This window comes from Pseudopodoces humilis, chromosome 4, assembly GCF_049639895.1.
Source record: "Pseudopodoces humilis isolate 2021_Gansu_Grassland_sample_001 chromosome 4, ASM4963989v1, whole genome shotgun sequence".
In the NCBI taxonomy this organism is placed as follows: domain Eukaryota; kingdom Metazoa; phylum Chordata; class Aves; order Passeriformes; family Paridae; genus Pseudopodoces; species Pseudopodoces humilis.
The window spans coordinates 67674289-67818467 of record NC_142203.1 but is presented as its reverse complement, the minus strand read 5'-3'; the positions used below and the strand labels follow the sequence as shown (position 1 = coordinate 67818467).

The 144179-nt window shown below is 43.4% G+C and overlaps 4 protein-coding genes across 8 annotated transcripts; 1 reads left to right on the top strand and 3 right to left on the bottom strand.

Moving 5' to 3' along the window:
- Positions 1-2174: 2174 nt before the first annotated feature.
- LOC102110720 (myosin-IIIb-like) lies at positions 2175-28761 on the bottom strand. The gene is made up of 30 exons (XM_088054665.1): positions 28615-28761; positions 28481-28546; positions 28276-28406; positions 25432-25534; positions 22601-22703; positions 21628-21784; positions 21206-21308; positions 20811-20939; positions 19505-19613; positions 18281-18397; positions 17742-17842; positions 17203-17289; positions 16965-17030; positions 16549-16662; positions 15510-15621; positions 14135-14181; positions 13700-13765; positions 13291-13410; positions 12316-12401; positions 12027-12074; positions 10446-10493; positions 10180-10271; positions 8869-9000; positions 8412-8527; positions 7885-8084; positions 5936-6025; positions 4911-5076; positions 4306-4578; positions 4004-4077; positions 2175-2912 (listed from the first exon to the last, which is right to left on the bottom strand). Exons 1-29 carry the CDS (start codon positions 28738-28740, stop codon positions 4027-4029), a joined length of 3159 nt encoding a protein of 1052 aa, XP_087910791.1. The 5' UTR covers positions 28741-28761; the 3' UTR covers positions 2175-2912; positions 4004-4026.
- Positions 28762-28853: 92 nt separating this feature from the next.
- ARHGEF39 (Rho guanine nucleotide exchange factor 39) lies at positions 28854-43602 on the top strand. Of its 5 annotated transcripts, none has more exons than XM_088054384.1 (12): positions 28854-28909; positions 29749-29905; positions 30132-30217; positions 31504-31688; positions 32590-32684; positions 33080-33200; positions 34186-34304; positions 35952-36022; positions 37835-37963; positions 41505-41770; positions 42650-42738; positions 42895-43602. In XM_088054384.1, exons 4-12 carry the CDS (start codon positions 31542-31544, stop codon positions 42908-42910), a joined length of 1053 nt encoding a protein of 350 aa, XP_087910510.1. In that variant the 5' UTR covers positions 28854-28909; positions 29749-29905; positions 30132-30217; positions 31504-31541; the 3' UTR covers positions 42911-43602. The 5 variants fall into 5 exon arrangements, with proteins under 5 accessions (XP_087910510.1, XP_014112414.2, XP_087910508.1 ...); XM_014256939.2 differs by having other exon boundaries at positions 28860-28909; positions 29689-29905; positions 41541-41770; XM_088054382.1 differs by having other exon boundaries at positions 28860-28909; positions 29689-29905.
- Positions 43603-44391: 789 nt separating this feature from the next.
- On the bottom strand, positions 44392-45299 carry MRPL17 (mitochondrial ribosomal protein L17). The gene is made up of 3 exons (XM_005527997.3): positions 45125-45299; positions 44952-45020; positions 44392-44881 (listed from the first exon to the last, which is right to left on the bottom strand). Exons 1-3 carry the CDS (start codon positions 45296-45298, stop codon positions 44618-44620), a joined length of 507 nt encoding a protein of 168 aa, XP_005528054.1. The 5' UTR covers position 45299; the 3' UTR covers positions 44392-44617.
- A 5551-nt stretch (positions 45300-50850) lies between these two features.
- Positions 50851-143037, bottom strand: CCBE1 (collagen and calcium binding EGF domains 1). Its single transcript, XM_005528042.3, has 11 exons — positions 142911-143037; positions 142682-142762; positions 72205-72257; positions 66882-67016; positions 66037-66174; positions 60825-60931; positions 55425-55545; positions 53374-53513; positions 53251-53286; positions 52668-52703; positions 50851-51137 (listed from the first exon to the last, which is right to left on the bottom strand). The coding sequence occupies exons 1-11, from the start codon at positions 143009-143011 to the stop codon at positions 50904-50906; spliced, it is 1182 nt and encodes a 393-aa protein (XP_005528099.2). The 5' UTR covers positions 143012-143037; the 3' UTR covers positions 50851-50903.
- Between the last annotated feature and the right edge of the window lie 1142 nt (positions 143038-144179).

Genomic DNA, 144179 nt, shown 5'->3' with positions numbered 1-144179 from the left:
TAAGGTGCTGCTGTAGGAAACAAGGCAGGGCTGCTCATGTACCTGCTCCTCTTCAATGGATAATCAGATCACAGCATCATAGAAAGGCTTGGGATGGAAGGGACCTTAAAGACCAACATGTTTCAACTCCCTGCCATAGATTGGGACACATTCCACTAGACCAGGTTGTCCATCTAGTCTGGCCTTGGACACTTTCAGAGCTAGGGCATCTACAGCCTATCTGGGAAGCCTGTTTCAGTGTTTCAACCACTCACAGCAAATAATTTCTTCCTGATATCTGATATAAACCCACCCTTTGTCAGTTTCAAGACATTGCCCCTTGTCCTACCACTACAGCCTCTTGTAAAATGTCTTTCTCCAGCTCTCTTGTAGCCCCTTTAGGAATTGGAAGATGCTAGAAAGTCTCCCTGGATCCTTCTCTTTCCCAGGCTGAACAATCCTGACTCTCACAGCTTGTCTTCATAGGATAGGTCATCTTCAGAAAGCGAGAAGGTGAAATAAATTCTTAGCTTCCACACAGTGCTGATTTTGGCCATGAGCTGTGAGCATGCAGGCAAAGACCACAGTAGAGATATCAAATCTGCATTTTATTCTTCAGCCCATTGTATTGCCAACTCTTCTTTCAGTTTTCCCCAACTGCTGGCACACATTTGCGCCCATGACAGCCCAACATCACCAAAAGCTGCTCTCCAGAGGCTTGGCTAGGCTTTGCGTGTAGGCGGGGCACTGACTGCTAATGACTCTGCAAACCAGAGCCTTGCAGTAATTATGCCAGTGTCTCCCGTGTTGCATAACCTCCTCTGACCAGCAGCTTCTCACCCTCTATTCCCTTGGTTTCTTCCTGCCTTGTTACAGAAAAAGCAGCAGAAGCAGATGTGAGAGAAACCTGACCTGCCAACACAGGTGTGCTGCTTGGGTCTGTGCCAAGCTCCTGGCTGCACACGCTGTGATTCAGCTTGCACCCACTGTAACAGAAGCAACAGAAATCTGATTGATCTGCTCAGTTTGGGGAAGCTTGCCAGATGTGCCATGCAGACCTGCTAGGGAATTGTGCTGACCCTCCCTTCATGTCATTCCTCTCACTGTCACTGGGGAGCTGTGCCTGCAGCAGCACCCAGGAAGTACTGGAGGCAGTGCTGAGGAAGAGCTCTTCACCACCCTCCTTGGTTCAGCATGATCCCTGCCAAGCTAAGCTTTTCTGCAGCTGGGTCTTAGCCCTGGGCTTGCACCATGTTCTTGGCAGAGGAACTAGGAAAGAGTTACTGAGGGACTTAATTACTGACATGCATTTCTCATACATGTCTCAGCTCTGTGCACGAGTTCCTAGAAAAGTTTTGACCACAAGTGATTATATGTGCTGCCCAGAAGGCAGGCTTCCCAGCAGCCCAGTGCTGGAGGAAACTAAGGAGAACACTGGAAAAGAGGTTTTGCCCAGCAAAACACCTCTGGGCTCAGCCAGGAAGAATCTGCCAACAGCAGCCTTTGACTGCCTGGACTGGTTCTCTCCTGAACAGCTTCAAAGCAGCTGCCAAAACCCAACATGAGGAAGAGAAAAGGTGTGTTAACGCTGCAAGGCAATGTTGGGGAGAGCCAGAACAGCCACTGCTTCCCTGTCTTGCAGCCAGCAGCGCTGCCTTGTGATCCAGCACAGCTCAACACCAGAGCAGGGGGAGGGAGGAGAAACAGCCCCATGACTAGAGGCAGTGCTGAGACACTGCAACCCACACCCTGTATCACACTGATAACTGCACCAGCCTGGACACAGCCGTGCCTCCCAGGGAGGGGGCAGCTGGGGTGGGCAGCTTGCCTGTCCTTTGGAGCAGAGCCAGGGAAACAGAGCCTCCAGGAAATGAGGCTGGCTGGAAGGACAGATGCTACAGGTGGAGTAAGGAGCACTCCAGAAGTACTTCAGGTGTAAGTAAGTACAGGAGGAGTAGCTGTTACAGGTAGTAGCTGTGTGCCAGGGATAGTGCCCCACATGCCTTCAGCTCCTCGACACTTCACATGACCCCATCTCTATCCTCAGAGGTGTTAGCTGTTCTCTTTCATTTATTTTTTGTGGCTGAACTGACTGCAGGTAACAGCAACAAAGAAAACAGCGAGCTTCTTCTCAGAGGCATAAAAAGAGATTTATTTTAAAAGGTTGGAAAAACAGTACAAGTAGTATGGTCCTTTATGTTCCAAGCCCTCTACCCACCCTCAGTTTAAAGCAGCATGTTGTCCAGTCTGGACTTGTAGAGATTTCAGCCAGGATGAGTGAGAGGGTTTCGCTAATGATCCCCTGACTTTAGCTCTGAGTTAAGGACCGTGGAACAGTGTGCCAGCACACTGATGCAAAGGCAGTGAATCCCCTCTACAAGAAAGATCTTCTTGACCATGTCTCAGCTTCTGTTCAAGTGCTCCTGCACTCAACAAAAAGGACACTTCAGTTTTACTTTTTACTGCCCAAGCCCAACTCCCCTTGGTTCCCAGAGCAGCAGATACACAGGACCAAAACAGAGAACATTTAAAGAGAAAGAGGTAGGTAATCAGATATTTGTGACAGAACAGGTTGCTGGGAGATACCCACTTTGTGACTATTCATAGTGGTAGGTGAGGAGTCTCCAGGAGCACTGACACACAGACTGTCAGGCACTGTGGATGTGTGCAGAGTGTGACTGTTCCCACCTTCTCCCCTCTCCCAGAATCAGACTGGTCCAGATACTGCAGTCACAGTATGGCTCAGTGCTGACGAGAATGAACTTCTGCATCAACCCTGTCTAAAAGCACAGGGACAGCTGTGTGCAGCAAAAAAAAGTAAAAAAAAAAAGTAAAAAAAATAAAAAAGAAAAAGGCTGCTGTATGTCTGGATGTGTTCACTGTTAGGGAAGGCCCAACAGCACTGGAAGAAGATAAACCAGAGCCACTTGGACCTGCAAGACAGTCAAGAAACAGAACTCACTGGAGGAAATAAAAGGGTTCCATTTAGCTATCCCAGTACAACAAGCTTGCAGTTATCTATGCAGAATATGCCATGTTTTATCTTTCTTCTGCCTAGCCTCTGACAAAGGGAGCATCCCCTGGGTACATCAATGAATGGGACATAGAAGAATGAAGCAATTAAGCCAAACACTTCAGGGAGAGGATTTGCTCAGCTATTGAAGATACCCTGTCTTTCTCAGCTGTGAAGAGAAAGACAAGGCAGGCCCCAGCTAAGAATCTTTCCTTCAGCATGGATTCCAACATGGGAGCAGAACCACCCAGGAAACTTGGCAATCCTGGTGTGTGGCTGGAAGCCCTGCAGTGGGTCAGCAGCCAAAAGCATGATCTGATCCCTCTCCACACTCAGCTGACACGTACCAAGATTCTTCCAGAGATGTACAACAGCATCACTACAGCTCCCACCTGCCTTCAGCAGCTGAGTGGGACAGGAGAGCTGCACTTCCACCAGGTACTTCAGATAGCACAGAGTCTGTCAAAAGGCCTCTCCAGACTCCTGTCACCCCTCCATTGTACCAAAGTCTCAGTCACTAGCTATGCTTCTCCTGCTGAGACTTTGTTGAAAGTCGTCTTTACAACAACGAAGTTGCTGCCTTCCCCTCAGTTTTGAGCCTCGCCTTCAGCTCGATGCCTCTGCCACCACAGGGCTCCCCAACACCACAGCCTCTCCACCCCCCAAGCCACTGAGGCTGACTACTGTGGCATGCATTCTGATAGCCCTCATCCTTCCAGCCCCAGGCCTCCAGCAAACTGCAAGCTCCCTCCTGGCCACTGTACTGCAAGCACTCTGTGCACCACAGGTGCTGGGAACCCAAACTCAGGCTGATTTTCCCAGGTTTTTCCTGGTCTTTGTGTAGTCCTGGATTGGAAGCCAGCTGCTGCTCTCTGTTTTTCCTGCTCTATTTCTGTGTAGTTCATGTAGTCTATGCTACAGGTGAAACATGAAGGGAAGAGTTCCTTTGCTCCTCCACTTCCCAGGAAGCTGCAATTGTTGTTTTCCCTCCTGTGCACCACCTCCTCTTACCCCATCATTCAGGCTGTACATCCTCAGTGCAGTGAGCTCCTCTGTTTAGACATGTTCTCAGGAATGGACATGAACTGTGGTGAGAAGCAGAGAAACAGCATTGGCATTGGGGGAGCACAGGCTGGCAAGGAATACTCCAAGGAATACAGTCCTGATCTCAAGACCACCATATAAAATCTATGACCCAGGAGCTAGGAAACCAAGTGCTAGCTGTGGAACCCTCCTCTCTCCTGCTTCTGGGCAGGGAAACTCCACATATCCCAGAGGGGCTGTGGCTTGGCAGAGGAGATGCCTCAGCTCACCTGCTGGAGTTCCTGAATTGCCAGGCGTACTGAAGAGTGGAAGCGAGGGAAGGCTTTTTGGCTGCTCTCTCCAGAGCTAGGCTGTGTTCTACTCTTGTCTTCAGTCTGCTGGATTTGGACATTCTTGGTCCTCCTGAACCACTGCAGAGCAGGTTTGCCACTGGAAGGCGTGGAGGGGCTGGACTGCTTCTCTGGAGGGGTCTCCCCCTTGTCTGCTTGTGAACTCAGTGTGAGACCCTCCAGATTTTCATAATCCAAGCTCTCATTACTTTTCTGGAGAAAGGAGGAGTGGATTCAGCAGTGGTTTGCAGACCCTTCACACACACACTGAACAGCACAACGATGAGAAATACCCAGCTGCGTCCACTGGTGACATTCAGGAGGCAATGGGGCCTCATCCACCTGCCAGTGCTTCTCCCCCATCCCAGGACCCCCCAGCTAGCAGCATTTCCCAGTGCATGCATAAGCACCCAAGCTGCTTGGCCTGGATGGGACACCCCTCAACAGGAACACAAAAGAGATGCTGCTGCAGTGTCTCCAACCACTCGTTCAAGGCACAGTCCATGCCCCATCCTCTCTTCCCTCCCAAGACCCTTGATTCTCACCTGCTCACAGGGAACAGTCAGTATCTCCATGAAGGGCTGGATGCCCACGGTCTGGTGAAAGCGCACCAGCTCGGTGAGCGAGGCGTGGGCCCGGTCCTCCCCCAGGATGACGTAGCGGGCATTCAGCTGCATCTGGACCATGTAGTGTCTGCAGCGGCCTTCGCCCCTGGGGACAGGGATGGGCAGGAACTGTCACCACACGAGGCCTCAGCATGTCAGAACCTGGCTCCTGCTTCCTGCACCCGTGGTCTCCAGAGGCCAGCTGTGATCAGGATCCTCAGTAACAAGTACCACACAGAGGCAGCAGGTGCGCTGTGCACTAAGATGTGCTCACAGATGTGCTGTGAGCTCCTTCCAATCTGGTTTGCCTTCTCAGCTGCAGAGTACAGCCTAAGCAGGACCTCTACCCTTGGAGCCATAGCACCCCACCCACAAACAGGTCTATTTTTTTCATTATGACAGATTCTGCAGTATCCCACCTGCTACTACAAACTCTCTGAGGCACCCACGATAGGAGAGACTGAATATGATCCTCACTGGACTCCTCTGTGGAGCAGGTGATCTCCTCCAGTCAAGCAGTTTTATAAAATCACAAAAATCAAGATTCATTGACTGTAGAAATCCAGGATCACAGAATTTCATGCAGTTCTCCATTTTATAGAATCATTTAGGATGGAAAAGCCTTTAAAATTCTCAAGTTCAACCCTTAACACAGCACTGCCAAATCCACCATTAAACCATGTCCCCAAGTGCCACATCTACACATCTTTCAAATACCTCCAGGGATGGTGACTCCACCAGTGCCATGGGCAGCCTGTTCCTGTGCTTGACATCCCTTTCTGTGAAGAAATTCCTCCTGACATTCAGCCTGAACCTACCCTGTCACAGCTTGAGGCTGTGTTGTCTTCTTGTCCTGTTGCCAGCTGCCTGGAAGAAAAGGCTGACCCTCACCTAGCTACAACCTCCTGCCAGGAGCTGTAGAAAGCAGTAAGGCCTCCCCTGAGCCTCCTCTGTCCATTACCTACCGGTATGACAGGATGTAGCCTGGTCGGCTCTGGCTGATCCGAACAAGGAAGCAACCCAAAGGCTTGTCACTCAGCAAGTTTTCAGCTTCCCTGGAATCAGAGAAGAGTTTTTCAGCAGAGAGACAGCCACACAGCAGGGATTCACCTCCTATCTCATGTGGTACCCCAGCAGTGTCCCAGGCAGCCCATCATCTGCCCCAAGCCAGATGACCTGGCTACAGGTCTCCTGACTCAGGCTTGCTGGTGCAGGAGGCACTAATGGGCTGAAGGAGCACAATGCCCTCAGTCAAAGCCTCTCCAAACCTGCTCCAGCAGCCTGATTGTGCAACAGCTGCCTTACACCACCAAGCATGACATAAAGCATCACTAAGATGAGGAATCTGTGCATGTGTGCACTTCCTATGGTCCAGGGATGAAGAAGTCAGGATGCTGTGGGGTACGAGGTAAGCCCAGCACCTTGGAAAAACACTAACTTGGATTACACCACTCTGGATTTCTAAACTTCCTGCTGGAAGGAGGTCTCCCCCTTCTCTGCCCAACAGACAAAGCTCTGCTTTGTGCTTGTCATGTGCCTTGCTCCAGGCTAAAGGTGACTGCAAATCACCAGTGCAGTTTGGGGTTGCTCTGCCTGCTCCATTTAATGAAGTTGAGCTTACACTGCTGTCTGAAAACTTAAGTCTCTGCTTAAGCACCAGTGTCTTTGGAAAGGATCTGCCACATCCTTCATTGTGCAGTGCTCATGGCTAGTCTATACTTGAATTTAGACAGTTTTGTCTTCCAGACACTACTTCCTCTCCCACAGTCTTTAATCTGTGGACAAAAGCATTATCACAGGTTAGGGTCTCAATAACTATCTAAAAAAACTTAGAAATGAAGCTACCAGGGGGCTGTGAGCTACTGTAGCGCCCTTTACCAAGCTAATGTAGTGTGCAATGTCTCCTAGTAAATGTTCATACTGACAACCTGAAAAAAATCCTACAACATAGATATAATAACACTGAAGGAAAATTGCAGTTTGAACAGAAAAAGAAAGTTAGAAATTGGAATAAGATGATGAGGGTGTTCTGATGGCAGCAACACTGACACAGAAATCCCACCAATTACAGGATATTGGCAGTTAACAAGCGTGGAGCACCATGGAACAATTTGCACACAGGTGAGACTATACTGCCATCCTGCTCCTGTCTGATCACTGGCATAATCAGCACTTCTCTGATTATGCCACTGCTTGGTTCAAAGCAGTGCTTGACTCAGCCAAGAGAGTTAAGTGTGAGGAAGACCCGGTAGAAAAACTTCAAGCATTAAAACGAAGTCTTGCAAGCAACTCTGTAAGAAAGAAGGGCTTAGTGGATGTCTCTTCCAGACTAAGCAGAAGCAAATACCAGCTATGCTGCACCCTCCTTAGAAGGACAGAGGTATCAACAAAAAACATTCCTTTTCCTGTATCAGGAGGCTTTGGTGGAGTTTGGCCATTGAGTACCCACTAAAGCCCCTCTTAATACTTTTCAAAATTAAAGTAAGCTGAATTCTATACTCTCCGGCTGAAAATTGGGGTCTCCTCCTGCCCTATACTGAAATATGAAAAACAGTCAAAATGAATCAACACAAAAGTTCATCTTCATGTCTCTGCAAATGGCCCAGAACAGGGAAAGTACATTTGTGTATTTCTGATTACTTTACAAGCCTCCCATCCCTACCAGGACCTGTATTTAGGGACCCACAGTGGACTTACATACTAAGAGTTTCTGTTGTCTCTCCATGGATCTAGATAAAGTTTCAGCATGTACAGTCTGTGACAAGGACTCCCAAGCTTTCCCCTAAAGGTCTGATGTGCACAGATTAAAAGGGAAAAGTTATGCAGGTGGCTCCCATTCCTTAAGCAAAGCCTGGCCAATCCAACCTACGCAGTCCTAAGGACACAACAGCTTCTACCTGTCCAGAGTACTCACCTCCGACTGATCATCCCATGCAGCCAGCTTGGAAAGGCCCCATCATCCTGCATGACCTTCTGGGCCTGTGTCTCTTTGAACCAGCGCAGAGTTGCTCCTCTCTTGAGTTTCCTCATTTTCGCTTCTTCCCCAGTCTGTTCCTCAGCCCCCAGAACAGGACGAGGCACAGAAGGGTTCAAGAAGTTATCAAAAGGAGTGGACTGAAAGCAAGGGGAGAGGGAAAGTCAGCACAAACACAACGTCAAAGGCAGGGGATATTTGAAGAGATCACTTTAGCAGGTGACCCCATTCCTGAGTCCCTTAAGAGAAGATCAGTCACCAAGTACTAAAAGCTGTTTTCAGTTCCCCAAAGGTCCTGACAATGCTTTTTATCTAACTACAGTAGACCAGGAGTCACAATTCTCATAACAAGAATGACAACATTCTCTTGGGACCACGTGCAGGAGAACATGTGCGTGCAGAAGGTGGATGGAGCAGGGAACCAGCACATCTGGCTAAGGGGCCCCCAGCAGAGCCAGTATTGCTACCTCTGTTAGTTTGCTGCGTGGCCGTGGCACTGGTGGCTGCTGTGGCTGATCAGAAGGATGAGGACTAGACTGAAGGTGCCTCTTTCGTGGCATGGGGACCGGAAGGGAATGTCTTTCTGCAATAAGAAGAAATAAATAGGTGAAATCTAGCATTCAAAATCCATGAGATCCATCCTCTACAGGCCTAGGACTGGGATAGGCTCTGCTGCATGGATTACGTGGTAAAACCACAGCCTGGTCCTCCTTCCAGGACAGCCAAGCAAATTACTTTTACCATGCTGCTTTTCTGCCCCCCACTGACAAAGCCACACTTCCATAGAGCAGAAAAATCATCAGCTCACCACACTGATGGAGTTCCCATCGAGGCAGGCCATCATGCCCTGGAGCTTACAGCACTTCCAGGTGGTCACCACACCAGTGGACATGCACTGGGTGAGTGTGAGTGGGAACAACTCACCCTGGGCCTCTGCTGCCAGTGCCAGCTGCTGGATTCTTTCTCTCTCTGTCTCCTCCTGCAGCCGCTGTGCTTGAGCTCTCAGCTCAGCCAACAGTTTTAGGAAACTCTTCTTGCATCTGAATCCCCTGAAAACTGTTCAGAAAAAAAGCTGTGGTTAGAAAAAAAATGCTGTTCATGCCTTTGCAGTTCTCTCGGGGAAGAACACTGGGTGACAGTCCTTCATCCAGTGCAAAGCCCTCAACACCTGAACCACGTTAATAAAGAGCAGTGAAAACTCTACTGTGAGCAGGCAGCCAAAACCCTGTGAGAATTGTCTTCTACTCTCTAAGCTGCCAGATCACAGATTTATAGAAATCAAATTACAGATCTAAGCTCTCATTTCTAATGCCAGGGCACTGAACAGCTGAAAAAGAAAGTCTCACAGAAGGGCCTGTCAACCATCCATTTCTGCCCTTCTAGATACCATGAAGGAGACAGGATTTCTTTGATTCCAGCCCACAGGAAAACCTTTCCCATAAGCAGCCATCGAAGGGCTCACCAGGAGCATTACAGACATTGTGTGATCCCACCTACTCTACCAGTTATTAAAACACATGAAGTGAAAGCTGCACCCTGTCATTTCCCACTACCCACACATTTTCCCCATGGATGACAACAGTGCACAGCTTGTGACCCTTTGATGTTTGTCACACTGTATGGTGCACAGCTGGAAGTTGCTCAGATGCTCTAGCAGTGCAACAACCCATAGAGAAGAGAAGTGCAAAAGAGGGGAGCTAAGCAGGATGACAGCAGCCTCCTCCTCCTCCTCCTCCTGGCTGCACAGTCCTCATAGCCTGTGCATAGGGAATTTGTCCACTCTGAAGAGACAGGCTGCTAGAGCAGATGTTACATGGAAAGGAAAGAAAAAAAGCAATCCAGACCAAAATTTCACCCCCTTTTGCCTGTCTCTGAAAGCAGCAATGAGATCAGCTTCACTCATTTCCCCCTTCCCAGTTTAACACAACTCACAAACAATCCTAACTCCAGAGCACAGTGAGTCAGACCTCAGGACACAGCCAAATCATGTGTGCCCTGCTCAGCCCAGCTCTCCTGAACACATTTTCCCTTTCCAAGGCTGACACTGAGGGCTCTCCCTGATTCAGGATGAGCAGTGGGAATGTGGGTATTTGCAATAAACACTTTGACTTCACAGGGCCTTGACCCAGAGACAGCACCTGCCCTACCCTTCTGTCCTCTGCAAAAGTGGAGCAGGGACTACTGAAAAGGTTTTCCTTCCCCTGGTCTGAGATCAGCTCCTGTCCCAGTTCTCACCCTTCTGTATGATCACTGCTGCTCTTGCCAGTCGCTCCACATACTTTGCCAGCTGTTCCTGATGCCAATATTTAAAGAAAAGTCGTGACTTTCTGTAAAGTTGGAAGAGAAAGATGCAATCAGGAACACTGTCTAAACTTTTATCCATCATCCTTTGAAGAGCCCATTCCTACAACCACAGAATTCTTGCTGAAGAGAACCAGGTGACAGCTTACATGTGTAAAATCCTAGGCTTCCCAATCCCAACAGCAGTGATCCACACCTACCCACAAATCCAGCCTTTCAGCTCTGTACTTTGCAGTATCTCCAAGCAACTGAAAGAGATAAGAAAGTGAAATAAATAATTTTCCACCCAAAGTGAACACCAAATTTTTTATTTGCATAAAGGGGCAAAAAGTGCCTCAGCAGTTCCCAACAGTAAGTAAACTGGCTGTCAGTCTGTAATGCACCTTGAGGTACAGCTAGGACCACATTTGGGAAGAACATCCACAAAGGGGTTCCCAGAGGCAGATTTACTTCAGCTCCCTGGGAGGCAATTCTGTAGAGCCCATTTTATTCTCAGAAGTGTTTTTCCTCATTTTGTTTCCAAGCCCTTTGGAGGACACAAGTTGCAAGGTCAGCACAGCAAGACTTCCGGGAGAAAGTCTGTTTTCCAATTCCAGTTTCATTTTGCAGACTCTAGTGATAAAATTTGGGTCACTCGGAAAGATTCCCTGATACTTGGAACTGAAAGCATCTCTAGCTGCAACACACAGACAGCTTCCTCCCTCTCCTGCTAATCCAGGCTGTGAAATCATAGTGGCACTTTTTGCTAATATCTCACACAGGAAAGCAGAAGTGTTTTTCTCCTTCTATCTCAGGCAACTTCCACAGTGCCACAATCCATATCCACAGGATATTTTTTTCTGAAATGCATCCCATGATTTTTGTGTCTCTGAACACACCACACTGCCTTTTTACAATAATCTCGCCCCCATCTATGACATTCTCTTGTGGAAAAAAAAAAAAGCCTCACTTGGGTTTGAAATTCTTACTATTCAGAAGCATCAGGAAGTTCAAGGAAGCACTGTGAAGGCAGGAGGAACTACTGCCAGGAGAGAATTGTTCCAGGAGATCATTCAAATCCTTTTCTTAAATGACTAAAAAAAACCCCTTCAGTTGGCTTCTTTACATGATTCATTCTCACTATCAATCACAGCTGACACTGGCAGGAAGGAGAGGCTGGGAAAGTGAAGAAGAGGTGGGGAAATGCTGCCCTAGATGTAGGACTGAAAACGCTGGCAGAGTAAAACCCTGTCCCTGTGCAGAGATGGAAGGACGTTTATGTGTGTAACAGTAGAGTTCCAAAAGTGCTGATGGTATAGTTTGCCTGTACAGAGACAAAATTCTTGGTTTAGAAACATCTTCTCTAGCCTGGGAGACATTAAGTGCTGGCTGCTTGTTCAGCATTGTCTTTATCTTCTTCTCCCATGTGGCCGTCAGGAAAAAGCCTGGAGAGGCACCTGACAGCAGTACTTGAGTGCTGCCATGCCGAGTTCAGGGGACACCCCTGACCACTATTGTCACTCCCTAAATTAAGTACATGGGTCAGTGTTCATTCCACAGCACAACAAGGTTTTGCAGTAATTGAATTTAATTGCTACATAACAATTCAAGAAAGATTTAATTCATCATGGTACCAAATGCTCTTTAAACATTAAGTGTCCTTGCCTGGGATCTGTGTTCCCCATCACCATAGAATCCTATCCTCTTTTTGTCTGTCCCTTTTACTCAGTTTCCTGTGCTACTCATAGTAAAATCCTCCAAAGAACAAACCAGACTGCACACAACAAAATTAGTATTCCTACCTTTCTTTTGTGAGGGGAACATCAGGTTTAACTAGAAGAATTCCGTATCTGTGGAAAATAAACCAATACAAACAGATAAAAGCCACATCCTTGATGGGCTGAGCTGATCACCCTGACAGCAAACAACAACAAATCACTATCTTTCCCACTCAGCCTCCCACAGCAAATAACCCATCACCTCAGTCCACATGAACTTTGAAGAGACTCTTTTACTCCTTGCCCGTATCTGGTTATCAGGGTAATTTCCCAAATAATACCTAACAAGGAATACTCAGAGGTTTTAAAAGACCTTTCAGCAAATTCCTCAAAGGAGGGTCTCCAGGAGAAACCATCTCTTCGGATACGGATTGTCTCCAGCAGCCCATTGTACCGGAGCTGAAGCAGCGCCACAAAGAGGATCAGAGAAACAAAGAGAAACGGGTCATTAGGGCATTGCTTTGCTCCTTTGCAGGCAGAAATTACTTTATTCAGCCCTAAGCTTCTCCAGTTCCAAATGAAAAAGTTTTTTTTCTGAAAACATTTCCTTGGTTAAGAACTGAATTTACCTCATCCTGTAACTCTGATGATTAACCACTCTGAGTTAGAAGTAGGAAACCATAAAAACCAATGACTGAAATAACTTCACCTTCCAGCCATGGGTGCTGCTTTGCCTCTGTCCCTTAGAGGATAGCTTCATATTTCCAATGCTGGGCACAGAAGTACTCTGAGGCATGGATGAACTTCCTCTAAATCCTATCCTTTCTTATTTACATTACGGAGGCTGCTGAGCTTTCTGAACCCTTCCAATCACTTTCAGTATTCTTTAAAGCATCAAGACTTCAGACCTGACAGAATATCCAAATACAATCATATCAGTGCATTTCAGATTCTATCAAAGCAATCCCATCTCGGTTTCTATTCAGAGTTGCCCTGGCTGAGGGGTGAGAACAGTCTCCTCTGGGAAGCAATTTTTCTGGAGTACTGTCTGTGCCAGTCCCATCCAGAGGGAGATGCAAAGATGAATCCTAGTGCCTGACAGCAGATCTCATTGCATTCATGAAAAAGAAATGAGAAAGAACTAAGATTGCAAAATCTGGACCTAGAAGAGCAGCCTGTGTTATAAGAACAAGCAAGTACTCAGAACCTTTACACATATACAAAATGTGCCCAGTCTTTCTCTTGCAAGGGGAGACTCAAGTGAGTCCCCTCCACAGCCTTTTGGTGGAATCTGTCCTACCACCGAGATGTGGCAGAAGTCTCTGTAGAGGACACTGTTTTTGCTCACCTGCAGCAGCACCACCTGGCTGTCCAGCACACCTGGCTCCTTCTGGCTGTTGGGCTTTATGCAGCGCACAAAGTGTGGGTTGGCAGAATACATCCTCTCCATGAGCACCGTCAGGGAATGCTGGCAAGGGCAGAGGAAGAACAACAGTCCATCAAGCCAAAGCACTGCCAGATGTGCAATATCCTGCAGCAAGAACTGTCTTCTCACCCTGCAGCAACTTCCTGGGTTCTGGCAACAACTGGGCCCATCCCACTGTGATCAGCCCTACTCAGCAATCAGGAAAACCCCTGTCTACATAATGTCTGCTTTAACCATGCTTAGCACTCTGGAAGCAATGCAGTGATATTTGCAGTGATAAAATTATCACTGCTTTCATCTCACGGGGCACCTCAGGGCAGCCATACTGTACCCGGAACTGAGCTCCAGCAGACTGTTTCCGTGTGCTGTTGAACTTGTCATTTGCTCCTGGTATGTCCTGAAACCAGACCAAAACAAAGGATCAGCCCCAGAAGAAGTGCTTGATTAACAGCCAAGGGGCACTGCTGGAAGGCAGATGGCAAAAAACAAGGGAGAATGGATTTAATGGGAGAGAAGACAAGCTAAAGATATAAATGGCAGAAGCAAGCACAAAACACAGTAAAAAACAAAGGATAAATTGTTACAAGCTGATTGCTGTCTGCTTCTATTTTAAACCTTTTACTTTAAACCTAATTTTTATTTCTGCCTACCCTTTTTCACACAATTTCTCAAATAATAATTATCAGGTATCATTTATCAACAATAATTATCAGGTATCATTTATCAACAATAATTATCAGGTATCATTTATCAACAAGTGCAATACCTTGGCTTTCACATGAGGCATCAGGGTCCCTGTCCTGGAGATGGTGGCTGGAAGAACAGAGAGAATTAGTTGATTCTGTACCTTTGATTGCAATCCACTAGGGCTAAACATTCAAGCTTCACTTCCTGCACAAACCTCCTTACAAATACTAAATCACAGGGTGTTAGGTTTCCCTATGTGGAACTACAAGGAAAGAGCAAAAGGAAGGAAGAAGAAAATGCAAATGTACAAAGCACACAAGGCAGGCAATACTAACTTCTGCCACTGAGAAGACATGACAATCAGGTTATTAAATAAACCTAAATGACTTTCAATAGAATGATCATCAATGGCCATCAAACAGTGCAGAAAAAATGGCACAAGCAGCAAATGGGGAGCTCACCTACAGCACTCAGGAGGTTATTTAAAGTCAAAGAGCCTATAGCTGATTCAGTGACAGGATAAGAAAATCAGGGAAGCTCAGTTTACTAAAGGATCTAGTAAGAGTCTTGTGCACCCTTGATGCAATGGATTCATGTGAATCATAAAATCACAGAATGAGCTTGGCAGTGTCCTCTGGAGGTCATCTGGACCAAATCCTTTGTTCATCACCTAAAGCCAGACTGGACAACCAACCTGAGAACAGGTTATGTCTGATGTCTATGAACTTTGAAGGAGTTGGGACTAGGCTAAGTAGCTTCAGTAACAGTGCAGAAATGGTAATGAAGAAAGATAGTCCTGAGCAGTAGCTGAAAAACACAGTGCAGAATAGAAATTAAATCCATCAGCTTCTTGTAAATCTCAGAAATGGGCATGGACTGAATGGGACCAAAAAAAAGACAAAATTTCTACACCAGAAGAACTGTGTTCAGCCAGCTAATTTCCAAGGAAGCATCCACTTGATCTTTCTCTTTTTAATTTAATTAGAAGCCTTGGAGAATCTGAAGGCTTACTGATAAGTGGAAAAAGGGAGTGTAGTGGTAGGAGAAAAATAATGCATGACCTGAGAGTTTTCTTAACAAGTTGTGAAGCTCCATTTTTAGAATCTATGATCTTGACCAGCTTAATTTCCAGACAAGAACAAGCAATATACAAGAGTGTATAGAAAGGACCAGTGGAGACAGCCCTGCATTGGTCTTGGAGAAGATGGGAAGGCATCTGAGCGGTGGCTAATTCTCTGGAAGGGGATACAACCTGCCTTGCTTTCCATGGCAGTGAATAAACAGCTCTGACAGCTCTGTACATGCCAGCAGCCCCACTCCACGCTGCAGCATTCACAGAGTCTCCCTGGCACTGCCAACTGTGAAACACTCTGTGAAACACACTCGCCTCATGCCCACACTTAACTCTTGCCAAGGTGGGCCTTGGCTCATGATGGATGTGCAGAGGGACTTGCCTCTGAACAGCACTCTGAGCAAGGGGGTGATGCTGTTGATGAAGAGCCCATGGATATTGGCTGGCAAGGTGTCTCTGTTCTTCTCTAGAAAGCCCCTGGCAGCGTATTGTACCTGGGGAAAGGGAAGCAGATCACTAAGGACAGCAGTGCTCACAGGCTGGCTGTAAAAGCCACTTCCACAGCCAGCTGGGAGCTGATGATGTGTTAAACTGAATGCACTCTGGCTTGCACATGAATTCTTTAAACACACATGCACCCCATTCAGATGCCAACCTTGAGGAACAAAACCATGCACATGCCAGAGGCATCAGAACCCCAGGGGTGCAGCATAACACTGAGACATGCACCTTTTGCATGTTAAATATTAATTTTTGTAATAATGAATGTCACAAATAATAACTTAGTCAACAATGCTGAGATTAGATTACTAAGGTGCAAGTTACAATGACCTGTTCCAAAAATTATCTCAAATCAATTCAACTTAATGTGGACCAATGCTTTCAACACTGGTGTCAGTAAAGTTACATGCAATAGTGCTAAATCTCAAGCTGCTTAGATACCAGTGAATGTGCAAATAACTGCCTCCACTTTCAAAACACTATTTACCCTGCTCTTTACACAGTGTTCCCAGGTGTTTGCAAAAAAAACAGTCACTGCTATGCTCTGGAACCCAGTAGGTAAAGAAAAAGCCTTTAGCCTGTCCTTTGGTGCTGCACACTGGACACAGTACTTTTATTTATAAAGTACTATTTTAGGACTAGAGTTCTAATAGAATGGTGATTAGAAGAATAGCAGATTATTTTAATACCCTACACTTCTGAGAGGTAGCCCCACTTTCCTCAGGGGTCTGTCTTCTCTTCCTGTACCTTTTACATAAATCCCAGGGAATTCTAGGAGGCAATCCACTGGTACACATCACCTCTGTTAGTATCATACTCAGACCACACATTCCTTAACATCAAAGTCTTATTTATCAGGCAACACTTCCACCCCCTCCAACATACACTACAACAACATTCTTCCTGCAAACAGTACATACTTTCCCAGCATAGTGCATGATGCTGAAGCCCAAAACATGGCCTCGGGCTGGCTGGAAGTGTAAATTCCCCTTAAAGCTGCTGTTTAGTTTATCCACAAATGTCTTATCAGTTGCCTGCAAGAGAGCAGATTTCATGAGCTGCAACAGAGGCCTGATGAGGGCACATGGAATGAAAACAAAGTGTTGGAAGTATCCTTGGCTTTGCAATAGTCCTTTGCTGTACCTTCTCTCTGACTCTTCTCAAGGATGCCAATGCCACTAGATTGCCCCTGATCTGGATGTCCTATCTCATAAGTCACACTTGGAGACATCTCTGTCCATCCTGCACTCCAGCCCAAGAGTTTTCTTTGTAGCCCAAGTATTAGTGGATATATTAGCCCCCAGAATATTTTCTCTGCCTCCTCTCTCATACCTACCTGAGGGAATGCACTCTGCTCATCCAGAAGAGACAGCAGCCCAAGTGGCTTGGCCAGGAGCAGATTCTGCAGGAAAGAACATGCATGACACATATGTAAAGCAGTGTAGGACATCCCCTCTCACCCTCCACACTTTGCAGAGGTTCTTCCCAGGTGCATCTCCTTCCCATGGTAGAAAGAACAAGACTTTTCTCTTGGCTGGACAGACCAATTATATTCTGTCAGTCCTCTCACTCACCAGAATAGGTTCATTATTGTTGAATGTGATGGTCTCCCAAGGCAGCCCTTCTTCCTTATAGGCAGCCTGCTCCATCTGGAATATATGCTGAAATAAAGAAAAAAGAGTTTGAAGCACCCAGCAGACTTGGCTAGACAAACCCTGAGTATCTTCCTTCCTGCCCTGAACAAGAGGACGGAGGTGTGGCACTCTCAGTCACAGTATGAGAGGTCCAAGATGTAGCTGCTGTTCTCCATGGTTCTCTTTAACCCTGGCACTCACTGGTGCTGATGCAAAAAGCAAGAACACTTGTCGGAGTGTAAGTGTCCCTGCTATTGCGACTTTGGTTACTGCTTGATCCTTCTACCTCTTCCTTTCCTGACCCAGTGCCTCTCCTGCCCCAGCAGGGAAGATTGCTGCTCTATCCTGCTTCACTGTTCACTGTTTCTGTCCTTCCAGGCAAAAGATATGTTTTCCCCCAAGTTCTCCTGCATGTACCAGGTAGAGCAGTGTTCTGCCCTCTCTGCAACAGAAGGTGATGTCACCTTCAGCAGACTTACATGGTTGAAGAAATGCTGCAGCTGCTCATTGGCCAAGTTTATGCAAAGCTGTTCAAAACGATTCACTGCAAAGTTTTCAAAGCCAAAAATATCCAAGAGACCTAAAAAAAGGGAAGAAGAGTACATCACGGAGCCTGCAGGCCATCCCTGCAGATTACTGTGTATACCAGCACAAAGCTAAATCCCCCAACACACAGCTCTTGTGGCACAGGGAAGATGCAGCCGAGAGAGACACCAGTGGCTGCTCTTCCACAGCTTGGAGGGTTGGTTAGGAGAAGATCCACTCCAGCTTGGTTTCTCTGCTAAGCCAGAGTGCCCCAGCACTACAGCCTCACAGTTGCTTCTGATCAACTCACTGCTCAGAGTTGAACAAAGTCCTACAGACTTCATGCTGCTGACTCTTATCTCTAGCAGGATCACAGTTTTGATAATGCATCCCAGCACGCAGGCTCTGTGAACCTCATGCTGTGCCTGCCCTTCGCTGTGGCTGAGGGATGCACATTTGAGAACAGAACAGGAGCAAGGCAGGCAGAACTCACCTATCTCTCTCAGTTCCACCTCAGGATCCACATCCTCAGCCAGCAGCTCATTGATCTTGCAAACAATCCAGCCAAACACTCGGCCATAGGCCACCTTTGCAATGGAGTCCCGAGCATCTGCAGAGAGGGAACAAGAGCAGCTCACTGACAGGCTTCACAAGAGAGCAGGGGACAGGACACACAGGCTGGCTCAGTACATCCACCTCTAGCAACAATGTCTGTATAAAGCTACTTTAAAGATCAGATAAACATTGGACTGTCTCCACCCTTTGCAGGTGGGAGCTGTAAAAACAGCTCTTCAATTTCAAAATCTTCACAACCTTTCTACAAGATCTACCAAAATACCAGGGCATTTTTGAGTCATACCACTTTTTAGAATATCCATAGACTTGCTTTCCCCTCTTAAGATGTACTAAGTATGGATCCCCTCACTGCTAAACCAAGGGAGAAGCTCCAAATTTTACTTGGAAAATTGGATGGTTCTTTCCCTTCTAGCCCACAGTTGCTAAGTGTTTAAATGCTGTAGGCAAGAAAAGGATACAATTGATGGAAAGCTTGCTGACATTCTAAGGGGACCAAATTAACATGACTTATTATTAAAGATGTATATTTTATTGTCTAGAGAAAGTTGTAAAACAGAACTAGCTAAACCCATTCAATTTTTTTTCTTTCATTTATTTGAAACAATAACCTATCTTTTTAATTAGCTTTTAAAATATGATAATTTAAATGAACCTTTTGGTACAGATTATTTTAGATTATTTTCTTCTTTCATTGAAAGGGAAAACAACACTTTGTGCTTGCTATTTTACTCTTTTCACTCCATTCCTGACACTGTGACATCTCATGGTTCTCATGGTTGTTTCTCCATCTATTAACTAGAGCTCTGCACACTGCCAGCACTCTGCAGTAAGAGCCTTCCCCTCATTTGCACAAATACAGTTTCTTTCTGGGCTGGACTGAGGCAGAAACCAAAGCTAATTCCTTGGTTTCTCATTTAATCTCTGCAGTCTCCTAGAGACCAAACAAAAGCAGCATTCATGGCCCTACATGTCAGTAAGAGACTAAACAGATAAACACTGACATACTTGCCTCTGTGTGAGAGGAATGAAGGCGCACAGAAGGACATCTTTGTTCCCAACAAGCTGCACATGTGTGGGGATACCCTTCCGTCAAAACTCAGTCTTTTTAGCCAGCACATCTGCAATTCATTGTGTTTCCTACCTTCTGCCTGCTGCTGGGTGTGAAAACGCTGGATCTGCTCGCCCCGGGTCATGGACGTTGTACAAATCAGGCATTTTAACAGCTCATCTTCCTGGACTCCAAACTGACCCTGGGAAACAGGAAATAGACGAGGACACTCGGTTGTAAACCCTTACTCTGCTCGTGGGGATTGTGTCTGTCTGTCTGTGTGTAACGGGGTCATGATTCAGGCTCGGGCTTTTAAGCCCCACTGTAAGGCAAGTGCTACTGCTGGCACCAGAGTCAGATGCAGGCTCGGATCTGCTTTACCCCCGCAGCGACCAACCTCACACACTCGCTCTCAAACACTTTGTTTTGCTTTCCCAGTGCTGCCACCTTTCACCTTCTTTGGGAGCCACGCCAGCCCCTGCTGAGCAGTTTAATGACTTATTGAACAGCACCACACGGAGGTGACTGTGCAGGTGCTGAAGCATCTCGGCTCCAGAGTCACAGGAATCCACACGAGAGGCAGGAAACAAAGCGAACTCAGACACACTGAACCCCTCAGTGATTTAACGGGAATTCCCCTCCTATAGGCAAGAAACGAGGAGCAGGCTTTCAGAAATAAGATAAAAAGAAGTTGGCTGCTGAACAGTTGTAGGTGGTTGTTTCAGGTATGGTGTAGGAGGGAAACAGGCAAAGAGATGGGAGTGAAACCGAAGAGCAAGAGTGGTGGGATTTCAAATAGGTCAAAGTGAAAAAAACAGAAACTGGAGAAATATGTTACTTTTTTTCAGTCCTGTGTTGTTAACAAAGCAGGACAACTTCTCCATCCCCTATAACAAAGATTGAATGGTCCTGGGAAATATATACTTCTTAATCTGTGATAATTTCATGCAAAATTGTAGAAAGCTTAATACAAGATAACAAAAAAAAAAAAAATTACAGCACTTAGGGTGGTATCCTTGGACAAAAACTGATGAAAACACAGAACTAGTGTGCAGATATTGCACACCTGAATTTCTCCAAGACATTATCACACCCACTAACATAAAACGTTTAGTTTTAAAAAGCTGGTGTTTTTTGAAGTCAGCAAGGTATATGCTGAATATGTAAGACACTGGCTCTAGGCACACAAGAGATGCATCTCTTTGGATATGAATAACACTGAACACAAATGCTGTCATGGGGTCAAACTGTACATTTCTAAAAAAAAACTTTGTTCTTTAGAAATCTTCACATTCTGAGGCAGAAAAATCCTCTGTCAGGGGCAGCTCCTGCAGTCACACAGACAGTGGGGAAGAGCATCATACCCAAAAGGTTTCTGTCAACACTTCTTGTGACTCACCGCTGCAGCCTTGAGCCATCCCTGGGAGGCTTCACTGACTTTTACAGACCCTTTGCTCTCCTCAGGCTCAAAGGTCACATTGCCCAGAGACAACACACCAGCCAAGATGGCCTGCATGTCCACTTGCTCCTGAAACACAAAAGAAAGGTGACTGAAAAACCCACCACCATGTAGCATGTACCACAACAATGACCCAGAAGTTGGAGAGGTTAAGGGAAGAGATACAGGCAACTTGTGGGAAAAAGCTCCCCACAAAGTGTGTCAGACTCAGGTGGTCTGAAAGTAACATGGAAAATCTAGAGAAATAAATAGGACTGAGCTTCAAAAGAGCAGCTAGAAAGAAGCCCTGTGCTTGCAGGAAGCACAGATGGAAATGAAACAGCCCCAGGACTAACCTGTTCTTGGAAGCCCACCATGTCAAGGGCATTGCAAACCTCTTGGTATTTTTGCTTCCAGCGTTCATCTACTTCCTGTGTACCAAACTGTCCACTTATGTACCTGAGGAAGTGCACATCCCATAAAAACTGTCACACAATTGGCACTGTAACTCAGTCCTACCCCATGGGAACAAAGCCCATCACTGGAAGTGGAAACATGAAGGGGAAAGAAACTTCTCCAAGGTAGTGCAGCAAAGACCCCAGACCTCCCAGCTTCCATGATGATCCATAATATCTCTTCATGTAGCTCTAATCAGATCCCACTCCAGCTTCCACTCACCCACAGATAAAACCCCAGGGCAGAGCAAAAAACTCCATTATGCTGTTTTCCCCTTCACCACCCATCACAAAGACTGAATTTGGGTCTTCCTTTGACGCACCTGTAGAGTGAAGGATCCAATAACCCATACATCTCCTTCTGCTCTGAAGACAGTCCAGCAAACATGTAGTAGAAGATGTGGAAATTCCTCTCCCCGGCATCTTGCTGCACCACTCGTGACTTCTCTAACAGGTACTCACTCAGCTTTGCACCTTGCACTGCACACAAAAAGGGGAACTTCACTCTGCAGGACATGAAGCTGCCTGGGCTGTCCCACATCTCTTCTTCGGTGAATTATCTAAATTAACTTTCTTGTCTGCAAGACCCTCTAGGCTGCCCAGCACACTGGCAATGGGCTTCTGAATATCACACTATATTAGGAACAGCGATGAGCACGACACTGACTCCCTTAGCTTCCAAGACAGCAAAGTTTATTATTCTTAGTCTGCTTTTATACACGTGTTTGAGAAGGTCTGAGAGGTAAAACTCCCACTGGTCATTAAAGCAATACATCCACCATCATTGGTTAAGTGGAACACTACCTACCCCTTGACTGTTTCCTAAACAACACCTGCTAAGGTTGTTGTCCTTTACCAAAGACTGTTTGTACTCTTTTAGATTCTTATGATTTCTCAGGCCACACTGAGAAGCCTGTGTGACTTAGTTTCACACAGGCTCTGTTCCCTGCTTACTTTTTGCATTTAGCATCCCTATCTCCATGCTTCCTCTAGTCTTAGAGACTTCTGTTCACCTCTTTTAGCAGAAACAAAGGCTTCTGGCATCACAGAGTATTACTGACATTTACCCTTCACTCTCACCCCAACATCCTTGCTGTACTCCCACTCTGTCCAAACCCTGGCCTAATCCTATCCAGGTCCTATCCAACAGTGGGTGCTGTAAGATCTTACGTAATTGCACACCCTTCCCACAGGGAGCCATGTGCCAAAATTTTATCCTCCACAAGTTTTGGCTACTCAGCCCACTCCCTCCAGTTCTGAACCACTCCCCAGTCCAGTAATTGCCCTTGACTTTACCAGTATTTTTCTGGAAACGCAGCTGTATATATTTTCCAAAGCGGCTGCTGTTGTCATTCATCACTGTCTGGGCATTGCCAAAAGCTTCAAGTAACGGATTCACCTAAAACATGTGAAAAAGCTGAACAACCATCTTTAGATTAAATGATCCAATCTAATTTACTGGGAAAAATTTATCTTCAGCATTTGCTACTCAGGTGGAAAAGGAACCACTCCATGAATATAGATCAGCACCTATTTTATCTCTGCCTGGATAAAAAAAAATTCCAAGAGGAAAATATCACAAAGACTGAGGAGCATGAAATTAATGATGATCAGTACAACTGAACTGACTGGATCTCAGTAAGATCACTGAGTCATTTGTTAGAAGATGAAGTTGGTATAACCTATTTCCACACAGTATCTGTTGTCACGAGGTAATTTGAGCGCTATACAACAGCAAAAACAAAGTCACCATGGCACTCAGTTAATTAAGTATGACAGCTTAGCTACTGAAATTTTTAGACATAAGGACAGTGCATTATAAAGAAATTAACAGAACAATTAGACCAGCTTGCTAAGCTGGATGCAAAGGTGGCAAAATGACAATTTTTCTCTATTTGAGCAAAGAATGTCTGTCAACTGGAAGAACAAGGCCTCAGAGTAGATGCTGGGCAGCCTTTTGAACACAGCTTTAAGGTATGATCCTTAAATCATAACCCCCCAAAGGACTTAGTCCTTGGATATATCTACAGGAACCAAATAAGATGCATATTATTTCTTCACTGTCACCTCTAGGCTTTCCAAGGGCAGCTCATCTGGGCTGAAGTGAGTTATTTCCAGTGAAGGAACTGCAGGCTGGCTCTAGGCGCTCTGCTGAGCAAGCACAGCTCTCCTGCCTGTGGAACCTGCTCAGGTCAGAAGCAGCCTGGCAGTGTGGCCCAAGCCAGCTCTAAGCAGAGACAGCAGGTGTACCAATGTCGTGTTCTCACAACCCAGCATAGGCATTCACCCTGGATCCACCATGGACGACACAACACTGATTTAATACATCAGAGCCCAAAGCACAGCATGGGGCATTGGGTTTATGTGTCAATATATTGGCTGCAGGAGGAGCTAAAGCTGCTGTCTGTGAGATGCCACACACTTTCTGAGCCAATGCCAGCTGGCTCATGACAGACCTGCCACAGCCAAGGCTGAGCCCACTAGTGACAGTGGCAGTGCCTCTGGGATAAAAACTGCTGCACACACCACAGAAGTGAGAGAGGAGTGAGAATGTGTGAGAGAAACAGCTCTGCAGACACAAGGTCAGTGAAGGAGGAGGGGCAGGAGCTGCTCCAGGTGCCAGAGCACAGATTCCCCTGCAGCCTGAGGTGCAGCCCATGGGGAGGCAGCTGTGCCTCTGCAGCCCCTGGAGATCCAGGGGGGAGCAGAGATCCACCTGCAGCCCCTGGAGGAGCCTACACCAGAGCAGGGGGATGCCTGAAGGAGGCTGTGACCACATGAGAAGCCCTCCTGGCAGGACCTGTGGCCTGTGGAGAGGAGCCCAGGCTGGAGCAGGTTTGCTGATAGGACTTGGGACCCTCTGGGGGGCCCATGCTGGAGCACCCTGCTCCTGAAGGAGTGCACCCTGTGGAGGGAACCCAGACTGGAGCAGTCTGTCCCTGAAATACCAACATACAAGTACCCACTGGACAATACTGACATTGGAGCAGCCTGCTCCTGAAGGACTGCATCATAGCAGGGCACCCACGCTGGAACAGTCTGCTCCTGAAGGACTGTCTCCTGTGGGAGAGACCCCATGCTGGAGGAGGGGAAGAACATGAGGAAGAAGACAGTAGCACAGATAATCTGTGATGAACTGACCTCAACACTCATCCCCTAGCTGCCTGTGCTGCTGGAGGGAAGAAGGCAGAGAAACTGGGAGTCAGGTTGAGCCTAGGGAGAAGGGAGAAGTTGGGGAAGGTGTTTCAAGATCTGTTTTCATTTCTCAATACCCTATTCTGATATTAACTGGCAAGAAATTAAATGTATTTTCCCTAAGCTGAACCTGTTTTGTCTGTGATGGTAGTTGCTGAGTGATCTCACAGTCCTTATCTCAACCCTTGAGTTTTTGTTATGTTTTTCTACCCCTGTCTGGTTAAGGAGCGGGAGTGATAGAGTGGCTTGGTGGGAACTGGTTGAAGTTAACCTACCACACAGAGAAAGACCTCTACGTTTCCAAGGAAATCTGAGATGACAGACTTTAAAGTAAAGGAGTCCAATAACTCACTCTTCTTAATCTATCACACAGAAGGTTTAAAGAATGATTTGTTTAAAAAACTTTACAGCTCCCTGGTGAGAAATTGAAGTGGGAATATTTCAGACCAAAGAGTCAGAAATGTTTCAAAATGAGCTAGCAAAGATATATGAAAAGAGCAAGGATGGCAGCTAGCCAGCTAGCATGTATGTGTCTGGCAGTGAATGTAGGCAAGGATAGGTTCCTAAAGGGTGTGTGAAATCTTCATCTACCTGTACCATTAAATCAAGATCTCATTTCACTAATGAAAGTCCTTGTTCTACATCAAACAGGAAATTATCTAGAAAAATGTCACCAATGTCTTGTAACAGAGAACATGATAAATGATTGCAATAGTTTTCTCTAATTTAAGAATCATCTCCAGCAAACAAAATTACTGACTTAACCCTTTTAATTTGTGGCCACCTATCTCACCATTCTTATCCACTCTTTTCTTATGTATGGCTCCTTGATTTCCAGTGGTGATCCACCAGCAGGCTTCCTAAGCCTAATGCAAGTTGTCTTGCAGCAGTGCTGCTTCTGCACCTTCAAGCATCATCCTGCAATGACCCACCTGAAGTATCTGCTGCTCCAGCTGCGAGTTGCCTTTGCATAGGAACATTGTGTGCTGCAACAACAACTTCGTACTCTCTGTTTTCCCAGCACCACTCTCTCCACTGCCAAGGAAAAGCAAAATAAATTCCATCACCCTTAAAGTATAGCTGTTCTGCCCCTTATGGCTCAAGTGCTCAATCACTTGAGAGTGCTCTATGAGAGTTTCACAAGTTTTTCAGCAAATTCACATGTGTGAGTAAAAACTCACACACCACAGCTTTACACAGGGTGTCCCCTGATGTTCCGATCCTTCATCATGGAGCTTTTCCCCCTCTGTAAGGGAGTATAGCTACACCCCATGCTGTCATTTCTGGATGGGATGTAGTAGACAGACCATTTGCTCTGCTTCAAAAGTCATCTGGTACATCAACACCTTTGCATACACTGGAGCCAAAAACTTCCTCTTTCTCCAGAGAGATCTTCCCTATCCACATCACATCCACAGCTGGATACTGATCATGAGATGCTGTGGCAGTCTCAGATCTCAGGTGTTTCACACATCCATGTGCCAGACAGCTGGGAATGTGGGTGCAGAGCTGCCCACACTCCCACAGTGCCAGCAGTGCACGTCACCATGCTGTCACACATCCATGTCACTCTGCTGTCACACATCCACGGCGCCTCCGCCTCCAAGTCAAACAACCAGCCCTTGGAAAGTGCAGTTTCCCCTGTCCTGGGAGAGGGAATGTACAGTCAGTGAGACAACATGTCCTTAACTGACAACACCACACCAGCTGAGAACTTCAGCATATGCATGGGAAAAAATAAATTCAGGAAATGCTGGAGGTATACTTGAGGGCAGGTCCCCATTTCCTTTGAGCTGACCTTTGAGCATGTGGTGTGGCTTTACTGCTTTGTAGCTCCCAGCAGCTCTCTGCTTGTATCAAATATGTGTCATAGGTGGCTAAAAACCTCAAGTACTACAGCAAGATCAGGACCTTGAGATCAGGTTCCTGATGTCAAGCACAGATCAGACCAGCACCATCCAAATACATACAAACAAAATAAGTCCATTTTGCCAGATGAGAACGTGCCATCCAGTGCCCCTGCTCATTATGTCAGGTTTATTTTTTTCAGTAACATCCCTCCTTCACAAAAAAACCCATATTCTACAGCACTTCCATGATTCAAACTTGACCTTAGATCCTCCAACAAGCACAACACCTTCACAAGGTCCTGCAAGCACAGCAGGCGTGAAACTGCCCCCAGCTCTAAAGAAATGCAAAGTCATCTTCAGATGACCCAAGTGCTGTACTGCAGCACATGCAGGCTATGACTAATGTCCTTTGGAACTGGGAAGGCAAGAGGAGCCAGTAGAATTTGTAGCTGAAGAAAATTTGGTAGCAAGGAAAACTTATGATCTGGCAGGAGCTGTTGCATCCAACATCACCTCTGAAGAATGCTATCCAGACACTAAAGAGACTGCAAGGGATGGCAGATCCTGGTGTGTCCCTGTGCTGTTGTGGTGAACTGTGGTCTAACACGAGCAACCTCATCCTCCCTGTTTACCCCAACTCTGCTCATGTAGGAAAACTTGTTAATTAGTGTTTTACCACCCATAGAGAGGAAAACCACGAACTTCCTGTGACAGTAACACAGAGACCAGGTAAAAGGTTGCAAGATGCACAGGAGTATATCACACTCATCTCTGAACTGCTGGCAGAAAACAACCAAGCCACTGACCACTTGGCAAATTCTCATGGGTTACTCTTTCTTGTCTTCCACCTCCCAAGACAAACACAATGATTGTTCTCTATCCCCCAGAGCCCTACCAGCAGCACCTCTTGCACCTGAGGACTCCATGGCCACGACTTCCTAAGAGCACTTCATGTAAAGCACAGGCACCAATGGCCTGAAGGCTACAGAAATGAGTGGGGCTCAAGTGCCCCTCAAAGTCAGCTCCCAGTCCCAGCAAAACACTCAGCACTGGTTCAGAAATTGACTTCCACACCTTGTAGACTGAAAGTACCGATAAAATTATCAGAAGGCAAATAAAAAGAAGAATTAAATCGAACAAGTTGGAAAGTAGCATTTTAACTTAGATGACATTTAAACTGTTCTCTACAATAGCCAGTTGTAGAGAAGAGGCAGATAATGTTTCAAGGCTTTCTTCTCGGTGTTCAATGCTTTCTCTGCTAGTTGATGTTGTTTGAGGCTTTCTCTGCTAAATGATGCAGTGCTACCTGCTGCACTGCAGAGTCCCAGCAGAACAAGAATGACTGGATGGGGTGATATTTCCATGATACTGGTAGGCTCTTTGGTTAAAAGAATCACTGACTTCTAGTACACAGGACTGCCCATGACTTTAAAATCCTCCCCGACCAGTCTCCCGAAGGCCTTAGAGCAGAAAAACATGTTTTAGTTCTTCCTGCTCTTTGGTTACATTTGGGAAGTTCCACTTTGTGAAAATTAATTCCTTACATTATCATCCTTCCAACTTTTACTACAGCTTTGCCATGGCAGCTGTGTTGCCAGATCAGAGCATCCAATGGTTTTTCCTGGGAATGAATTCCAGTGGGTGGTTCCCCACCAGAAGTGAACCTGGCATCTTTACTGTTATAAAGATTGCTGGCCAAGCTCCTCCACAAAAGCCAGTTTTTTCTCCCCAAACCTTCTCAAGACGTGCCCGCTTAATCTGTCTCGAAAGCGGTCGGGATGAAGGACGTGTTGCCAGCACAGATGGATTTTGACTCACCAACAGAACCGGAGAAGAGAACCTGAACCTGGGCAGGGAGATCCCGGCGAGAGCTCGGGGGCGGCCCCCGGCCCCCCGCCGGCCCCGGGACCCCCGGTCGCGGCTCACCTGATGAGGATGCACTGGTTGCGGGGTCTGCCGCCCCCGCGGCCCAGCATGGCGTGGTAGGCGCGGCTGGCCACGGCGAAGATGTGGGGCGGCAGCGCGTCGGTCTGGAGGGGCCGGTACCGCTCGGAGACCTGCGGGGAAGCGGCGGCGGAGAGGCGTGAGCGGCCGGGGGGTGACGGGGCGCGGCGGAGGGCGCGGGGCTCACCTCTCTCCCGTAGAGCGGCAGCGGCTGGAAGGGGTTCATGGCGATGAGGATGTCCCCGACGTCGGTCTGTGGGGGAGGGGCAGCCGGTCAGCCGGGCGCCCGCCGGCCCCCCCCGCCCCCAGCCCGGCACTCACGTAGATGTGCTGCTGCAGGAAGCGCTCCCGCAGCCCGGCCAGCAGCGCCGCCTCGTCCAGCTCGGCCAGCGCCGCCAGGTCCCCGGCCGCGCCGGGCGAGGGGCCACGCTCCCTCAGCGACACCATCACCACCACCACCACCGCCGCCCGGCCCGGCCCAGCCCGGCCCGGCCGTGCCCCGCCGCGCTCCGCCCCAGGACCGCCCCGGGACCGCCCTGGAACCGCCCCGGGACCGCCCGGGACCGCCAGCGGGGTGGGGCCGCGTTTGAACGCGGGGCGGCGGCGGGACCGACTGGTAACGGGCGGCGTGGGACCGGGATCGGGATCGGGATCGGGATCGGGATCGGGGCCGGGATCGGGATCGGGATCGGGATCGGGATCGGGATCGGGATCGGGGCCGGGATCGGGATCGGGATCGGGGCCGGGATCGGGATCGGGATCGGGGCCGGGATCGGGATCGGGGCCGGGGTCGTGTCCCGTCCAGTCCCGTCCCGTCCCTATTTCCACCCGTGGAAAGGTCCTGTGCAGGATGAACCCCTGAGCAGGCCACTCTGATTTTGGTGGTAGTCCCGCTCTGGGCACAAGGCTCAAGTGCATGACCCATAAAGATCCCTTTGGCTAAATTCGTCCCTGATTCCACCTAGTATTTCCCGAATTCATGTCGCAGTCAGAGAAAAAAAAAATTGTTTAACGTTTAGTTGATGTTGTTCAGCATGTTCATGTTTTTGTTTTTTTGTTTGGTTTGGTTTTTAGGTTTGTTTTTTTTTACTAGAAACATTTATTTCTTTAAAACATATTTCACTTTAATAAAAAAAAGCAAACAACAAATAAAAAAAAAAAAACCAAAATGGAACCCTAATAATGAGTAAAATGCTTCGGTTTTGGTCAAGAAAAGCATTCCATTCAACTCCTCAAGACTTTTAATGGATCTTTTCTCATCTGCTGAAAAGACATAATATTTGGGTTTGACTGGTCCAAAATACACTTTTAATACCCTGCAGCACAGGTGAATTGAAGGAAGGCTAGGTGCGTGTTTTACTTCCAGTATTAACTCCTGCAATATTTACTCCTCAGGGTGGCTGAGGACTGGCTGTGGGCTCCAGAGTTCTCCCTTTCCCTTCCCCTTTCTCTTAGCTTACAGTGTGTACAGCCCTTGGAGCTGACCCACCATGTGTTTACACTCCTGAGACATCAAGAGAGGCTGTGCTGCAATAAGAACAGGATGTTATTTTGATGGTACTCCAGAAATTTAGAAATGGTGAAGGGGATGCTGCTAACGGCGCATTATAAGGTAGTTAACAGTAACAGAGGGTGTTCAGTGGTTTCTGGATGTGAGCTGGGGAGAAGCAAGCTGGAGCAGTTCTGTAGGTGTAGTGTTTTCTAGTGTACCCACAGGCTGCAGACCTGACACAGGTTATATTGTGCAATAATAATGGGAGTGTTTGAACTTCTTTATGTGAGCAGTAGATGGTCAAACCTGGTATAACTTCTTTGTTTTAATTATTGTGTGTTAAAAGAAATTGGTCTACAGAATGAAAATCTTGACTGCAGTCTACGCGGGCTAGAGGCGCTGTGCGAATGGCAGTGTTTTAGTCCTTTCCTGGTGAGTACTTTGCAACTGCACTTGAATCATGGAGTGGTTTGTGTTGGAAGGGACCTTAAAGACCATTTCCTTCCAGCAGCCCTGCAAAGCCCAAGGACACCTTCTACAGACAGGGAGGTTCAGGGCCCCATCTAGCCTGGCCTTGAACACTTCTGGGGAAAGACTAATGCTAAGCTTAAATTCCCTGGTTAATGCTAAGCTTGGTGTTCCCTGCGGTGCTGCCTCTCCATCCACGCCAGGTCTGCCCTGTTTCACCAAGATGTGGTCTCAGCTAGGCTTGTGGTGCTGTAAGTGAATATGAGGGTAAATCTCTGGAGAAGCAGCTGCTACTGTAAAACACTGCACATGTCCCTCAGCTCTCTGGACTTTTGGCAATTCATTAAATGAGTGCTGGTACTAATTTGATGCGAAACTTCTGTTGAGTTTTGTTGAGTTATGTACCTGAAATGTCTCTGGAAGATGGTGTTTGATAAATCTCCTTCTCTATAATGGCACATCTTTCTGAATTAGTTTATCTTATCCACGTGGGAAACAGAACTTTTCAGAGGCAACTCAGCTTCCAGCGAAACTTCAGACTTGGATCTGGGCCAAGAGAGCAACTGCCTGCCCTGCCTTTTCATCAAAAGAAAAGTATCTAACTGGTGTTATGCTAAAACATGCCTCTTTCTCCGAGTGTGATAAACAATGTTTTTCTGTGCAACAAAATCATGATACTATAGCAAAAGAGCAGAACAAGAGCAAAGCTGGTATGATTCACAGCAGTTGCTTGCCCTCTTTCACCTCCAGGAGCGCAAAATACTGTTTGAAAATGACAGAGAAAACCACTTGCTTCTCCAAGGGAAAACAAGCAAGAGTTCTCTCTTCTCTTTCCCTGTGGTAGGGGTGAAATCCTGCTATGCTCCCCTCACAAGGCAAATCTTATGGTTATTTCCTACTCCTTTCCACCCACAAACTTGCTTGAGTTTAACAAGAATTTCACACAAAGAATGTGGAGGACAAAGCACAGGAAGCAGTGGTTTGCACATGGAATTGTGAACTGAGATTTGCTTACAGCTGTATTGTCATGTACCACTCTTGCTTTCACAGCCTGGTGTCTCTAATGGTATTCCTCTGCTTGATGCAGGGCCCTTGTGCCCATGGGAAGGAATGCAGAAGAAAACTGCTAATAATGGTTGCTAGCAACTGACTTCCCTTATTTCCTAAGAAAGTGTAGAGTTTTTATCTCAGAATCCTACTCTGCAACATAGGTTGTTCTTTTGTTGTGTCCATCTTGCTTGGCTCTTCAGGATCCTTTGCCTCCCTGTAAATCAGCCCTGGCTCTGCCATGAGTACCTCATCCCTGCCATTTGTGGTTGGAGCAAACACTGTGGAAGACCAGCGGGCTCGCTGGGAGAGAAAGCGCGGCAGGACAGCCAAAGAGCTGCTGGAAACTGAATACAAATACCTCGAGCAGCTGGATTTGGTGCTCACAGTGAGTATTTCTGCCCCTTCTGATATGTGGGTGTCTGCAGACAGCACATACTTATTCGTGTTGTCATGGGGAAGGGTCAAGAGCAAGACTGTGGTACATCCCTAATGCCTGGGACACTCGCTGTGGCTGAAAGGGTTTTTTTCTTTTTCTCTTTTACCTCCTCTGTAATATTCAGTAGCTTATTGGTTTGGCTTTTTTGCCTTATTCTATACACAGACATAAATCTTTTCAGTTTTGATTGAATAGTGGGCTTGCCCTAAGATGCCTGAGATGCAGGGACACAGACAAGAAAAAACATTACGGACAAGATATTGTAAAACAGATGCATTGGAGGATACTGGGTGCTGTAGTTCTGTTCCACGTGTTTAGAGCTATTGTCATAGCTACAAGTAAGGCTTACGTCTGATGGTGGATATCTTAGGTAGACAGTCACAATAATTTGATATATTTCCAAGCCAAAGAGTGTTCAGGCTGCAGCTTCTGGCTTCTGCTGTGTGCCACAAGTTGCCTTTGAATGGCCTCAGGAGTTAATAACCTTTGCAGCTTTCCAGTACTTAAAGGGGGCTTATAAAGAAGAGAGAGAGTGACTTTTTACACAGGCACATAGTGATAGGACAAGGAGGAATAATTTTAATCTGAAAGACAGTAGGTTTAGATTAGATGTTAGAAAGAATTAATTTTCTGTAAGGGTTGTGAGGCACTGGAACAGATGGCCCAGAGAAATTGTGGATGCCCTGTCCCTGGAAGTGACTGGCCAGGTTGGGTAGGGCTTGGAAGGTGTCTCTGACCAGGCTGGAACTAGATGGTCTTTAGGATCCTTGCAATCCAAACCATTCAGTGATTCTGTGATGATCTGCGAATGCTACCTGTATGATTTATTTTTTTTTTTTTTCATTCTTAGTACTTTGTGACAATTTTAAAGGCCAAAGGGACACTGAAACCTGCTGTGTTGGAAACTATATTTGGACCCCTGGAGTCCTTATATTCAGCAAGCCAGTAAGTGGACACAGGATGCAATTCCTGTAATTATATTGGGAGGACTCTATGTTGATGAGAAAGATTTGGGGAAATAAGGCTAACACCTTGTAAAACAGGCATTCACTCCTAGCACTGCTAGCCTTGGTGGCATTTGGAGCTGTCCACAGGAAACTCCTGATCTATATCACATATATGGGTACCCAGTTACTGGACAGTGGCTTAAGTTCAATAAGTCTCCTCCACAATGTGTTCTGTGGCTTAGTCTCTGACCTCCAAGCACAAATTTGGCATAGAAACTGGATTTGAGGTGGAGAATGGTAAAGGCAGATCAGCAAAGGAATTAATCAGAAGGAGCTGTGAAAACACCATCAGTAATGTATCCCTCACAAGCTATCTTTGCTCCTTGTGCACAGTGTTCTGTCACTTCACCTGGAGAAAGGGAATTTGGGAGCAGGACTGGAAAATTTTTGTCAGAGTCTGGATCTTTATGGCCACTATGCTGAGAATTTGGAGCAGACCAATAAAACCTTGAAGGTAAATATCTACTTTAGTCTTCATATGGTTTCTCTTTTTCCATTCTGTTAAACTGCCACATCATTTGTCTTCTGTTTCTGGAGATAAGTGTTCTAACTTTTTCTGGGCTGATGAAATTCAGGCTTTTTTCCACAATAAAATGGTGAAAACTTCTCTACTTTACTTAGAGCTTCAAATTTCTGATGCTTTTTTCAGGTGTCTGTGTATGTATATACATATGGTGAGCACTGCTTTCTCAGACTTCTGTATTTACTCCCACTCCTTCCTAAATGGCAAGTCTAGAGAGTTTCCAGGCTTTCACTATGATACAGTGATCTCTTTCTAGGAATTTTCATGTCTTCTGGTCTTTCCCACTACCACCAACGGTATCCTAGCGGTGGGATTTCCTTTTCCTTCATATTTTTTTTCCTGTGTTGAAGACTATTTTTTCCTTCCCACTTATATCTTCAAATACAACCTGTTTTCAAGAAATTTCAGCAGAATATATATTTATTCTGAGGTCCTGACGGCTGTATCTGGAATTTAAACCACTCAACTCCCAGTTTTGTCTGTGCTTGTTCCCAGATGTAGAATGTGCTGGGGTGTTTCCCTCCTCTTGTCTTTGCATGCATGTATTTATGCTTTCGATTTTCCAAGAGAAAAAGCCATTATGGATACTTGTCTTAAGGTGATGGGAGGGCAGATCTGCACTGCTTTTTCTTGAAAGGCGTGGCAAAAAAGCCACAAGTGCACTCCTTGTGTTCCTAACTAGGCCAACTTTCTCTTTTTCTTTAATTCAATGTATGGGGTGGGAGATATCACTTCCATTACCTACTGGAATGGATGGTCAGGAGAAAGGGAATGGTTTGTCTATAGCCACAAAAGAAGTGGACAGAAGTCCTAAACTCTTAGGTGAAGTGTTCGAAGCTCTGGTGCAGACTAGGGCATTTTCTTTAGACATATTTTCTGCAGTCTCAAGGGTATATCCCTTTTTTGCTACATACAGGAGCAAGTGAGGAAAAATAAGTCATTCCAGCGGTTTAAGAAACTCCAGGAGACTCGGCCTCAGTTTCAAGGGAGGGAGCTAGAGGATCTGCTTTGTTTGCCCCTGCAGAGGCTGCACCAGTAAGTAAACAATTGTGAGTCTTCAAGGGATTAGCATAAGAAGGGAAAAGGGAATGTAACACTGTCTTTGTTGCTATGAAAGTTGCCTATTGTGTCCCAAAATCAGAGCATAGAGACAGCAGTGAGACAGTGTGAGGATGTGCCTGTAAAGTGGAATCAGTGTACACGGATGGGAGATTATGCAGGAAGGTATTTGTGTTTAGAACTGGCTCCTTCCTCTAGCTCTTGGGTAGAATTGGAGGCTTTCTGCTATCTCAGTAAGCTACTGAAGTTTGGCCCTGAAGCTGGCTGAAATGCTGCAGAAATTATGGTCTCTGCCAGTGATGCTTTTGCTCCATTTTTGTGCAGATACAGTTCTGGAGCATTGTGACTCCTGTAGATGGGTGTTTTTGGAGAGAAATTAGATTAATAAACACAGGAGAGCTTCTCTTTCCTCTCTGGTTATCAGGGCTGTATGCTTTCCTCAGATTTGATGCCTATCAAATTTGTCTGAGCCTGGACAGATCCACTCAGAATCACTGCATATCCCTCTTGAAGGCACCATGCCTTCCAGTTTTCAAGAAATGTTTCGGCAACATCATTAGAACATGTGTGATTTTTAGGGTTGTCCTAAAAATGCAGAGGCATGAATTGGATTTAATGATCCTTGTGGATGCCTTCTAGCTCAGGATATTCTATGATCATCTCCGCTTTGAAGATGCAAACTGAGTGCTTTGATGCACTCAAGGGCAGCCCTTTCTTGGGGAAGGTATGGGTAGTAAAGGTGGTTTTCTGGGAACCCAAATTCTGCTGCTAACAGTAGCCGTTCTTCAACTTACAGCAAATTTGAGAGACTGAGCACCTCATTTCACTGAAAATAACTTGGAGAGATCATACCACAGTCTTTCATGTAACTTTTTGTAATGTTTATAATCAGCTTGGCAGAAGCAAATATTAAGCTGATTGGTGGGTTTTTATTGTAATTCTTTGGATACTTTTAAATTTGCAAAACAGCAGTATATTTGTTGCTATCCACCTATTTGGAAAAATAGTCTTTTTGATAGTCTAATTTTTTTCATTAATTACCTCTATCATATTCAAATTTCTCTAAAACTCTGTTAAAATATGCACTAGATTATATGAATTCTGCCAGTTTGTGAATCTGTCAAGTTCCTTCGGTTTGACTTTACTGGAAGAAAGCATTTGTAGAGATCTTATCCTCTCCAGTAAAGACTGGAAAGGAAAAAAAGAAAAAGGCGGGTCCTAGTTATTATAGAAACGCCTTTATTTTCTTGTGTGGGCAGGAAACATGGTATGAATGCCACCATTCATATACTATTAAAAATAGATAGTTCAAAGAGAAATTTGTTGCATATTGAAGGCATGTTTATGTGAATTCTGAGAGAGCCTCATGATCTTAAGTGATTTGTGAGTCTGCTTCTACTGGATCCCCAGGAAAAGCCAAAGGTTTGCAGATGTACAAAATACTTGGATTATTTTAGTTGAGACACTTGATGATAAAATGAATGTGAATGAAGTGTGACCAAAACTGCTTGGTTAGGTTTACTCTGTCTCTTGGCTGAGTGTTGTTCACCATGCTGTTACTAACAGGAGGAGCTGCTGCTGTTCCTGCTATCTGGTGAATTAAACCTGCTCTCTCCACCTCAGGTACAAGCATTTCTTCAGAGACCTGCTGGAGAACACCAGCCCAGACACTGCTGACTACCAGAAACTTGCAAGTATGATTCCACCTGTAAATGCTGACACTTTGATCACTGATGCACTCCTTACTAAGAATATTTTGCCTCTCACATACTGCCTGCTTCCAAAGGAAAATCCTCTCTCTCTGGGGTTCTAGTGGATTACTATTTTCCTTCTTCATCTTGATCAAGATGTCCCTGAGAACATGTTATGAATAAAAATATAGAATAACTGCCTATAATAATAATAATAATAATAATAATAATAATAATAATAATAATAATAATAATAATAATATAATGGACTAATAGGTTGGAGAAATGGCAGCTCTGTTTTTTTTTAAACTCTGCTGCTTGTGAGGCACTTGAATGGTAGCTCATGGAGTTTGTTGATACCCCATTCCTGGAAGAGTTCAAGGCCAGGCTATGGTCCTGGGCAATGTGATATATTTGAAGGTGTCCCTGCCCATGGCAGGCAGGTTAGAAAATGGTGATCTTTAAGGTCCCTTCCAACCCAAACTATTCTCTGACTCTCTTGGTCAGATGCTTTAATTTTCTAGGATAATTAGTGTCCTTCATGCCATATCCAGTCACTAGAGGTGTCCCCCAGGGCTCAGGGTCAGTCCTGTTTAATATCTTTATTGATAAGCTGGATGAGGGAATCGAGAGCAGCCTCAGCCAGTTCACAGATGGCACCAAGCTGTGTAGGAGTGCTGATGCTCTGGAAGGCAGGAGGGCTCTGCAGAGAGATCTGCACAGGCTGGATCCATGGGCTGAGGCCAGTTGTGTGAGGCTCAAGCAGGCCAAGTGCTGGGTCCTGCCCTTGGGTCACAAGAGCTCCCTGCAGCTCCAGGCTGGGACAGAGTGGCTGGAAAGCTGCCCAGTGGGAAAGGCCCTGGGGGTGCTGGTCAACAGTGGCTGAACATGAGCCAGTGTGTGCCCAGGTGGCCAAGAAGGCCAAGGACATCCAGAATGTATCAGCAATGATGGGGCCAGCAGGATCAGGGAAGAGCTTGTTCCTCTGTGCTCAGCACTAGTGAGACCACACATCAAATCCCAGTTTAGAGCCCTTCACTGCAGGAGAGACACTGAGGTTGCTAGAGCAAGTCCAGAGAAGGGCAGTGGAGCTGGGGAAAGGTCTGGAGCACAAGTCCTGTGTGTTGGGGCTGAGGGAGCTGGGGGTGTTTAGTCTGGAGAAAAGGGGAGACCTGATCACTCTCTAGAAGTACTTGAAAGGAGGTTTGTGACCAGTTGGGGATTGGCCTCTTGTCCCAGGTAACAAGCAACAGGACAAGAAGAAATGGCCTCCAGCTGTGTCGGGTGAAGTTCAGTATGGACACTGGGAGGCATTTCTTCATGGAAAGGGTTGTTAAACACTGGAATGGACTGGCCAGGGAAGTGGTAGAGTTACTATCCCTGAAAATGTTCAAGAAATGACACTCAATGCCATGGTCTACTTGACCATCATCTTTCATTGACAAGGTGGTGTTCAGTCCTAGGTTGAACTCAGTGATCTGAGTCGTCTTTTCCAATCTAAATTATTCTGTGTTTTTTACAAGCAGTTAACACCACTTGTAAGGCATTTTCCTGTTTTTGCTTCCAAATTCAGGAAATTATTCTTCTCTCTGATGTTTCATTGGCAAATGTTTTCTAGAACTGCAGAACTGTTGGAAAGAGGCCTCTGAAAGGGATCAAGTTCAATCTCTCACAGAAATTCCTGAATAAAGCTGTTGTTGATGCTTGATTTAAAACTTTTCTTCTTAATTTCATACTGTATTTTCTTAGGAAGATGTATGAGGTGAAATACATGTTCATTTGTGATAACTTTAGAGTATGCTGCTATAATTTCAGAGACGGTGAAATCTGTTTGTGAGGTATCTCACTGGGTCCAAGACGTCTTTGATAAGAGAGAGAATTCCTTGCAGCTACTTCGGGTTCAAAAATTGCTTAAAGGACGAAAGACTCAGGTTTTGACTCCAGGTGGGTCTTACTGACAGCTCTGTCTTTCATCTGCCATGCTGAGACACATGGACATATGTTCTCCTTCATTTCTGACTCAACTCAAATTAACCAGTTTCCCCTTCTTCCTAAATTCCACAGATAGGTGGTAAAGGAATATGACTACTAATTCAAGAACTTTTTTTTAAAAAAAGAATTTTTGAGTAAGGATAAGCAACAGCTTAGTTGCCTGACATTCAGATAGGAGAACCTCATGACATGTGGTTAGAAAGTTAGGAACCCAAGAAGATCAGGAGTATAAGTCTGGGGTGGGAATGAAAGAGACAGTAAATTCTTTGGCAGAGTGTAAGCATGTTATTATCCCTACTCCACTGCAGGAACCATAGATTCCTGAATGTCAAGGGCACAAGAATTGTGTTGTTTTTAAGTTACAAGATTAACAGCATTCTGCTCACACCCTTCATATGAAGAATTTTCTTTTACCTGCACAGTTAAACTGAGCCAGAAATCACTGCATTTGTGTTGATAGCTGAGATAGATAAAGCATGTAAGAACATTTAAATGGATTACAGGTCTCTTATGTGACTGGATGCTCTCCATGCCCAGACCACACTCTGAGCTATGTATGAAATATTGTGAGAAATGTGCCCAGTCAGGGCAATTATGACATGGTCATTTGGGCTTCACCTGTAGCCTCACTCAGCTCTGCTGTTGCAGAGGTTATACAGGAACAGTGCTGCAGCTGGAGAAGATTGTTAAAGTCACTGTGTGTGAAGGTCTCTAAGACAAGAACCTAGAGGTACTTGTGAATGTGGTTGTAATTCACACATGTGGATTTTTGGATGAAAAAAACTTTCCCTGCTGGGATGGGAAAAGGCTCAGAAGGCTAAAACTCAGAAAGCTTGTGGGCTGAGATAAAGGCAGTTTAACAAGTAAAGCAAAAGCTGTTCATGCAAGCAAAGCCATGCAAGGAATTAATCCACCACTTGCCACGGGCAGGCAAGTGTTCAGCTGTTCCAAGGAAAGGGCTCTGCCACACATTGTGGTTACCTGGCAAGATAAGAGCCATCACTTTAAAACTCCCCCTTTTCCTCCTTCTTTCCCCAGCATAACAGGCTGAACATGATGTCATATGATATAGAATGTCCCTTTGGGGATTTTGGATCAGCTGTCCCAGCTGTGACCCTTCCCACATTCATGTGCACTCCCAGTCTCCTCACTTGTGGCTTGAGGAGCTGAAAAGACCTTGTTACTGAGCAGTGCTTACACAGCAATAAACAAAAGATCCCTGTGTTGTCCATGGTGTTTTCAGTGCAAATCCAAAACAATCACATACCAGCTACTACAGGAAAAATTAACTTTATCCTAGCCAAACCAGCACAGGTAGAACACAGATTACTCATCAGAGGTTCTTCTCAAATCAGCCAACGGGCAAATTAATTTATAATTCTCTTTCCTGGTCTTAGAATCCTTTTAGTGTTGCTAGGTGAAAGGGAGCTAACACAAGAATGCTCTGTTTACACTGAGCAGAAGCATGTGTGAGGGTGCCTGGGCACACTTGGGGTAGTGTGTAAGTAAAAAGGTAAATCAGTTATCCTGATTAATGTTAGAACTAACATTAGAACTAATAAGGTAACACCATAAAAACAAGCAAACAAACACCCCAAAACAGTATAACTAGATTGGGGATGGCCATTGTTTGAAAGTGTTTGGTCCACTGATTGTTTTGGTCTCTGAAAATTCTGAGACGTAGGAGGATGAGTGCTGAGGGTCTGTAAAGGCATTTCCATTATCTAGGACAGAGAATTCCTATAGTCATGTTTTCCATTGGCTGGAGTTACATAGTTATCATGGAATATGAGAAGCAGAAATGTAAGAGGCAGCTGGGGCTTCCTAATTTTTTTGGGCCAGCTTTCCGGAAACAAGATAGCTTTCGCAGGACAGTTAAGATTGTGTCCTCATGCCAGAAGGGAACAGGAGAGAAAACAAAATGCTGTAGATTCAGAACAAAGGGGGAGTATTGGAGATGGGTATCTCACATTTGCCAGTGCCTCTGAGATGTCCTGCTCCCAGTGAGGAGACCCTTCTTTTCTTGCTGCCTTCCATATTCAGGACAAACATTTTATCAGCCAGAACTGCCTCCTTAACTGAGCACATCGTTCTGTAATCCAGAGCTTCCCCAGGGATATTTTCTTGCCCTTCTTTCACAGCAATTTCCTAGAACTTGTACCGCTGGGAAGTCTGGGTATGGATCTATATTCCAAGACTTCCAGTCCAGCCTGGGTCAGATTGTATGCCTGTGAGTGTGATCACAGCATAGCCTGAGGGAAACAGCTCCCAGCCTAGCCCCATGCTTCTGACACCTTCCTCCCATTTGTTTTTTTTTTTAAACCTGGATTGATTCCTGCACCTCACCCTTCTTTTCCTCAGTTTCTTATTCAGATCGGAGGAGTGGTTCCAGTGGAATAAGCTAAGCAGGAATTCATTCGCTCTTTTGTTTAGTAACTAGCATTCTAATAAGACACATAATAAGAGATAATGAAATAAGACAAAATTAAAACAACACTATATTTTTTCTCTAAAAAGTACTTAATAGCTCATGCTGAAGTTAAGGCATGAAAGAATGGCTGAATTCCCTGTCAGGTGTTTCCTAAACAAGATCAGGTGGCAATACCTTGTTATGGTTTTACATTTTTATAAATAATCTTACTGGCAGATGTCCTCATAATTCCCATGATTTGATGGCTATCTTCCATGATAATCCTAGTAAAAAGTCCTGCTTTAATTATTTAATTTATTTAATTATTATTTTTTTTTAAATTGCTGCTTACATCTAGGCTTATTGAATTGTTTTTATTGTTTTCCTCCTGCTTTCCTCTTTTTTTATGACAATTAATTTCACAGGTGGATGACACTGGACTCTGTTCTGCAAGAGGGGTTGATAAAGTTACCTATTCAGACCTTCCCTGTTTTCTATCTCCTTTCATGCCTTCTCTTTAGAACAGTAATCTGCAATCTGTAATCTCTTGGCTACTGTAGGTCTGTATATAGTTAGATGACCTGTGAAATATATTTGGTTTTTTTTTTGGGGGGGGGAGGTTTTTTGAGTTTATTTATTTAATTAGCACACACAAAACAAGGAAAAAATTATAAGTTTTCAAAGTGGAAGCTTAGCTTCTGTTATACCACTAATGACAAACAACTGGGCAACACAAGATAGTTCATGTTGTGTTTTCTGAAGGCTTATGTTAATTTAAAGGTATGCATACCGTTCTCAAACCGTGTTTTTGTTCTGATCACTTTAAATAGACTTGCATATGATAATATACTCTTAATTAACATAGCAAATTTGTAACAACTTCAGCTGCTCCTCATATTAAACGTTTTGGGCTGGTTACTGCTTCTGCACGGGTGTTTATCCTTGCTGGTGGGCTGGACCCAGCTGGCATCCAGTGCCTTCTAGCGGCTGGAATTATGTAGAACACGGCAACCTGCAAAGGCGGCTCACCCTGTATTCCTGTTTGTCTCACTACATCCTTTATTCCTGCCTGCCTTTTCTCAGATCTCACAGCTGTCTCTGTTTCCCCGGCATGCCCAGGGCGCTGGTATATCCGGGAAGGCTGGCTTTTGGTGGTGCCTTCAAAGGGAGAAGAACTGAAGCGCAGGATGTTCTTCCTATTCTCTGATATCCTCATTGCAGCGAAGCCCTGCCACCCACTGCACCCACTGAACTCCAACAAACTGTCCTGCCAGGCTGTCTACCCGCTCCAGCAGTGCTCCGTGGATAAAGTGTTTGGCCACACATGGAGCCAGGGAGGGCTCCTCAGTGTAAGTCTTCCCACCTGTGGCAATCAGAAGTGCCAGTGGAGACAGACCTGGAAGCAGGTCTGACAGCTGTCACAGCAGCTGTGGGACTGAGGTGATGACAGTGGTGACAAAATTAAGTGAGCAAGTCTGAGTTAGGACAACCCTTCTAGAGTGATGCAGGTACTTTTCCTTTCATGGCATGGAGTCTCCTGCACACACTGCAGTTACAGGCTGCTGGTTACTTCACTTAGCTCAGGTGAGGAGGCTCCGCTAGGACTCTGATATGCCCTTGGCAGAGCCACAGGTTAGGGAGCAGTCCCACACTCACGTGACAAAGAGTACATAGCATTACATTGACTACAGACTGAGCACGTAGGAAAACAGAGAATGAAAAAGATGTAGATGTTATTACAACAGATGCTGTGCCTCTAACTCCCTGAGGGCTGCAGATAACTTCAGAGGGAGGAAAGTTCTGTAGGGGATTCAAGGTTAGTTCTTCCAAGATTGCACCTGGGGCTGTGTTAGCTCTTTAACGGTGAGCTGTGCCAAAGAACTCTTCAAGCAAGCTGTGACCTGTAGATGATGGTAGTGGAAGGACCCCTAGGGACAGCTTGAAATACGGTAGAAAACTGGCTGATGAGCTGCTGAGAATTCTAATTGCTCACCTCCAAACGGGTCAGAATGAACTGTCAACTATGACTGGAAGCAACAGACAAGACTGGCACTTATTCTGTACTGTACAGCCTCGGGCTTTACTCCATACTAACGCTAAATTTCTTCTATCTGGAAAGGAAAAGGGTGAAAATCAGCATGCAGGGACTGAATTCAGTGGTGATGATTTTCCTTTTACTGCAATTGCTGCCTTGGCAAGGAATGCCACAGATTCTGTTTGTCTTTCAGCTTTCCTTTCCGCACAAGACACTACTGTTGATGTCCAGCAACCAAGAAGAGATCAATGACTGGTACCGGAGTCTCACCACTGCAGTCAGGTAGGCATCCATGTTCCAGAGGTGGGAGACAATAGGACACAGAAGTGACGATTGGAGCTGTGTGTGGTTTTAAGGACGATGGAGGCAGCCAGGACACAAGGGAATAATAGGACAGATTTCCCATATTAACTGTGAATTTCCCGTTTTCCTCTACAGGCAGCTGAAAGCCTGACTCTCCCGAGTACAAGACAGACTGGCAGGACAACCACCCTTAAGACAGAAGCTTCCACTATTTTATAAAATGTTCAGGGACATATAGTAGCACTGAATTGAAAAGAACTACACAATGTGTTTGTGACGATGAATGCTTTGTTAGCTGCACTAATGTTCATACAGATACTGCCAAAAATGCATTTGTATGTAAAAAAAAAAAAAACCTGTATCACGGATTTTCCCCGATTTAGCTTAGAAGCTTCTAGATTTTTTGTACTTGAGTAAGCTCAGATTATTAATTTAAGGTCAAACAAATGAGAGTATGACTTGTTTTCTCTCATTAAATGCTTTGTTAAAGGTATTTTTGTATTTTATTAAAGCTTTAGCATGGACATTTAGTAATGTGGAAGTTGTGCGGCAGTTTGGTTCAGAAAACCAATTTGAATATGGTAAACTCCAAAGAGAACCATTTCAAGGTTCTTAGAAACATAAAGTTGGTCTGAACACTGACGTTATATAGCAGTTTGACTGGTTTTTTCTTCTTCCTTGAGCAGTACCACCCATCTTTAATTTCTCACTGGCATTTATTAAAATAGAACTGGTACTGTGTGAGGCAAGTGTCTTGAATAGAGAATACATAATGGGGCTTCTCTGTCTTTCCATACAATTAGCTTGCTACACAGGGCCACTTATTTAAATCTCGTTTGTGAAACTTAGGAGGACGAAATGCAACAAGGTTTAGGAAGCCACACTGGTTCCACTGTGTTTTGCCAAGAAGGGTTGGGCCAAGTCCTTTCCAACTGGGTATCCTATCCTGGGATTTTGCATTTGGGTTGGTTTTGGAGTTTTTACAAAGTTACAGCTAGGACTTTCAAGTACTAGCTATGCCCCAAATTAAAGACTAACAATTTAGGATTCTTATTGCTCAGTAGTTGTATCACTCTGAAAAAGTTCTGCTATTCCCCCTTTTAACAGAGTAATACAGAGATGTCTTGCAATCCTGCCTCTGAAGGTGCCTCTGACTTGCACCTGTGTTACTACCCTATAGTAAGACAAGCTTCTTTGGTTGTCTCTTTATAGGACTTAGTGTTACCATCCTATTGCATTCAGTCCTTTTTAAACATTAGAAGTATCTTATTTCTCACCAAATTTCCCGCCCTGAAATGCTGAACACTGGCTCCTAGAACACACTGTTAGCAAACCCATTTTTCTGGAACTACTAACTAATAAGCACAGGAATTATGCTGAGTCAGGGGAAGTTTATGTAGGCCATTAGCAAGAGTTTCTTCATAGAAAAGGTGAATAGACATGAATTAGCTGCCCAGGAGGTGGTGGAGTCACAGTCCCTGGAGGTATTAAAGACTGGATGTGGCACTTAGTGCCATTGTCTGGTTGATGCAGTGGTGTTTGGTCACAGGTTGGATTTGATTACTTCAGAGGTCTTTTCTGACCTAAATGATTTTCTGAATACAATTCAAATACAAACAAACCGACTTTGTCTGAACAAAGTTTATTTACACAGAAAATATCAATCATCAGGGCTCCTAGCCTGATTTCATTTACCTGCTGAGTCTCTAGTTACTGGAAGTAAACTCAGCCCTCGCCGTGGCGACTTCCATCACCCTCCAGCCCTCCTGCCACACCTTCCCTCCCCGAACCCCTGGGCAGCGGCCGGGACTGGTGTGTGGGCAGCTCCCCCGGAGCCGGCTCAGGGCAGGGGGAGGCCCTAGACGGGGGTGCCCCGGGAGGCGGCCGCCCGCTGCGCGTCCTGCCGGTAGCCCTTGAGCAGCTGGTTCAGCAGCGTCTTGTCGGAGGCGCGGCGCGGGCGGACAAGCGGCGGCAGCGGGTTCCCCTTCAGCTCGATCACCGCCATCTTAGCGCGGTCCAGCCCGTCCCGGTTGGGGATCTGCAGCAGGCGCGTGTAGCTGCCGGGGTGCGGCTGGAAGCGGGGCGCCAGCACCTTGAACAGCTTGTGGATGAGGTCCTTCTCCTGCGGAGAGGCACGCTCAGCCCCGGCACCGCGGCGGCCCGGGACGCATGTGGGGCTGGGGAGTACTTACGGTCAGCCAGAAATCCGCCATGCGCATGGCGCGCTCGTCCTTGTCCCCCCGCTTGGCGTAGTCGATGAGCTGCGGGGAGGAAGGAGGCGGCGGGTGAGGAAGGAGGCGGTGGGTCAGGGTGCCTCGACCGCCCGCCGCCCCCCGGCCCGGCCCAACCCGGTGCCGCCGCTCACCCGCTCGGCGTAGCCGCGCATCTCGTCGGCCCGCGCCCAGGGCGTCTCGATGCGCTCATGGCGCACCAGCGCTGTCACCAGGTTCCGCAGCAGATCCAGGCGCGACTGCGGGCCGAGCCCGAGCCGCCGGTAGACGCGGCCATGCGAGATGGCGGCCGCCACCGACAGCCGCATCCCGCCGACCCAGCGGCCGCTGGCGGCTCCCGGCAGCCCCCGCGCGCCGCGCAGCACGCCGGGAACTGTAGTCGCAGCCACACAACCCCGCAGCCCCGGGGCGCGTCAGGGTGGAAAGGCAGCACGGCGGGACACCAGGGCCAGCCTCCCTCCTCGAACAGGGGCCTGGAGCATACGGCACAGGAATGCGTTCATGCAGTTCCTGAGTATCTCGGGTGAGGGACACCCCGCAGCCTCTCCGGGAAATCTGTTCCCGTACTCGGTCACCCGAATTGGCAAACAAGTTCTTCCTCCTGCCCAAGGGGAACTTCCTGTGCACCAATTTCTGCTCGCTGTCTCGTGTCCTACTGCTCCGCAGCGCTGAGCAGAGCCTGGTCCGTGGTCTGACCCCTCCCTGCAGACACTGACAGACACTGACAGACACTGACAGACACTGCTGAGGTCCCCTCAGTCGTCTCCTCTGGAGGCTGAACATGCCCGCGCAGCCTTTTCTCATAAGAGATATTCTAGCCCCTGAATTACTTTTGCCGCTCTCCCGTGCACCCGCTCCAGGAGCTCCACGTCTCTCTTGCGCTCAGGAGCCCAAAACTGGACACAGCGCTCCATGCTGAGTAGAGGGACACCTTCCTCGCCCTGCCAGCACTGCTCTTCTGCAGAGCTCGGCCTCAGCCGCTGACAGGGACAGGGACAAGGGACAGTCCCGGCGGAGCGGGGAGATGCGTGCGGGCGCAAAGGAGCCGGTGTCCCGGAGGTCCTGTAATTCCTGTTAATTCTTTTTAGAACTATCGGGTATAAGTTAATTAAACAGGCAGGTTTGTAAATGTCTGACCCTAATACACCGCTGTGTAACTGGTTAAAAGGACTGCATCATCACGTCATACAACTACCATCTGGCTTTCCCCACACGCACAGATCAAGTAACTGAGATTCTGCTTTCCACGAATTCTTGACAGTTCTGTTCTGTTACCTTCACACAGTCACAGAACAATACTACTAGCAGGATCCCCAGCACAACCGGGAACTCCTTTGTCTACCTTTGCATTCCCAGATCTGCTAACCACAGATTTTTGTCTTTAACATTTTGCTTCCACTGTCTACTTTCTCAAACCGAAGACATTTGTTTCTATACTATGCCAGCATGTTTCACTGTGATTTATAGATTCCTTTAATTTTACGTTGTTTACGCGTTTCCCGGCATACCGGCGATCCTGGATCCCGGTGGTGGAGTGGGATCCTGCCAGGGATGACGCGCTGCCAGCCCTGCGGCTGCCCTTGAGGCATTGGGCAGGCGGCGTGGGCTCTGCAGGGAGGAAGGGGCAGGATGGGCTCCTCGCTGGCCCTCAGCTCTCGGACACAGCCCGCAGGATGCTCCTGGGGCTGCGGGGAGGGGCGTGCGAGGGGCAGCCAAGGCCTGGTGGAGCCTATGTGTTATTCCCCGTTTGCCGGTGGTGGGATGCCAGAGAGCTCCGGAGCCCCGTATCGCATCCCCGGGATGTGCACAAGCTGCGCACACCCGGCAGCGTGCGGTGGGGCTGCGGGACCCAGCCTCATGTAGCCCGCTGATGTGGCACAGGAGCCACCACCCATCCACAGAGCAGAGGTGGCTGTGTGCTTTATCCCCACACAGACTGAAACCCACCCCAGCTTGCAAAAGCTCGCGCCCCAGAGTCAAAGAACTATGACAGTATTGTTCAGCTGCAAGAAAAATGCTAGGAGGCAGCGTAAGGAGATTTCTTGGCATCTCTTTCTTCCTGCCAACATCACTCTTGTTCCAGAGAAAGGGCAATGTGTAATAAAAAAGCAAGTACCAACTGTGTAAGAAAAAATATCTTTGTTATTATGAATACATCATAAAATCACAGTCATCTTATACACATTTTAGTATTTCATATATAAATAAAGTGAACAGTATAGTTATTGGAATGTGTAAAAGGAACAAACATATGGATTTTTTAAAATGTGACATTAACAGAGAATTGGACCCTACCCCCACCTTTTGTTGCCGCTCTGGGACTTGGTACATTAACTCTGAAACACTTCTAGGCAGAAGGCTATGCAAGCTGTGATGCTAACAGTAACACCAGGCATTACCCTAATTCCATTTACAATCAATTTTCCTCTCATTTTCCTAATTTAGCCTGACTATATAGGAATTCTTGTGTGCCAGAACTACAGCTTTGCAAGAAAGACTAAACTTTTATGTACTCAGCAGAGTGTTGAAAGAAAACATTTTTCAAGATTCATGATTTTGTCAAACTCATTAACAAACAGAATTTTCTCATCACTACACACTCTTGCAAATGTTCTCATTAAATATATTTCTAATATTAATAAAATAACAAATTCTTTATTATCCTTCTGCTTATAATTTGATGTCTTAACATCAAAATAATATTTCTTTCTAATAAAATTATACATACCATTTATATGAAACAAAGTTGTCATGTGCATGAGCCTGGTAATGAGACTAGCCATGAGTGTAGAAGTTTCTACTTTCTTGTTTTGGGTTCTTGGAAGAGTTTCTTATTTTTGGAGCCACAGAGTAATAAATAATTTGCAAGGTAATGACTTCTCCGGCTACCAGTAAGATTGGAAATGATTCCTCTGCTCTGACTTTATGAAACTTTGGGTATCCTGAAGAAAATTACACTTTTCTGTGTCTTTATGTGTTTACCCTGAAATCTGACTGAAATATTGTTGATACGAGTTGTCATACAGGTAATCAGAAATGAGAAAGTTCCATGCAAAGATCTCAGCTGGATGAAGACCAAAGGCTGACCCTTCCCAGCTGGCTGTGCTCAGAGGGACTCTCCCTGCTGCAGAAATTCCTATGTCATGTTGGGTGGTCTTTGCCATAGTGGCCCTTCCTTGCTGCTGGGACTCAAACAGTTTTGAAGCAGGATATTTGGACAGAGAAGGGTAAGGACAAGGGCAAACCCAAGGAACACATTCTGTTACCTTTATTTTTTTAAGTACTTAAAATTGAAAGCCAATGATGCCAGCTCCAGAAAGAGAAATAATTGAGGTTTCCATTCAGAAAGGCATGTAAACATGTGCTATGCTTATATTTATGAATCTGTAGCACAACTTGCTGTACTTACAGTGAAATATGTATTTTATCTGCTTTTCTGGTCCAGTCTCAGAATAGCTCTTCCCCAGGCACAAGCAGGGCAGTTGTCACCTCTCCCTGAATTTGATGGTCAAACTTTGGGAACTTCTCATTTGGTATGTGCCTCTATTTGGAAAAGCAGAACTTAGAACTAAAATAAGTGCCTTTTTTAGAACATCACCTTGTGGGCAGTGGGCAATATAATTTAGTTTATACGTAGGAAGTGACTCATCTAACATAACTTAGATCATTCAGTATCTGATGGTCAAAAACCTGCAGCTGCTAATTCTCTAGTGGGAACCAGCCTGATCCAGCAGGGTGCAGTGGTAAACATACGCAAGGGTTCCGTAATTTGCTAGATTTAAAAATACAACAGTTGATATTTAACAAATTGAATTAAAATTGCATCTTCATAAATGATGTAATTTATACTTAGTTGCCTGTTTGCAATTAAGAAAACACAAATGCCTCAGTTCATTCTATCTTCGAGGTTTTTTCCAGCCTGTTGCATATAAGACCATCCCTCTTTTGAATACAGGTACCTTCTTCAATTCTCCCTTATTATGTGATTCACAAGATTACTTGAATCTGTAGCTCCTGGCAGAGCTCCTCCCACTCAGAGAAGCCCAAGGACCACAAGGTAAGGTTACTATAATTTTTTTTTCCAGCTATCCCCATGACTTAGGCATTGCTTTGTAAATAATGATACAGATGTAATGTGAAAAGAAATACAGAACATTCATGTTCTTAAAAGCTAATGCCCTGGCTTTTGGCTTAGTGGTAGTGAGATATTGGGAAATGGCTAAAGGAATGAACATACTCTTTTAAGACACAGAAGTTATGGAAAAGTGTAGACAGCCAGCTGTTAATGCAGCATGACCTGTACTGATGCTGTCAGTATTCCACCATCTATCTTTTGGCCCAGAGAATATGGAAGGGAATCCAAACCTTCACGTATTATCTGAAAAGCCCTTCTTATGTTTTTACCTGTATTTATTCTACTACAACATGCAAGCCCTGAAAAACATGGCAAAAAACCAACTTTTTCTTTGCATTTGTGGCATGAACACTACTGAACACTAAACATACTGTAGAAGTAGCAGCTACGCAGACACAACATTGAAATTTTGTGCTTAATATACTCCTTTGTATTCTAAGCATGGCAAAGTCCTCAGCAGCTGTGGTAATCCGAAAGAAATGGCAACATACATCATCCATGAGGTATGGTATAACTTGTGCATCCAATTTTCCAGTGTAAATAAAGGGCACTCCCTTTTATCCCCATTCACAAGTATAGGATCCCATGTGCAGTACCTCACCTTAGCCATCCTTGTACCAGTTGAAATGTTTTGTCATGTGCACTCCTGCACCTTCTCACACTCCTCACACACCCAGCCAAACATGCTGCCACTCTGTGCTCCAGTTGGGTGAAAGCCATTTAGGTTGGTCTCATGCAGCAGAGGAACAAAACAGGTGGAAGCTCTTTGCAAACATGAGGTCTCTTTCTTGTCTTGATTTCACTCAGACTTCAGAATTTCACCAAGGAAGACATGCACCTGCAGGAAGTGAGAACCGGGCTCTTTCTGCAAGGCTGGGATATATTTTGTTCTTGCCAATAAGCCTGCTTGATTAAATTTTGATTTGGTTTCCTGCTTTAAACATCCCCTTTATCTTGCTCATCTTTGTGTAATGTATCCAACATGAATCTGTTGAGAAAGCAAACTGGCCTTCATACTGAGCAGTGGGATAATGGTAAAGAAAAAGTAGTGTTTGTGTGTGTCCTAAAGTAGTTTAGGACACACACATCTTTTGACTGTCTTTGAACAATACTCTAGCAACACAAAACCAAATAATTTCCTGATCAAGCAGCATCACTTTTGTTTAACCCTTCAACATATATTTTTTTTTCTGCCTTGATGAGGCATAATAGAGGACATGTCTCACTTACAGATGGCCTCAGCTGTGAAACAGGGATCCACTTCTTACACTCTCCTAAGCCTGGGGGCAGTAGCTGGAGATTTGAATTCAGTGGTATAATTTATTTGCATTCATAAAGTAACAGTGGACCAAGGTGTTCATTATCAACACCATTCAGGGATGATGTTCAGCTAATCCTCTGTCCCTGGCAAAATTTGTGTACTAGGTCATTTGGATATAGAATGCAAAGCTGGCAGATGGAATGCTGTGATCTGTGTTATTAGCTAGAGCATGCCTTAATCATATAATATGCTAAGAAGGATTTTTTGATAGTCTAGGTACAATGCACAGTGCAGGCTTGGCAGTATGGAATTTCTGCAAGGAGGCTACCATGAACCAGGAAAGCTACAGTACAGGCAGCATGGTTCAGGAAAAGCAGAAAGAAAGATGGGAAATTTTATATATATATATATATATATATATATATATATACATATATATATATATATATATATTACATTGTCAGTGCATTTTTTATATTGAAGAATTCTGAAGAAGCTTTGTTTTTCAGTGGAATAGCTAAGGATGGTCTGCCTTCTGTATCCTGGTGTTTCTGGATGTTGCCCGTGGTTTGTAGTCTTCTCCAGATCCAAAATCTACTGTGTCATGATAGTTTGTGAATTCCTGAGGTAATGGAAACTCTTCTGTTGATGAATGAGTCCTGTGTCCAAAGACTCTCTCTTGCAGCTCAGCAATGTCATTTCTGATGTCTGCCATCATCAGCAATAGGAAATCAAATGAACCAGGTGGGCCCTGCAGTCACAAGGCACTGCCATTAATAATAATCCAAAACAGTTTTCAACCTGGCTGATAGAACTACTCATGCAGGGGTTGTTCAGTAAAATTCTCCTTTGTATCAATTGCCAAGAGGTAATGATCTGTTTTTTAACCAACTTTGATCAGGAAACAATTTTCAAAAGAATCAAATGTTTTTGCAGACAGAGCCTAGACTTACAAGATGCTCAGCCCTTTTGTCACTTAACAATTCATTTGCTTCATAAGAATATCTTGAAACCTCATGGGAATAGAAGAGATTAATCTTGGTTTCTTGTGTTCTTGCTTATTAAACAAACAGAAATTACATTCTTAGAATGATTAATCAACAAATTATTTTAAAACTGCTATTACTTGGCAAGTGCCTTTTCAATATGGTAACCTCGCTGCTGTCCATCACTTACTAAATAATTGGTAATTACAATACAGAGAGTATCTGATTTTAGAAAATCATTATTTCTTTTTAGCTGACTTCACACAGTAAAAGAAACTGTTTAATACTGAGCACACCCTGCCAAGCACACTCTTAAAAATCAACTCCACCAGAATTGATGAGAAAATACCGGAAGTAAATGAATAGAATCATAGAGTGGTTTGGGTTGGATGGGACATTAAAGACCATGTAGTCCCAGCACTTCTGCCATGGGCAGGGACACTTTTCATTACACCAGGTTGCTCAGTGCCCCATCCTGCTTGGCCTTGCAGGGATGGGGCATCTACAGCTTCTCTTGGCAACCTGTGCTAGTGTCTCACCACCCTCCCAGTAAAGGATATCCTAATTTCCTAATATCCAATTTAAACCTGCCTTCTTTCAGTTTGAAGCCATTCCTTGGCCCTATCACAACATGCCTTGTGAATAATGCCTCTCCATCTTCCTTGTGGATTCCCTTCAGGTACTAAAAGGCCAACTAGGTTCACCCTGAAGCCTTCTCTTTTCCAGGCTGAACAATCCCACATCTGTCAGCCTTTCCTCATAGGAGAGGTGCTCCAGCCCTCTAATCAACTTGGTGGCCTCCTCTGGACTTGCTCCAACAGGTCCATGTTCTTCCTGTGCTGGGGACCCTAGAGTTTTATTTTAAAGAAGTTTACCTAGAAACAGATCATCAATACTCATTCCTTCTTCTGAACTCAAAATCTATAGTTTCCCAAATCGGAGAGAAATGAGGGGCAGGATTTTAAAAGCTTCCAGGGATCAAATTCCCATTGGAAGCAGAGGTTGAACGGTGCTAAGTAGCACCCTGCATTTTTCTGCCTTCTAAGGGTGTCTCAGCACCACTGTAAGGCAGAGGTGCACCTACTGCCTTCAGTCACACACCCAGCAAGGGAAGAGGTTTGTAGGTGAAAATGTTTGGATGAAAACAAGTAATTATTTTGTTTCAAACATTTCCCATGTATGTAAATTATCTGTTTTCTCAGCACAGGAGTTTTTTTACTCTAACTTTTGTCTGACCTGTGGTTAGTAGTCAAAATCACTCTGTTGTGGAAATTCCTCATGTGTGGAATACTTACAGGTATCCCCTTTGGTCCTGGTGCTCCTCTCTCCCCCTGCAATCAATACCACCTCAGTTAGTTTATTGTGATTAAAGAAAATTAAAAAATCACTGTTTGCTTCTGCAGCCTCCCTTACTGTCCCCAGATCAAGAATCATCAGCTGATGCTTGTTTGGAAAAAGAAAAGGAAGTGAAGGAAGAATGCAAGAACATTGCTGCTGATTCTAGCGGGAGCAGAGTGGGGCATTTCTGATATTTTTCCTGGACAGTAATAATTGGATCAATGAACAGGAAGAATTCACAATGAATGAAAAGGGCTAACACATCAACATTTCTTCATGGAAAAGCCAAAAGAGCTTCAAAGAAAGAAAAGAATGCTGTGTGACATACAGCCTGTCAGGACTATTTGAAAAACTTTAGGAATGGCAAACACAAAACAGCAGAAGGATGACATGAAGGAGTGGGACAACAGGATGCTTTCATCTGAGCAAAGGAAATGAGGTGGTAAAAGGGTGTGACTACAAGAATGCAGAGTCTCTCTAGCAAGTCTGCACTTCACATGTGCATGTGCCCATCTAATGGAAATTTGTACCTCTCCTCACCTTGCTACCATCTCTCCCTGGGGCTCCAGGTGGGCCCTGCAAGAGAAAAGAGAGTATTCACAAGGGTGTGAGAAGTTGTGGAGATAAGGGCAATTGTGCATGGCAGGAGACAAGAATACTGACCACAGGGCCCCGTCTGCCCTGCTTAATATGTGAAATGTCTGGAGATGGGCCCATAGGTCCCATTGATCCACGAGGGCCTGGCTGTCCAGGAGGTCCAGGTAATCCAGGAGCTCCTTGACTCCCTTTAGGTCCTGGAGCCCCTGAAATCAAAAACAAAAGTTACTTGCCAGGGAAAGCCTTCAGGACACTTCATCAGTGCAAGAAGTGGGGAATGACCATTTTTTTAAAGACCCAGTGGGCTGGTTACTTTAACACACCCAATTCCACAACAACACAACCAATTTATCTGCATCTGCACATCAGCAGCTGTCTGAGACAACATTAACCCCTATCACAGTACCTACAAGAGATGACCAGCAAACAATTCATTCTTGTGTATAACAAGAGTTTGAGTCTGCCAGGTGCTTAGGGACACAGACTGGTAATGAAAAGAAAAGCACAAACGCCTCATTTTCAGACAAAGAATAACAAATCACATTTGAGGAACATCTTATAAAAAGAAAGCCTCAGAAAACTCATGTGAATTTTGGGTCATGGACATCCACATAACTGACACCAGCAAGCCCTTTACAATGGGGGGCTGCACCTCTCTTTTGCCCAGTGCAATAGCCAATGTGTTAGGGGCAAAAGAGGCTCCGTTTTTCCATTTTGCTTTGTATCATTTTCAGCTTCTGCTGGTTCAGTAGAGCATGTTACTTTTTAGGAAGCAGCCAGGCAACAAAACATATGTTTAGCTCAAGTAGGAAAAGTAAACCAGAAAATCAGGCACCAGAATCAACATTTGCAGACAATAAAGACCATTAAAATGTCACTAGCTGAAACACTTCATGATTAGAGGGTGAAACACTTCTCTTCGTACTGGGCACACGAAACACAATGAATGAAAGGCAGAGAGTAGAAAGCATTCAGCAGGACTGAATATATACAGCTAGGATTTTCAAAAGGAGACAACTCAAGTTCAGTGATGACTCCCTGGGACTCTTCCTGGGGGGCAGCAGAGGAGGTGAGCAGGGGTGGTTTTAAGGGGAGCAGATTTCTACAGTACCTCGGACAGCTCAGTCAAGGGGAAACTGAGGGGGTGGGAGACCTGCAGGGTCAGGCCTGCCTTGGAGGGACTGCAAAGCAACCCACTCTACCCTTCAGAGTGTATTACAGAACTTCTAACATACTGTCCTTGCACTTACGATGAACTGAAGACTGAAGATACTCATCCTCCAGGAAAATAAGATAGAGACTCAGAAAACAAAGCAAGACTGCAAAAGGGGGTATAAATGGGAAAGTGAGGTGCAGTTCAGGAGGGACTAAATCAATCCTCATAAGAATATTTGCCAGTAAATATTAAACTTACAGAGGTAAGTATACTTCTGAAATCCAGCACAATGCTTGGATTTATTGCTGACCGAAAATTAGATCTGCATTTGCAAAATTTTGAGTATTGCTGGCCACCAGGTATGAGGTGTCTGGATTAAGTTAGGGCTTTAGGATCTCTCTGGTTTTTGCATTGTTCCAATCTAAAACTTAGCAAAGAAGAGTGTAGTTATACTTTTCAGATTCCTTTCAATCTGGAATACAACATAAAACCAGCAGAAGAATCCTCACAAATCAGGCAAGGAAAGATAAAAGGGTTGGCACAAACTCCTACAAACTGAAAGCACATTTTTTTTCCTCTACTACTGAAAGTGAGCTAAACCAATAGATATTCCTGAAATGAAATGGACAGTGTTTTAAGACAGGTTAAAATACAGGAAATGACAACTGAAGCAGGTGAGATATCTCAGGGAGAGGGACAAATTTAACACATACAGGACAAACACTCTTGCATGCCAAGAAACACATGGAGTCACAATGAATGATGTCAGACAGTTGGCAGAGGCTGACCATAACAACCATAAAGTTGTTTTTATTTTTGTTTTTTTTTTTAAGTTTAGCACAAATGCAAACACAACATATCAATCAAAATATGAAATATATGAAATCATATCACACTGGAAGACTGAAGCTTGCTATTTTAGTGCAAGTGCTATTGCACATTTCCACTCCTCTGGTCTTACCTGGAGGGCCTGGTTGGCCAGGCTGGCCTGGGGGGCCAGGGATATATGCATTAGAGGCAAGCACTTTTTCACCAGTGATTTGCTTGCTAAGATCAGCAGCGTTATTTGGCAGCAAAGCAACCTGCCAAGACAAAAAACCCTATGTAAGACCTTCATTGTTCAGACAGGTAAATCACATTCTTTTTTAAGCTTTCATGTGAACAAGCAGCAAGCCACTAACTTTCCATAGGTTTTAATGAAAACCCTAAATACTTTGTGTGTTGCTGGTGATGTCAGTCTCCTCAGGGCTGAGCCCCTTGGGATACTTCCTCACGGGGAGTTTCCTTTATCTCAGTTCTGTTTCAGGAAGGATACTCCAAAGGCTCCTTAGCTTCTTGTTTCTTGTGTTTATTCATATATAATCAAAAGACTCGGCAGGTCTTCCCCAGACTTTCTGCTCAAGTTCAACCCATCGTTGCCTGGATCAAATTGGATCAAGAAGCACAAAATGGCCCTGAAATATGCAGCTCTTTTATCTTTATACTTATTTTCACCCAATTAACAATAGACATGTAAATTATTTTTCTTAGCGACCCAATGACCTGTGTGCTGCACTGTGGCATTTTCTAACCAATCACCTACTACTACCCAAAAACCTCTAGAAGAAGATGAAGAACAAAGAAGACAACACCCTAACAAGAGAAAACACTCTAAATCTTGCATCTTGTCTTCTGTCCTCTAAACTAGTTTAAACTCTAAACTAACTTTTTCACCCAGTGACTTAAGAAAATTTTCTAATCTACACACTTACACTTCTAGTTTTTCTATTTAACTTTAACAGTTATTTTCATGGTGTTACATGAAATTCAGTGTTTTCTTGGATGTCAGAGTCGGATATCAGAGATAAGGGCACGCACTCTGTGCTTCAGACACCAACACTGTGAATCTGGCTCTGGAAAGTACCCACACTATTTAACTCATCAGATATCTGGATCTGCTCTGCACAGAGACACAAAGATAAAGTAAATGAGAATGTAAGGAGAATTGCACACTATAGTTAGAAGTCATTATCCATTACCTGTTTAATTATCCATGAAACATTCATCTATCCAGTTGAATATATTTAATAATGCATGTTTATATATAAATTATATATATATTATATAATAAAATATATGTATATATTTAATAATTAAACATATTTAGAAATATTCTGTAAATGTTTCGTCTCTTAAAAGGTAGCTGAAGGGAGATGACAAGCCAGGAGGCTGGTCTGCAGTGAGGAAAGAAGTTTATTAGTGGTGAGTGGCTGCATGTAGACTTAGGGATTTTGCTCTGCCAAACTGAACTGGAAAACTTTTTCAGCAATAGCACTACAGACCTACCCCTGGGTGAGCTTTGCTGCTTCTTGAATGAATTTGGCTCATTGGATAATTTGATGTTGAATTTGCAACATTTACCTTTGAGAACTGCATTGAATAAAATAGATGACAACTCCTGCTTTTTGACAAAGCTAATCAGCTATCTAGAATTCTCTGAGCTGGGCTGTTCTCAAGACTCCTACCTGTTTCTGTAATTATTTGACATACATTCTGCCATTACTCCAAATCTAATGTTTGTAATGCACAGGAGAAAAAACACAGTGTTATGCACCTGCAATAACCACCTGAACTGGGAAAATTTCCTTTGATAAACAAGGAACTGTTTAAGGATTAGAATTTAAAGGCAGCCAGTGCTGCCTGTAGTTTGGGATTGAATGCACAGAACAGTTCTGAAGGAAAAAAACATCAGGGAAAGATAAAGTTGGAAATGCTGAGATAGTTCCTGGTGGCATTTCCGAAACACCAGTTTGATTTTGAGACTGGAACTCAAAATGTGATGACATGATCACAAGGATTTATCAGCCATTTGTGAGTTAGGTTTTGGAGAGAATTGCAGTTCCAAGGACCAGATGACTGCACTATAGGCAAATTAAGAATCATGATGTAAGTCAAACAAGAATTTGGTAGATTCACTCCACTCCTGCAGAAATCAGTGGCTGGATGAGGTCATATTTTCACAGAAGTCCCACAGGGTGTTTCTTATATTCTCACTCCTCTGAATTTGGTTTTCACACAGAAAATGGGGATTCAGCATACCTATAGCCCTGGGGTGAGCTGTCATCTCTGCTTTTTCAAAAGAAAGCATGTGCTTTGTTTGCCAGTGACCCTGCAGCTTTCTCAGCCAACTTCCCAGCCAATGCAGCGCAGACCAAACTGTGGGGCTACTGAAGATAGAGGGCTACTGTGTGGGACACAACACCCTACCCCTGGGGCTGAAGAGGAAAATTCAGTAGCTGGGGGCTCTCACAGCCTCACTGGACAGGGACCAGCACGGGAAGCTCCACTGGCTGGCTCTGGTCTGAAAAGTCTTTTTTCCTTGAGGTGTGTCCTGTACAGAGCCAGGTTCCTGGCTGGATAGAAGGGAAAGGCTTGCAAGGACCATGGTGCAAAACTTCCACTACATGACACAAATCAGCTAAGGACTCTGCAGTGCCAATGCTGCCATGCTAAGACAGAGACAAAAAGTCAAATCATGTGGCTACCTGAGAGTATGATATTTTTAAAGTAGTTTTTGTGAGGATATTTTTAGTGTCATCAGTGAATGCTTCTCCTTAGGGGTGGCTACAGTTGAGTGGCAGATTAACTGAAGTGCTCGTTTTAGCTTGTGTGTAAATTTCTCAGAATATCTCATTCTGGGGATCTATAGCTCTATCAGTTGATAAATAGATGTCACATAGTACAAAGACCCAGCCATGAATACTCTTCAAGTTATACTGCAAACGGTCAGACTGGAGTAAAAAGGTGCATTTAGTGGCAAATACTCATCATGAAGGGGATTTGGAAGTGTATTCTCTTCTGATGTTTAAATATTTACTTGTTCCTGCCAACCAGGCTGTTGTAACAACTGAGTGAGTTAGAAAAGAAATCACATAGCTGCTGTGAAAGCATCTATGCATGCTTCCCCACTGACTCAGCTGAACTTGAAATACACACTGGGAGTGCCAAAATACCCAGGCTCTGGTCTAGCTCACTGCTCTTTGATATCTTCTGGCAGAAAATGGTTGTTACATGCACTGGGCCAAACCATGTGTTTTTGTTGTTGACTCACATCCTCTTAGCTATTGGCTATACTCACTGGCCTAATTTCTGTTTCACCTTTCAACTGAACCACGGTCCTAGTCCAGGGTAACCTTGGCTTTGTCCATCTACAGCTCCAAATCCTAAAGGCCTTTGGAAAATAATGGGATTTTTTTTCCCCATGTGCATGCAAACATTAGCAAGGGTAAATTCTAAAGAGAGACTGTTCAAGAAACAAGACTTCCATGTGCTGTGTTTGCATGCTGCATTTGGAGTTTGGCATAGTTTCTAGGAGGTCTGTGGTTTAGAAAACTGGACAGTGCTTGTCAGGAGTGATTTGGAACATGGCTTTCTAATTAAGATGTTTAAACACATCTGTGCAATAGGACCAGGCTTACTCGATTTTTTCTTTTTTTAATTGTTGGCTGTGTGTCAGCATGCCAGATATCTTTCCCCCAGTTTTTCAGCTCTCCACTCTTCTTCCTTTCATCAAGGTCTTAGATCAACCTAGGACTGCCCACAGACCTCTACTCTGTCAGGACAGTGTGTCTCATTGGATGACAGGCTTTTCTGCTAACCACAGTTTTGAATAAAGTTCATAAAATCTGAAAGCCTTAACCACAAGACTGAAGACTCATTTCATAAACCATCTCCCTGGCAGACAGAAATGAACTATTCTATGCAAAACAGAGCAGCTTTAACCACAGCTATTGAGAGATGTCTTCCCCAGGAGAACTTGGCCACGGGGAGTGGCTGGTGAAACATGAGGGCTGATGTCTCCCTGGGCAGAGAAGCACCATGGGGCCAGGTCTCCATTCAGCATAGACAAAAGCTCTCCTTTCTGTGGGTAACAGTTGCTGAGGGTATCAGGAACCTCCTCTTTCAGCTCTTTCTCTGTGGAGCACAACCCAGTGGGCTCCCACTGAGGATCCCAAGTCAATCAAATCTCACTAGGGGGATACTGGGGAAAAATTTAGTTAGGGACAATGACAGGACTTAGCTATGAAGAAAGAGTGAGCTGCTTATTTGTCCACAGCTACTGTGCAAATGCCCAGTGTGACAGGTATCAGTGGTCTGAGTTTTCCTGGAATGGATTTTGAACACAAGCATCTAACAGCAGAAGTTAGACACAAAAAACTTCCATTAATTCCATCAATCAATTCTCAAGCAAACAATGTGGCCAACAATGTGACCCCCAGATCCCTGGAGGTCAGTGTGAGCCTGCTCAGCATCATGGACAACAGCTGGAGAAACAGCCACTCAAAAACATGGATCTTTTTTAACCTCTCTGCTACCATATTTTTGAAAAACAGAATTTCCATCATACAGGAAATTCTGCCACTTTCACGTTTGTGTTCATACTGATTCAGAAAGAATACATGATGTTTTGAGAATCTGGAGATAAAGAGTGTCTCCAACCTTAATGAATTTCACTTTAATGAAGATTTATTTCTTCTTAATATGAAATGAGTAACATCAAGTGCCATGAGTGAATACACCAAATCATGTTTTGGCACAATGGAAAGAAATTAATTGAGTACCCTGGGTGAAATAATTACAGCCTGTCAGCATGAATTGCTGAGAATATTCCTACAGAGAGCTTCAGTTTGAGAGAACCTCTGTGTTCCAAGGAGACATCACCAAAAAGGGCATTACACCTGCATCCCTGCATATGGCTCTCCAAATCTGAGGCTGGGTCTTTGCATTATTTCAATCCTACTAAAGTGCGAAAGGAAGCTACACATGGGTGCAATTAAAGCCCAGAATAAGTTTCTAAATGCATTTACACGGGAATAGGTGAAAACAAAAAGAAAGGTTTGTGACTGAGGGTTTTTCTTTCTTTAAGGGGAAGGTCACATTTAAAGCTAGTGATATTTTTGTTTAGTCCTACACCTATTTGGCAAGAATCTTGTATCAGCATCCTATTAATGAAGAATCATGTTCATGCATCTATGAAATGTCTTGCACATGCTTACTCTGAAGGTGGACCATGTCCAAAATCCTGTGCATTCAGAGTGAACGAAAAGCTCAGGACTAGCACAGATTGCCAAGAAACCTGGTCTCAGCCTGGGATGGGTGTTTGTCAGACTCTGTTACCACAAGCTTGTTACCACACCGCTCCATGAACTTGGGGAGCAATCTGCTTACAAGTTGTACAGGAGCATAAGGGAGAGATGCCATTCCTACATAATTTTAAAATATATTGCCATCCATGTCAGTGACAGCTCCAAACATAAAAATTAGCCTCAGTTATTGTAAAACATGCAGGTCTGGTAAACACGTGAGTGACCAGTGTTCATACCTTTTGCTTCAGCTGTAAAACCGTCTGCTTTATTTGATGGAATTCCTTACAAGAGGCACAGCATGTCCCCGGTTTTGCCACATTTTCAGATTTCTCAGGAAGCCCAGCTGAAAGAAAGCAGTTTCCACTATAAACACAAAGATCCAAGGGAAAGAATTTCATAAAGTGATAGCTAAAGCAACTTGAAAGTTGTTATATTTCCCCAGACTGTGAAAAGAGAAGGGAATCCTGCCATTATTAAATCTTTGACTGAATTTCTATGTAAGACTGAGAAACTTTGCAGGGACAGCTCTGAGCACATTTTTAAAGCAGCTGTTTCTAGTTAACAGTCCCTAGAGGATTCATTTGTTTAATACCTGGAAAAGTTCACACCCCTTCTTTTATCTTTTTGTTTAGGGTAGACTAACCCCATAGATCTGAACTGATTTACAGTCCCCTAAGGGGCAAATGTTCATATGCTATAAATTACAGTAAAACCCCTCAGAATATGCTTATTTTGCTCATTTTGCACAAACTGCTCTTTATCGTCATGGGTTATTCTCCATGTGATGGAATCAGCCTGAGCAGAGATGAGGATTGAGATTAATGACAGGGATTTTAAACCATGCAAGAGGAAGGGTCACATCTGTTGATACTATGCATGAATAGGATCTTTTCAAGAATCCATTAAGTTATTGAAACTGTGAGAGATATCACAAATGTTATTTTTGTCCTTTCCCCAGTACCACACAGTCAAGAAGTGCTGCATTGCAAGCAAACAAGCATTGCTGTAACAGATGTCTGCTTAAAGACAAATCTGGTTTCCAAACCACAGGATGACACATACTGGCAAACTCCAGGTGAGTTTTTTTCACTTCAACATTGCTGGGAAATATCAAATCTAGAGAGGCTTTGCATATGATGTGTGGCCTTGCTGTTACACATGCCTTGTGTCCTTGATGTTACATGCGAGTGTTGTTGGGCATGTTTGAACACTGACCTTTCAGAGCATGTCCCACAGTGGAAAAACTCTGCAGGTGCTCCTGTTAAAGCCAGAGAATATTCAAAATCTTCCAAAAGGATCAACTGCATCATGCTGAGTTACTGTGTTATGCTTGTCTCTTGTACACACCCTTAAATACCCTTCATCTTTTTGGAAATGTGTATTGATTTTGAAACATCTGCATATTTTTAAATGAATCCTGAAGTTTCTAATACTAACAATATTATGTCCTACTTGACTTTAAATATTTGCAGGGTCCAGTATGGAAGATTGCAACCATCTGATCCATTGTATATGGACCACCTATGCACATATTTAGGAAAGGCTGATTTTCAGTATGTTTAGTCCATTGGCTATAATGACAGATAAGACATGCTTGATTTTAGAAGACAAAAATTTATCTTGCTTATTTACTAATCAGCTAGGAGAGATGTAAGGTCAAGATGCTGGAATAGCCAGGAGCATTAAGACATCTATTAGTACTGAACTGATTGGAAAACTGATTGGAAAACTGGGACACAAAGGCTTGGGTTTTTCCCCCAGTCATGAACTGCCTGCTTCCATGGCTGCACTCCAACAGCATTACAATATTATGCATATTATTTACCATTTTTATGGCATTTTTATGGCAACAAGCACATACTGTTGTTTGAGCTTCCCAGCCCTTTCCCCAGCACAGGTCTGGTACCTGATCAGCTCTCTGTGCAGTGCTCAGATGGCTCAAAGATTTAAGTCCAGATGGTAATAGTTGGTGTTTGCTGATGGACTCTACATAGCACAGAATAGAATTTCACCAAATTTCAGCTATGCTGGATCCAAGACTATTTAGCCACAAGACCACCCAGAGGAGCTCCAGCACTGTTGTGAAGGTACCAGAATACACAGCATATTCTGCTTTCCTTCTTCTCTCCTATATTCCTAATGCTAACCTTTCTCTTGTAGATGAAATTTTCTGCACCATGCAGGGCATTTTTTTTCCTTAAGAGGGAACTGATGTTCTGTAATGAAGACAACACTTTACATTTCTGTAGAATAAATTTGCTCTTGACCACAAGTCAGCTTTGTTCCTCCCTCTCCAATTTTAGATCTTCCTTTAGAAAAACCCTGTGTCTTGCCCATTTTTGGACCTTTGTATGAGTTACAGATGGATGTATATGGAACCATAAGGAATAAAAAAAAAAATATTTTTTTTTCCATTTCTTTTTCAAAGACCAATAAAGTCTGGACTTTGTACTAGTCTCAATAAAAATTTCTTTTAATAGCTATTTCACCAAATGAGTTCTATCATTGTGTTAAGAAATGTTGCTGAAAGCAGCACACAGTCGTGGGGAGAAACTGCCAGAGCCTCTGCTATTGGAAACCTAATGCAATCCCACCAGAATCTGTGGAGTTATATGCAGATTAAGAAGCGGTGAATTTGGCCTCGTGTTTCATTATAAAACCCAGTTTATCTTCCAGGAGGATGTGACACATGGGGCTGACAAATACAGATAAAATAGGACTGTAACAATCCATGGAGATGAATGCTGGGGGGATCAGCTAATGTTTGGGAAATGTCATACCAGTGAGATTTCTGGAAAGCCGGCTGAATTGACTTGTCGGAGGAAGAAGTCCAAGATCCTTGTATGAGCAAGCATGAGCTACATCCCAGGAGAGAGGAGGAATCCCCCTAACTCATACCAGACAGAGGTGATGATTTGCCCAGGGAAGGAGTCATCCATCAAACATTTGCTCTACCCCCATCCAACCCTGTATCAGGACCAAACTAAGAGTAAAGCCAGAATAAAGTGTGGATAAAGCCAGAAGTCACCTAGGACAGGCCAGTGGAGGCAAAAGGCCATTAGATGGAGTCACCCATGCATGGTGCAGAACCGAGGTCACCTACCAGGGTCAGCTGGGCCAGCACTGAGCAAGCCACTTACATAACTTGCTCCCATTGCACAGGCCTACACAGGGAAGCTGAAATTATTTTGAAGAAGGCCTAAAGCAGCCCCATTTTATCAAGGTTCTCAGAACACAAAGTCTAGCTCACGCATGATGGGAGCCCTTTAATCTTGGTGAGACACTGGTGAGCCCTGTGGCACCTACTGCTAGGAGATCTGCTTGGGAGGGTGATGTGTTTTCCTTGTGTATGGGCTTGGAGGCTGTGCCTTGCTGCTGGAGAGGAGGAGATGCTGGCAGGGGAGAGCTCTGCGGGAGCTCTGCTGCGGGCGGTCTTTGCAGGAAGGCGCTTGAGCTGACCATCTGTGTTGTATTATCTGGGCTCAGCCTGCTGAGATGGTTTCATCTGCCTACTTCTGCACGGGTAGCTGTACTGTCTCCATCAAATGGGACTGTGGATGCAAGAAAAAAACGCTCCCTCTTCTTGTGTCCACTCACCGACCCAAAGCTCTCTGTCAAATCACTTACAGAGGGAAAAAAAAAAAATAGTGACCACACTGCAGCCACTAACAGAGCCAAAAACGTGTCTGGATTGCATCCTTCGGGCATGGAATGATGAAAACACGGCTGTATCTCCCGGAAAACATGCACCCTCGTTAGAGATGGAGGGGGGTACCCGTGTTTTTCACTCTCACACTAAATTCTGAAAAAAAAATGCGAGCGTTCTGGCTACGATGAACAGCAAGTGATGTGTTTATTAGGCGGCTGCTCCGGCAGGGATGCGGTGCAGGGCTGGGGCTGGCCGCAGGGTGGAGCGTCCCTACAGCTGGTTCCTTACACAGCCCTTATCCCCGGAATGACTTACGGACGTGACTTCTCATTTGCACCACAAGTCTGTGGGGTACAGCGCGGTGACTGACCAGAAAGCATCCTTTTCTTCGCACAGCTGATTTTGGAGATATCTGGAGAGATGGTGGGTATTTCATTGCAGATTATCTGCTGGAACTGACATTTTTATGTGCCGTGTACTTTCAGTGTAAAATGGTGGGTTTTATGCAGTAGAATAATTCCCATAGCCTTGAATATTTTGAATTGTTGGTTATCCTGAATGCTTTTACTGAATTACTGTATCATCCAGAAACAAAGTTAAAAAAGACTCCCTATTTGTAAAGGGATTATCTAGGTTATATATCTTTCCTTTCACACACACACACACACACACACACACACACACACACACACACAGAGGAAAAAAAAATAACTACAAGGAATGCTTAAAGTTAATGGAGTGGCTCCAGTTACACATTTTCAGATGAAAATCAAAATTATAAATTGCTCTGGCCATCCAGTGGGATTTGGATCACCCTGTGATACCACATTCAGGCATTAATTGATGATCATGTGGTAAGTCACCATTCATCAAAAGTTTTTTTTTTTTTTTCTGGAGCACTGCTCTCTTTCTCCTTCCTTTTCAAATTTTCATATCAGTATTTAATCTGTGACATTCTAAATGCTGTAATTTAATAACTGGGATGAGGTCAAAACCTTTAAGATAATTTGTACACAGCACATGTATACACTTTGAACCAACAGTGACATGCAAGAACAAGCCTTTACATTTACCCCTTTCCCATCACATTTCATTAAAATAAATAAATAATTAAATAAATAAACAAATAAGTAATAAAAAAAATTACCCCAGCCACAGAACACACAAACTAATTGCAGATCAGCAGCATTTGGTCTTAATCAATGTAATTTAGAAATTGATTTAAGCAAGGCTTGGAAAACGTGTTGGACTCCCAAGCACGAATTTTCTGGGCCTCTAAGGGCCAAGGGGCACTAGCCATCCAACCCAGGGCCATTCGCTAATATCAGATGTGGGCATGTAAATACAAATTAAAACTACTGAAATTATTTAACAGGTGAAATCAGTGAAATTTTTTAAGGCTTGTCATCTGGTATTTTTTTTTCCTGACTCCTTAGCTCTGGACCACAAAAAAGTCATAATCCAGGCTAGTATTGGAGCAAACTACAGCTTTTAGCAACTGGATCCAGCAGGAATGATCTAACTGAAGTTGTAATGGTAAATTTCATTATTCAGCTGTTCTGCTTCCCTAGGAGATGCCTCCCACATCTGCCAGTGTATTTGTGCATTGGAGGAGAGAGTTTGGCAGGGCTGCTCAGGTGCCCAGCCAACAGCCCGGCTGCCCCAGGAGCATCAGCTACATCCCAGCTTTGGATCCCCAGCTCCAAGTGTAGCATCAGGAACAGCTCCTCTTCATGACAGACCAATCCTTTAGACATCCATTTGACCCAGGACATTTAGTCTGCACATTTAGCACCTGCCTTTATCTCCTTTGGTACATGTCCTGCCATCCTCCTCCCGGACATAGCCTTCGTGACACTCGCACCTGTAGCTGCCCACGGTGTTGACACAGATCTGAGAGCACAGAGTCCCGTTGCTCGTGGCACATTCATCAATATCTGGAGAGAAGCAGAAATTAAAAGTTCCCTGTAGCTGGAGGGTTCAGACCTTCAACACAATAAAAGACTTCCTTTAGAGGTAAAAGAGATTTTGTGGTTAAACAAATTTGTAATTGCAGCGCCACAATTACAATTGCAGCTGGAATCTTTGGTCTGGAGCTCTGGGAAAGCTGCACCATTATTATTATTATCAGCACACCTGGCATTTTATCAGTTTTCTGACAGTCTCCTTGCACTGAAAAGCTCACAAGCAAAGCTCAGTCTTGCAAACCTTGGCTCCCTGGCATGGCAAACCGTACAGGGCAGGGCAGGACTAGCCACAGCAGGATCACATTTAAGATCAGTCCTGAATTATTTACTGGCCACCTGAATTAAACCCCAAGGATTAGTTTTAGTATTTAGGCCTGGTGATAATGCTTCAGTATTCAGCAAATATGGCTCACAACCTGCAGGAGAAATTAAAGGAAAAATTACATCAGCCTGACACTTCAAAGTCTTTGAGTGTGTATGTCTTGTTGTAGGTTATACCTCCTAGTAATTTCGGGGGAATCTAGGTATCTCAATTCTTGACTTAGTTAGCCCCCACATTTTTTCTGTAATAATACTGAGAATAAGAAAGGTTTCAAATCCAAACTGACTCTTAAAAGACCCAAGGAAACAGGATAAATCATTAACCAGGGAGAAGCCCAACATGCTCATCCACCCACCCAGGCAGTAAGGCTTCTCTCTGTTCCTGTGCCTCTCCCGGTCGTAGCGGTATCCAGGATAGCAAGTGCATAAGACTCGTCCAAAATTATCTGTGCACTGCTGTTCACAGGGAGCTTCAGCACAGACATCGTAGTCTAAGGGAGAGAAAAACATGGTTAGGAAAAATACCAAAGTCTGTAGATGGATGATACTTAGATTGCAAATATTTCACTTCTCTGCTAATTAATATAAAGTTGAGTTACATTGTTTTTAAGGACTGTAGGAACCTAGACATAAAACATTCATGAGACATAAGCAAAGGAATATATTAAAATTGTAATTGCTACTCACAGCTTTACAGTAGTTAGACTATTTTTTTAAAGCTGTATTTTAAGCAAGAGTCACTTCTGCAGTTGGCAGATTTTAGGAATTATTTTCACAGAAATATTAAATTACCTAAAATTTTCTTTTGGTTTTCTTCAACAGATTTTTAAGTCTGATAGCAACATTTCCAATGCAGAGAACTGTGAGAAACCATGATGTTTACTGCCAAAGCCAGACAGAAAGTATAACACAAGGAAAACTTAATTATATCACATGTTAATTGTTCAAAGAGAAATTCTTCTAGCAAAGAGTGCATTTTTACAAACCCATAATCTCTCTTAATAGCTGCAGTGTGCAGATGAGGGTATGTCAGAGAAATCCCAAAAGACTGAGGTCCCTGTTTGAAACCTAAAGGAGGAAAAATCTGTTTCTAATTTCAGTGCTGTGTAGCAGCAGAACTGAAGCCTCAGGGATGGACACCAGAGCACAATGGGGTTTGACCCACATCCCTGTCCTGTCAGGGGCTGGATGTGGCCCCTGGCGTGGTGCTGGTGGCAGGGCTGGGGGAGAAGGGTAAGTCCCAGCTATGGGTGTGAGGCTTTTGCAGCACCATGGGGGACATCTGCCAGGAGACACTGGGAGGTGAAGTAGGATTTGGTCTCAAAACCAGCTTGGGCACTGCCCAAGGTCAGGTTTCACACCAAAGCAAGTGACAGTTTCTGTGACCATTTCAGAACATCACCCTGCAGAGAGCATGCAGCTGGCTGTGACAATCCTGTGAGTGGCTACTGGGGGCCACAGCAGAAATATCTCATCTGTGCTCCAGACCTAACATGTCCAAACAAATCTAAGTGGTTCAAGCAAGTTCCCAGCAAAGCACTGTGTTTCCATATACATAATTAAAACTCATTATTGACTCACCCTAATGACTAGCAGATACCTCTGGGTACGATGATTGTTCCAAACAATTAAAATGAGCTAAGAGGTGGTAAAGCAAATGAAAACACATTTTCTGTATGAAGTATATAGAGCACATGCATAGCATTGGGGTTAAAAGTGATAGCATGCCAAAATACAGAAAAACACAAAATGAGACTTAACAAGATGCTGTATGTCACACCAGAACCCCTTAAGAAAATGTACTATTGTAACAGACATACTGCTGTAATAGTGCCAAGCATTCTGCTTGTCACCTCCTGAATAATGGACATCCTTTCTTTCTTTCCTTCTTGCTTCACAACTTGAAGCCTGCCCACAGTGCTGTGGTGGTGAATGGCAATCTAGGACCCCCTGCAGTAACCAGGGTCCAACAGTGCAGAGCCATGAAAGGAAAACATAACTCTTGCCTTCAAACCACTCAGTCTGGGGGTAGTTTGGACTCTTTAGGTGATGCTGGGCTGTGAACTCCTGTTACATTTGGCACTACTAAATAGTCCCAACTATAAAGCATTGCTGGTGTTTTTCCTGGGCATGGCTGCAATTTTCTTTTTCCACTGAAGTGGAAAGAAGAGTGAGAACAGGACAGTATGTCCAGCATGGAGGTGAAAGTGCTACTCCTTACCCAGTGTACTCACTCAGTTGTGGGACTTGGCCTGTGCCATGTTCAGCTATTCAGAGCAGAGGTAAAACGAGCTCTGGCCTCCCTGCGCTCCCATGAATAGATGTGCCCTAACAAAATCAGAAAAAACAATGCTGGAAGGGGCCATCTCCCATCACAAGCAGGAGTAGCTATGCATAAACCTTTCCTAGTTTTCCTTTTCCCTAAGGGGTGGATATGGCCTGCCTTGTCGTCTCGTCCCAAGATGAAATATCCTTGCAGACAGAAAGCTTTCTACTCATATCTAATCCAAACTCCGCTTACAGCCACTTAGGCCCATTATTTTTGTCCTCTTCTCCTCAGCCATAAAAAACAGTTTACCTTCCCCCTTGCAGCAAGTTTTCACCTACCTAAAAACCCTTATCATGTCTCCCTCTCAGCCTCATTTTTTCTAGACTAAACAATGCCAGTTCTTTTTATCCATCTGTCACTATATTTAATGTAACCAGTCTTTGAACGTGGTGTTCAGGTCCACCTCAGGATGTCATGTCCACAGCTCCACCATATCCATTGCCTCATTTACCTTCACACAAAACTGGGCAAGGGTCCAGGAAGTACAAATATCCCTGCTGGTGGCTACACACAGTCAACCCAGGTCACCCAATGGTTGTAGGCAGGTCCCAGAGCTGTATCCCCAGGGCTTTGGTCCCAGGTAACATGACTTCCCTAGAAACAGTCCTCACAACTGAGATGGAATTAGGCAAAAGCTGCTGCACCACCTGTGTGTGCTCTGCAGAACCAGAGATGAACATTCCTTCCTGTGTTCCCTTGTTTTCCAGCTCAGCCTAAGAAATATGGTTTGAGGATGGATCAAAACCATGCAATGAGGATCAGGTTGTCCCAGACTTTAGGAAAATGTGAACGCCAAAGCAGAAAAACAAGTGTCTCTGTATAAGTTTTAATGAACTCAGAAATGATGATACATCATGGAAAGTTGTACCAAGGAAATTTTTGAAACAACATTAGTAAGGAAAAAGCAGATCTGACTATAATTTGCCTGTAATAGAGTATTTCACTCTGAATTCTTCCACAGCCAACTCAGGAAACAAACCAGCAGTAGGAAGGGTGGTCTCCAAAATAAACAGCTCCATACTGCACCTGACCCTTCTTCACTCTATGATGCCATGAGACAGGACCCAAGACTGGACTTGGCTGGAGCTGTGAGTCTCCAAAGCAGAGAAAAAGGAGATCACACAGGAGAAAAAGGTGAGGAGCTGTTTTTTTTATCCACTTTGCTGAACAGGTGGAGAGATGCTGTGGAGAGACACACAGAAGTAATGCCACTCAGTGTTTCCTGAGAGTGATTGCTCCCTGGTTCTGAAGCTAAAAGCCACAGGGAGAAGGAGAGTACAAAACAAATGAAATGCAGAAACTGGAGGCATAGACTTGTATTGTACTACACTGATTTCTGTTCCTTTTCAAGGGCAAATGAAAAATAACAGGACGAAAACCAATAAGGGACATGGACAAAGCCACAAACCTTTGGGAGTCTGTTTAAGGAATGGCTGTCTCAGAAGGAGATGGGTGTTTTCCCCAGGCAGCTATTAAAGGGTGGACAAGGGAGGATCTACACCTCTGTCAACCCTCCTCCCTGCAGCCACTGCTGAATCACAGAGAAGACAGGGCTGGAACTACTTCTCACAGTTTCAATGTGCCAGTACTGGATTAAAAGGTGCAGATGTGCTCTAATAAACTCACATCTGTAATGCATTTATGTGGCTGTTTGGAGATATGGATTTCATACAGCTACTCTGTCAAGATAATGCCAAAACAATGTGTGAAGAGCCAAGTGATGTCTTGTAACAGAGTAAGTGAAACGAATACTTCAGTAAATCATGTTTCTTGTTGCTGTACTGAGGACCTGAGATTGTCTCCAATGTTATAGCAACTTCTGTGGCCACTGAAGTTCCAAGCAAAATACAGATAAAGCTGAAAAGGGGAATGGAGAAACAAAGGGAGAGAAGCTGCAGCCAGCAGAGAATTGAATTGGGGCAGAAACTCTCAGGTTACTGAAATGCAGCTAAAAAGCAGTATTAGACAAAGTCAGTGGGCACATAATAAAAGCTGCTTTCATAATCACCGAACATCTCAAGAGATGAAAATTAGAAGCCAAAGTAATAAATTGCCATGGCTCTAATTTTATTTTTGGTGCTATTAATTCTCCTGCTGTATCCATTATATTCAGTGAATAGCCAGTGCAGAAAATTCTTAAATCCATAGGAAGGCTGGAGGCCAGACTGTAGAGTCCTGGTTTCTTTCCACTCTGAAAGGATTCAGGAGTTCTGCCTCCAATGCACACAGCTGCCTCCTCCAAGTGTCTGTCTCACATTGGAACTGTCACCCATATCACACATGCTGAGACAAAACTCACAGCAGAGCCATGGGATGAGGAACTACATGTGAGCACCAATTTCACCCAAACCCTACCTGGTTCCTCCAGGCACAGAGTCATGATGAGCTGTTTCCCTCTCTTTTTCTCCCTGTCCCTGCCCCCATCAATCCACCAATTGTTTTAGTGTTTCTAGCCAGCAGCAAAGAAGACACAAATGAAAAACCAGCAGCAGCAACAAACCCACAACAAACCCACTAGGATTAGTGTTTGGATTATAATCCCTTTTGGCTGGACACTATAACTCAAAAACAGCTGATTCTCCATGTATGTTAATTTGCCACTTTTTTTTCCAAAACATCACAGTCACAAACAAGGAAAATTCTCAGACCAAGTAAAGCTTTTCATATGACATCAAATAGAAGAATGTGTTGTCATAGATAAACTTTTAAAATTACTTTCTGTAAAAAAAAAGTTTATTGGCATGTCATCTCTGGGCATTTATTCCTGCCTGGCAGTTCTTGTGGTCCAACAACTTCACAGCCAGTTTCATCTAAATCAAATCCATTTTTACTACTGCATGAACTATCCTGATTAAATCTGCATCTTCCTTGGCCCCTGATGACAAGGAAGCCATGCCCATGGGAAATTAAAGGCAGGACTAACTCACCTGCTCAGCATCTCCCTGTGCATTGACAAGTCAAGTCAGCTGAACCAGATCCGAGGGATGAAAGGGGAAAACCATCACCCAGGAAAGGTGTTCTGGGTGCTCTGAGTGCTCCCAACTACCCAGCCAAGGGCAGAACACCTTCCTCCGTCTGCACTGCAGCAGGTCATGGCACAAGATCTGTGCAGCCACACGTACTGAGGGGAGGATCAAGGCTTGGCATGCAAAGCAGAACTGTTGGAAGTTGTTGATCTTTTTATTTTCCCAACAATTTCTGGGAAACAGTTCCTCCCAACACTGATACATGAGATATGGCCAAGACTGTGCTTGTATCAGGTTGCTCTTCCAGACAATGTGGAGAAGAAGACAGATGGGGAAAGACAAATGCATGGGGACATGATGTGTAAGAACAGTGAAATCACATACCTTCAGGGATGCATTGTCCAAGAACAAACTTATAACCCTTACAGCATTTTTTCCTGAAAAACAATAAAATAAATAAATGAATGAATAAATGTATTCTCTATAGATTGGTGCTGCCTTTAAAAACAGCCATAAGTGGATTGTGGATGTGATGAACCAAGCAAGATGAGGATCCTGAGCAGCTGGAGCTCAGCATTACAGAACACAGCAGGGAAATGCATCACCTGGGCCTGGAGGGATTTCACACAGCAGCATATCCAGCCACCTCAGGAGCCTGGGGCAGAGTACCCCAACACTGACCCACCCAACATCCCAAGTAATTTCCAAAAATCCTGCTCTCTTGTGTTGTCTGGACAACTCAGTGCTGTTCAAATACACAGCTCAGGTTATCATTTTCATGGCAAAGTGAAGGGTGCTTTCAAATATCCATCTTTACAATGTAAACCTGCAGGAAGGGGTGAGTCTCAGTGAGAAGTACACAGAAGATAAATGTTATCAGAAATTTCTCATCTTCCAATAAACCTGGAGGAGGCAAATTAAATATATTGGGTATTTCAGCTGGACCAAGGTAGAGTATTTTATGTAGTCTGAGGGACAAAACTGCAGTGTAGAGTCAATAGGATCAGATACTTTTTATGTGCCTACAATGTGAACAAAGCCTGAATGCTGAGAAATTACTTTTGTAACTGTCAGAATTACAAAACTGTCAGAAATCGTCAGAAATGACTGTTTCTGACACACTGGCCTGTAATGACATTTAGGCACCCAGCTAAACCTGCTGGTTTTCTCTCTAGGCAGCAAACCACATGAAGTCACTACATGGAGTCACCAAGGCTCCCAGCAGCATCAGGAGCCTTTACAAATGGCTGTGCCCCTTATCACCCTGAGAGTGCCTCACTGCAGGCACCTGGTGACTTTCAAAGGGTCTCGTGTTGGTGACTAGCAGGACGGCTGAAAAAGAAAAAAGCCTGCTGTTCAGTGCATTATTACATTAAGTAAACATGAATCTGAGGGGGAAAACAACCAAACAAACCCTCAGTATTTTACAAATCCACAGTTTTTTCATGCTTTATGGACAGGCTGAAATATCTCCCAAACTGGGAAGCCATCCATTCTGTCTTTTCCTTTGATTCAATAACTAATGCAGAAGAGTGCTAAAGCCATGTGAGTCAATGACACTACACTCCCCTGGACACCATGTAGCCATCACAAATCATCATTATGTTGAATTTAAATCAACTATCAGTTGCAACCGAGGGCTTAAAACAAACAATGCATTTCTCCAAACAATGTAAAAACAAACTTTGGCTCCATATTTTACCCTCTTTCAAAGATTAGCTGGAATATAAATTATGCTTAATGAGTGCTGGACATCTGAAGAGGAAGCCTTGCTTTGTTATGCAAACAGTGGTGCCTCATTAGACTTCTCTCCAAACACTGCTGTGAAGTTTTATCTGCAAGACAAACAAATGCAGGAGGAATGAGTTCAAAGGTGCATTGGGGAGGCTGTTCATATGCTGCAAGCCCTGCTGATGGCTTTCCAAGTGCACATTGATCTCCTCCTGTCTGCAGAAGAAGAGAGGCTTTCTTGTAGCTGCTCTTCAGAGGAAGATACAGCCCAGCTTGAGAGGGCTGGGAGATGAGCAAGGAGAGGAGGACATCCCTGCCATGAGGTGCCATGAGATGTGGGGTTGTGCCAGCCAGAGCTAACCAGCCACAGGGAGCAGCATAATTCCATAATCTGTACCTTGCTCCATGGAATTCCCTTTAGGTTTAGGACCAATAAGACCTGTGCCAGCAGATGATGTGATAACCTGCTCCTGGGTAAAGGCTCACCTGCTGGAAACCTTGCTGGAGCTGCCTCTCCTCTCAGCTTGTCAGGTGATGGCTTCTGGCTACACTCATTGGCTTTGTTGTGGCTAAAGTGAGGTTTTATCTGCCTGAGTGGAGTCTCCCAAAAGCCAAACCACTTGCCCTGATCAAACCCTTCTCCCACAGCCATACATTCAGAACACACCACATGCCAAGTTACAGCCATTAAACGCTGCCCTGGCACCCTGACATTGCCCCAGAGAAAGCACAGCCTTGTGCTTTGTCTTTCCATTAAAACAACCAGAAAATCATGTTCCCCTGGCTGATATTCAAGTGTTTGATGAAATCCCTCTCTTCAGTGACTTCTTGTAGCAATGGATTCCACAGTGGGATGAGATGGCTCTGAGAAACAATTTCCTTGTTTTCAGTGTCCCTCTTAAATTTTTGCTTTATTTTTCCCAAGCCTTACTACTAAGGAGATTTTGAAATATTTTCTCTAAATAAGTGAACATTTTTATGCATTGTGGAAGTTTTAAATCATACTTAAACAAGTGTTTAGAAGAGGGATGCCCTGCCTTCAGACCACATTCCAGAAACCAATTCCCCATGATAATCTCTTCCCAGCTGAAAGTTACAGATCTACAGATTAGTGCAGCCTGTACTCAACAGCACTCTTATCAGCAAAATTTTGCCAGGGAAACTGCTACTTTAGGGTTAATGCAAAGGAAATACAATACAATACCTGTTTCTCTGAACATTACATTGCAACCCTGGGATTTCTGCATGCTTTTGCTTTCTACATTCTTAAAGTGAAATCTGTCAAAGTGATGGACACATGAGCATTAGCAAAGGCATTTTAATAGCAACACTCATTTTCAGATGTCCAGGTCCAGGCTGACATGTCTAATCAACGTTGCACAGCAGCAATCTTGTTGTACATAATGAGAGGTAAGAAGGAGTTCCTGCTGATAATTTTAGCTACTGGATAACTTTCAGCAAGGTGGTTGCTATGCAGCTGTACATGTGAAAAACAAACACACAGCTGTGTAAGAAGCTCCACTCCTAAAACCTGCATCTCTGGGGAAATTAGGTTGATTCATTAACCTGAAATCTGGTTTTCAAAGGATGAAGCTTCTGCCAGACTTTTACCTGTTACAACTTTTAATGGGGCACTTCAGCAATTAAAAACATAGTAACTTTTGATTCTCATGTAATCTTTACTCAGGAATAAAAGCGAGCCCAAACTGACAGAGGGTTTGGGGCACCACGATTTTGATTAATGCAACATCCAGCTTTTGTGATTGTAAGAAAATCTGTAGTGATAGGGACACTCCCAAAGTCAAGTCACCCCTTTTTTTTTCTGGCAGGTAGCTGCTGAAGAAGCAGGGAGATATTGTGCTCCTCTTTGCTGGTCTGGACATTGAGATGCTTCTGGATCACTAAATGCCAGAAGATGGGATTTAGGGTAAATTTTTGATACCAATAAATATATCCATGACTAGGCAAGTGGCAGATCTGTCTTTTTTTCGGGATTTGAGGCCCAGTACCTTGCAAACTGAGAGAGAAACTGAGATTTCCCGGAGCACCCCTATGTCCCATCACCTGTAGGTCCCCCAGGGTGCCCAGCATACAGGGGTGCATCAGCACAGCACCCATGACCCATCCTGAAAAGCAGTAGCTGCTTGATAGCATCGCCTCAGACAGGCTGGACGAGGGGCAAGATGGGAGGAATGCGGCTTAATTAAGCCACTGCTTTATTAAGTTAGCTTATCTGGCAGCTATCAGCAGTACCTCATCCAGCAAGGACCATATTTTTTTTTTCCCATAATTGCTTCCACCTGGCACAGAGCTGCCGTCACCCCAGCCCACCTCCTGCTCCGCATGGGACACCGCAGCAACGCTGGAGACACTGACCAGAGCACTCTGAACCCAGAAAATAAATACACTGTGTGAGAGGGGAGGGAGTCACTCAGGGTCCTACAGCTGCTGAAAATCTTCAGAAATGCAAGCAATAACAGGATAAACATGTAAAATTATAATTAACCTGCATCTGTCTGCAGTAACATGGCAGTGAGTTGGGTTATAACAACAGCAGCTTGGTGCATTTATTGAGGTTTTGGAGAGGCAGCTCTAAAACTCTGCCGTGATCCATGCTGAAAAAGATACTTGATGATCGTTCAGTGACTGAAAAAAGGGAGCACCAAGGGGAAATGAAAAGGGAAGAAGAGAAAGACAAGTTTTATACTGGTTTCAGACTAAACATAATATGTTAAGGAAGCTCTTGCTAAAGATGTCAAAAGTATAAAGTGAAGAGTCTGCTCTAAGAAATATTTGCCCCCTAGGACAAAGTAGACACAGAAATCTCTATGCTGAGCCTGAAAGTGAGTTCTTAGGATAAAATATTGCCCTTACTTTATCCCTAAAATGCTGACAGGCAATGTCTCTCCAGGCTGACTCCTCCCAGACAGAGGCAGTTCAAGAAGAGGAACTTTATCTCCCATTCACTGGGGCTAGGAGAGCACACATGGACAGTTTCTAGAGCTCAGCTGAGGCCTGAGGTCATGCCACTGGAAATGCAGCAACTCCACAGGTGGTCAGGCAGGTCAAATCCCTCCTCTCCAAAACACTCTTTCTGACCTGCAAATGTCAGATCAGCTGCAATTTAGGGGGGAAAAGAGATGTTTAAGATTTTATACAGGTTTAAATAGATCAGCACTGTTCTTTCAAGTTGGTGCTGGTAGAAGGCAACAATAATACACTCAAGAAGTGTCTTTAATAAAAAACCAATTTCCTATTGGGGAAGGAGAGAACATTTTTTTTAATACCAGACTTCTTCAGCCTAAATCATAACTTGAACTCAGAAGAACCTGTGCTGTGTTCTGAAGATCTGAGTTAGCAAAGGCCATGGTACAGTGTTTTTAATCGCACAAAGGGTCTTTGTTAGATCCCTCTCCTTATTGTTCCTGCCTGGTGTTTCTTTTTTGATCACCCTGGCTTTGAGAAATGTGTGCCATAGCAAAAGTGCAAATATAAAATACAGATATGAATGTACAAAAAATAATTAGACATCTATAAATGCAAGCCAGCAAGGTAGACTACAAAACAAGCCTAACAAAACCGACCATCAAACCCACTTTTCCTCTATATGAGATCCAAATGAGAGACAGGTTTGTCTGCCAAAGCATGCACAGACAAAGCCCATCTGCAGCACAAGTGCAGCAGCTCAGTAGCTGTGCACAGTTTTGCTGTAATTCACATGGAGAGAAGATTTATGTCAACATGGTGTAAAACTGAAGCAATGGACTTTATTTTTGTTTGCCTTTCCGTGGGACACATACCGAAATCTTGAGTAAGAGGGGATGGCCTCCCTGCAGACACTTGCTCAGCATACACTTTGCCATGATTTCCAGACTAAGTCCTTTTTCACAGTTTTGGAGAGAGATAATTTACGTTCATGCTGGGTGTAATGCAAGGTCCAAGGCCAGCCCAAGCCCTTCCTGTCATCATCCCAGCTGAGGGTGAATAACCCAAATATAATGAAGTCTTCCAATGCTGCAGCACCTATGACTGCTGTATGTACCTGTGTGCTTCTTTATTTCTCTTAACTCACTGATCAGAGGAGGATTTGCCTGAACAAGCTTGGGGAACTCAGACCTCTGAGAGCAAATCACTGCAACTTACTGATTTCTGTAGAAGTAAAATTTTTACTGGTAAAAGCATTGCCTGAATCTAAGTCTTGTTTATTGCTAGCTATTAAAGTCAAATAATTTTGTCCACATATAATGGTTTTCTTTCTCTTAAGGGGGGGGAAAAAAAAGTGCCCTGCTATCTGCTCTTTTGCTCAACTCTGGCTATTAAGACAGATACCAGAAATGAAATCACATTCCAGTCATTGCTAATGGGAAGGTTTTGATAAGATTCACAGTTCCTGGACTCCTCTTGTGTGAACACAAGCCAGGGACCAGATCCTCCCCTGGCAAAAGCCACATACCTCTCTTGACTCTAAGGAATTGTGCCAGTGCTTACCCTGGGAGACCCTGACTGATGCTCTTGAAAGCTTTCAGACACACTCCTCGGCTGCTCCCTACTGTTAACTGACCCCTCCCCTCCTCAAAGTGCTGTTTCATGTCATCTTTTTATGGCCAAAGGGATTTTTATGGTGACGGAGCATAAACTGTAGTTCCTTCTTCTCAGAAGAGACCTTCCAAACGAATATGATGGTTTACAGCCCTTGCAGAGCATAGTTTTTGTGAATGCTTGAAGCTCATTCCTTAAAAAAGAGAGTAAAAATACTTAGAGGTGTGGAAGAAGCTCTCTACCCCACATGGGTATCAGAGGGGCTTGGAGGTGCTGACCTGCATGAAACTGAAAGATGCACAAAAAACAAAACCTCACAGGTCTGGCAAATTTAGCCACCAATAAAAGAGTCTGTTCTTTTCATAGGACACTCTGGGCCTTTGTTCTCCATGGGCACAGTGCAGGACACGTCTCCCAGTGGGGTTTGTGGTTTTGCTTAAGTAAATGAGATGCGGTGAGGCATTCAGTAGAGGTTTCAAACAACATCAGGGCAGCAGACTGCTCCCCCAACACATCCCCTACATCAGCAGATCAGTGTTCCCACGAGACCATCTCTTTTGGACTATTTTAGGGCTTTGGGATGCAGAGAATGAGGTTGATGTGGAAACCCTACAGGCAGCCACACCAGAAAAAAATTCTCATGAGCTTCTGCTCACTGCAGAAAGAAGTGGCAACAAAACCTCAGCTTTCCATCTCTCTGTCTCTCTTCTGGGCAGGAAAAAAAGACCTTTGGAAACATTTCCTATGATCCTCCCTTTCAATGTGTAGCAAAACAAAAAGATGCTGTTGGGATTTCCACATGAGCCACACAGACCACAGTTCCACACTTTTGGGGAAGCCATGACACAGCCCAACAGGGCCAGAACCAACATTTTCCCTTGTTGGCTCCTGGCCCACCCAGAGCCTCAGGGCTGCAAACACATTGACCAAGCACAGGCTAATCAGCATCTTTTTCTGCAGAGCACACCAACTGGCAGCACTGGTAACTATCGGGGCCTGTGTCTCACTTAGCATACCAGTGTCCAAAAATGACTAAATGAAAGTCTGCCGGTGAATGTCTCCCAAGCAGAGAAGGAAACTCTCAGCAGGAAAATGTTACACAACTTCAAAAAGGTAATGACCTCGGCTGCCACTGGAAAAGCCATTTGTTGGATATTTTACATGCATGTAAACATCATCCTCGAAATCACATATGAGATTCCTTCAGTGCTAGACTGTACTTTCTTCCGCTCTTTCTTGGATTTTTATTTCACAGTTGTTTTTTTCCTTAACACAAGGGAATGCTCATGTGGTTTATCATTAGACAACATGTCAAAAATAGCAGAATGATTAAATAAAAGGCTTTTGACTGTTTTCATCTGCTTAGACTCAGCTTTATATACATGCTGTCAGCTTTGTCTTGCTCTCTTTTCTAACAAATTTCTTTTACTTTCTGGCATTGTACCAAGAAAATGATTTTGTTTAGTTTTGCAGGTGAAGTTGGTATGGATTCTGCAGAATCAAGTCAATGTTTGACAGGTATGAAATCTGAGGGGAAGAAAAAAAAGGAATTTTATACAATGATAGCACTGTTTGCATTTAATAAAAGGTTTAATGGACTGGCAAAGTATAATGCATTCTCATAAATATATGGTAATTTCTACAAACAAGTAGCCTTCTAAATATCAATTTAGATCAAATTTGGATCAATTTTGGATCAATTTAAATGATCCAAGATTAAGCCTGAGTTTTAAAATAATTCACTGCTTTGAGATACAAAGCACGAGAGTGGAGCAAGTCTTTTTTTCCGCCATCTCTGACTTCCAATTAGAGAACTGCAAGCCAAATTTCCTTCCAAGTCTGTAAGTAGTATGTTTTGCTGACGGCACACATTCAATTATTTATCTAACCCAAGGTGAGCCAGAGTACAGGACTAATCACAGCACATCTGTCCTGTCTCTTGGATTTTTTAAACTTCCATGACTCTTCATTTCATAGCTCAAATTTCCTACCAAGTATCCATGTGAGATAGAGAGTAATAAATTCCATTTCAGGAGAGTAGGCAGAGCCAGAGCAGTGCTGCAAGGAGCTGCACTCATGGGCTGGCTGCAGTGCTGGTGCTCGGTCGCTGGAGTCAAACAGCAATAAATTGCTGGCAAGCTCTCAGACTTACTGAACCCAGTCCAATGAAGCCCTGTTTATATAGCATCTTTCATCAACAAGATCACAAAAATCCTGCACAAGCAATGTCTAATAAACTTCTTTTGATAAACAGCAAAAGTAAAGTGCCTTTTACACATGCATGCACAGAAAAACACATCACCAAAGCGTGCCAGGAAGTCAGATCTCTGAAGCTGGATCTCCAAACAGGACATAAATCCCAATTAACCTTCAGAGACAAGCTAGTCACTCCGTCTACATTTACTTACTGGTGTGCTGATATTAAAGGGCCTGATCCTGGTTCTGCTGCAATCCCTGGCAGCTTTGCCAGGAACATGTGTCCGATTGGGAAGAGGCTCAGACCAAGGTTCAGGATGGTGGGTGAGGACATGCTCAGCTCTGAGGATATGCTACAATTGGACTTCTTGGAAAAACAGTTCCAGATAATCACTCTGACATAAACTTGATCAGGTCTTGCTGACATTTGTCTTTGAAAGAGTTGCAAGACCTCCTGGTTTTGATGGATTTTGATGTATCACTGCTCTTGTACGCTCCCCTGGGCACAACATCCATCTATACATTAAACCATCCATCTAAACCCTAGACAAAGACCCAGTTATTTAATCCAGATATTTAATAGGTATTTTAATTTGTTTTTTGAATTTGATTTTTGAAATTCCACTCCAGGAAAAGGTAAGTAAACCAGTCCAGCCAGGCTAACACTTCCAACTTAAATAGTCGAGAGGTGGGGAGAGCCAAAAACAAAGCCTTCAGCTTTGAAGGAAGTCAAATAGCATGGAAAAACACTTGAAGGAAGATACATCTTTGAGCACCTTACTCTCCACACTGGCTCTCCATGATGTCCAGATGACACTGTGGTTTCCAGCACTTGGCTGGATACTGATAGCATGAGGATGATGTCTGCATTTGGATATTCTGCCCCTCTGTGGAAAGCTCACGGTGAAAGGACAAGAGGCACACAGGGCACGGAGGTTTATGTGGATTGTTCCTGGTTACTGGGACAACGTGAAAATCTCAGTAGTCACTCTCCACACCATCTGTAGATAAGGGGTATGTGATGGCTCCTCTCTTCAGAGCACACTTTGTGCAAAAGGCACAGCAATCTAATTTTATACGTTGCCAATCGCATAAGGGTGCTTAACAACTCCTTATGCCTGAGGATTTTATCTTTCGAAAACTGGCTTAGTGTCACTGGGGCATGACCCTGCTTCAGTACAGCCAAGGGGATTTTAAAGGCAAGGTTTCAGCCAAGCAACAGAAACAAAAACCCCCTAATTTTAGAAAAATAGATTCACAGCATAATTTGAGTGGCAAGGGACCTTTGGAAAACTTGCCATCCAAGTGCACCTGACAGCAGAGGACTGATGAGAGACTTGCCCAGATGAGTGTTGAATGTCTTCAGGGATGGAGATTGCTTCACTTCTCTAGGACCATCTTCTGAGGGCTTAACCACTTCACTGCCCATTTTCCCCTTTATACCTGCTTAAAATGTCCCTGCTGCAACCTCTTCTCTCCTGCTGTTTTGTAGTGCACCTCTCTTCTCCATACCCCCAGCACATATTCCCTGTAACTCCCCATGTGTTAGTGGGAGACACCAATTAAATTAATTAATCCCTCCTCCCCAGACTGAGCAAGCACAGATCCCTTGGGTTCCCCTTGAATACAATGTGCTCCAGCCCCTGAGCATCTTAGCTCCATGTTATTGTTGAGTGTACAAAACTGCACATAACCAAATCAAAAAGTAACGCTAGAAAGCATTCTTCAAAAATGCCAAAAAAAATTTGGATACAAACAAACAACTAAAAAAAAAAAAAAAAAAGAGAAAAAAAGAAAAAAAAAGTGATCTGCTAAATTGCAGTGCAATGGCAGCTTTGGTCCCCTAGCACTATTTTCTCTTCCCACTTCATTTCCACAATAGATTTTTAAAAGAAGAAAAACTGAAGAAGAAGAAAAACAAAAAAGGTAGTAGAACTTGAATGAAATACAAATACTGTTTTGGTTTATTTATTAAAGTATTGTCAAACAGAAGAGTTGGCCAGTTATCATCACTATCTAAGCAACAAGAACTTAAAATTGTTTTTTAATATAATTTCAACATCAATAGCAGCAATGGGATTAAGTTCTTAGTGTAAGCCCTTGGAAATATCTATAAAGACACTAAAAAGATAATATTTCAAGAGTGTTTCACTGATCCAGATGTTTCTCTCTTTTTCCCCTCAGTTTTATTGCTCCCAGAGAAGACCTTATAAATGCTGAAACTGCTTATTAAATATACAGACTTAATGAATTGGAAAAGGGAAGAAGTAATTCTTAACATAACATGTTCACAAGTCAGACCCATGTTTACTGTCAATGGAGATGATAGCAAAATACTCTCTATGCACAGAGAAGTCTCTGTTAGGACAGAATCTGTCTCCATGAACCACTTCCAGCATACTGAAAAGATTAATTTCTAAGACAACGCAGTATGAAAGTTTGTTGAATTATTTAGTGATGCTGTACCATGGCTCCAATGCCAAGGTTTATTTTTAGAGCCACACATCTGCAGGTTATTTGTTGCAGGATGGGGTGGATGGAGTGAATCCTTAAACAATTTCCTAAGTAGGGAAGAATTACTGGAAGGAGCAGTTGTTTATATGGTGTCACTAGAAGGCCTGGTATCTGGGATGTGGCAGTGGTGTCCGAGCTGCCTGGACAGCTGACACTGCTCCGCTTATGCTGCAGTTAGCAGACAGTGGGAAGTTCACAAAGCAGCTTTTTGATGTGGCACTCAGCTCTTCTGTTCCAAGTTCCTGCAGGAGCAGGAATGCCATCCAGCCATGGGCTGCAGTGATTCTGGCACGGAGTGCAGTGCCCTCTCAAAGCCAGTGCACCCCGCTCTTTAACTTATAAGCAAATGAGTGGCACTATGACAGTTCTAAACATAAAAAGCAAAGCTGTTTTCAGAAACTTTCCCACATTTCCCCACCACGCTGTGTCCTACACAGGGCTCAGCTTTCAATCCAGCCTGAGCCAGCCAATTGCCTGTTAGCCATGTGCTAATTGCAGGAATGACCTAACTGATCAAACCACAGCCCCACTCTGTTTTTATTGCCTAATTTAATGGGACTGGCATTGGCTGCTGCTCTTCTTTCTCATCCCGCTGCTGGAATATGGTTTTAGCTCTGAGGTTGAACACCAGACTTCCATGAGACGATGAAATGCTTTTAAGACAACTCACCCTCATTTCACACTGATATTTGCAGCCATGTTTCAGTTGAAAGACTCTCCTGCCCCCTCGTCCCCCTAACCCACTGCCTCAAAAATAGGCATGAGGTCTGCTACCAGGCATGACCAGCCAGCCTGAGGCAGGATGAGGAAGCATTTTGCCCCAGAGAGCTGTGAAACATTGAGACCAAAGAGGTAGAAATGAGCCAAAGGAAAGTGGACCTGCTGTGGGGTGAAACTTTGCTGCTGGGACAGTGACTTTTGCTGAAGGCAAAACCTTTAGAGATGCACAAGGGAGCTGAGAGGAAAGGTCACAAACCCACACCTGGACCCTCCCATCCTCTGATGGGCAGTGAAGATGTGGTTCTGAGCTGGTGAGGGAGACTTGTGATGGATGCATGGAGAGCCTCAAGCGTGATGAATTCTGAGAGGAAGCCTGATGCAGCATTGTGCAATTGCCCTTGTATTAACTACACCTCTCATTAAAATGGGGTTGTGTTTTCCAGTTCTGGTGCCTGCAGGCATACACAACATTTGTATTACTACCCTTTCCTCAAAACCAATGCACACTGGGGATAACTGCTGGAGCTGGTGCAGCAGTTCCGGTTTCAGACAGCAATTCAGAGCTGCAAGCGCTGCAGCAAGTCCGGCATTTGAAGCATCAAAATGGGCTCAATATTTGGGCTCAGAAGTGAAAAAACCTGACACCAGAGTGAGAACAGAGTCAGGGTTATTGACCAATTTACCCAGGAAGATTGAGTAGAAACCCTCAGTTTCCCTTCCCCGTAGATCATCCCGGACAACTGCCTTGTGCACCAGCCCAGTTGTGACATTCAGTCGTTTTCTCTGTTTTTCAACTCATTTGCAAACATTTGTTTTCTTCTAATGATGGGACTTTGCTTTATCTGCCTTATTTCCATGACCCACAATGAGGGCAAACATCCTGCTGGGTATCAGTTTTAAGACATACTTGCTGCTGGTCATGCTCTTGTTTGCCCGTGGGAACCCATCTCTCTCCATCACTCTGCCATGGGCTTTTGGTATTTCTCTCACAATGTCACTTTTTCTTTGGCTAATTTTGGTGGACTGGGTCAGGCTGCTGTTTCTTGATAATGCTCAGTGCCGTATTTCTGGTTCTTCCTTTACCTTTAATACATTTAAGGCATTGCACCATGTATCTCTTACTGCTGCAATATCTGTTCATACCTAGTAAGCATGTGGAAGGATGGTTCTTGTGGAAGGACCTGAACCTACCTGCATAGCCCTCACTGGAATTGCATCATAAATCTGAAAATTTGGTGTTGTTAACACAGAAGTTACACAACTGCTACAATATGTGCCTTCATCTCTGCTAATGCTTTATTCTCTATACAGTATTTAAACATCTTCTCCATGTCACAGCAGTCATGGCTGAGAGGAAGCCCAGGACAAACCATGACCATGGCCGTAGGCAAGAGTCATCACCTTCATCTAAAGCAAGCCACCAGGGAAAGTTTGGGTGATTTCTTCCTATTAACTTATCCTACTCTAATATGTTTCATGTTGTGTCATTACTAAACTTCCAGACATTTTCAAGCTGATGTTGCCCTTAAGTAAATACAGAGTGACTGCTGAGGAAGTGTAGGAAATAAGAGATCAGTGTATTTTTTCTGACTGGCTTATCATGACTGGTGTGACTGTGGGTGACAGTCACTTTGGCCCTCCATGACTTCAATTTAGTTCTTCCTGGAAAGTGAAAGTTGTGTCCAAAAAGCAGCCTTGCTGGTAAACACAATGTACATCCAAGGCATCTGTCTGTGGTAGCCTGTAGAGACAATGTCAAGTTTAGACCTGAGGCTAAATCAGCATCAGTAAAAACAAGATTACAATTGATAGATTCACACCTCAGAACATCCATTTTGTGTTTCTGTTCCTCTTGGAATGTACATTTTGTGTCACTTTGTACTGCTTCTACATTACCACCAATTTATATACATGTGATACTTGTGCATTGTCTTTGAGCTCCCACCAGAATACTTTTGTAGAGATAGTATTTTGTGCCGAATAAAATAAACTAGTTGTTTTCTTTCCCACTCTATTCAAAAGTTTGCTTTTATTTCTGAGACACTCCAAGGAAAAAAACTCAACATTTTTACAGGCTGAGATATCAATCTGATTCTGTAAAGCTGTTTGAAAGCACTTTAATATAACTGGCACACTCTAATGTATTTGGAATAAAGGTTTGGCATGTGGTGTAAAGCAGACTCCCCCAAACCCATGAGTGCAAGCAGCGAAGTGAAATCAATATTGTGTGCATTCCTTGAGAAACTTCATCTCAGTTTTGATTTTTTCCCACCTTTTCTACTAATGAAGTGCTTGTTCATCAATGTTACAACCCGATGGGCACAGTGTGTATTACAATCTCACCATCTGCATCATTTACATTCCCAAATGTGGAATCTCAGCCAGATGTCTGACTTATCTCCAAGGCGCTGACTTCAGACATATGGTTTTTATTTAAATGAATCACAATACTAACAGAAATCCAGTATCTATTATATGTCACAATTGCAGATAATAACTCAGAATAAATTGAACTTGAGCTTTTTATTGTTGCCCACATAGACACTTCCGTGGATGAATCTGCTAAAGCACAATAATAAAAATTGAATGAAAGTTAAGGCAGAATGTTAACCAGAATAGTTCATTATAGATGAAGTTTCAGATTCTGTTGCAAGCAGAAGAAAAATGTGCAACGTTCAGTAACATAGAGATCATTAAGCAATTCAATGCCAGGACATTAGGTAACCCTAAGCCATAGTTCTGTTAATTCCTTTAAGGATCCAGCAAAACCCAGTGTACTGGTGTTCAGCAGTTATGATTGCCATCAGGTGGGGGGGAGTCAAATAGAAAAATGAAAATAGCATCACACTCCCCTGTTTGCACACAGAACTTGAAGCTCCTGCTCAGAACTTGTGTGGTGTTTGCTGGCACAAAACCACCCACTTGAAATAAAATGTACACATTCATTTAGAAATGTATTGTGTTACATATTTTGCTCTGATTTGGATTTCTGGGCATTTCTACACTCTTAATTAGTACTGGTAGTAGTAATAATATGTTTTCACTTCCATGATGTTAACCACTAGGGTATGAAGGCTGCAAATAGAAACTATGTTCAACATAAAATTGATAGTTCCTTACTTAGATTCTTTTTTCTTCCCACTTTGATAATTCTATGATTCTAATTCCTTAGATTTGCTACCAAATTAACACCACTCTTTACCTTTCACAGAAGAAAAGTGTTGGTGCTTACACTAGATTGGCATAAAAATGTGCCTGTCGTGGAACAGAATCTCAAATCCTTATGCAAACCCTGACCAGAACAATAATTCCTGACAGAATATATTTTCATCTGTGATGGGATGCAAGGGCCAGGACAGAGTTCTCCACGTCAGCACAGAGTGAGTGCAGGAAAATCAAAGCCATCACATTTCTTATTATATTATATATTCTGTAGCTGATTTTCATATCAAAACCACCATGTCAGCATGCACAGGGACAAATGTGCCCTAGTACAGGTGCTTCTCTCTTCCTTAGGCAGGGGCAGATGCTTCTGAGAGGCACCTCAGCCTGGCAGTGGCATGGCAAAACTCCTAACCCCAGTGCCTTGCTTGAGACATGTAAGCAGAGAAAACCAGGGCTTTAATGCGTGTTTTCACCAGAGCTATTTCTTTAAACTCTTTCAGAGCTTCACTCCTATGGAAGGTGGTCAAAGGCCATGAAATGATGAAATTTGCAACAAAAGGAAGAGGAGGAGGAGGAGGAGGTGGTCTCCTTGCTCACTCTGCTGACAGTCTCCAGCCACATCCCTTCTGAGGTGGGGAGACCCCCAAGAGGTACCTCCTCAACCCTGAGCACCCCCATGCACAGATGCATCACCCCGTGTGTGAGGCTGGGTGTGTGCCTGTGGTTTGACAGCCAAGCATTGTGAACCCAGAGCTCCTCCAGAGAGGGGTCAGCCTTGAGGGAGCTCTTAGTGGAACTCTGTTTGCAGAGCTGGAGGCCAGGACAGCTGCCTCCTCAGCTGTGCAGCTCTTCTGACTCTCCCTGTGGATTCAGCTGTTTCGTAAGCCAGGGCGAGTGCAATACTAAAACACCACTGCATTTGGACCTCTCAGGAAATCCTTCCAGAAATGGAACTGGAAAAAAACTCCAGACTACAATCATGTAATTAAATGCTGAATCACAACAGAGAACCACAGAAGCCCAGTGAAAATTGTGCTGGCATGTGCTTAACACTGGCTTTTCTTAATCTGAGTGCCAAAACTCTTTGCATGTTCACAAGGTCACTGTCATGTGCAATGGTGACTATTTGCTCAACATTCCCTGCTCACCAAACTCCCTTTCAGAGCTGCTTGAAGCCATCAGAGATCGTACCAGTCTCCCTGTACTTTTTCAACCAATGTCCAACTTAACTATTTCATCTGCCAGAATGTTTTAATGATGCAGTTCTGCAGAAGATGGGGTCAGAGCACCATAGGGAGACACCATGGACTGCCACAGCAGCTCAGCGCCCGCCCTGAGATGGAAACTCTGCACCATCTGGGGGTGCTGGTGGATGTCTAAGGGAAGACACCTGTAAAACACAGGCTGGGGTGAAAAATTGTGGGAATTTGGTCTCCAGTCTTTATGTCTGTTTTTTTCTAGTTCAGTCTGGAGTGCATATATCTATGTCAGGGCCCATGAATTAACCTCCTTGCGAAACCAGCTGAAGGTGCTCCACCCCTGAGCACAGATCCTCACTAGCCTGATTCTTCTCACTACCTGATGACATTAATACTGGCCTCACTGGCACACAGCTTGAATATCTGAATTTCATTGATTCAGTTCACTGTTCACACACAGCAATAGTGCAGTAGTGCTCAAAGCTGCCCAAACCAGTTTTGAATGTGCTAGTGTGGGCCTGGAAGTGGGGCTGCTGCCTGAATCCATCACTCTGCCCGGGCTCTGTGTTGATATATTTCCTTGTTCTATGGCTTTGGGGATAAAACAGGGACAACAGGACGTTTATTTTGCTTTTGTTGTTATCACCACAATCACAGTAAAGCAGCCACTCTGATCAGTTCCTGCCAGGGGATGATCTTTGGAGTAAATGCTGCTGAGGATTGAAAAAAAATGGCTGATGGTTTTGCTTGAGGGACAAGCTCATGGCTTGGGATCATTCCCTTTCTTCCCACCTGTGCAGTGCAAACCAGCACGAAGTCCAACTGAAGCCTCCTGCCCTTGAAAGCTGCACAAGTGTTTGTACAGGTGTTGTCTGATCCCACAACTGTCCACTACATAAGGATGGGTAGGACTGGTCTGCCCCTCCATGAGTGATAAAGCAGTTAAGAGAACATATGAGATCTTACAAAAATGATTAATTCACCTTCCACAGAGAGTCCAGTAAGTTGTATGCTGCTTCCTGCAAAAATGTCAACTTTTCAGTTTCTCACTGGGATTTAGCTGTTGCATTTTGACAGCAATGGAAAAGAACAGCAAAATGGCCAATCTGCTCTTATTAGAGTTGGACAGTAAATTACATGCTCTGTTCCATCCACTAAGAAATGTTTATCAACTGCTGCCAAAACCCACAGCACCCTGGTGTTTCCTCAGGCTTGCCTTCCATTTCTACAGCCACTGAGGAGGCTGTTACCCTTGGGAAGTTTCATTTAGAATAAACAGTTCTTTATGTTCATTATCACGATTCCCAGAGAAAGGGCTGGAGGAGCTAATTAGCAACTAAGCATGACTGGAAGTCCCAGGCTGGACCCAGCGGATCTGCGAGTGCATCCTCCAGGCTGAAGAGCTACAGCAAACCGCATGACTCTTCCTCTGGCCTCAAGGATGCCTGAGCTTTGAGCTGGGGAATTTCTTCTCTTTTATTGGGATGACAAACAATTCACTAGAAGAGGGCAGAGGAGAAACCTAATTACAGCACTGTTTCAGGAAATGACCAATTCTAGGAAAAATATAAGATGGACCTGAGGGCCAGAGTGTTCCAGTTCCTCACCAAAAAGTGGTGTTTGCAGATCTGACTTGACTGACTGCTTCACAAAGGCAAAAAAGAAACTCCAAGCCCTCAAGTAATAGTGTTTTGGGGGAAGCCCAGTTCGCATTGTTTGGGGTTTCTTTGCAGTTCAGTTCAGCCTTTGGATCTGTTTGTCTCTGGTTCAGTCTGACTCCTGTGATGATGGCAGGTCCAGCCAGGCTCAGTGAGCTCATGTAGGAGCACCCAGCAATGCTCACAGCCTCCTCATCTGCATGGACCAAGGGCTCTGCACCAAGAGAGAAGCTTGCCCAGCTGTTGAGGCTGGGGGCTCTCACCCAGGGTTGTCCAGCTCATCCCCCTCATCCCAGCACACCGGGAATCCTGGACCTGGCAGCTGTAGTCCATCATTCAGCCAGTGAGGGGAAAACAGGACTGATAAGCATCCCTTCTCAGAGCAGGTCTGCTTTAAGTACAGCAAGATGAAGCATTTTGCCAGTCAGGGAGTTAGCCACAGACTTTGCCATGGCATAGATTTTTGGTTCAGCTTGTTGCCTTCACCAGAGCTCAACTTCTAATAGTAGGGGTTAATCTCCTCTAGTCAACATGGCTTATTAAGAGATCAGAGTAATCCCTGTATGGGTTCAAAATCAACAAGTTAAAAATGTATTAACCTATGCAAAGCCATGGCAGATTAAAAGAAATTACACTTGTGCTGCAGCCTATCTGTAAGCTGAGGGCTGGATTTTGTTCTGACAGTTGTACCACCTAAAAGAGCTGTTTGATAAAATACAGCTTAATTGCTGTCTAATGTTTTACTAACAGGCACAAAGATTGTCTCACTTTTGAAATGTCTAAGATTTCAAAGACCCACAAAGACAGTCTTCCAATTCCCACTGGCCTGCAGGAAATGCTTGTAACCCATGAGTCTGAATCAGAACAGTGCTTTGTTATCAAATCTTGTTCAAGTTATTTTTTTCCATTACCAATTTCTCCCCCCACCAAATCATTATTTACTTATACATTCTTTTCTACTTAGAAACACAGGAGGAGAGAACAAATGCATCAGCCAGCAATGCACTGAAGATCATCTCTGGAAACGCTAATGACTTCTCACTCAACAAACATATTTTGATGTAGGCATGTCTAGTTCAGAGAAGGAAGGCAAGAGAATGGCACCATTTCACATGAAAGCACATAGAGCTGGCCAAAACCCCTTATATAACACAATGGGATTGTCAGTGTGGTTAAAAACAAAACCATCACTGTGGTGCTGGACTGAGCTGCAAACACGGTGCCCTGGAGACCCGCCTGTCCTGGATGCAGTAGGGCGTACAAAAATCTGGGCTATTTACATGGATGAGGAATCTGGGCCAGAATTCCACTGCATCCACAGAACCTGGGTTAGCCAATGTGCTCTGGACATGCAGGAAGGGCTTTGCAACTGTGCCAAGATGAGAACATGCTGCATGGCCCCATCGGCCTTCCCCACCCCAGCCTACCTGGGTTTGTCCCTGCAGACCAGCAGGCAGAATGGAAAGTGAGGAAATAAGGTCTGGCATGGGGGAAATAAAATCTTTAAAAAACAATGTTTAAGTTTCCTGTTGCACTGAAAGCCAGAAAACACATTCAGGCAAGTCAGAAAACACCTGAAGGCAATTGTAAACATAAAGTGAGTTGCATCCCAGCTCCCAAAGAGCTCACCAGAGGTCATCCATAGAGGCAGATCCTGGAGTGAGGGGGAGAGATCTTCAGATGTCTGGAGAAAAAGGACAGGAATGTTCAAAAGCATGGAACTCTGCAAAAAAATTTGTAAATAAGGCAAGAAATAAAGTGTAAGTGTAAAAAAAAAGACAGTGAAAGGGAGGTGGAACAATGGGCTGAAACTCCAGAATGGTGGGGAGCAGGCAGATAAGGAGCACTGCTGTACCATGTCTCACTTCATAAAGTCCAAAGATAACCCAAGGAAATGATGAGGCAGCAGAATTAAATAAACCAGATAACAAGTACTTTTTCATGCAACACTAAGCTGCAATATTTGGGGTGAGTTGGAGGCTAGAGGGTTAAGGAGGTTCACACAGTACTCAGACAAATCCATGAGGAAGGACTAGGGCTAGGTGAGCACCAGAGGTACAAGCCTGCCTGTCCCCACTGTCACAGACAGGCAGAGATGCTTGGTTGGTGGGCACAGCAACAATCCTGCCTTGTGCTGCTTTTGTGCTGTCACCAGCATTTTATCTAAAATCATACAAAAACACCCACTCAGATCATTGGGTCCAGCTATTTACCCAGCACTGCCAAACCCAGCACCAAACATGTCCTGGAGTGCCACATCCACCTGTCTTTTAAATGCCTCCAGGTGTGGTGACTCCACCACTTTCCTGGACAGCCTATTCCAGTGCTTGACAACTCTTTTGTTGAAGAATTTTTTCCTAGTATCCAAACTAATCCTCCCCCGGTGCAGCCTGAGGCCATTTCCTTTGGTCCTAAGCTTTGAAGCTCTTGCTGCAAGCAAGAATGCTGAGGAAGAGCAGCTTACTCTCAGCCTACCCAGCTACCTGGGCTAGTTTGAAAGCAAGATAAAACAACCCTGTGAGTGTTATGATAAGAAGCTTTTCAGCAAAAATGAAGCAGGGAGACTCTGTTTACAAGAACCACTTGTAAATGGAAACCAAGACCCAAATCTGAAAGGAAAACCACATGGCCATAATCTCTCTCTTGTGAAAGGAGCAGTAATTACAGTGTCACACAGCAAGCTAAATGGTCTCTAACCAAACGAGGATTACAACTGCATTCCTGGATCATACCTGACCTGGAGAGTGCTCTGAAGTGCAGGGAGGGGATCAGGCCTCCCCCCAGCTGCCTTACATGTCCCTGGCACAGATGGACAAAAGGTTACAGATCAGCTCAGTGAAGTTTACAGAACAACCCAAATGATTTTCCTGGAATGAAACCTTGACACAAATGTTTCCAGTGGGGATGGATACCAGCCTGCTTCCAGGGCTTCACTGTCAACAGGAAACGTGTGAAGTATGTGATGGGATTCTCCATGTTTCATAATTCAACCTGTAGGTGCTAAGTGCAGATTGAGGAGGCTGTTGCAGCATTTATTCTACCAGCAGATGTTCCATGCAAAGCCTGGACTTCAGTTTGTACTTCGTCCCTGCTGAACCTTGGTTCAGCTTGGCTGGGTTTGGATTTGCTCTGGAGGACGGAGCAAGATGAGGCTCAGGGGCCAGCATATGCTGCACACATGCACTTGGACAGACACAGATGGATAAACCAGCACTTCTACAAGCAACAAGCCTTAATAACATGGCTCTTAACACCTCGGAGCTACAGAGCAGAGATTCCACACAGGGGCACCTCGATTCTGGCCACTGGAATGTGGAACAACTCCAGGGCTGAGCTCCTCCAAACACCCATCTGCCTCTGACACGGCATGCATGGAAATGTTGGCAGAAAGTCTAAAAACCAGCCAGGAGTGGCAATGGAACTTTAAAAACAACAAGGGGTAGTGGCTCTGGTACACTGAGTAATGCCAATAGGGAATAAGAGACAGCCTCCAAAGACCAAAACCAAGGTCTGGGTTAGAAGGCCTTTATCATCAGCTCTGAAAGGAGGCAGCAGTGTGCACTGACACAGGACATTCAGTCAGAGGCACAGTTAAATGTGTAAGCAAACAGGCGAGCCCTTGTTCTCCTTGGGAAAACTCCACAGACAGACACTCTTGTACCCACACAGCTAAGCATCCTATTGCACAGCCCTGCAACACAATTCTCACGGGTTTTCACATGGTGGGCACAATGAAAGGGCTCACTGCAAGGCCCTCACATCAGCAGGGACCTCCCCTACTCCAGATCACCGCACGCAAAAAGAGCAGGCGCTTGCACGACGTCCTCAGCCTCAAACACAACCTCCTGACAGCCACAGTCACAGGTCTTGGTACGTGGGGAAACAAAACAGCCCAGCAAGTCAGTGACCACACACTGCTGAGCTCTGCAGTGCAGACAGAGGCAGCAGTGCCTGCAACTCACAGCATTCCCTCTGACCAGCACTTCTTGTGGTAAATGTTCACACTGAAGTGCCTGAAAAACCACTGCAATCAGTGCAGGCCCAACCCCAGAGCCCAGTCAGCTCGGATCCCCAAGATACTGCTGTTTCTCCCAAGTAATTTGCAACTTTCAGCTTTCACTTGAGAACGCAACACACTGCAAATTCCAAGAAAACTGCTGATATTTTTAGCAGCATCACACTCAGAAACCAAAATCAAGAAATAGTCCTTAAAGCATCATCCAAAAGCAAATAACTCAAGGAACTAATGGCTGTACTGACACCCTTTTCCAGCTAAGCACTGGTTATGCCCCAACATATTTCTGATGATTGAGTGGAGGCACATGCCAAGCTTTCCCTACATGAAAAATACAGCAGACATTTTTCTAGAGCTGGAATTTCACCAGTGGCTGCTGGTCACTGTGCTAACCATCATGACAAGCTGGCTTGATGGGGAAGGGAGTTGTTTTCTTTGTTAATTATGCTGTTATTTTGAAAAACATGCTTTAGATGATAGGATATAAATCTTGGTGGGCCTCTCCTAAGCTCTTTCTGGTCCACATAAATATCAGCAGTGAAGAAGCATTTGACAAAAGCTTCATTTGCTGGGGGGAAAACTGGGGAGAAGCACAGCTCTGTGATAGCACAGCAGCCAAAGAAAACAGGGCTGCTCTGAGGCTGTCCTTCATGCAGATGAAAAAAAGGATAAAAAATGTTAACCCCACAGGTAGCAGCTGTGCCACAACCAGCATGTTTCTAGTTCCAGTTGATTTTTATTATTTCTCCTCTTCCAAGGGGTTAGAGAATCTTTAGAGATCCTAGTAGCTTGCAGGAGACATGGTGGCATCCACAACACAATGCACACTGAAAGTCCTGCACAGGACAGGAACCGCTGCTTTTTCCTCAAAGTTGAAAATATCTTGCAAGATTGTTCCATCTGCCCCATAAGATGAAAGTAAAGCTCAGACAGAACCGGGACAAACAAGATAGGATTGATCTGCAGGAGGAAAAAGGGAGGTAAGAGCGCTGCCAGTCGCTGCTGGGTTCTCAGGCAGGCAGCTGACTCACTGCTGGACATTCATGACAATAACAGCAACAGAAAGGAGCTGGGAAGAACTCACAAGAAATAACCCCATGCAGATGAGAAGAAGCCCAGGAGTGACCAGAAAATCCATTCACTGAGCTCAAATGATTCATTCAGTTCTTCAGTTTTATGATCTGCGTGGAACTTGCAGATTTCTGTGTAGCATTTGACTGGAGATCTGTGGTTTTGTATTTTTGGAAGAGACATTTCACCTTTCGCAATAAATTCTTGACTGATGCAAGCACAAAGAGATGCAAAGGAAACATTGGAAGTGATCTTACTAAGGGGCTAAGAAAACACTTCAAACACACGTCAGCTAAGGACAGATTCATGTGCAGCACATGCTTATCTGTGCTACGGCATTTTTTGAAAACATTATTGCTATTAGAGATAAAGAAAATTTACTAGCATGTATACATTTCCAAAAACCATTTTATAGGATTCAGATTGGAGATCAGCAACTGCAGCCAAGAAGAAAGATTACAGGATTAAAAACCCTGTATTGAGCACAAAAGTCAAAACACGACTGCTCAATCAGAATCAGGATTGTATGAGTTTGAAAAGATGAATGTGTTGCTCAAGAGCTGTTTTCTAACATTTCATTTTATATAGCAAATATTATGTATTGAGCTAGGCACACACTCTTCTATATACACACAGAAATAAGCAGGTTCTGTGAAATTTGTGGAGAGTTTCCTCCTTTCTTTGCCAGGCAGTGAGCTGAAATGCAGAGAGATTAAGACACAAAAAACCCTAACCAACCAAACTACTTACTGTAGAGCAGTCTGTGCTCACAAGAGGCTGCTTTATCAGTTTTGGTGCTGTTCTGTGTTTGAAGCCTAGTTCTCACTGACTCTGTGTCTAACTGAGAGTGTTCTCTACTACAGTAAATGCAAACCAAATTCCAAAGCCAAGTATCACCTGAGAAAAAAGCTTAAAATATTTTTTTGCACCAGAAAGCACTGGAAGGTGATCTCCAGCTCTTCCTAAGCTTTGCCTTCTGCAGCCCTTGCTTTCCCTTCCACATGCTCTTCTCCACCATTCCAAGAAGCAAAGGGTCATTCAGAAAAAAACCTCTTGATTTTCTCTGTGAGAGAAGGGAGATAAAAGAGAACTTCACCTTCCACCCTTCTCTGCTGGGCAGACACTACTTCTGGGGATGCTGGCCTTGTGCAGAGATGTTCTGGCATGGCCTCATCCATCCACCATCTCCACAAAGGACTTTCCTTTCCTGTGAAACCATCATGTGTGGGGTCTGCAGCACTGGGTACCTCCTGGTACACTGCAAAGCATTTGGGGATGCCTTTTCCTCCCTCTCTTCTTCACACACTTGCACACAGAATATTGGCAGGCATTGCTCCCCATCTCCCCTCCCTTCATGCTGTTGAATAATAGGGGAAACATAAACCACAGGACAGGAACTTGTCACATTGATGATATCTCAAGGTCACAACTACCCCCATTTCTTCTCACTTTAAAAGCTCAGTAACAAATCCACTAGTCCAAAGTGAATTTTAATAAGTTCCTGTAGTTGACTCTGTGCTGAAATATTATTTAATTTCATATTTCTCAAGTCTCTGGCAAGCCCAGAAAGCCAGCTATACTATTAGGTTTCTCTTTAGTTTTCTTTTTAAACACATCACTGCAATGCTAAGCAACCCCAGCTATTCTAATGAACTCTGCTATAAATGCAAAACATGTTTTTCAGCACTTAAAAATCAATCAAGCTGCCAGAGATTGCTAAAATAGCTCATATGAATTCCCTGCCATTTTCTACATGCAAAGGTCAAGCCTGGGAGATGAGCAGGCACTATGAGTTTGCAGACTGGCTCCATCTGTTATATATAAAGTTTGGGCTTGGCAGTGAAAACACTAGAGGAAGCGGGGGGGAAACCCAAGACTTATTGTCTGTGTTTACTAACTGCAGGGCCTAATCTTGCAGGGAGCTGAGTGTCTCAAGCCTTGGTGGGGTGGAGGGGGCACACTGGTGTCCACCCATCTTTGGGGACCTGCACAGAGCTCACCTCTGCCTGTTTTATTGTCAGGTCATGGAAACCTGTATCTTCTCTGAAGCTTTCACCTCAGCTTTCTCTGTGCCTCTGGCTGGGATCCCACTGGCTGGGATGCCCACGACTGCTGTGGTGTAAGAAACACATCTCCACTTGGGTTGTCCTGTGCACCCACAAATGTGGAACAGGGGTAGTGAAAGGCTGTGCCTGCTTGAAGCTCAGGACAGCTGGTGCTGCTGGCTGCAGATGTGCCCTGTCTGCAGACAGTGATAAAGAGGGAGTCATGTTTTTAATACCAGAATGTGAGAAGACCTTGTATCAGCAAGGACACAGGAGAGAGAACTGCACAGCTGCCTCCCCAGCATTCCTCCCTGCGATGATTAATGAGTGCAGACCATCGGCTGCATGGCTGTAATTGAGGGTGACACGCCACCAAGGCCTTGTGTGTGTGCAGGGATGGAGGCAGCCCAAAGCTGCTCCAGTGGGAGAGCAGTGGTGGGGAGCTGTGGGCAGGTGGGAAGGCAGGGGCACTCACCCACCCTTGCCCTTCAGATGCGCAGCATTCCAGCACTGCCAGGTTGCCCACTTCACCTTGGCTTAGACTGTGCCCATGGAAATGCAAGACAAATGGATCTCTTTTCACCTTCATTTCTACTTTACTTTATGATTCAAAGGGCTAGGTATCCCTCTAGCACTGGAGACACTTTTCTACTGTTGTCCTTTATCCATGAAAGCCAAACTACTGATATGCCAGGGCAGCAGCAGAGGCAATGCACGGGACACAAATACACCTTGCATTGACCCAGCAAGGCTGGAAAGACATTGCCAGCCTGGGGCAAATCTTCAGTCGGGACATTCCTCCTCTGTGAGTCACATCATGGACCAGGAGTGCCAGCCTAGCTAAGCAACAACCAAAAACAACCCAGTAAAGAGAACAATGTTATTGCATCTTGAAATTACACTTGTGGTAAAATGAAAACCTTCACAAGAAATGCAAAATTCTGCCAGATTAGAGCAAAGGGCAGGAGAAGGAGGAGGGCTATTAAAATGGAAGTCAGATCTGAGCTGCTTGTCAGGCTGAATTCTTTTCTGTGAATAATAAGCTTTAACGACAAAGAGAAAAGAAAGTTTGTTCATTAGCTGGGGTTTTTCCAGAACCCACACAACATCTAAAATTCTACAGCCTTTCTTATCCCAATGAAAAATAATTACTCTAAAGAATATTCTTCAATGAACCCTTAGGGGACAAATTATGATACTTCACTGGAAACACTCTGTTCTTTTCCCTTCTCAAAAAAATGTTCTTGTGCTTGTTTCCAGGAGGTAGGCAGGCGAGCACCACAGCCAGCAGGAAGGCTCTTTGGTAATCCATTTAATATCACGCGTTCTGTGGCAGCTTTACTGCACCACTCGTGATGGAGATGCTTCAATTTTGTAAAATTCAGCAGCATCAATCAGAAGTCCCATCTAGCAGCATCCTCCTGGGAACCCCCAGCAAAGGTGCTTTACAGCCCAGGGTCAAGCACTACGGGCATTCAAGAGACATGCATTTATCTGTATTTGTCAGCATAAATCTTCTTATAAGCACTGGGGCAAATCTGGCCGGCAAATTCGGTTTTGAGTATCCAGGAAATACGGCTTGTACACAAGAAAATATTTTAAACAGGATGCAATAAGCTTTTCGTGTAGGATATTTATGTTGCTGTGATGTTTTATAAATAACAGAGGAAAAATAGTAAATAAAAAAAGGATTTGGCTTCCTGTGAACACACAGACTGTTTCCATCATGTTGGGCATTGCCAAAAATGCTACTTTATTGTGCCTCTAGCTGCCACCCATCCAGAGTTTCAGATACACCTCAAAGAAGGGTGATGCAGGCCAGTGATGCTGTGAAAAATCTTTGTTTTCAAAGACTGTGGGGTGCATTTTTAATAGATCTTCCTATTTCATCTGAAGAATTCTTGACACAGGTGTGAGAACCATTACTGCTTCCAAACATGTAATACCACTAAAAAAGTAGAAAAAACAATGCACTTATATGCACTGTGGAAGTTCACAATCCAGCAGGATGTTCAGAGACTTATTAATGCCTCATTTAGTACACAATAATTAAAACAGCTATCCTGGACATAATTAAATTATTACCAGTGGAATTACAGCAGGAAAGGGATTATCCCTATTACCTTACCAATTTTTTGATTGAACAGGACCAACTAGAAAAGTGCTGGAATCAGTCCACATGCAGGCAAAAATCCAAAAGAGAGTATTTTTGAAAGGCAACATTCCAGATTGAGCATTTTAAAATAGCTTCAGTAGGAGTTATTTTCTTTTCCTTTCTTTATGTACAACAATGGTGTGTTCCAGGCTCCCAGGAAAATTATTATTAGTACTTTGTTGACACTGAGCTCTTGGATTATGCTCTGTAGGGCGGGCAGGGTGCATTCACAGGCTCCTGCCACAGTGGCTTTGCAGAGGTGCTGTGCAACTTGGTTTGTTTCAAACTATTCCTTCCTGCCGTCTTCCAGAGTCTCTCCTACCACTGGATTATCTCTGACTTGATCCCAACATCATTATTAACCACAAAATGAATGGTATCTACACAATCATGTCACAGATAATAACTGGGAGGTTATTATGGGGTTGCTTGAAGGACTTTCTGTACTTGTGCTCCACGAAGAAGTGAGATTTTATTCTGTGCTAACACAAAGCAAATTAATTCAGATCAATGAATTTTCCAAGTGATCTGAGCCCAGTGTAATGAAAATAAGTCTATATACGTGTACATCCATTGAAAATTATGTACCATTTTTAAAACTATTTCTGAGGAGACCCCTCCTAAGTCGCTTGTCTCTGACTTGAACAGGCTAGGTCAAAAACTCCAGGCAGACCCATCCAGTACAGGAAAAATGCTGATTAATCACAATTCAAGCGTTCTCCATGACTGTGTCAATTTTGATGACATTTTCAATAGAAAAAAAATTCCCAGATAGTTTGAAGAGAATTTCAAGTTTTCTTACACAGAAATGTTTCAGGCAACAAAATATTTAAAATTCTTATTTTAGCCCTTAAATCAGGAGATAGCATGGCCCAAGTATTGTTATTTCCTGTTTTCTGACATTTTTGTTTGTGAACTCTTTAATGCAATTAGCCTTTGCTCCCAACTTGGTGGTGCTCAACCAGTCCCAGATCCCTTGGGTTTGCTCCCAGCAGGATGAATGACAAGCCTTGCTCTCCAAAGGATTGAAAACACAGAAGTGCTGCCAAACCACAGCCAGGCTTGTGGTGCTGCCAAACAACTCAGGTAGCTTTGGTGGCAGTGGCTAAGAGATTAATTTATGCTTGAATGTCAAATCTTAGCTTTTAAAAATGGGTAATCTTATTCAGAAGAATCTGAGTAGGGTGAGATTTCTTTTTCCCCCTACAAACAAAACACATAAGCTGATTTTCCTGCTACTCTCAGTGCCTGTAACTTACCTGTGAGCTCGTCCACTGATTTCAGCAGAGAAACCATCCATGCATTCTCCAGCACCGATTTGACCAGACTGGTTGCTGTGATTTACTTTTACATATGCTGCAAATAACAGTGTCCTGTTTCCATGGGTTATTTTTGACTTAGCAGTGATGCCTTTTGACCTTCATTTACACACTGCAGTCAGTCATTTTCCTCCATGCTCATACTACTGGTTTGGTTTTCAAACATGGCAAAACAGTAGCATTAACCCCCCAAAAAATGCCACCCATTAGGGACATCAACTAGGCATCTGGTGACAATGAAAACCCATCTCCAGCTTTCAATCTAGCTCATAAAAGGACAGTTTCATCTTGTAAGTTCATATGGCAACACTCCAGGCCACCCCATGCCTTTGGACATGATATGTAAATATAGACAGATGCCACGTGTGCAATTTGAGACGTGAGGTGAAGTAGTTTTGCGAACATTTGCATTAAAAAAGCATTAAGCAGCTGGGTGCCACCAGCTGCTGGCGTAGCTCGGTGTGGAGCCACCCCACTGCCCAGCTCTGAGAACACCACAGGGCAGCAGCACACATCTGCTTTCCAAACAGAGGGCAGTGACTCACAGTGCAGATAAACCAATAAATCCCTGGGTAAACAGGCTCAGAATCCAAATATCAGAAAGGGGGCTCTGTAGTTGAATGATGAATAAAGACATCAGGCAAGCCCTGCTGTGATCTCGTTATAGCTGCAGTTTAACTCTCCAAGTCATGCCAGTCAATGGTTTGATCTGCCTGGAGATGTTGTGGTTTCTGATGCTGGAGCTGCACGACAGCATTTGGACACAGCCTATTAACTTCTTGGCAAAGTGTAGGAAGAGAAGATGTCTCTGTAAACAGAAGACTTCTCCTCATGAAATCCTTGCATGACGAGCATGCCTTCACAGGTAGACAGAGAAGAGACAGTCATATTCTTTTCTAAATATACAGGACAAATAACATCAGAGGAAATTAATAGCGAACACTGAGGCTGAGGAACTGGCTCAGGCAAAGGAAGAAGAAACCTGTAAGTGTATGTATGTGAGTCATATAACATACTGGAAAATGATCCTTCTAAATCACAATGGCAGCTGATACAGAGCATGAATTTTAGGGAGCATAGAAGAGCACACAGCAGTGTGCACATGGCTTGCAGTGTGCAAGCATTTAATGAGGAACCTGGGAATAGTCAGAGACCATCTTCCCCTGGGGACAATTCAAGTACCTGTGGGGGTGACTTTATTTTCTCTTCTAATTTTCAGCTAGCAATTCAAACAGTGATAAAGAAGACATCTGCCTTAGCTCTGGAAGACAGCAACCAGTGTTTACCTTTCAATCCACAGTTTGCAAAGCAAGTGGTTAAGATCTATGGAATTTAAGTTGTAATTGTGATATAAGGATAAAATTCAAGCTTGTCTTCTAGCTGCAGCCATGGTACAGCTGAGCATTGGCTGCACACCCACCATTAATTTCCAGGGTGGTCAGGTTCCCCCCACCATGGTTTTCAACAGTGAGGCAAAAGTCCAGACAGAGAGCTGGGGCCTGACCCACCTGCTAGCTGGCTTCACAGCACAGCATTTGACTGCTGCAAAGGGGCTCCAGGAGGGAATTTTGGACGGCTAGAAATTCCCCCAGGATGCACAGGCCAGCTGATAGCCCCTGCTTGAGTGCTTCAATGTGCTGACTACCGTCAGGGTGGAGGATCTGGTTGTCCCAAAGGCTCCCCAAGGCAGCCAAAGCTGAATTCAAGAAAGATGCTGACAAATAGACAGTAGGAATTGCTCTTGAAGACGTGGAAATGGTCATGAAGGAGAATCTTCTGTATATTTTTAGGGCAGCAAGTAGTTTTAAGGTGGCAATCATGTAGTGGAGCAGGGCCAGAAGGAGTGTGTGAAATTAGCAGCACAGCAGACTAGGGAGTCTCATCCTACTGCAGGCACCCAGGTAAAAGTACCTCCTGCCAGCTTTTGGGCAGGAATAAAGTACTCTGTTTGAGAGGTTCTATTACCTGAGCAAGATTTATGCTATGCCAAGATCCCAGTAATTTTGTATTGAGAACTTTTTTAAGCAAGCATTCTATCTATGTGTTTGTGTCAGGTAGAAAAATAAATCAGAGGATGAGAAATCCCCACACATCATAGAGGACTGATAAGAAAGGGAAAAACAAGGAACATACAGAAGAATGCAAAAATAATACAGTAAATCCACTGACTTGATTGAAAGCATTGATGCCAAGATACATGAAACCATGTTAGACTTCTGTGGTATGCAGAACCACTGAACAGCAAATGAGAGCTGGTGAAGGCACTTCCTACTTCAATGACCTACAGAGGTTTCAGAAAGGTGTCATGCAGACACTGCATAAATTAGTAACAAATAAGGCTCATATGGACACAGAGAAGAGAGGACTGATGAGAGCGCTGATGCTACTCACTAGCAGAGAGACCCTGCACAGCCTTGGTTTAAATCCCTGTGACATAATTTGGGAAGCAGTAGTGTGTACATTGCTGTGTACCCCTTGGCTGATCCCTTTGCTGTTGCGTGCACTAAAATCTTTGAAAGGGATCACTGGTGACATGCCACCAACAATCTTGTGCGGCTCCCTTGCACTATCCCAGCATCCTTTATCCTTGTCTGCTGTCTTCCTACTCCAAAAGTCACAACATTTTGGCAAAGGGGCTGTTCTTCCTGCTCTGTGTTGTACAAGTATCCTCCAGCAGAAGTGGGAATGTAGGGCACTGGGATGGCACAAATTGCAGCAATCCAGACCTCACTTCTGCTTCCTTTGCTTGTGTAAGCATGGGCATGCACAGGTTGAGGAAGCAAGGATAATAATCATCCTCTTGCTCGTGGATTTGGATGGTTTACTATTTCGACTGATGCAGAGCATCCCTGCATACCAAAAAATTATATCCTTTGTTGGCTGGGGGTTTTCATTTACAGCATTAAAACAGACTCAAAATCAAAACATTGCTGTGTGTAATCCAGTTGAGGCAGTCTTCTTGTAGCAGTTGAGAATTAGATAGGTTTTAGAAGCTGGAACCAATTGCCAGTTACAATGAAAGAGGAACCTCTACATAAATGGTTCAGGATTTCCTGTTATTGCAGATTGATTTTTCTGATGCAAGGCGAGATTCATTTTTTTCCCCCCAATAATTAAACACATGTGAAGTAGCATTCTTTCCAATCCACAACAATGACTTTCCTGGAGATTGTTTTGACAGCACTTTCAACTGAAATATTTTTTCATTAATATAAATGTTTGTTTCTCAAAGTCATGGCTGCACAATGATATCACGGCACACCAATCTACTTTTTGAGGAAAGAAAGATGTTATTTTAAGAATGTTCACAACACAATTCCTTGAAAAAAGACTTCTTAATCCACTCCATTTGCTGGAAATTTTTGGGCTTGCTGGCAAATATGAGACTGGTGCAAAAAAGCTTGAGCATAAGGAAAAGTAAAATAAGGTTTAAAAGTACATTACTGTTTCATACAAGAAGACTTAAAAATTACAATTATTCAAGCTGTCTGATGTTTTTTTGCTTACCTGGCATTACAAAAGTAAACTTCTCAGTTTATTGCATCTCATCTGTAAAATAATTGCTTTTGATATAAAAAATGTGCTGAGTTTATTACTGCCTGGAAGTGGACTATGGCCTCAGCCCAAAGCTTGTTGATGTTAGTGGGGATTCTTACAAAGAGTTTAGTATCTTAGTTAGCAGGAAGTGCACTGTCAAGAAACTTGTTTTTCCAAATACCATGATCTAACCACTAGAGATAACTCAGTGGTTTCTAACAAGAGTTGAGAATAACTAACAGTGTAAGCAAAAATTAGGACCAGTTTGTGTTATTCCTTGTCAAAGGGAACAGACACTCATGCCACAATAGTTCTGCTCAGTGATTTTCACTGCAAAGCCTGTGGATCCTGCAGCTCTGCCACTTCTGGCAGGACTCCCCAAGCCCAGCCTCTGTTTCATGCCGCATCCTCCTCTCTACCTACACTCCAAGGCTGAAGCACTCCCCAATTTTCCCTGTCCCCAATGCACATCCAGAACCCTGCTTGCCCTCTTCCCTCTGCAGAGGCCCCTGCCACCACTGGAAAGATGAAAGTGGACCATATCAAGGAGATTTAGCCATAAACCAGCAAATGGGCAAGTGGCCACACAGCCCACACTTCAAAGAGCAATACACTTCTTGGGTCTCTGTCCTGGAGAAAGGCCTGTGTGCAATAAACATCAGATAACTGAAGCCTGAAATGAGTTCTTTGTATTTTCACTGTTGCTTTTTATTAAATGTGGGATAACATATCTTTTATTACCTCCAGTGAAGCAATTCATTTGTACCCACAGTGGCTTTGGGGAAAGACCCAACTTCATTTTCACCTTGACTAAGCCCTTCCACCCCTTGCCCCCCCTCCTTTACTGTTGCTTTTTGTGCCGAATGAATGAATGCTCACTCAGGCTTCAAAGTACATGGCAGTTTAAAAGGCCTTGTTTGTTAAGATCTCCCAGCCGTCTGCTGGGGAATTCCACACAAAAGCAGATCTCCCCTTAGGGATTATTTCGCTACCTTTGAAGACTGTTTGCCAGCATGGCTGCTTTTTATTTGCAGAGGTATTTCAGCCTTGTGAACTGACGGACTGTATTACGCGCTGGGGATGGCTGCGCTAAAACAGCTTCACAGGCCAAGTGTCTAAATGTTGACCTGCTGATATCCAGCTTCCATGAGGCTTTTTTTTTCCCACCCAGTCTCGTCCTTTGAAAAGAAGTTGGACAAATCTTCCCACTGAAGCTGAGATGCATCTAGGGATTAAGGGCGCAAGTCCCGTACCAGTTCTGGTGTTGGCCTGGTGTTGCCCCCAGGGACACACAGCAGAAGTTCCTTGTTCCTGCCCATGCACCCAATACCTGAGTTGAGGCTCTTACTGACAAACAGTGCTTATCACAAGCATCTTTTCACTTTTCCCATTAAAAACAAAGGTGCCTGCAATCCTGAAGAATCCTGAAGCTGCAGGAAAGGGCTCCAGGCAGACTGCAGCCCTGAGCAACATCTTAACATAAAATTTGCCACTGGCTTGCTCAGGCAGCCTCTCCATCTCCTGGACCTTCATGGCGCTCCCTGATTCAGGTCCTTTGATTTCCCTGGATGTCTCTAGATGTCTGACTTCGAGATCTGGAATTCATTAGGTAGCCGGTGCCTAGAAGTCAGCCACTGCAATACCAAAATCCCTTTGGGATTAGCCCAAAGCAACACGCCTAATGACACCCAGCAGCTGTAGTTAACTCCAGAAGGATTCAAGATGGTCAAATGTGATTGGAAGACCCAATCCTGAACTAAATAGTCTCCTTTCTAAAAGATGTAATGCAGCATTTTCCTGAACAAGTCACAGATGCATCCTATCTTCTCAGCACTCAGCATACACATCTCTTTCTGACTCCAAACTGGGATTTAGAAGTGCTGAGAAGTTTTGAGAACTGAAATGCAAACCCTGAGCCAAGATGATGGCTTTAAAGCTCATGACCTGAGAGATGTGGGCCAGCACAGCAAAACCAGGGGAGATAGAAGATGGGAGATGGGGCACAGCCCAGTGCACATCCTCTGTGTGCAGTCAGCGCAGCAAAACCATGTCTCCCTTTGCCAAGTTTCCCTAATATTTTAGAGTAGATAATGATCTCTTTAACACATACCTCACTCTTCTCCAGATAACATGAGGGGGGGTGAAAAGAAAAGACAGGGAAGATAGGCAACTCCCCTAGACTCTAAAATGATAGATTTTTATTGTAAACACATGAGCTTAACATTTATTTTAAATCAGTAAGTTTAAGAATTAGTTCTGGGCATGTGCTGTAAATAAAACCAAAACAAACACAAATGGTGGGTTTTGGGGTTTTTTTTATTCCATAGCTATGATAATGAAGAAGCTGCATGGAACAACTGTAACTGTTACAACTCATTTGTCTAAGCCATTGCCCTACTTGTCTGAGCTTCATTTTTAGAAATTCACCAACTAAACCAAAACGTATTTCTAAGGCCAAACTGGAATGAAACAAAGGACTTCTCCCCTGAGGTAATCCCATAGCAGAAGACTGTTTTGTCCCATGCACAGAGCTATTACCAAAATACTGCCAAGCTGAAGTTTCTGCTCAAATTATTTGCGTATGTTCAACTGGAAAAGCGTATGAGGAACGGCATGGATTAGCTGTACTTGCTGTTGCTCACGGAGCAGTGCAGGCATGTCAGACCTGTCATAGTACACATGGCAGATGCTCAACTTCAAAAAGCTGCACCTTCAAGTGTAGTAACCTGTAACTGACCCAGAGGGACAGCCATTTATTTATGCCTGCAAAAAACCCTGGTCAAAAATCAAAGCTGAAAGATTGAGGACCACCTCTCATCGTGTTACATGCACTGTGATGTAAAAATTAATAATTCATTGTCATTTCTGACATTACGTTATGTGGTAAGAAGTTAAAAAATAGAGAGAAACATTCAGAATGAAAATGCTGGCAGTTTCCAACACTAAGTGAAATAGTAGGAAAATGACTTGCCCTTGCTCTTAATAATAATTAATGCAAGTTAATTACCAGCTGCATAAGGTGGGAAGATCCTTGGCAGGCAAAGCTATCTGGAAAGCTGCATTCACACAAATCCAAGAGACAGCAGAAACCAACAGACATCTCAGCGCCCTGGGAAACTTGCTGGGAAGAAACACAGCACATCCCAGAAGGAGCTTCTACACATTCATAAATTCTAACTGAATGTAAAACATCCAGGAAAGAGACCTCAGAGATGTGAGGAATCCAGTGAGAACATCTGTTCACTGCACAGAAAGATAAGTTACACAGCCAAGAAAATATTACATTGCCTCAAGAAAGATAAACTAGTAGCATTTATTTTCTAGCAATAGGCTTGAATCTCTAGTAATAATAAAAGCTAACTCTTATTTGGGGGAAAACATAATTCAACCTGACTCTGAACCTCTCAGAAAACCTGGTCTACAGAGGGTTATTTATCCTGTGTAATCACAAGAGGGGATGGCCACGTGAGAGCGACACCTTTGATAGCTGGGCACTCTAAGATTTGCTCTGCAGATCCCTGCTGACACACCAGCCTGTGTTTATGGCACTTGGGAGAAAACCCACTGGCAAGGATAATACTGGGCATTAGCAGAACCCAAGAAATGCTTCTAAGAACTTAAAAAATATGCAGTTTACATCTGTGATGTCAAATACTCATACAAAATTAAAAGAGATGGTAAGAGCATAGCTGGTTTAAATCTTAGAAGGGACAAAGATAAAAAAGCCCACAAAGACTGGGGGAGTTTTGGTATCCATCTACAGGCATCCTTCATTTTAAAGACACCCAGCCTGGTAACACAGCATCTGTGCTGACAGTGGGAAAACATCACTCCCAGCAGCTGCTGAACTCATTAGCATCCAGCCTCTCACAGCCACCCTGAGGACATCCCAGAAAGTACAGAAATAAGCCCTTTTCTCAGCCTCCAATGTCTCCCACCCAAATGACACCCGCAGCTGACAGATACTCAAGCTAAGTAATTATCTGAGGAGCCACTTATCCTGAGTTTAGTTAAAAAGCTCACAGCTGCTTAGCATGCTTCATGAGCTTTACCTCTGCTTTCCAGGACTGGCTTTCCAGTAGTACTTGGTGAAAACTGTAATTTATATCCTGGGTTGCATGCCACATCATGCAGAGATAAGAAGCCTTCATTTCACCAGCTCTCCCTTTTCCTACAGTCCATCAGTAAATCCTGTGATCTCTGCTCTGTGTAAATAAGTTACCTATTGAAAATGATTGTGTCAGAGCACACATCTTTGGAGAGTTGACAGCAGGCTCACCTCCTCTTTCCTAACCCCCACGTGCATCTGTCCTAGGGGTGGTCATTACACACCCAGCCCAGACAAATGCTGGACCAGCAGCTGCTTTGGGAGGTTTCTGCCTCTCTGGGAAGCTGAGAAAGAGAAGAGATCATCACATTCTCTGCTGGCCCCAGCATGGTGATACACCAGTCTAAGGATGGGTGACTGAAGAGCTCCTTGGCCTCACCGATGTCAGGCCCACCAGTGGGGATGAGAACCAAACAACCTGCAGGTTACCTGTAGGACATGTTTTGGGCAAAAAGGGGAGGTGGGGATAAACTTTTTTCATGACCTGAGGGGTGAAACAGTTTCCTGGGATCTTTGGAAAAAGCCTGGTCAGGATGTCCAGGGTTAAACCCATGCAGAAAACTGGCCCCAGACATGACCACTGCCCCAGAGCTGGGGGTCAATCCTTGGAGCTGGGCTGTTGTACAGTGTTTCATACATCAACCCAGAGCACACACACAATCCAAAGTGAGGCCCTTTGGAGATCAAGGACAGCCCTTGCGCAGAAACCAGCAACAGGGCTGAGGGACCAGCTGTAGGAAAGAAATGCATCACCTCAGTGGTTAAAGGTGGCCAGGGTAAAGCTAGAAATCAGCCACAAACCTATAACAATGCTGTACCAGTTAGGTGAGGAGGTTTTGAGGAGCCAAATGAGTGGTCAACCAACCCTGTGCCAGCCGAAACAGCCCCAGGCTTTGTAGATGCAGACCTGCCTATGCTGAATCTGGCCACAATTCCTCCCTGCTTCTGCAGAAAATCTCAGTGGAAGTGCATCCCTCAAAAATTTCTTTCCTAACTGACTACAAATGAGAAACTTTTTACTTAATGGAAAATACATTTTAAGATATGTTTGTCCCAGAAAACAGATTTAAGAAATACAAGGGATTAGAAACAGAAACTTTATAGGGGAAACCTTTATGCTGGAGTAACTTATACCAAATAAATGTTTGTAAAATATTCTGGAGCCTGCCAGGTTGGAAAGTCTCAAAACGTGTGATTGCACTGTACTATCTGATGCTAAATCACTGGCACATTGCAGGAAACAGAGGGCATAAGATGAAATTAGTAAGAATCAGGTACAAATGAAATAAACACAAGTTTTACTCACACAATGACTATTTGAAGAGTGGAGCTACTTGCCAAGGGATGATGAAAATTTCTTCAGTCAAAGGGGAAACTGAATTAAGTCATCAAGAGTAATCCATTATTTTGACTAAATATAACTAAATTTATAGAAAATGTCTCCTGCTCTCTAAGTCCCTGAATTGAGAATGTTTGAAAACTGGAGGAAAATTACAGAAAACTACAGCAGAGTATTGAGGAGAATGGCTCTGGAAACTCATGAAGACAACGTGTTTGGACTGGTGGACCATCAGCATGACTTAATGATACTGGAGGTTTTAGGCAGCACTTAAGGCTGTGGCATTGTAGCTCAGTGGACAGGAGGTGCCAGAAGTGCTGAGTTTTTAAGCATTTGTCATTGCACAAGCCTGTTGGGAGCATCTGCAGCCTGCTCACCCCAGTCCCCTGGGTAATCACATCATGTCACAAAGGAGTGGGGAGGATCCCCCAAAAAACAGGCCCAGGCAGTTTCTGCACACAGGAACCAAAGAACCTGATCCAGTTAAAATGTGGAAATACCTTTACCCAATGCCATGTTCCCACAGATCCCACAGCTGAAGCCCATGTCCACACCAGGTTTTGTCCACTTTTGGTGGTGTCACCTCAGCTGCCCTTGTGGGGTGAAACACAGAGAGCCCCCACTGCTGCAGCTTGCAAAGGCTTTCTTAAGTCTCACTATTCACATACACTCTGGCAACAGCTTGCACCTCTGTTTTGTTCCATCAGCTGGCTCGTAAAAAACAAACCATCCTCTAACAGGCATCCTTGGAAATAAACAGGGACGTGGGACCAAAATGCTGGCACTGCATGATCAAGTTATAGGCAGGTTGTTAAACAAAGGCCCTACAATGATCCCAAGGACCAGCTGCACCTGCAGGTATAAAATATTTTCAGCTGGCACAATGACAATAGCACTACTGGGGGAAGAAAAACAGAAAATAAATTAGGTAAAAAAGAAATGTATGTTGACAAGAGATTTGCAGGCAACTGATGCCTTTTGCTTTTCTGGACAGATGCTGACACAGAGTAACCCGTCCTTTTATCACGTCCATAACAATCCAACCACAATTCCAAATATTTCCTATGAAATGTTATGGGGTATCAGCAGTCATAACCCTGGAACTGTGGCTATTAGGCAAAAACAAGAAGAATGTAGTTAGTTGAAAAAAGGTTAATGGTATACAAACTCACTAAGCTACGAAATGCAGCTCTTAGTTGCATAATGTGGGTGAGTTTAATGTTGTTTTAAGCTTAAAATAACAGAGTGTCTAAGGTCCTGCATTTTTTCAGCAACACAGGGAGCATAGGGAGACTATTTAGATCATGAGCTAAAATGGAGGGGATAGGTGACAAACAGTTTCAACAAATCCAAGACTTAAAGTTGTCTTCCTTTCCCTTCTCACCAGAACGTGATATTTTCACAGCTGAATGTGTCTGGCTCTCCTGAGAGATGCAAAGATATGGACTGGGACTTGACATCACCAATTGCATCAACACAAAGCAATAAACAGCTGCACACAGTGTCTGCAACTAAAGTTCTCCTTTACAGAAAACAGGAAAACTCCCAAAGTATGGGTTAAAACCTTAGTGGAAATAGAGGATGTGGATTTCATTCAGTTTGGAGTCTCAGTCCCCAACTGCACATCCACATCCTGGCGTGCATAGTCTGCCCTTGGCAGAGCAGCCAGGCAGCGCCCTGCCTCCTGAGGTATTGCAATTTTCCTATTATTTCTTAAAAAAAAATAAAAAAATCTTAATATAGGCTTTCTCCCTGTAGGAGCACTCGCCCCTCCAACAGCCCAGGAGCAGAGCTGCTTGCCTTGCCAGTGGCCCCACAAAGACAGCTTTTCTGAGCCTGGAGGAGAAGTTGTTGTGGGGAAATCTACTCCTTAGGAGAAAGGGAGGAATCTGGAGATAACACCAGCAGAGGATATAAACAATGGACACCCAACAGACTTGTGCACATGGAGCAAATGCCCTTACACAATAAAAAAAAATGCATAAGACACATTAAAATGCCCACCCAGGTTTGACAACACTGCAGACAGTCTGCTATTCCTTATCCTCCAGAGTCATATACAAAACAAAGGGCTATTTTTTTAAGATTACGAGCAGAGACAGTGGGATTATATGAAAGATTTGACAAAGTGTATAATGGACAGACTCAGCATGGAAACGGGTTTGGGTGGGTGCCAAAGGCTCAGGTCACAAAAACGACATTGTTTCTTCTTTCCCTCTGCTTTTAAAGTCTTTATAAATAAGCATTGTTGGACACAAGCTATTTTTCTTCCTATTTCTAGACATCAACATGATTTCTTAAGCTTGGAAAGTATTTCAGATCCAACATCAGAAATTAGAAATTTGAAGTTAAATTTGTTTCTGATGATAAAAACAAATTAATTAAATAGACACTCCTGTTGTTTGGAGTTAAGAGAAGATACTCCTTCATATTAAGTTTGGTGACATGTGGAGTGCCAAGTTTACCCAGCTTCCAGTGCCTTTCTGGCACTATCATACAATGTGCTAAATGCACGCACACAAAACACAAGTAACCTTGATGCTCCTGCAGGATAATATTCACCCTTATGCTAATAATTGAAATTAACCCAGTTAATTGAATCTCACAGCGTTCACTTCAGGACTGAGACATGAAGGGTAGAATCGAAGATGAATCATTTAGGGGAAAATTCACAAAGCTTCAGGGCTCTGTGGTAACCAGTGACTTTTGCTTCCTGCAAACACTCTGGTTACTCACAAACAAACAGCACTCATGGGTCAGGCTGGAAGTACAGGTTTGCTTGTGAACACTCTTGATGCCAGCCTGAAGCTGCCATGCAGGCAGAGCAGTGCAGGGACAAGCACCAGGGGATGGGGAGACACGAGGAACTTGTAGTGCCAGCAAGGACTATGCACCACAAAACTGCAGATGAAACTCTGCCTGAAAAACACCAGAACAACAAACACAGCTTTTGTAGTGGGACACTCAGGATGATGCCATCACTGCATTTCCTAGCACCAAAGTCAGGCCATTCTGAATGCCACATCAAGGTGGTCCAACAATAAGAGCAATAGAGAGGGATGTGGTCTTCAAAGCTGTTCTTTGGACCCTAAAACTGCAAGGATTCACATGGGCCTATAGGAATGTGGTACCATAAGAGTGGGATGCCACCAGTGTAAAGTGCTGAGGAAGGCAGCATGCAGCAGGCACGGGGATTCTGCACACCTTGGGGGTCCTTCACTTGATGGGTTTTTGTTTTGTTTGTTTATGTTCTTCAGTCCCTCTACAGAATACTCTTCAAACAATCACTATCACCACCACCACCAAGAAATCCATCCCTTCACCCTCCCAAGCATAGCTTTTTCTCAGGACAGCCAGGAATCATCAGTTCAGGTGTTAAGCAAGACCTTAGACACAAGAGTCCCAATGAAACTGAAAGGCTGAGCAACGCTGCCACAGCAGCCAAGAGTTCCCATTGATAACTGCACAGGTTGAGAGTACTGTGCTGGCCTTTCTCTATCCAGAAAACTTGCCAGACGTTTGATTCAAAGTTTCCCTCATCCTCCAGGAATCCAGATGCAGCTTTTGGCATGATCTCAGCTCAAATTACTTTTAAAGCCCCTCTGTGCACTTAAAATGACACTATAATTAAGATTAGAAAACAACAATCAATCCAGAATTTGATAATACCACTGAAAGCCTAAGAATGAACAATTAAGATTGGTTTCAGTTGTGCAACCCATGTGTAGGATGAATTTGTTAGAGACAATCTGGATAGGAATCTTTTTTAGTAAGCCAAGAAGTTTAGGAGAGATAAAAGGAATGTATTAGTGCATCCAAACTGTTAAAACAAATTTCAGAGTGTTTTGTCATTTTTGAATGTAGCATTTTGGCTTTTCAAATCTTTCATGGCTTTTTAAGAGGCATATTTTATTTTCAAGTTACTGAGAAAATAAATCAGCCCGTCACCTCACTAAGTACACACATGTGTTCTCCAAATACCCAGAAAGATGAAACACTGTAAAACAAGATTATTTTGGAAATTATTATACAAAAGAGCAGCATACATAACCAGTGATGATAAGACCACAAAACTGCCATAGGTAGGTCAGAAGAAAAGCCCATCTATCCCAGCCCTGTTCTAAGCAATAACTTAAAGAGCATTAGAAATGGTCAAGCACAGCATGGTTTTTCTTCTGCATCCCTGTCCCACCAATAAGGAGGTGGCATCGCAAGGTGATGGCACACACAATGTGGAGTCTAACAGCCAGAACCAGCTGGGGGTTTTGCTATGATCCCAGCCATATGTGAGTGTTTTGAGGTGGCAGAACTCCTAGAGTTGCAGTGGACTCAGCTCCAGCCTGAGGTGCAGCCCCTGCACGCTGTGCTCAGGGCCAGCACTGCTGCCCAGGGAGCTGCGTCCTTGTCTGCCTAAAGCACCCTAAAGTGCTCTGATGGTTGGCAGAAAGTAAACCCACACAACCACCAATAATCTCATTGTCGGTTCCTCACGGAGCAGGAAAACTGACCTTCAGAATGTCCAGAACCTGGCCAGCTCTTCACCTCCTGGGCAAAGAGTCTGGCTGAGGAACTGAGACATCTTTGTGTCCTGGCTGTATTGGTTTGGGTTTCAAAATATTCCCCAGTCCATCCCAGAAAAAGCAGACTCCTAACCCAAAAAATTAAGTAAACAGACTTAATTTGCCATTGAAAATCTTGGCTTTTCTAAGGCCAGTGAGATTCATCTTGTTTTACCCCCATAAACAACTTCAAATATCCCAAAGCCTTCTCTGGCACAGGATTAATTCAAAATTTGTGTGGACCCGGACAATGTAGACAATACCTTCTTAAAAGCTCTCAATTATGTAAACACCTCAGCTATTTCTGGTAAATGACTGATGATATAAAAATTGTGAAAAAGAAATCACATAGCAATTATTATTATTATTATTATTATTATTATTGTAACTATTCACAAAATAGTGATATGATTATTTTTGATTAAACAATGTTTCACTCATGGGATTACAGGGAAAGGTCAAACAAAGGCTTTGCTGCATTTACAAATCCGCTCTGAAATTTTGGAATGGCCTCAAGTTTTTTAACATTTTCACCCATCATTTTGGACTAAACTGCAGCTGCAAAGGTACACTGTGTGACAGAGCCAAGTGCCTCTCAAGGGGATGCCTCTTCAGAGGCGGGAATTTGATGTTTTGCTACCAGCTCTCTGTCACTTTGCTGTCCTCATTCCTTATACTATGTCCCTATTCCTCCCCATCCTTCTTTGGAAGGTTGTACCTGAATTGCTTGATCCTGGCACACAAATAATAGCAGCAGCGTGGCGGGGCTGAGTGTGACACACTTGACTCCGAGTGCATTAATTCAGGCTGGATAAGAAATTTCTCACTGCTGGATACTACTGAGAGCCCAGTGTGCAGGGGAAGGAAGGAGATGGTGCACAGAGCCAGAGGGAAAGGGGCCAACAGGAGCCCAGAGCATCCAGGACAGATGAGGACATGAGGAGTGTCCATGCCAACAGCACTGCTCCTCACCTGTGCCAAAGGAAGCGGACCTGGCACAACAAGAGGTGCACTCTGCAGTAACGTGGCTTTTTATAAACACAGGATATTGCCTTGGGCAGGATATTTCTCCTGTCTAATCCCTTTGAAAAATCAAATTGTGTTCTAAATTTTAATTTAGAGCTTTTGTTTAAAGCTGATGTTAGAAAAGCCTATAATAAGTTATGCTTATATAAATTAGCCAAGATTCTTTTTTTCCTTGGTGATACATTTTAGCTCTGGCCACACGACTTGTTTTCAGACCCAGATCAACAGGATATCCACAAGATAACTTGGACTGAGTAAGGAGAATCAAAAAGTCTGTGCGCCATTGATCAGAATTCAGGCCTTCTCATATCTAAAGTATTCCTTTCTTTAAATTTAAAACTATTTCAAACTACAGCTTCACAGAAAAAATTCTGGCTGCAGAAATGCAGCAATGTAATTCTCCACTCCTATGAACTGCAACTTAAGAAATATCTCAGTGTATCCCTCTGTTTTAAGGGAGGGTGAAACTGGGAAGATGCTAGAAGCAGAACATCTGACATCTGCTCTGACCACTTGGGAAATCTCTCTGTGCAAAAGCCTGAGAGCACAGACTGATTTTAAGGAATCTTTCAAGTGTTGAATGATTTGGTGCACACCGAATGAGATTTTGCTGGCAGAGTTTATGTCACTTGGAAGAAACTGGGACAGGAACATCACGAGTTGATACACTGATCAAAGCTAAGTACTGGCCACACTCTGAATTGCCAAACCACTGCTGTAAGGGGGTCCTTCTGCCCCAGGCTTTGCTAATAAGCTTTACCTTCCTTGGTCCTAACCATGGTGGTTGCCATCTCATGGGGCTACTCTTACCACTGGAGATTTGTACAGAGCTCCAGTCAGGCCAGAGACCCCGTGTTTGCACCAGCAGCTGCTCTTGTGGCGTAACAAACTCCAAAGGGCTTGCTGGAGACAGATATGTCACCATCTCTAGTGTGGAGATGGTGCAATCTGAACCAAAAACCTGCTGCCTCCCTTAAGCATGGCTCATTAATTCCCTTCTGAGCCCACACATCAGCAGAGAGGGGCAGGCTGCACTACTGTGTGAGCATGGACAGGAAGGAACACACACCCCGCCTGGGCTTTTGCTTGGCCTCAGTAAGCAATCCTATCTAACAAAATGGAAAAAAAGATGTCCAATATCAGTCCAACAAATCAATTCTTTCCCCATTTAGCTCTCCTCCCCACAGCAGGGTTTGGGCTGGTTTTGGTTTTTAGATACCTACATTTTTTGCTATCCGCTTGAAGCATCGTAAAATAAAATTAAACAACATAGTAAAAACCGGCATAGCATGATTGATCTGTGGAATCAAGATGTATTTGGAAGACATTGCTCTGATATCTATGTCAGGGTTTACACACCTGAGCTCCCAGGCAGTCTGATCACTCAGCTCAGTGATAAGCACACACAGATGGGCATGTTTGAGCCTATTTTTTAGGAGTTTAACCACAGATAATATGGCAGTGTTACATCACTCTCCACAGATCCAGCCTCCAGCTCCAAACCAGGTCTTTGGTGCAGAGCAAATAGTGTCTGCACAGCAGAGCTAACCACTACAGATTTCAGGCAAAACATGCAAGCCATTAGTATTCATGAGAGCTCTCTCATTTCTTTGTTATTGTTCAACAGAAAGCACTTTGGAAATTCTGCAACTAAGTTTTGAGGGGGAAAAACAAGGGATAACTGCAGCCAAATGAGCCTTGACAAATGTTCCCCGACACTAAAGAGATGTGAACAGATTACATATCTGTTTGCAGGAACATACAGGTTTGCTATTACACTTCAAAAGGCATCTCTATTAATAATTTCAAGTGTTTGGAAAAGTTCATGCATTCTGTCTGAGGAATTTTTGATTAGGTAAAAGATTTGATTTTTTCTTTGTCTGAGCCAAGTATGTACACTGGCAGAAAGATGCATGCCCAGTATGATACCGAAACTGTACTCATCTTGGGGCAATATGCTGCAAGTTCTTCCTGCTAAGAAACCCCACTTGGAAAAAGGACACAAAAGCTAACGAGAAATGGTACTGTTTCAAATGAAGAAAATAAAAATTTCCATGAAGAGGATAAAGCGAGTGTCTGTCCTGGTAGAGGAGGTCATAGGTGGAACAAAAGCCTCCGGCAAAAATCTCTTCAGAGGTTTCTTCAGACAGGTTTAAATCACACTGCTCTCTATCATGCTGGCCTTTGACTCCTGCTATCATCTGCCCCGGGGCACTTGGCCACACAAGCGTTCTGAGGCTGGGTTATGAGACATGTAAAGCATCTTGGTGAGCAGGGAAGGGCTGATTCACCAGATGGATGAAAAGCCTGATCAGTAAAACATGCATCAAAAAGGCGGTTTGAGCCACAAGTGTCTTGTGGAAGAGATATTATTTAAATAAGGAACAGAGCTAATTAGGCTTTAGGAGAATAATTATGGATCATATGACTTACTGAAGAGTGAAATGCTTGTCAAATATAACTGGGATTTATTTAATCTTTTGTGATTAAATCCCCTTTATAACTCTAAGCTTTGGAATCACTCCCTCAGCACCAAAGGACAAATTAAACCCTCTAAATGGAGTTTAATTACACTCTGATGGCTATTCCCACTGCCACTACAGGCTGATAAAAGACTTTGGTGCAAACCCCACTACTAAAACATAACCAAAGTGTAGTTTCTATTTTATAGCACTTATTGATTTTCTGTTCTTTTGATTCTTTTGTATTGTCTTTACATTGAATGTGAAATGTGAAATGGCAAAAAAGCCCACAGTAGTGAGGGTGCTGCACTTGCAGTTCTCTTCTGAAGGCAGATTGCAGCCTCCACTTCGACAACGCCAAATATGCAGCCCTATGGTAAATCAACAAGAAAAAGACACTAAAACTTTGCTGAGGCCAAAGACTCTGTTCTGTCCCACCAAGCAAGTTAAACTTCTGGTTTGAACTTCATAATGAGCCTTTCTCTCAGCATCACATAAAGCCTTGAGGAACTAGTTAAATTTGGGGGTGCCATTGTTTTCTTTGGCCATCACAGAGAAACACCAAATGATCACAGCATGGATAATAGTTGAGGTCTTTCTCCTAGAGCTTTGAAGTCCCAGGTGGTCAGTCATCAAGGCACAGCCTCATCCTCAATTATGGGAGGAAAAAATCCCACTGTTGTTCCTGGTAAGCCAACCATCAGTACTGCTGCTTAATTGCAAGAGTGATGAAAGCATATGGAGTTTATTTTTTATTTACATGTTCAACTGCTTTCTTAACTAAATTGTCAACAGCTTAAGACAATTATATCAGAAAATCCTGGATCAATTAACTCATAGACCAAAGAGAGGCCATAGACAACGAAAGTATGTAAGAAAACTTGTAGGCATCTCTTCAGTCTTAAGGGAGGCACAAATGTGCTGTATTCCTTGCTGCAGTATCATTTTACCGAGCACCATTAGAATTAAGGACTAAAAATGTCTTTGAGTTTGCAATCTGATTTGCACAAGAAATAACACTCAAGAGATCACTAGTGTGTGAGGATTTGCCTGCCATAGGAAAAATATTAATAGGCTGTGTAATGGACATACTCTTGTCCAAAACTGGAAGGACTAACACTATTCACAGGAGGCAAAGTTTTAAAAAGCAGCACTTCTCTCAGGAGGATTATGGATCTATTTACAGCCTTAATTAATTGTGTGCTATTAACAAGTCCTTTGGTAATAAAAAAGCCACCAAAAATTGATGTTGCAGCACCTACTATGACTTAAGATCTCACAAAACCGGTTTTTTCACCCAGTGTTGGCTAACATTTAAGTGCAGGGAGTCCTCTTCATTTTCAGCTTGCCAGCTCATCTACTCTGAATTCATTAATGATTACTCCATTTCCTGTGGCTATACTTAAAACCATGAAATTCTTACACATACAAAAATTTCCCAGTTAAGAACTTTCTCTGCATTAATTCAGCATTACCAGAAAGGATCAGACTCCTGGTTATGCCCAAGGAGAGGATGTCCTGTCTTGTCTGGGACACAACCACATTTCCAACTGCGTGTGTCCGTCAGACACTCATTTATCACTACAAAACCAAAATCAGGTGTTACAAAACACCAGCTGTGCTTAGGCCAGAAATGAATAATCAAATCACATACCCTTTACACACCTATATTCAAAATATTCTGCAGACTGTAAAAGTATTGAGCTCCCATCTTAAAAAAAAATAAAAAAATACACCAATTCCATAGAAAATCTCATGTATATCAAGGCTATATTCCAGATCTGGAGAAAATCTGGTTTCATTATTGACACTTGAAACACACTCTGTATATTAGACCTATACTGGATGTCAGTCTCACTTTAATTGCAGCCTAAGACAGTGTTGGCTGTCTGGGGATGTCCTTTGGGTGTACATGATGCAAGTAGAGAAGCAGATTTTCTTTGTTTCTGGGCATGGCATCTTATGAAAACAGGAAATTATTCTAAACATTTCTCCATTTAAAAATACTAGGAAATTACGTGACTTCAGATGATGATTTTAATGCTAAGTAGGCTGTGTTATCAATCACACATGAAAAAGTGTATTAAAGAGTAAAAATTTTTTAATCTTTAGTGCATTTAATAAAATTTAGCTCTCTATGGTTTACTTGAGGTTTTTTTTAGTAACTCTAGTAACTTTAACAATAGTTAATTTGAGGGTTTTCTCAGTAATGTCTTTGGAACATTACTGAAAAGAGATTACATAAAATACAAAGTATAAAATATCAGCATTATAAGCAATCAAGTAGAAAGAGCTCTGTTAAACTTGATAAAATACAGACTGCAGTCTGGTCACTGTAGAAGAACCTATTCATACCTCCTAGTAAATACAAAGACAAAAGTCACTTGTAATTTCTGTGATCTGATTGATTCTCAATTCCACCTAATTTGATATTCCGTTTTTCAAAACACACATGTAAATTGACATGAATTTTTAACAGAACTTTTATATTCCCCAACAGCTACAGAGCTCCGCTCTCTCTGATGGCTGTGTCAGCTCCAGACCCAGAGACTTTGAAAATGGAAAAATATGTTCTGTGTTTGTGCTCTAAGAGATGGGGAGAGCAGTAAGCCCTGAGAAATTTTAATTCAATGAATTGTGACTTTGACAAAACACATTCCTGTCATTTTGTGTTGTTTGGAGCAGAATTTTCCTTTCGTCAGGTCTTAAGTGGTTGCCTGCAAGTTCATTTACTATCTCATTTGTTCTTGATAAAATTTTTTAGTTTGGGAAATATCTTTCCAAGCATGAAAACTTTGGAACAATTTATTCTTTGCTGGCCAGTTATTTTAAGTTACTAAAAAAGAAGCCAGGGATTCTTGAAAGATAATTATCTCCTGCTGGGCATCTGCCAGGACCACAAAAGCTACAAACAAATCGCTCAACATTACCTGGAGATTCATACAGAAACAAACTAAAAAACCCAAAACTGTAATACATTCCTTCCTTTCTTCCACTGTTTAAAATACATTCTGACAATATGGAGTAATGGCATTTATTTTAACCTCTTCTTTTACAATCTGTTATGCATAATCAGGTCTTTCCTTTGGAGAGAATCTCAGGAGTGCATGTGTTGGCCATAGAAAAAGATAATGTGGATACCACCCATCTGTGGGACATGCTGGCTTCCCAGGGGATGTGGAAATCTCATTAAGCTGTGTAATGAAAGACAGTGTACACAGGTATTTGTGACTTCCCCAACTGTGGGGCAATTCACACTGAGTTGCAGATGCACAGCTAGACTGTGGGTATGGAAAATAGCTTAATGCCATCAACGCCCGGCCTGGTTTCATGCTTTAGGATACGTATTGTTTGAAGACCATGACACTGTTAAATGCAAGCAGAGCCACGAAACCAGCCCTAGCTCACAGCTTATCTCACATTTACTCAATTAAATATTCATTAGGATTTCAAAAGCCACAGCAGATGAGCCAAGCCTCTCTCATGAGGCTACGGGCCATTTACAAGAAATGTTCGTTACGGCCATTTTAACAAATAAATCATAAACTAAGCAGAGAAAATGTGAGTCATGGGCTTTACTGAAAAAACCACCACATTTGTAAACCCCAGCTGAGACACCTGGCTGGTGGAAGAGGGTGGTTTTAGAGGTAGCCCCCACACCTCAAGCCACCACAGCCACAGAAATTTGACATTCCATGATGAAGCATTTGACTCCCCATCACCCTGGGTTTTATGACAAAGTCATCCAAAACATAAGCAATGCCAAAGGGCAGATCTGATGCTCAGCAGAAGGAAGCAGATGGAAAAGGTCCCTTTGGTCTCTGAGTGTTTATTTCTCCAAAATCAACGCATGTCATTTCTTGGATTATGGTCAGGGGGCATACAGTGTTTGTTAAAAATGTCAACAATACAGGTGTAAAAGCTGCTAAAAAACACATTCCAAACTTTTTTTTTTTTTTTTTAACAAAGTGTTTACTGAAATTGTGGATGTAAGTTAAATGCAAGGTCCCAACCACAGCACACTCCTGGGGCTGACTGAAAAAGACAGGCAAAGTCAGCCAAAAGAAAAAGCAGAACAAAACCAATAAAAACAGTGTTTCCAACCTCTCAGCGAACTCAATCTGCACGCAAACTCAAAGCTACATAAATCTGTTTTCAAAAAAACACCTTCCAGCCTGGGTTTTCTGGTAGACACCTCTGCAGTTTTCTGCGTCAGCAGAATTTACGTTCACAAATGAATGAAGATAGAGATATAGAAGATATAGAAGATATTGCTTGCAAAATACTCTCATAGCATTATGGATAATAACTTTGGTAGTAGTTACCACCAAAAACTTTCAAAGTATTATTTTTCAGATGAACTGAGTTAATCTTTAAAAAAAAGTCTCAATTTACATAGTGATTAAAATAAAAAAAAGAGACAAAAAAAGATTTTTGTTTTTAAATTATCATTGGCATGCCTTAAAAAAACCCTATGAAACATGAAGGGGTAAAAAAGCACAAAGTAAAACTTGTTTTGAAGTCAATGAAACTTGTCTGCAATTTTCAGTTTTTGGACTTGAAGTAACTGCACTTTTGTACTTTCAGTAATTATATTTTCAGTTTGTCCCCTCTTTTCCCAGATTCCCTCTCCAGGATGCAGGCATATTGAAACACAGTAAGCTGAGAAAAATCCCTAACTTCAACCTAAGCCAAAGCATAAGAATAAATCTTCTTGAAAGGAAGCTCAACAAAAATAAAAATAATTTCATGGTCTATCTTGAGCCAACAAAAATGTAAAAATAAGATACAACTAGAATTCAAAAATCATTGTGTTTCATCTACAACAAAACAGATCTTCAGGATTTTACAAACTAGTACCAAATATCTGACCTTCTGTCTTCTAAGACATGATGATTTCAACTACCTGTACTGAAATCCTAATTAAAAAGTAATTTTTGCAAAGCTGCAGACTTCCAATTGTAATATCACCTAAAGAAACCTTTGCTACACTTACACAAATACAATGTGTGAAATGATGTTTTAGGGAATGAAGATATATATAAAATACATATACACATCCAAAAATACTTGAGATGATATATGTATGATACAGTTTTTTGAACATAGTAAAGATGATGATATATACTTTAGCATATTTTGATATATTTATGCTAAAAGTAAAGCTTGTCTTAGGAGCATTTTGCCAAAACCAAACCTTCATGGGAGTAATTCATAATGCAATCTTTCATATCTGAATGTGTAAAATCCTGTGAAGTACACTGATGCCTATCAATATTCCTATCAGTTTCCAAGTGAACTCTGTTTGCTCAGACATTTATGGGGACCAGCAATAATGAAAAGCCCATTTAAAAAACCTTTGATCATCCTCTTTCTAAGTAGGATTTAAAATAATGTCTTACCTATATTTTCAACAATATCTGACATATTTTTAATTTTCTTTCTCTCGATGAACTTCATCAACCATTTGGATCTATTCAGCTGTTTATACTCCACAAGCATGCTAATCACACAAGTGATAAATGCAATCACTTGGGAATTTTGCATGTTCAATTGACTCTCAATAACTCTTACAATTATAAACATTAGGTCATAGTCTCACAGCCTCTCCTTAAGGAGGCAATATATCCTGGAACACCATTTTCCTTGTGTGGTCTTGAGCTCTAAAGCACCACTGGCAAAATGTCAGCAAAAACGCAAGCAATTTGGGTTTCTATCCCACAGTCAGTATCATTATATTGTTCCTGAAAACAGACCACAGTTGGAGCTTTGTGGGCACTTCATGGAACCTCCTACCCCTTCCCCACCCAGATAGTTTTGATGCCAGCTGATGGGAGATGCTGATATTGGCAGGAGCTGACTCCTTTTATTAGGTTTGGACTTGTTTCTTGAGAGAGTTCCCAGTGGGATGTGCCCCATCCCCACTGTGCACCCACATGGACAGCCCACAGCTCCTTCCCTTGGGAAGCAGCCAGAAGGATGCTGCAACCCTGGGGACAGGAAGGCTCAGGATTATTTTCCTCACAAGTGTTCACAGTGTCCTTCTTAGAGGATTTATAGCTCCTCTGGCCCCCCTGAATATGAAACACCAGTTGTATCCTCAGGGCCCCTGTGGTGCTTCATTTATCTCATCAGTGCTATGTAACAGAAATTAAAAACACCAGCCTAGTTTGTGAGAAAAAGCACAAATCACAAACCAGCCCAACAAATGAACAAATGCCGTATGAGTGTCTGAAAACCTTCTACATGGAAGATGGTAAATAGCAATCTATATCAGAGGAAAAAGGAATTTTTATACAAGGTAGTGACAGTCATCTCTTTTTCCCCCAAATTCCTGCATGGCTTGAGGATATAAGAAAATATACACAGTTTTTACTTAACAAACATTGTTTCCTGTGCTAATTTCACTCTGCAGTGTAAATTGAGATTATACTCAAGACAAGTGGAACAGACATCCTAAAACCTATTAAAAATACGGCTCTTTGATAGTTTTGTCTTTCCTTAAACATTACAGCAAGCTTCCAGCGGTCACAGCTGAAAATACTGTTTCACATTTCCCTATAACCCAGGTATAAATTACAAATATTGTACAGGTGTAAGAGCCAACAAAGTGCTTTCCAGCCCTGATTTTACCTTTGGATTTTCATTTCAGTTGATAAACACAAGAGATCTTATACTGTCTGAGAAAACCTTATTACTGATACCTCTCCAGAGAGTGGAGATAATTCACATTCTTCTATTTTATCCCATAATATTTGGTCATTTTAGACTTTTCCAAGAAAGTTAATGCTTCTTGAGATCTCCACCCATTTTTGCTAAACTGTACCCCTTTGGAAGTCCCTGCCAAAATAACAGCATGAGATACAGCTATTGGCTTTAGAACTGGAACCGTATTTTCAGATCCTGACCTAGACACAGTAACTGCTCTTAGCTTGTTCTTGCTTCCTTTTCTCGGTGCCATGCACAAAAAAACCCCACCAAACAGCTCTGTACTGGGAAGCAACAAAAAATCAAACAGCAAAAGTAAAATTGAAGAATGAGATAGGATACAATCGTGGGAAACATTTCCAGCCACCTGATCCATCTGAAAAGGTGGCTTGGCTCCTCAGTGGCAGTGGGGTGTCGGTGAAGCTTGCTGGTATTCCCATGAGTTTCCTCTGTCCAAACTCAGGGAGTTTAGGAGTGGGATTTGTTTTATTTCAAAATTGCATTTGGGAACACACTGACCCACAGCACTTAACTTCATCACATTAGCATCCTAATTTTTCTGAAAAGTAAACATAAAACCAAAATATCCCCAGAAGCTGAAATCCACTGCCATACTTTTCTGTAAAATTTTTAATTTAGCTCATTGTGCCTCCTGGTCTAACACTTGTCAGGTTGTTAAACTGACACAGAATATTAAATTTCACTTAATAATTTCATCAGGATCTGATAAAAACCAAACCCTTAGAATCGTTTATTTACTTTGCATTTTTTCCATTCTGTTTGTTTTATACATGAAGCTACAGGATTGTCACCACGTGCCAAAACAAAGCACCTGTGAGGCTGCATTACTCTTCCAGCACCTGAGCCCTCCTGGCAACTAGTTACCAGCTCATGTGGTGGCTATTTCTAAAGAATTAGCCATGTCTGTGACTAGGACTAAATTTGCAAATATTTGGCAAGCTTGGTAATATTTGGCTTCTTTCTGTTAAGTGATCATAATGCCTTTGGTGGTGGTCTGCTACCATGACACATGATTGCTGCTTCATTCATGTCCCAAGGACCTGAAAAATAATAAAAAGAGCAGAATCTGCCCGAAAATCTATGGTATTTGTGGTAATGACCCTTAAATAGAGAAGGCTGGGAGAAAACAGCTCTAAATGTTGGGTTGGAAGTTGAATGGATGGCTGGGACATGTTTTTCGTGACTTCATCCTGTAAATCCTCATTACATGGTAAAATCCTACCCATGGTAAAAATCATCTAGATGGAGCAATTTCGACAAATGACAGAAAATAGAGCCACAGCCTCTTTCTATCTGGCCATTAAGTCATTTAACCTTGGTGGAAATTATTTTTTCAGAGACTCTTCTGTCCTTCTTGGTTGAGAGACACACTGAGAAGTTTGACAAAGCAGAGAGAACATCATAATAATGTTAATTATCCTGTTTCAGATCCCTGTTTACAGTAGTATAGAAAGGATGTATTTTGTCTTCATGTGGCCTTAAGCAAACCCAGGGTCTGACCCTGCAGCCTCTGGAACACAGTCAGGACTGTTGGGGAGATAATATCGCTCATGTCGCTGCTGTATCAGCTTTCTGCTGGCATCGGTTCAGTTCCTCTTACAGCAACAATCTCCCTTTTCTTAGCCCTCAGCTAACTTTCAGCTTTTACTGGTGCAACCGCTGCTTTCTCAGTTATTCCAACTTTAAGGGTCACTGGAGAGTCAACCTCCAGATTAAATCTTCACTCTCTTGTTATCTGGTAATGAGAATTTCTGAAAATCACCTTAACAAGACAACCCACTTCTTCACTCTCCCAGTGGAAGACAGCAAAGCCAAACTACCCCAGCTTGTGTACCAGCAGCCTCCAGGCTGGATTTGAGCAGGCAGCATGCATACAAAAAGTTTTCTTTTTACATGTGTCGTGAGAGATTTAATCCCAAAACTGCCAGTTGGAACAAAAACATAAAGAGCAAAAGTTCTGTTCTTTGAACAACATCATGGCTATTACCCAAAACTGTGTCCCTGGAGATATTGTCTACTTGATGTTAAAATCTATTGCTTAGGTACTGAGAAAAGCAGACTCAAACATTTCTCCCCATCCTCAAAAAGTAGTACAATGCCATACTGTAAACTAATTAAAAATTTAATTTTTCAAGAATTTGTGCACGGTCATGACATTAGAGCTCTAATTCTATTTCAGGTTTTAAATCATTCTGTACAAAAGACTTGTCATGATTTAGATCCATGAAAGAAACTCTTGACATTTCAAACTCCCTGTGTTATCCTGCCAGGATTCAAAAGGAAAAATCAACATTCAGGACTAGACAAAGAATGCTCTGCTGTAAATGTGTGTTAGTAAGCTCCTTAGGAAAACCTTCAATTTAAACACAGCTCTGGTTTATAGCAAGTATTTTCTGCATTTCCTTGTTTTGTTTATTCCCAGGGATATTTGTTCCCTGCTAACAATGACTAGGGAGACGTTCATAAGGAGGCAGCGCCATCACAGGATGTTGAGCACAGCCATGGAAGTAATTCAGACAAGAGATAAGATTTCCCACATTCACCACATTCAATAACAAGGCTAAAACGTCAAAAAGGAAGGAGCCCATGATTTTAAGGCACCAGATGATGACTGTTTGAGCCTGAGGGTTTCCATGATGCCGAAGTAATCAGTGGTAGAACCACAGCCACTGGATCAAGTATGAGGGGCTGAGCTGGTGTCCCGAGCACTCTGCTTGTGCTGACACAAAACACTCCAGGCTGGAGTAAGCAGGACCACAGGAGGCTGCTGGCTTCTGACATGTGAAGGTGGCACTGGCATTTCCCACGAGAGCTGGGAATATGCTGGCTTAGTCTGGCCATGGACAGCTGGCTACATGAGATATATAAGGACACAGTTTTGCTGACTAGTGAAAGCCTCTGAGCTAGGCAGTAGAAGGAAGGCAACTCCAAGTTGGGCACTTGCATCAATATGCCTGGAAGGTGTCACCACCATGGCCAGAATTCCCAGTGCAAGCCAGTTTCAAATCCAGAAGATGATTTTCACATAAATATGGTGTTACACCTAACAAGACCCATGTCTTAAATCTTGGTACTCATTGTCACTCAAATAACTACATCAATTTTTAACTAGGACTACCTTCTACCTTCCCAAGAGGGATATTGCTTCTTTACATCTCTAGACCACTTACCTCTTGCCATCACATGGCTGTCCCTGTTTCTGAAAGCCTTGTGCCAGGTATGCCTCCTCATCCTGGCAAGTTAATGACCAATATTAGTCAGGCTCTTCCAGCTGAGATACTGTCAAGGGTTTGCACAGTAGTATCAAAAATTTCTCACTACTACTTAAAAGACTTCACCACACAGAGGCTGTGGCACCACACTTGTCTTTTTCTTTTCCATTTTCTGGTTGTCCAGTAACCAAACCTTTCCTCCTGTGCCTTGCCCACCTGCTAAGCTTCTTACTTGCAATGCCATCTCCTTAAAGAGACAATTGCCCCAACACTCACACTAGACCAGATAAATTTATTTTACCTATAAAAGACTGCCTCTTTAAGGATACATGGAAAAGCAAATGCTTTAGGTAATCCCTGCTGGGGATCAATTCCTGCCAAGTTTAGACCACTATTTATTTTCTCTCATTTCCAGACATTTAAGTACCAGAGGCGATGATCCACCAAGCAAGAGTGTTAGAAAAGCACAAACATTCCAGCGATTGCATATATTCCTCTAAGAAAACACTGGAGAAAGTCTGAGTGGAGTGACATCTCTGAAGCAGAGAGAACGTGCAGTTTTCTCTCCTGAGATGCATATCCTTTGGCTCAGATGACAGAACAAGGAGCACTTCAGAGAAACTCACAGTTCTGGGTACCCCAAGGAAAACAATCTGTTTTTCTCTGAATTCTAACAAGAAGTCCGGGGTTTTCAAAGACACAATTCTCCCCTTATTTGTTCAAGTTAATGGACTTTTTCCTTGTCACTGTCATGACAGACTAGCAGTTTCAAGGGTGCTTGTCTTGCATCTCTACATTTCCAACTCTACATGTCCCAGAAAAATGATCCACAATTAACTTTCTGTTCAAAATCAAAATGACAAATGCATTTTTACATTTGTGATCAGATCCATGTCTTTAATTTCCTCTCAGACTCACCGCATGATACCATGTCACACAGCATGGAACAAGGACAGAATAATCCTGCCATGTTCTGATGCTGGCAGGGCTTCCCTCCTGGGCATATCCAATTCCTCCTTTGGCAGACTTACACGCTCCCCAGATTCCTGATAAGGCTGAAGTGTTTTCCACCTCTCTGCTCACTTGAAGCACTGCTTTAGCAAAGTTATGGTATTTGTAAGCAAATAAAAAAATAAATTTGAGGCAACTTTGCAGGGATCTGCACAAAACTTTGTGAGTTAAGGTGACACATCTAGGAAGGGAAAAATGCAGGCTTGTAATAAAAACCACTGCTGAGCCTCCTGGATAATTAACAAGGGAAAAGAGAGAGTATGTTCTACCTTGGCATCTGGAAGGAGCAGACGCAACCTTAAAATTATGCATCTTTTCTACTCTCTGCAGCTCAAGGATGTTGATAAATGCAGGAGAATTCAGAGAACTGAGAAAGTGATGTGAAGGTGGGAGAATACAGAGCATCCTCCTATTTTAGCTGACAAGGATATTGAACACAGACTTGATCATATTCTAAAATCATATTTGTGACCTGTTGGTTTTGTTTTGTTTTTCACATAAGCAAGCTGCAAAGTTCTGCCACATACCAGAATTAACCACTCCTTCCTAATCCTTTTATTCCAAGTACCCTCTACTTGAACACAGGTTCTCAGATGATACACAGGCATCAGGCTCGTGCTTGAGACTTCAAACTCAATGGTTTGAAGCGTCCAACTGGTTTGATCATCCATCTCCTAGGCATCACAGGGCTAAGAATAAATTTCCAATGATCTTAACAGGACAGGGATAAAAATACAAAGTCTCATAGTTTTCAGTAAAGACACATGGGTTCAACAAAGATTTACAACTTCTTAGAATAATTGCATATATTTTATTTATTTATTTAGAAGCAGCCCAGAAGTGCTGACTATCCAAACAAATTATGTAAGGAACCTGGGTTTTGTTGGGTTTTTGTTGGGGCTTTTCCTCTTGCTGTTTTTTATTCCTTTATCTTGCATAATCAGCAATCAAAAATAACTTTAAAATTCTATGGGGAGACAGAAGAGTTTTAAAAAAAACAGAATGTAATTGCTCATACACAACAATTGCTGAGTTAGATGATTCATTGTTAAATACAATCAAATTACTTCATCCTGATGGGAACTGGGAGACCTCACAAAAGTTGAATTTCAGGGGTGAAACATGATTTTCACCATCATTTAAAGCAGCATAAATAGAATAAATGGCATAAATAGCATAAATCATATCTAGAGAAGTCAAATCAAATCCAGTGGAACTATATCCAAGTTGCACTAATGGTGCAAAACAGGTTTGACTCTAGCTAATTTTTTTGTACACAGGCACTAAACCCAAACACAAAAAATGATCTCTTGGATGAGAGAGTAATTTATGCACCATTTTTATGTGTATATGTTATCATATCTCAGCCTAAATTTCTTCCAAGAGAATACATACTTTGCCATTACAGACAGCTTAGAGACTGTCAGAACCTTTCTAACTTCAACAGCTGAGACGGTAAGTTTATAAATAATTTCATTTTGTTATGGTTTTCCGCTCTATACTGTAAAAGGAAAACGTCAGGATGGCTAATCCTCCATCTAAACATCAACTTTATAAAGGGAATGATGAAACTTCCAAATGTAGCCTATGAATTACCTCAGCAGAGCAGTTAACATAAAAATACATAGTGGAAAATTTACTCTTTAAGAAGGAAATTTATAAAATGAAATTGTATGAAAATCAGTATGAAAAAATGCAAACAAAAGGCAGCAGGTGTCTGTGCCTCTCAAAGTCTTTCAAAGATGTGCATTTAGTCTGAGTAAAGCAGGCAGATAATCTGCCATGCTTTATGTATGTGCTAGCAAATAATGAAAAACATCTTGCATCTACTTGTAAAACTTGTATTTCAGCAAGGAGGGCTGCAAAAAAAAAATGTTCTGCCCAGTAAACTAAGCTGCATTTCATAAAGGCATCATGAAATGTTTCAGGGAGTCTTTCAAATGGGGAATGCTTTCCTACAATGCAGTAAAAGATGGAAAAGCACCTCCAAAGACAAACAACTTCATTTTGTCTTCAGGAACAAGGAAAAACTTGGAATTATTAAAAATCTGTCATTTAGCCCTTTTAAGAATAAAACTTATTTATAATAGAAGCTAGCATCTACTTCTGTATTTAACAAGAGTCTGTTTCTCCAAATAAACCTTCCGTATCAATGTACTTTTTCGTGCATAACAAATGGGCTTAGGAACTACAGTTTTCCTACAAAAAAAAAAAAAAATCAGAATTAAGGTATTTATTCAGATATTTTTATTCAGATATTGATATCCAGCTGCAGAACACCAATTTGACACTTGACGTCCAAACCCTTATTTTGGGAGTCTCTGCTTACCTCTGCCATTATCATTGGGTAGTTTGGGATGATGTAAGGGTACATGGTCCCAGTTTTCCCCTTAGCAGCCTGATATGGAAATCAGGGATGTGGTTAGGATCAATTCTAAAACTCATGTTCTCAAGCTTTTGCCACAAATATCAACCACATGCCTACAGAGCAAGACATCACACAGCCATTTCCAGCTCTCTGCTGCTTTGCAGCTCTTTTCCACATGCATCCCATTGAAGCAGGCAGGATATTAAATCTTTTGAAACACTTAATCTTCTCACAACGGAGACTGGATTTCAGTAATAAACACTTGCAGTAATTTTTCATCCTTTGGGCCATTATATTTCCAAGAAGCAAGGTCAAGATGGCATTTAATAAAAGGGTTGCTAGATTTGTTTGGTTCTTTCTTCCAAAATAGAAGTCTTACAGAGGCAAGCAACAAATGGAACAACATGGAATACAGCCAGAGTCTTCAGACCTACTACACAATTAAGAGGAATCTGAACACAGGAAAGTTTCCCCTCTAATTCCATCCTGAAGATATATTTGTCCTGTATTAAATCTTTGTCAAGTCCTTGAGGAAAATTTCTTGGAAGAGTTTTCTTTTCATTGGAACTACTTATAGCTGTAATGGCTGTAAGGTCAATGAAAATGTTTGAAGTCTACTTTTACTGGTATTTAAAAATATCCAGAGGTCTATATTGCAAACAAGGATGTATAAATAAATATATGTGTATTTTTGCCATTGTTGTTCCTGACTACTTGTTTTCTACTGCTCTTTTCACTCTGCCACAGTTATTTTCACTGGAGATGTTCCAGTGATGTACCATGAGCTTACTCCCACTGTGCAAATACTCTGGATACTTTTGAAACATAAGAAAACATCTCAAAAATCTAATTTGTCTCTTGGTGGATATGAAAAAAATATACTTTTAAAAATGAACATTTTTTTTCTTTTTATCTCAAACAGTAGTATTTTGTTGAACTGGAATGACAGCAAATCAGCAAAGTAAACAAAGTCTAGCAAGTTATTTGAACATTTGATTTACAACAATCTTCTTTGCTTTAACAGGAATGCTACATCTTCAGCATAAGCCTTCAGGTTCTCTTTCTTCCCTGTGAGGCATAAATTAGGCTTTTCCCTCCATTTATACAGCTGGAGAATTAGATAATACTGACATCCAATAGAAAACTTCGGTGGGTAACTGAAAGCAGTATTTGGCATGGTACAGCTCCGTGAGGAGCAGAGAAATGGAGCCCAGGACCTAGAACTGGACTCCTGGCAAGCCCCTCCTAAGGTTAAACCCCATTGCCTCCCTGGATCACAGTGCCCCCACCAATGCAAATCTGGAGGGGCACTGTCCAGGACCCTTCCAGGCACGGTCAATAAAACCGCAAATTCAAGTATGGGTCAGCGTGAGGACAACAAACAGCACAAACAAGACTCCAGCCAAGAATCTCAGCCTGGAAAACCAGGCAGAGAATTCGCTTTGTTGGTAAGATGCATTCAATCTGCTTTAACATCTTTCTGCATTCTTGTTTTTTTTTTTTTTTTTGTGGAATGCTAAGAATAATTATGAAGAATTCCCCAACTGACGCACTTTGGTGTAGGTCCAGGGAAGTCACTAGAGCTGTGGAAATGCAAACCTCTGCAAATCTTTTCATACGAGCTCTTTAGTACCCATGCAAGGACCAAGAGAGATATCTTTTAACAGAGGTGAGCTTCTAAGAAAAAGCAAAAAGGGGCCAGTCCTGCAAACACATTTATAAGGTGTTCTTAAGCTCTTGTGCCACACAAAGAAATTTCTACAGGAAAAAGGGCCTAATTTAAGATTAAACACAAGGAGAAGGTTTAATTACGCATGGAATTTACTTCAAACCCAGAGGAGATTCAGGTATGCGGATCTGTCTTTATAAAACTTTGTGGATAAAGCTCTTTGCTGAGGTTATATGACAGCAAAATTTCCATTTCTCTTTAAGAAGTTTCACAGCTAAGAGGAAATATCATATTAGCTTGCTATGAAGGGTAACTCTTTCCCTTTCTCCTCATTGACCACATACAATGAAAAGAACCAGAGCCTGGACTCCTAAAGCAGACTCTGAACAGAAATGTCTGAAAACTGGGAAGTATCAGATTGTCCCAATTCCCTCTGTCATCCCTAATTCACTGTGCATCGATGGAAGGTGGAAATGTAAGGATCCAAAGTGTGACACTGAGCAGGACAACACTCTTAGAATAGCATGTTCAGTGTCTTATGGTTTGCTTTTAGACAACCTAGAAGGTGAACAGGATAAGGTAGAATAAAAATGAATCCCATGTTCTCTATTTCTAATTACATTCTCTTTTCCATTTTATGTTTCTTAATTTTAAAATGAGAGGAGCTTGAAATGAATGCTTTTGCATGAAAACTCTAAAAAAACCCCAGACCCCACTAAATTAAAAACAAAACCCCACAAACTAAACAACAAACAACAAAGAAACAAACAAAACAAAGAAACAAACAAAACAAAGAAGTAAAAAGTCCCAAACCAAACAAACAACAAAAAAGAAAACACAAATACCCCCAATGACCTATTTGCTATAGGCTCCTTATCTTGCCTGGCGCCCAGGGAAGCTCAGTAAAGGAGACATACACTTTCCTCAGGGAAAACAAAACAAACCAAAAAAACCCTAATAAGCTTTTAAAATCCAAATATACATCAAAACAACCTTCATACAACTGCCTGAGCAAACATACTATTTTGTGTACAAGCAGCCCATTAAGTAACATGAAGAAGTCAATGTCTGTGGCACCACAAGAGTCACAGTCTGAGGCACCACTTGCCCTTAGACTGTCCAGGCCACTGTGCAGACCACGAGTTGGGTTCATCATGCTGCAGAATTCCAAAGATCAGCCCAGACTGCCAGCATTGTCAGTCTGCCACAGCTCCTTACTCCTGCCTCAGGAAGCTGCAGTTAAAAGCACGTATTCCCAGCAGGATTACGCATTTACTGAACAGTAGCTCTAGTCACGGTCCCTCAAGTCTCTTTCTCACTCTCCACTTCTCAACCACTAAGAACTACCAAAAACCCTGTTCTCACCTGTTTTTTTTCCTCTTCCCACAGATGCTGTTTTAAAGATTAAATAATTTTCCCTTTGGCTGTTTTTGTTTCAACTCTCCAAGGCAATAATCTCTAAACCAAGGGGTTTTGTCAGAATTCCAGAGAGCAGTGTTTAAGAAACGACACCACTACTTTGGTGCAGCTATGATAATAAACTTTTTAGTGAAAATTGAGTATGATAATAACAAATTATTGAGTAGGCAAGATGTCCAGTTTACAACATACATTAAATGTGTTGAATGGGATCACAGAAATATTAACATTCCAAAGAGACACTGGAGCTCTGGGCAGGAAGTTATTTACAAAGAAAAAATGCATCCAATAAAGTTATTTTCTCTGTCTTATACAATGAGTTTGGAGCACACTTTTTTTCTGGGTGTACTTTCACAAATTTCTGTATTTTCAGTATTTGTCAATTTCTCATGGAGTATTATTGTAATAATGTATTTCTTCACCCATTTTGAAGACTGAACAGTATAACTTCTTGGACTTGCACACTTTGTTACAGAGAATTAGGTGGTCAGCCTTCCTCTTTGAGGGTTGATAATGAGATGATGAAGCAAACATGAACACTGCTGTTTTACACTGGAAGGTATGCACCAATAATTTTTCCGTAGGAAGAGAAATAATATGCTTTCTACCCCAGATGAATACTGTCTTATAGTTCTCCAAACTCATGCTCTACAACAACTTGCCATTATATAATAAGCTGTAATAAGCTTATTCATTTTTCCAAAAATGATCCATTTAAAAACTTGGATTATAGCTTTGATTTTGCATTTCTTTCCCACTTAAAACACTGTCTGCACCACTTTATCTCCCAGTTCATTTGAAAAGGATGGAGAAGACTTCTGTTTAATGTGTGTTTACAACTGAATGGCTGCTAAAATTAATACTATTAATACAAACATTGTGTATTTCACCTCATTTCAATTACAGCACAGATCGTCAAGTAAAACAAATGTGGTTAGAATTTGAAACTAACAAAGAAACTCAGAAGAAATTATTTACAATAGCTGGATGTATGCTAAATGCTTGATGGACTTGTACTTATTTTTTGAACCAGGATCAGCAACAAAATCAACACAACACAATGGAAAACACTCCTTAAGGGAGAAGGATTTTCCAAACACTAAGCTCTGAGATTACTCTCTAAAACTGAAATTGTTTTTCTCCTCAACTGTTAAACAGAGCTACTCTCGAGGACAAAATGCAAACAAAATACTTTCTTTTACTAGGCCAAGAAGAAATCAAATCAGCACTGTATGGATTCTGCTTTCCATTGTTTCTGCTTACAATTGGAACCACATAGAAGAACTGGCAAAGTTGAGCAGCAGAGTGACATTTGCTACTGTTAGTTTACAAAAGAAGCCCCTATTAGTCTGAAAACTGAAACCAAGCAAACAGAAAATGGACACACAGAGAAAAAAAATCTGAGCAGTCTTTGGGGAAAGCTTTTTTTTTTTAACAGTAAATCAAAGTCAGCTTTGCTTCTCTGGGGTGGTGGGCACAATTAAAAAGAGGAATCCTGGAGTGACCCATGTGGTCTGTATGAGATGTAAGCAACACAAGGTCTCCAGAGAAGAGAGACCAGTCTCCCTGTCACTGACTGGAGACAAAGCCCTGTGCCATCCCCAACAGCTCCAGCTGCAGTGAGAGGGGCACTGAACACTCAGCAATGACTCACACTCGGAGACAAAAGTCATTTCAGGACTCAGGGCACTGAGGTGGAGGCAAAACCAAAATATTAAACTCAAGACTGTGAGAATTCAGCACAATCGCAGTGAAACCCTAAATCACACCTGCCCCAAATGACCAGCACTGCACAAGTGTGAGTACAATCTGAAATGAGATCCGTCTCAGGTACAGTGAAACCGCTTATCTGTACTTCAACATCAGGCATCTCCCTCACACCTGCTCCATGTGACCTTGTTCCCCATATACAGTAATTTCACTTCCACATATGCAATGACAGAAAAACAGCAGAGCAGAGGTCTCAAAAAACCTGTTGTTCACATGTTCCTTGTACTGGGCAATGGTTTTCACATCAGAATACAGGCAATCTTGTCTTACCTGGGATCTCTAGCAAGCCTGGTCTATTTTTCCACAACTAGTTTAAATATTTCATGCTCATCTACTTCCCAAAAACTCTTTGTTATGACAAGGAGTGCAGGCAATCTTAACAGAGCAAGGACTGAAAGGGAAATTCAAATATCTGCCTGTAAATTCTCCCTCTTGCCCCTGCACAGACACACACTTTACAGAGAGGGACAGAGAGGGAGAGAGATTATCCAGACTGAGGAAGGAAGGAAGGGGAGAGGCTGTCAAGGGAAGATGCATCAGCGCCTGTAGCTTAGCTCCAAGTCTAGTTGGGAGAACAGGAATCCTCCCAGGGGGGCATGCATGTGGGTTTTTGTCTGATTTTGGCTGATGTTTTGTTTTTATGGGTTCAACTTAAATAGAAGCCTGGAAGCATTTAAATTATACTTCTTTGGGGAGTGATTACCTCCCTTCTGTCACACACGAATCTGTCACACAAACCACCACCAAGATGGAACTTTTGTTTTTTTATAGCTATATCAGCTCTTTTTTCTGCTTGGTCCATGCCCCTGGGTGTTTTGTCCTTCCCCTTCACTGCTGCTCTATATCTTTATCCTTCCATTCCTGCCTTTTCTGTCTTGCCTGTTTTGTCTGCAGTAAGTACAGCATAACTCAGCTCAATGGGTGTCTACCACAATGGGAGCAGTAATACAAGTATTAATAACATCCTGCTGTTAGCAGGAGAGACTACAATCACTTCTTTAAGGACAAAACAGCCTGACCTTAGGGAACATATACAATACTTAAGATAATTACAAACGTCATGTTCCCTTTGGCGGCCTATTTTTATTACCTATTTCGTATCAGCCATGGGAGGCCCTGGGGCTACTATTTTGTTTGTCTGGAGTCTCTGAGCTAGACGACATGGCCAGGAAAGTCAGTTCATATTTAACCCTATATTCTGTAGATGAAAACCATAATGCAAAGCACCTGGGTTTCATTATCAATCAAACCACCAAGTAGGGCACTTATCATAAAGCTCTCAGCTCGCCAGTTCTAAAATTCTCCAAACTGCTTTGATGTGAACATCAAAAACTCCTGGACTACATGAACGACCACTTGCCTGACCTCATCCTTTAATTAGCACATCATACCTGAGAGCACCACTCACAGTAATTATGCAGCATTCCTTAAGACCATTTATTAAATTGTCTCATGTTGGAGTGAATTGGCTGTACAGAGGAGACACTGCACAGGAAACCCACAGGAACACCATGCTTTGCTGCAGAAGTCTCTGTTGCAGCCAGTATCATCCACATCTGCTGAGATCTCAGGTGTCCCTAACATCACCAAAATCCAGAAATAATTAGCTTTCTTGTTCTTAGCACCTGAGACAGAAAAGTGACACAGAAAGTTATGACCACTCAAATGTGGTATGGAAGCCTACAGACAAATCTGCGGCATTGGTGTTACCCTTAACCAGCAGATATTCACAGTGTGTCTCAGTAGCTCTGAGCAATCTGTTCCTTTGGCAATCACAGCAAAGCAAAATGAATGAAATTGAGGGCTGAATGCAGTCAGAACCATACAACTTGAAGGTGCTACTTCCAAAGCAGTAGTGGGGAAAAAAAAAAAATCTAGGAAAGCTAGGAAGAATATCTTGGCACAATTGTAGCATATGCTGTTTTGTAAAAAAAGTACTGTATTGCAGAAAATTTTATTCATAGATATGTAAAAAGTTCTACCTGTGATGGAAATTCCCTGGTAGATTTTTTTTTTTAATGTGTATATATATGTCTATTCTGTGTGTTTCATTTTCTGAAACCAATACAAAATTTGAAATCATATTCTCTCTAAATTTTCAGCAAAATTCTACTCTGGAGTGCATTTCTCTTCAAGATAACTGGAGATTAGGCAGTAGCTTGCTCTAATCAGGTTAGTTTCTTGTTTAACTGTTACATAATTTATTGTTTGGGGCTCTTTCAATGCTATGGAATAGTCAGCAAAACTTCAGAGAGGAAATGCAATAGCAACTATAAAAAAGAAATTTATGAAAAGTAAAGTCAGAAGATAAGATGACCGAACATTATCCCTGCTTACTCCAGCTGAAAGTTCCAGAACTATATACAGCAATTTTTTTTTTTCATGTTGGAAAGCTCTGCTACATGCTTGCTGAGTATCTGGGAACCAGGAACTGCATATGGTCCCCAAGGGCATATTAGTGAAAGTGCTGCTCTTTGTGAAACAGCTACAATCCAACTTATTTGCAATTACTTTTATCTCTTAAGAATGTGCAAAATGATACAGTCCATAAAAATAGTAGGCTTCACCAGCAGTATCAGCATTGAAGAGGGTAAAAAGAAATTCTTTTTGAGGCCTGTGATCTCTGTTCAGCATCAGAACAAAGTTGGGTATAAACATATATCCATTCTCTTTCACAATACATTTGCATTGTCTTTTTGTTATGAAGTGTAGAACAATTTTTAACAGCATAATTTGAAACCTGAAGTGCTGGAAGGGCCTGTGCAAAATACTTGTAGCTGCCAACTATCAGATGAAGAAGCTGACAACCAACACTGAAATGTGTTCTTCCTATTTAAAAGACCTTTCTTCCAAAATACTGAAAAAAACCCCCAAAGTTACAGATGAAGTTCTAAACCAAGATTTACGTCCCACAACATGGGGCTTGTTTGGAGATATATGTAAATATTTGGCTCATCTTTACAAAGATTTCACCATTATTAGCTAGAATTGTTCTGCTCAGCACCCTAATTCTGAACTGTTTACTCCTTGGGGGTCCTGCAGAAGGAAGGATCAGGAGCACTCTCTATCACAATACACGCAAAATTAGGGTATAACATGTCCTTGCTTGCTTCATTTTCAGCAAAAAATGCAGAAGACTACTTATGGTGATGTCAGAGAAAGAAGGATAATTTCTCTTACCACGTGAATAGTCTATTTGTTTTAAAAATAATCAGTTTTGTCAACTAATTTAGACTAACATTTTCATCTGAATAAAACAAAAAAAAAACCCAAATCTTCCCTTAGCTCATGAAGGCAATGGCTAAAGAGTTTTTCTTGGCTGTGCAAATCCAGGTTCAAATTTTTGTCTGCCTGATTTACTCTTGCTGGTTTCCTTAATTTAACATTTTATACAAATTTTCTCAGGAGGAGCAAGACTATTTATTTTTCTGTCAACTTACAACAATATTTAAGTGGCTAGTAGGCAAAGAGATGGGCACAGTCAGTCAATAATAATAGTCTCACTTTCCCACGTTTCATTCTTGAATCTTTCTACAGTTTCTAGCAGCTTCCCAACTAGCATGTCTCTGTTAAGTATGTATATTGAATAATTCTGAATAATTCACTACATTCTCTGAATTCTAGCTGAGTAAAAATATTTATCTCTCCTAATATACAACAGTTACTGTGCCAATCAAGTTTTCTGTTTTTTAAAAAGGGAGAAACTCCAATTAATAAATTGTACCAGATTAGACACTGATCCTTCTGAACTTGGGAGTGACATAACCACTACCACCCCCTTAGGGAATGCTCCATAATCAGGCTGAAGCAGGAGGATACCTGTCCCAAATACTGCTTTTCCTTCTGGACCAGAGCAGGAAACAACATACAGGAGCACTGTTTAAAATGGAAATGAAGGAAGGATGCACAAACTGACTTCTCACAGGTACTGGAGAAAAACACAGCATTTGTGTAGTTTTTCAAGCCAACAAAGAGTTTACAAGTCTGTCTGAGAGCAAAACAGCTTAACATCACATACAAATAACTGGAGAAGACAGTAACACGAGACCAGGGCTTCATATTCTCAAGCTGCCCAAATTTCCTAAAATTTGATGAATTTTTGCATACAGTAGGAATTCAAAGTCTTATTGGGCCATACCACTATGAAAAAAGCTGCAGAAATTCTTCTCCATACCTACCTGATTGGGTCGTTAGTACTGGGTACTTCGTGCAGTTACATACAAAAGTTTAAATGAGATCTCCACAGAAAAGATTTTGAATAATCCCCCTCTGCTTTTTGCATCTGTTCCTCTGTACTCTTATGAAAACAAATACGGAGGACATTTACAAAAAAAATACAAATCAAACTAAACGAAGAGCCAGACTGCACACATTCAAAAGAAAAAAAAAATACATCTGATTGTGTACGTGGTTGCTATGACCACAGGGAAAAATGCCAATATATTCTCAGTGCTTGGTCCCACTTCTGGCTTGGCCCTCCACTTGGATCATCTTTAATCATGAGTAAATCTGGTTAAAAAAAATAAAATCAAGAAAGACTTTTTGTGATGAAAAGATGCTATTTTTACTGAAGTGCTCTAAAAACATTCTGATTTTCATGACAAATTCCAGCAGGAGGAATAAAAGGATGAAATTATTTTCCATCAAGCATTTTAGTCAGGAATTTTTATGTCCAACTTCATATGCATTCCTTATTTTATTTAACTAATTGCACAACAGATCACCAGTGGTGGTGCGTGTTGCCTTATGCCTGCTGTGTTATGATATAGTCCGTTAGGATAAATTTTGTGTCAATTTGTGTCATTTCTACAGAAAATATACTTTGACCTAGAAAAGAAGTTAGGTGTGTCTGCTAATAGTAAATAGAAGCTGACATTAACTATCCCTTTATCTACCTCTAACAATGTTTATAAATTACATAACTATTGTCATTATGAAATACTGTGAAAAAGATGTCTAGGAAGATAAAAAATGAAATGTTGTAAGAATAAATTCTAGAACACCAAAATCAAGTTTATCTGAAACCTGGAGTGAAAGCTCCTAAAAGCCACAGCTGAGTTTCCACCAAGCTGAAGTTCTTTAAGTGTTGCTTGTCATTCCAGGGATGAAAACTGAATCCTTAAGTTGCTGAATGTCCTATGAAACAAAATCTGCCTTGAGGCGCCACAGGATTAGTCAACACTTGCAAGTTTCCTGTCGTCTTGTTAACAGCCTCAACCTCAAAATATTAATGAATCTTACATTAAAAATGTTCTGCCAGGGGTGATCCCATGTGCCTGCTGAGAGCACACCTTGCTACCAGGAGCAATGCTGTTCTGCCCCTGGGGCTCACCACCTTGGGTGATGCTGCAGGTCCATGCCAGCCTGTGGCACAGCTGCCAGCACACTGCAGCTCACGTCTGTGTGTGGTGCAGAGCTGCTCTGCTGAGCAGAGCTGCTCCCTCTCAGACTTGCTGCCCTGCTCTTGTGTGTGGACATGAAAGAAACCTCACAGGATGGGGAATGGAGCCCACACCAAAGCCTAAAGGTTAAACCTTAAAAATGCATGATTACACAGAAATGGATTTTTTTCTTTTTTAAAGCAAGGGAGACATGGAAGTCATAAATAGAGAAAATGTTTGAACTAAAACAACCAAGAGTTCAATACAGCAATTTGAAAATTCTCATCCACACAGGCTGTGCGGACTTGTGACAGTGAATATCACTTGGGATTGTGCAGAGGCAGAGCTGGGGAGGGAGGGAGGGACGATCATCACAACCAGAGCCCAAAGGTCAGAAATACCTCAGGAAGGATGAAAGAAAGCACAAGTGGGACTTGGCAGCTGGACAGAGTCCTGCTTTCTTTGCACAGTGGTCCACAGCAGCCAGAGGAGCTTGTGTAGTCCTCCTCTGTGACACACAAAGCAGAATCAATTTCCTCAGATGGATTTTGGGGCTTGCACAAAGGAGCCAGATGGTCATGTGTGTGCTGCCTTATGCAGCTCCCACTCTGGCTTCTTCATTCAGAAACTCCCCACTCAGAACAGTCTCTGCCCTCAGTGCCCCCCCCAACCAGAGAAATGCTGCAGGTTGAACCAACTACCTGCAAAACCTACACACTGTCTCTCTCCAAAATGTGTTGCCACTGGGTGCTACAGAGGTGCTTGTAAGAGGGCTCTGCCTCACCTTCACAGGGAGAGGAGAGAGAGAAGATAAGGGATACAGGGAAGGGTGGTCTCCATTACAGGGACTCCAGGGACTGGGAAGAAGAGAATGCTGCTAAGAACTGGGCAGTAGCAGGACACTGTCCCAGGTGGCTGTGGCTACTGGAGGGCATGAAGAAGCCTGAGAGCGCAGGAGAGGGACAACACTGCTGCGCCATGTGTCTGCAGCTCTTTGGAACTAATGCCAAACAGAAGAGATGGACAATCCCTGTAACACTTTCTACGTGTGTTACCGTATTTTTGGGATAGAGAAGTGGCTTCCTGCCACATGCAAACATACACATACAGGCAGAGCACAGTTCCCTCCACAAAGCAACCTCTCACAAGAAGCAGCTTTCATACATGAAACATCTTGTCTGTGGGGATGAGGCTAACCTGAGGGCATCCGTGAAAGGATACATGTGTGCTCATACTTTGTGTACAGCTCTTCAAAAAAGCACATCCACTGTCAACTGCTCTGCACAGCTGTCATCATTTTGATGTCATCATCAAAACAGATGATGTTTCTCAAACACACAGCTGAAAAATTAAAACTCATTATTAGATTCATCTTATTTCATCTGAGAGCCTTCTGCCGAGTTTCTCTGCCAAAGCTGGTTGCTGAAGAAGTTACTAATTCTAAGAGTGTGATTCATCTACCTAACTTAGATATCTTTCGTGCAGCACAAATCCGGACCATCTCATTCATTATCCTGAAACTGACGCAGGTGTTAGCTCCAATGTGGTCCCGTTCACCCAGGTCAGAGGAAGCCTCTCTCACCGCATCAAAAACTGCCAGTGGCTTCGGTACAGCAATGAGAACCACACGCGCCCTCTCCAGCGGTGTCTCGGAGGCGACGCTTGCAGCGAGTTAACGAAACCCTTCCCTGGGACAGCCGCAGGACTTGCCGGGGGAGATGCGGAACGCGGAGGGGCTGTAACCAAGTTACCTGCCCCGCGGTCCGCGGGCTGGTGGGAATGCCGGGGTGGGCTAGCACAGAGCAGGCGAGAGACAAACAGCTGCCACGGCTGCCGTTCCTGCGCCTGACACCCACACGCGTGTGTCCCCCGCTGCCCTCCCTGCGGACACGCCTGAGCCCAGCACCCCCTCTGCCCCCCGTCCTCCGCGGCCGCGGCGCTCACCTGAAGCAGGTGGTGAGCTCTCCCGTGGGTTTCAGGCAGGGGTACCGGGTGGTGGCGATTTTGTTCTCGGAGCAAACCTCCCTGCAAGGCGGGGAGTCGGAGCATTAAAAAAAACAACAAAAAACAAAAACAACAACAAAAAAAGAAACCCCAAAAGATAAGAAAAGAAAAAGAAGGTGGTGGATGGGGAGGAAACGCACAGAAACAGCCTCGCTATCGCAACACCCACCTGTCGCCGTCCTGCGGCTCCTCCCGGTAGGTCCAGGCGTGTCCCAGCGCCAGGAGCAGCAGCAGCCGGAGCGGGGCCAGGCTGCCGGCCGGCCGCCCCATCGGGCCGTCGCTCCCCTCCGCGCCGCTCCGGCTCTGCCCGCCCCGGCCGCCGGCGGGGTTGCGCCGACCGCGCTCCTCCCGCCCCGCCGCGGGGCCGCCCCCCGCCGCCGACAGATGTGCCCGCGGGGAGGGGCCGCGCGCGCCCAGATGTGCCGGCAGATGCTGCCCCGCGGCGGGGCCGTCGGCCAGATGTGGCAGGGTCGTGGCAGATGTGCTGTAGGAGTGAGGGGACATCAACACACAGCCCCGCAAAGCCGCGCTGCGCTCCCGACCCCCCGGCTGCGGGCAGCGCGGGGAGGAGGGGGAGGAAGAGGGGGAGGAGGGTGCCTGCCCCAGGGTGAGGGGGACGGATGCTGGTGGAAAGGTCCGAAGCGGCGGGGGTGATCAGCGGCTCTCGGTGCACCACCACTGATGCTTTCCAGATTGGGCTTTATCTCAAATCTCGTCCCCAGAGGAGTAGTGCAGTTCAAAGCATCTCTGCTGCGACGGCTGTTTATCCTTGTGTACAGCTGCCACTTCCCCACCATTCATAAAGACGGAGATTAATGACATCAGACTCTGATAAAGCAGCGCATCGGGTCTGGCCCGTTATACCATAGCCTCTTTTCACGGTTAAACTGCTTGGGACCGGGGAAGTGAACCTGCAAAACGACCGTGCCTTTGCAAAGTGCTGAGCAGACGCATTGGCTTTGATCATCACGTAACTTCCTACAAGTACCAAAAGCTCTAGGGACACGATGAGGAGCGAATCAGCCTTTTTAGCACTTTCACCTGCGGTATAAAAGACCTCATTTTGCAGTCAGAAAAATCAGGGAAATGTGAGCAAAGGATTGTACTCAAATATCATTTCAGCCAGAAAAGTCAGGGTTATGCAAGGCACTGTAATTCCTTAAACCAGCGCAGGAGTAATAAAGGGGTGTAAGACTTGAGTAACACACTTCTAATTTTTCCCCTGCCACAGGCAGCATTTAAACAAGTTTTTTCACCATTCAGTGCCTCAGTTTCCCATGTCTCTAAGAGGAAGTTCCTGATAACAAAGTAAATAAATAAGCAATGAAGATCCTCATATATGAATCAGTTTTGATTAAGCTGTTAATCCCTTTGGTATGCTGTCCACTACCCGGAAAAAAACTAATGATAGCTGGACTGGGAAATTTTGGGATTTCTC

Excerpts from the sequence above, each read along its gene's own strand:
- MRPL17 (XM_005527997.3), bottom strand. The coding sequence starts at position 45,298 with ATGCGGCTGTCGGTGGCGGCCGCCATCTCGCATGGCCGCGTCTACCGG. Across the intron at positions 45,021-45,124 it reads TGCGCGGCTACGCCGAGCGG|CTCATCGACTACGCCAAGCG; the intron begins GTGAGCGGCGGC and ends TCCTCCCCGCAG. Across the intron at positions 44,882-44,951 it reads TGGCGGATTTCTGGCTGACC|GAGAAGGACCTCATCCACAA; the intron begins GTAAGTACTCCC and ends GCCTCTCCGCAG.
- ARHGEF39 (XM_088054384.1), top strand. The coding sequence starts at position 31,542 with ATGAGTACCTCATCCCTGCCATTTGTGGTTGGAGCAAACACTGTGGAA. Across the intron at positions 31,689-32,589 it reads AGCTGGATTTGGTGCTCACA|TACTTTGTGACAATTTTAAA; the intron begins GTGAGTATTTCT and ends TTTCATTCTTAG. Across the intron at positions 36,023-37,834 it reads TGACTACCAGAAACTTGCAA|AGACGGTGAAATCTGTTTGT; the intron begins GTATGATTCCAC and ends CTATAATTTCAG.
- LOC102110720 (XM_088054665.1), bottom strand. The coding sequence starts at position 28,740 with ATGGTGTCGCTGAGGGAGCGTGGCCCCTCGCCCGGCGCGGCCGGGGAC. Across the intron at positions 28,547-28,614 it reads TCCTGCAGCAGCACATCTAC|ACCGACGTCGGGGACATCCT; the intron begins GTGAGTGCCGGG and ends CCTCCCCCACAG. Across the intron at positions 13,766-14,134 it reads TGCCTCATGTGAAAGCCAAG|GACATACCAGGAGCAAATGA; the intron begins GTATTGCACTTG and ends GTCTGGTTTCAG.
- CCBE1 (XM_005528042.3), bottom strand. The coding sequence starts at position 143,011 with ATGGGGCGGCCGGCCGGCAGCCTGGCCCCGCTCCGGCTGCTGCTGCTC. Across the intron at positions 142,763-142,910 it reads GAGCCGCAGGACGGCGACAG|GGAGGTTTGCTCCGAGAACA; the intron begins GTGGGTGTTGCG and ends CCCGCCTTGCAG. Across the intron at positions 55,546-60,824 it reads TTTTACAGCTGAAGCAAAAG|GTTGCTTTGCTGCCAAATAA; the intron begins GTATGAACACTG and ends TTGTCTTGGCAG.